This window comes from Lagopus muta, chromosome 4 (assembly GCF_023343835.1).
Source record: "Lagopus muta isolate bLagMut1 chromosome 4, bLagMut1 primary, whole genome shotgun sequence".
Classification (NCBI taxonomy): domain Eukaryota; kingdom Metazoa; phylum Chordata; class Aves; order Galliformes; family Phasianidae; genus Lagopus; species Lagopus muta.
Window position 1 is genome coordinate 18,699,056 of NC_064436.1, and position 143,510 is coordinate 18,842,565.

The 143,510-nt window shown below is 42.5% G+C and overlaps 4 protein-coding genes and 1 long non-coding RNA gene across 12 annotated transcripts; 1 reads left to right on the forward strand and 4 right to left on the reverse strand.

Moving 5' to 3' along the window:
* Positions 1-494: 494 nt before the first annotated feature.
* LEF1 (lymphoid enhancer binding factor 1) lies at positions 495-54,685 on the forward strand. Of its 4 annotated transcripts, XM_048942238.1 has the most exons (12): positions 495-757; positions 1,352-1,415; positions 2,659-2,792; positions 26,029-26,161; positions 29,110-29,200; positions 31,139-31,222; positions 33,052-33,174; positions 33,976-34,138; positions 37,479-37,586; positions 41,320-41,368; positions 42,009-42,049; positions 53,552-54,685. In XM_048942238.1, the coding sequence occupies exons 1-11, from the start codon at positions 557-559 to the stop codon at positions 42,041-42,043; spliced, it is 1,185 nt and encodes a 394-aa protein (XP_048798195.1). In that variant the 5' UTR covers positions 495-556; the 3' UTR covers positions 42,044-42,049; positions 53,552-54,685. The 4 variants fall into 4 exon arrangements, with proteins under 4 accessions (XP_048798195.1, XP_048798197.1, XP_048798194.1 ...); XM_048942240.1 differs by lacking the exon at positions 31,139-31,222; XM_048942237.1 differs by lacking the exon at positions 42,009-42,049 and having other exon boundaries at positions 53,552-54,682.
* On the reverse strand, positions 10,982-17,633 carry LOC125692118 (uncharacterized). 2 transcript variants are annotated; one of them, XR_007376475.1, is made up of 3 exons: positions 17,548-17,633; positions 16,813-17,119; positions 10,982-15,864 (listed from the first exon to the last, which is right to left on the reverse strand). It is a non-coding gene; the product is annotated as an uncharacterized LOC125692118 (long non-coding RNA). The 2 variants fall into 2 exon arrangements; XR_007376474.1 differs by lacking the exon at positions 17,548-17,633 and adding an exon at positions 17,297-17,528.
* An 11,307-nt stretch (positions 54,686-65,992) lies between the features above and the next one.
* HADH (hydroxyacyl-CoA dehydrogenase) lies at positions 65,993-83,357 on the reverse strand. Its single transcript, XM_048942498.1, has 8 exons — positions 83,146-83,357; positions 79,729-79,857; positions 78,633-78,790; positions 73,899-74,025; positions 72,196-72,285; positions 70,806-70,878; positions 67,465-67,581; positions 65,993-66,454 (listed from the first exon to the last, which is right to left on the reverse strand). The coding sequence occupies exons 1-8, from the start codon at positions 83,278-83,280 to the stop codon at positions 66,336-66,338; spliced, it is 948 nt and encodes a 315-aa protein (XP_048798455.1). The 5' UTR covers positions 83,281-83,357; the 3' UTR covers positions 65,993-66,335.
* A 1,741-nt stretch (positions 83,358-85,098) lies between these two features.
* LOC125692192 (cytochrome P450 2U1) lies at positions 85,099-98,047 on the reverse strand. The gene is made up of 5 exons (XM_048942394.1): positions 97,571-98,047; positions 93,145-93,777; positions 89,100-89,261; positions 87,961-88,128; positions 85,099-87,580 (listed from the first exon to the last, which is right to left on the reverse strand). The coding sequence occupies exons 1-5, from the start codon at positions 97,992-97,994 to the stop codon at positions 87,402-87,404; spliced, it is 1,566 nt and encodes a 521-aa protein (XP_048798351.1). The 5' UTR covers positions 97,995-98,047; the 3' UTR covers positions 85,099-87,401.
* A 3,000-nt stretch (positions 98,048-101,047) lies between these two features.
* On the reverse strand, positions 101,048-135,833 carry SGMS2 (sphingomyelin synthase 2). 4 transcript variants are annotated; one of them, XM_048942082.1, is made up of 6 exons: positions 135,736-135,833; positions 112,647-113,308; positions 111,777-111,894; positions 110,788-110,941; positions 108,118-108,284; positions 101,048-107,313 (listed from the first exon to the last, which is right to left on the reverse strand). In XM_048942082.1, the coding sequence occupies exons 2-6, from the start codon at positions 113,099-113,101 to the stop codon at positions 107,110-107,112; spliced, it is 1,098 nt and encodes a 365-aa protein (XP_048798039.1). In that variant the 5' UTR covers positions 113,102-113,308; positions 135,736-135,833; the 3' UTR covers positions 101,048-107,109. The 4 variants fall into 4 exon arrangements, with proteins under 4 accessions (XP_048798039.1, XP_048798042.1, XP_048798038.1 ...); XM_048942085.1 differs by lacking the exon at positions 135,736-135,833 and adding an exon at positions 135,331-135,354; XM_048942081.1 differs by lacking the exon at positions 135,736-135,833 and adding an exon at positions 132,054-132,167.
* Between the last annotated feature and the right edge of the window lie 7,677 nt (positions 135,834-143,510).

Here is a 143,510-nt window from a genome sequence, read left to right on the forward strand (position 1 = left end):
CGTCGGATGCTTTTGTTTGGAATTTTTCTTTAATTTTTTGGTTATCGACAAAATCTTTCCAACGCGTGTTCGCTCCCAACGGGGCGGAGAGGGGCACCGCTCCCGCAGCGCTCCCGGCTCCGCACGAGCGTACCCGCACGGCGGCCGTCTCGGCAAACTTTCCCGGGGCCCGGCCCGGCCCGGCCCCCTTCCTGCTCCCCCCCCCACCCCCCCGCTGCCCCCATCCCACCGCCCCCCGGTGTCACTCACGGCGGTGGCGCCTTTCATCTCCGCCGCCCCCGCCCCTCCCCGACGGCTGGGGCGGGGGGGTTCGGTTCGTCCCGCGCAGCCCCGCGGCCTCCCTACTCCGTTCCCCCCGCGGCGGGCGCCGAGCGCGGAGGCAGCAACTTGGCGAGGACTTCGCGGGGTTTTTTTAATTTATTTATTTATTTTTTTTCCCCTTCTTCTCTCCTCCTCCTCCTCTCTCGCCTCCTCCCTCGCCTCCTCCCCCGCCGCTCCTCCCGCTCCCTTCCCGCGGCGGGCCGGCGGCCGCAGCAGACGCCGCGCTGCCGCGAGGATGCCGCAGCTGCCGGGGGCCGGGGGCGGCGGGGGGGACCCGGAGCTCTGCGCCACCGACGAGATGATCCCCTTCAAGGACGAAGGGGACCCCCAGAAAGAGAAGATCTTCGCCGAGATCAGCCACCCCGAGGAGGAGGGCGACCTGGCCGACATCAAGTCCTCGCTGGTCAACGAGTCCGAGATCGCGCCCGGCGCCGAGGTGAGGGGCCGGGGGGCAACGAGGAACGGGGAGGGGCGGCCGAGCACCGCGGTGGTGGCCGGGCCCCGGCAAAGGCCCCCTCGGCCCGGCCGGGCTCGGCGCGGCGCGAGTCCCGTGGGGCGGGCGGCGGCCCCAGCGCTGCCCCGCACCCCCACGGGCCGTGGGCTCTTGGAGGGGTTCACATTGAACTGTCGGGAAGAAATCCACGACGCTAAAACAACTTCGGAGAGAGCCGCTTGTCGGTGTTCCTGCCTGTTTTCCCTTTTTTTTTTTTTTTTTTTTTGTTAATATTTTAATTATTTTTATATATATATATATTTTTCTCTCTCCTCCTCCCCCCCTCCCAAATATGCAGTAACGAGGGCAACCTTATTTTCCTTTTGCATTTTGGTACCCATTGGGCGTTTCGGCCGCCGGAGCTCGACGCGTTCCCGCACGCCGCCCCTCGGGCTGCGCTCTGCCCGGTGGAACCAGTGGTGCTGCTCCGCGCCGTCACTGTCCCGTCTTTTGAGGCGGACGGGCGCAGCGAACACCCGCACAGTGACTTCTCCTCTTTTCCTTCCTCCTCTCCGGTGCCGGATTCCCCGCGGCCAGGTTTCCAGGCAGACTCCAGCACAGGATTCCTATCATGACAAGGGCAGGGAGCACCCCGAGGAAGGTGAGAACCGCGTGTCCCGTGTGCTGCTCCCACCTTCGGGCTGCAGTCCGTGTCTGAATTCAGTGTCTGTTGGGGATGGGGGAGCGCTGGGGGAGGAGGTGGATGCGCTGAGCGTTTATCTCCAGTGACCAAATGGTTGTCGAAAAAAAGACTGATAGGGAGGCCACATGGATCCTCGCTGAAGAAATCACTGTTTTTAGGATGTTGGCTTTGACACAGCGCAGCCAGCTGTGTTGGGGAGCAGTGTGATTTCCCGCTAACGCACGGTGCCCCTTAAGCCCCTAAGCCTCCATCCGAGCAGCTCTCCTGCTCTCTGTAACACACCAGTGGTTTGTTGTGGCCAAAGAAATAACAAAGTTTGTGGAATATTGCTTAGAGAGCCGGGCATGTGTACAAAGAACGAGTGCTGTGAAGGACAAAGGCTGTGCTTAATGTGCAGTGGTTATGATCACGGGCTGAAGGAGGTCATCACCTCCACAAGAGTGGGACGCAGCTCAGCCCCAATGCCTGCCGGGACCCTGTGGTTCCTCACAGAACTGGGCACTGCACAGCCGAACAGCTGCAATATCTGTGCTTATGGCCGTGAGGGAAGATCAGCTCTGCGCAGCTCTTTCTCCTTTTGCATCCTCTGAAAAACTCACCTGCAGGCGGTCTTGCTGCCCAAACCTGTCCCTTTGCAGGACCCGGAGCCAAGCAATTTCCCCACAACATCACCTCCCCCCCTAGGCTCTCCCTCCCCGAGGCTGTTCAGCAGCCTTGGCCCTGGGTTTGCCCTGTGCCAGCCCTGCCTTGTGCTCCCGGTTAGGAGAGGAGGGGGTGATTGCCCCTTGTTCTCACCATCTTCTCCCTCCCCTCCTAGCAGTGATGGGGGGAAGCCATGCTGGCAATGCTTCCCAGCCCAGCATCCTGGAGGGATGTGCGACGTGGGGGAAAACTGCTGCTTGAGGAACACGATGTCAGTGCTGGTGTTTCTGCCTACTCTGGAGGGGACTGGCGAAATAAATGAATTGCTCTGAGGGTGTGTTGCATTGGCCCCTCACAAAGTGCAGTGACTCCTTTAAGAATTAACTCTTCTTCAAAAAAATGTGGTTACAAATTGCTGGGACTGCTTTCTGCCAGAAATAATTGCCATAAGCAAGGGAATGTTCTCAGGCAGAATGTTTCCGTGAACGCACAGTACCTGTTTAAGTGCTCTGAGGTGCACGCGTGGGGAATAACACCCTCATTGTCTCCTCTTCCGTAGGAAAGCATCCTGACGGCGGCTTGTACAGCAAGGGACCATCGTACTCTGGTTACTCGGGGTATATCATGATGCCAAATATGAACAACGACCCGTACATGCCTAACGGATCTCTGTCGCCACCCATCCCCAGAACAGTGAGTTCTCTCCCCGAAGACTTTTCGGGGTTCCTCCGTCGGTCCCACAGCGTGTGGCCGCAGCGTGCGTTCGGGCTGTGGCAGTGTCGGTCGCGGTCCCGGTGGAAGAGCCGAACCCCGTGACGAACCGCAGCGCTCGTAGCGGGGCCAGGGGAGTCCTGCTTTACACTGCGGGATAATGTGCGGTGGGGTGATGTAAATGCCGTCTTTGTAGTCGCGAGGACAGATGTGAATTTTCTGGCGTTAACTCTTTGTTTGTTGAGGAGTCTCGAGGGCTGCAGCAGGGCTGCTCAAGCTGCCTGTCAGCGAGATGAAAAGGCTCGCTCCGCTTTTTGCCGCCAGATACGGTATCGCCGGCTGCTGATTGACATTGATGCCCGCCATCGGTTGCTCCATGCAAAAAGGCTTTGTGCATCGGGGAGCAGCGCTCGGGATCGGCTCCCTCCCCACGGCACGCAGCATCACACTGGGGATTGGGGCAGCCGCTGCTAGCTCTGGGACGGTCCCTCTGCTCACGGTGCTGTAGGTGCCTTTGCGGATGGATCTTATCACACTTTCATTTTTGGATAGGAAATACCTTTAGGGATGGATCTTAGTGTCTTTATAGTTTTGGGTAGTAAATTCCACTGAGTATGTGTAGAGGGTGATGGGAAGACAATATTGTAACAATGATGGTTATATTGTCTACCTATCAATTGTGGAAGTTATATTAGAGTGGAGCAGGAAACAAAAAAATTACAATTTTTTTCCCATCCCTTCCCCAGCTCTTGGAAGGGCAGGGAGTGTGCCTTATCCTTGCCAGCCTGATGCAATAAGTCAACCTATCTAATGTCGAGTGGGCAATGGGGAAGGGCAGTATTCCCCCATGCCTCACTCCAGAGGCGGGCGCTGCATGCATGTGACTTCAGCCGAGACGTGATCACAAACCCCACCCATTGCACGTACCCAGAGCTGGAGTTGTAGTGTCATGGATGTGTCTTCAGTCTCCATCTTCTGTACACCTAGGAGCTAGTATGGAGCAACCTGTCAGAGAAGAGGCTGCCGCTTTTGTTTTCGTGTGATTTAGAACTGAAATGTCATTATTCTTCTTGTGGTGCTGCACCTCCTCTTAATTCTGGTCCAGAAAAAAAACATCAAGATGAACAGTTCACTGTGGGCCTCAGGTACCAGGGAGGACAGTACTCGAGAAGGCAGCCCGGGTGTCTGCAGCTTCAGGCACCAAAAGTTTTTCCAGATCCTCATGGTGCTGTGTGGCTGCAGGCACTGAAGCCCCACTCCTCTGCATGCTTCACTTCTGCTGATAAGTAGGGAGAGCTCCTTGAGGAGAAATAACCCACACAGAAGCATTTTACTGCTGCTGTAACATTTCTGAAGTCCTGTTAGAGGCATGCACCTTCTTTTTGTTTTTTTAAGCCGTGTCTCTCAGACATGTGCAGGAGCATGCTCCGCTGGGGATATGAAGATTTTGCATCTCAAGTGCATCGAATTGCTGTTTCTACCCCACTGTCAGTCTGGGTCCCATCTCGCTGGCCCTGGCACAGCTGCTTTGCATGCTGTCCCCATCCCACAGCCGGGGATTAGCATCCCTGTCACTCCGGCCCTTCCGAGGCATTGGATTCACTTAAGAAAATTGCATTCAGAATAACTTAATCTAGCAAGCCAACGGCTTCTATTTTGAGACTTGGATCTTGTGGATGTGTTTATTTAGCTTGGGTTTCCCACTTCAAAGGAATCTGTCCTCTCAGCAAGAAAGTGATTGAGCACTTAAATAAAAACGTATTCATTCAATCTTTGGGGCTGAACGAAAAGTACAGTAGGGAGCTAATGCGCGTGCCAGCTTTGCTGATCGGCCAGGGATCGTCCCCACAAAAGGGAAGAAACACGGTCAGAGCTGCTCCAGAGGAGTCTATCCCTGCTGTCTGCTATGGGGAGTTGGGTTCTGGGTATCTTGGTATGTCATCTTCAGAAGTACCCAACCACTCATGCAGAAGTGCACGATGATGGAGCTGGAGGGTGTCCTCACTGTTCATCTGTTTTCTCTGTGTGTCTGTGAGTGTAGGTGATGTTGGAGGAGGACCTTGGTCAGCAGGCACTGCAGGTGTAAAGTGACATGGCTGTAATGGGATCTTTGTCAGATGGGCAGTGGGACTGGAGCAGTGGGCACGCAGTGATCTCCAGCAGCTGATTTTGGTGCCTCTGGGATGGAGAGCAGCGCACTTCAGCAAGGTGTCCTGTGGAATGTGCTTCTGGTTCATGCTCCCTGTGGCATCACCTGCTTGGGAGCAGCCTTGAGACTCTATGTCCACTATTTTCTGCTTCTTTCTGTGTTTCAAAACTGCCTCTTTTTGTGACCGCATCTCTCCACAGTTTTAGCTTATCTTCGTGTTTTGATCTTTCTTTGAATCGTAGGATCATTAAAGTTGAAAAATACCACTAAGGTAATTCACTTCAACCATCAACCTGTCCTCACCATTCTCACTGAACCATGTCAGTCAGTGTGGAAAATTTTTATTTCAACATTCTTTTCCTCTCAAAGCTGAAATAGAACATCATACCGAACACTGTGAAGGACAGTGTCCAAATCTTGCGTAAATCCACCATTAAAAAAGTTGCAATTTGGAGCACAAAATTAGACGCATCAGTATTTTTCAAATGAATGCCATGCCTGGTGAGAATTTATTTCCCCTGCAGTTGTGCTAAAATGCAGATAAGCTGCATCTAATGGTGGAGGTGTGTTCAGGTGGTGCACTGCTACCCTCTTGCCAGGTACTAAATGCCTGCTAAAAGTCTGCCTACTAAAAGTCTGGCTGTGGGATGCCCTGTCCGACAGCACATCAGGTCGGGTGATGCTCGTGCTCAGCATAGATGGGAAGAGCAGTTTCCCTGCCCTGGGAAGGGAAGCTTTTGGTTTTGCTGTCCTGTGACATTGTAACACTGAGTTACATCAGTGCTGTTCCAGCTGCCTGGCTCTCTGCTGTGTGCTGCTGGCATTTAACCTGACAAGTGAGTTGGAATGGATCAAGTTGGGTTTGGAAAAATTGTTATCCAAATCCCTCTCTTTCCCACACACTTTATTCAGTATCTTCAATACCCATGGAATAGGAAGAAGAGGAGGCTGTAATGGATTTAACGAGAAAAAATGAAAGAAACACAAAAAAAGCTTAGCTCTTAAGTTTGTGGTTTTGTTGTGATTTCTTTTCCTCTTTCTGTTATTTTGAGAATATTTCTAAGGCATCGAGACCCTGCTTGAGATGTAAATCTCCATGAGGAAAACTCATAATAGCTGCAAAAAAATGCCAATTTGTTAGGCAGCTCCTCCGCCAGTCTGACAGTGTTCTTAGGCTGGCAGCAAACTACACTCCTTATCAGAGTGACCTGTGGCAGATGGCGTCATACTTTGGAGTAAGGAATATGAAGGCATTCTGGGAGAGCTGGTCAGCTTGATCTGGCTGTAGGTGCCCCTGTTCATTGCAGAGGAGTTGGCGTAGATGACATTTAAGGGTCCTTCCCAACTTAAACAATTCCATGATTCTATGAAATGCTGTGTGAATCAGAACCTTGTTAATGAAAGGATCTCCCAAAACAGCTTGTACAAAAAGTGTCTCCTCTTACTCCGAAGCCTGTAATTTTTTCTTTGTTTTGTTTTGTTTCTAGGGATGTGTGTAAGTGAGAATTTTGCAGACTAATTGGGTAGATTGAGAAGTATCATTGCATCAGGAAATCTGGCTTAGTCAAAGCTGGTTCGATGACTCTTGTGTTTGGGTTTTTGAGGGGAGTGGGGTTACACAGAGGTTTTGTGGAGCTTCTCCTCCAGGTCCAGCTGCATAGCTGCAGGTAAACACATCTTGTTTGTCAAATAGTTGTGTTCAATGTCCAAAATATCCCATTTTGCTTAAAGAACTTTTCATCCTGATGTCTTCTGGACAAAGTGTTTTCCAGGGCCAGACTTGCATTCTTGCTCCGGAGGCAACGATTTCTAGTCATGAAGCCCTTAACACACAGGTTCTGTGGGCTGGCTTTGAGCTGTCCCCTGTCACCTGTTCCTTGCCTCTGTGTCACTGTTGGGTGACTTCACACCGCAGGGCTGGGCTGCTTGAGGCTGGGATGTGAGCCTGGGGGTAGTGCAAGTTGCTAGGCTGTGGCTGGGCTGAGGGTGGAGCAAAAGTATGTGCCTGTGCAATTAAGCATGAAATAGGTAAGTTCTTTGGATAATTACCTGGCGCTGAGTTGAGCTTGAGGACATGACCCGTGGGAATGGCTGTGGGCTGGTAAGCTGTAGGCAGATGGAGGGGAGATGTCCACCTGGTCCCCCAGCATGAAATAGGGCCACAGGCTAGGAGGACTTGTCTGGAAACAGGGAGCCTGATGAGAAATGTTCAGGAGGTGATGGCAGAGGTGGGAGCAAAATACACAGCTCCTGAGCATCCTTTGGGAACCCATCTGGATGACAGCTCCTCTCTAAAGATATGTTTTTGTGGTGGTGCTTCTTTGTCTTGTCTTGCTCTCATGAAAACTAACCAGAAGTCTGAGAAAGTAAAAACTGGAATGTATGCGGAGTAGGGACTAAGAGAAGTTCTCAACACCTCTATCTGATTAAAAGCAATGCTGATAAGAAGGAAGTTCCTGGCAGTGCTGGCTTGGCTGTTTTGTACACTGTCTTGCCATAAAGGACCAGAGAATTCTGATGAAGTTTTTAAGAAAAAGCAGGGAGGAACTTAAAAAAAAAGAGTGTAAAAACCTTTTGTCAAAAAGCACATTTTGATCTTTTCCCTTTCTATTCCCGGCCACTCCAGCAGCACCAGTATCTTCCCCCTCTTCTGTGTCTCATATTTATTGCCACACAGGGATGCAGTCTGCTTGCTCCCAGCACCGTGATGTGGACTTTTACTTCTTTCTCAGTCCCTCTGTTAGAAATCCAGCACAAATGGGACCAGATAATGAGCACAGCGCACTCCCTCCCCTGGGAAGCTGCTGTCCATCCTGTGCTCCTCCAGCTTCTGAGCTCCTTCAGCATCCAGGAAAATAAGCAGCAATTATAGTGAAAAGTACTTTTTCATCCCAGTAATGGCTTGATACTGAGAGGCAGGGTTGCAGCATCGCATGGACCTGACTTCTGATGCTGTTTCAGAAACCTCTGCGATGCTATATGGATTGCCCGCTGGGGTTGGTGTTTGTGTGCCCATGCCTGGGACTCCTGATGGAATGGATGGACAGACAGACAGAGGAGCGGGATGTTCTAGCACCCTGGCAGCTGGCAGCCCTGGCACCTCATGCTCCTCCTCAGCGCTGCTTTGTGGGCATTTTCTTGTCCTCAGAGCAGGCATTGAAGCCACAGAGGAGCGATCTCTCAGGGTGTGCAGAAGGAGGAGTAATTCTCTGGGGATGGAGGAAGAGTAGAGGGGCAGAAAAAAAAACGAACACACGTTGGATTAACATAGGAAAGGCTTCTTTTTTAATGCTGTTCAAAATTGAGCTTTTGTGTTGTGGTAAAGAGATGGCTTGCTATGTTTGCCACCACTTTCAGCCTCAGTGTGGCTGTGTGTGTGCTGAGGAATGGCCAAAGTATCCTTGAGACAGTACCAACGATCCTGGTAGTGACAAGGATGTTGGCTTGGTGTCCACAGGGAAGGAGGGCAAGTCCCTTGCTGCCGTCTCTGAAACGGGGCTGTGGTGACTGAAAAAGGAGCTCTGGAACAGCAGAAGGCAAGTGATGCAGCTAAGAGGAAATTATTTTTATTGCTAATACACGAGTGCTCATAACGTCTAATTCTTTACAGCTTATAACGTTTAATTCTTTACAGCTCGTGCTTTATTTACACATTCTTCGCTTCTCAGCACTCTGCACGCCGTAGTGGCAGTGAGCGTATTTCAAAACTACTGTTCAGAATGAATAGAAGTGTTTGTTGAAGCAGCAGCAGTGCTCCAGACAGGAGCGGCTCAGCTGTGCGGCATCCCTGGCTCTGCCTCCCATCCTCCCTGTCCTCTCTCTTCCCACCGGTTCATTTTAAGGCTTCCCTGGAAATGTGTTCCCTGGACAGTGTGGGCGTGTGTTTAATCAAAGCTTGGGGCCGCCTTTCTAGCTATAGAGATTTTTGCCTTTGTGCTCACTTGTGAGGGCAGGGGAGGAGGGGATAGAGGGCAGGAGCATCCAGCACCCCCGAAAATAGCTCTGTGGTGATCTTTAAGGCAGCGTTACGGCTGTTGTGTGGCTGGAGCAGAGGAAATCTCAGAAGGAGCTATGAAGTGCTTTATACTTCCAGATCGCTGGTTATCTTCCCAGATAACTGATGGGGATTTAATGCTCGTTCGCCACGTGTTGTGCCTGGTTTAGGCTAAGCGAACTGCTGTCAGTTTACTACAAGGAGCTGCAGAGGGAAGCAGCACCCAGGGCATCTGTAGCATTTTGCCTTGCATCAGGTGCTAGAAGTCACTAAATGCACCGTGAGTCACAATATTTTTTCCCGATTTGACTCGCTTACCCAATCATATTTTTACTTCAGCCTTTAGGCTTGAAAAAACATGTGCATAATCAGTTCATTTTGTGTGGTCTAGGCTATAAAAATGCCCCCTCTGTTCTTTCCATATGAAAAACGTGTTTTTAATTTTGGGGAACTTATATAATTTTCTGTGCTTTCTTTTGTATTTCAGATTGAAAACAAATGCTGCCTTCCCCTAACTTTGCATGTTCCAATTACGGAGTTGTGAAAATAAGTCATCCCTCAGCTTTTGTTACTTTAAAACAGCTATCGGTGATGTCAGAGTCAATACTAAAAGCATTAAGAATGCTGGCAGAATGTAATGCAGCTGCAATCCAACATGATGTTGGAAATGGGGTTGAGAGCATAAAGGCTTTCCATATTCCCAGGGCGCACAACTGCTCGCGGCCTTGGCTTTGATCTCTTCAAAGGCTGCTGCCTCCTCCTCGATGGAGAGACTTGGCTGCCACTCGCTCGCATTGAAAAAAGGCAGAGGTCTCTATTCAGGCAGAAATCAATCACTGTGCAGGAACAATTATGTGTAATTCAACCATCATGAAAACAGGACGAGATTATGGGTTTGTTACCTGAGTGACTGCGTGGAGATGGGGAGCAGCGGACACTGGCGTCCCGCTGGCACGCTGCATCTCGGTGACAATTAGGGACGTGCGAGCGGTGCAGCGGGCGGGGGCGGCGGGATGACAAATGCTGGTCACGCTGTCCAGCAGAGCAGAAAATGAGGTTACAATTGGGAGATAATGTTTGCATATGTAACCATATTTCAGCAAGCTGGGCAACTTCAGGGAGCGGAGTAGAGGGGGTATCGTAAACAGCACCGCTGTGCGCGGCGAGCTCTGCGACGTCCTCGGCGTGAGAAACCCGGGCCACCACGTCCTAATGAGCTGCCTGCTGGACGCAGCCTGAGGGCAAGAATTTCCTAAAAGAAGCCAGCTCCAGCCCTGAGGGCAAAGGGAGCACATGGGAGCGGGTTAGCGCGCCATCCCCTCCCTCTGCCTTCCCTCGTCGGAGGGGATTTGTTTCGCCTCGCGGCAGCGCATCCCCAAACACAGCGTTCTCGGATTTGCATGGCAACGTTTTGGCAGTAGTAGACTGCCAGGGGTGTGACATGATGGTCAAAATATCTTCTGATTTATAATGGCCTCCTTTAATTAGGAACTTGGTGCTTTTTTTGCACCAAGTGAGCAATGGCGCACTGTCTATTAAAAAGGGAAAGAACCGGCGTGCATAGTATCAGCCACGGGAATATTTATTTCAAGTGTTATTGCCTATAAAGTCTTAAAATAGTTTTCCTCCCAAAAAGGCAAAATAAAACACAGATGACTGATTATAGAATGGTATCCCTGCTCAGCTCGGTACATAGGACACGCTTCACCTTTTATACTGCTCATGCCTAGACATCAGAGGCACAAGAAGCTGCTTTGAGTTACAGATCTTCAAACAATAAGTCAAAACAAAAAATCAATCCCTCCAGTCCCTGGGTGCAGTTAGCTAAAGATAAAAGAGAAAAATAAAGTTATGCTAAAGCAGATAGAGGAAAGGAACAGATATGCCAAGGAAACACAGAGGACAAGTGCAGAGCTGAAGTGGGCCCAGTGTGAGCCAACATCAATGAATTTTTATCTTATCAAAAAGTTTTAGGGTTGCCAGTTCATTTCAGACTGGATCACTCTGCTCCAGGGTTGCCTGGAGCCTTGCCTTCAGCACAAGCTGCTCTCCCCACCCTCACACACCTCCTGCATGCCCCTAAATGCCGAGGCAGGGGGCTAGGCTGTGCCTCTCCCTCCCTGCAAAACCGCTGCAGACTGCAGCAGTGAACTGAGGGCTCTGAAAAATCCCTTCAAAGATGAACTGTGATTTCTGATTAAATGTTTGGTGAAAAATGTGGAATCTCAAACAAAAACAATGAAGGCATTTTCTTATGGTGATATGTTCCCACTTCCCCCTGCCTTGCTGTGCATTTAAATCGTATAGGGATGTTTTTAACATAGGAAAAAAAAAAAGAGCAGTCTTATTTATCTTTTTTGATCATTGGCTGATTCATTATATTTTTGATGCTAGCTGTCTTGACTGAATCGAGCACATGGCTCAAGCCTTTGCCTACAAGGAGGAGAGCGTCACACCCCATGGCCCTGATATGTGTCTGGATAGATCCAAGAACACAGAACTAGTTGGGAACACTGATTGGCAGAGGTGGGAAGTCTGACTGATGTCAATCATGGAACGGCAGATCAGACAGGGACATGTCGTGGCTGTAAACAAAGTGCAGGGGACCAGCAGATGTGCTGGGCTGGAGGCGCTGATGCTTGGTGCTGCTGTTGCTGTGGGTTTGAGGGGATTTCAGAAAGCTGCTTGCTAACCTGCTGCTGGCTCTTCTCACTTCAGGCTGCTCTGAGAGAAATGTATGTCACACTTTTCTGTGTAAACAATGACATCAGCTGCTATAGAGATGTTTATAGGATTGCGAACTGAAAGGAGAAGAGTTAATTAATGAGCATAGATGTTACTGTGAGATATGGTGTGAGAGACGAGGCCCACAGTGTGAAAAACCAACACCTTCCATCTGATTTCCGTAAGCTGGAAGTTGCCCCACACAGCATAAATGCTCACTCAGTTCAAAAAAAAAGAAACAACAACATGTAAAGATGTGTAGCTTGATACCTAATCCCATTCATCCCTGTGTCGATAAAAGAGGTCAAATAAAGAGAATTGCTTTGTTTTTTTTAGTAGCTGTCCCCTGGGTTGCCAGCAGCAGGGGTTGAGCTGGGGCTGGAGCTGTCCCGCCAATGCCAGCCTGTTTCTTCTGGTCCCACTGGTTGGTGACATTGTCTGGGCAGGACATCATGTGTGCTGCAAAAGTGCAAGCAGGTCTGTGGCTTGGCAATGGAAATGCCAGGTGTGGGACGTGCTGCTTGCTGACTGAGGGAGAAGCTGTGGTAGGGACAGCTGATGCCTAAGCAGAGAGCAGAAGGTCATGACAAAATGAGAAATCCTGTACAGAAAAGACATGTGGTGCCTTCTGATCTTGTTTCCTTCCTGAAGGATGCAAAGCACAAGTTTCGAAACGTGCTGGTTTGAAGCAGGATGAACCAGGAGGCTTTCAGCCAAGCCTGGGGCCAGGGCTCAATCAGCCAAACCTGAAGCGGAAGGTGCTGTAGCCAACCCTGCAGAGTGCTTTGCTTGTTTTTGTTTGATGCTTGCACTTTGCGGACACAAAGGAGCGAATGGAGCTGTGGGCTTCTTCTGCCCAGGGTGCAGGGCACTGCCTGGCCACTGTGGCGAGCACCAGCTGCCTGCCTTCTCTGTTTCAAACCTGGAGATGGAGTGTCACAGAGGAATGTGCTTGCTGGCCTTGTGCTTCTCAGCATGAGGCTTTTCTCCCTTTGTCTTTCTCAACCTGGCCATGCCAAATGTCCCAACAACAGCAGAGCAGTAACGCTCCTCATTTAGGGCACCTCACTGAAGCACTTGCAATTCAACAGCACAGACGCAACTCTGATGCACCAAAGGACACTATGGATGCCCCATAGTATGTGTTCCTCTCTGGAGAAGACAGCCAGGCCGGGACCCCTGGAAGGGCACCTGGACAGGTGGTGGCTGCTGGTAGACACATCTGTGACTTGTCTTCACCAGAGCAGACAGAGCCCTGGGGGATGTGTTGGCTCAGAGACCTGTCCCAGTGCAGCCCAGCCTGCAATAGGAGGCAGATGTTTGCAGAGTGTGTTATGGAAATCAGACCAGTCAAAACTTGACTGGCCTACAGTAATGCTCCTCTCCTCACAACAGTGGCAGCTGAGTTTTCTTTGGCCGGAGGTAGGAAAGAATTGCTGTGCTGGGCTACATTCTGGGCTGCAGCCTGAATGAGGCAGCCAGGGCCTGCCCTGCCATTCCCAGTCCTTGATATGCCCAGGACACCCCATGCAGGCTTCCCATCCCCATCCCCATCCCCTTGTCCTAGCCCCATGGGAGCAGTAGCGATGATGGCAGGGTTGTGCAGCTGTCAATTTGCATGTCTGCCCACGCCAGCAGCTCACGCGACACCCTACCACATCCAGCATGGCCCCAAGCACACAGTCACCTGCCAGCACCCTGCAGTACAACTCAGCAGGGATTGCTAGTGTGCACTGCATCACCAGCTTTTTGGGGCTGGGCATAAGGGAGGCTGTCTCCAGCACCCCCCTGGCAGCCTGAGCAGCTGGACCTGCAGAAGTATTGAATTAGCTTTGTTATACTGCTGATCTGGAGTAATTACTGGTGTAAGCCGATGCAGTCCCATTATTGCTGATGGGATTGTGGCTCTTCATGTCACAGGTGAATTGGGCTCAATTAACTGGAGCTGTGGTCTTAATTAGATGCTCTTCTCTCCAAGTCTCCTTGCAGAGGTGGGACATCTGTTCCACCTCACTGCCCCACAATCCCCTGAGAGGAGATGGCTGCACGTTTCCCTGGGTACAACACAGCATCCTCACCTGGGGAACAGGACCCATCACAAGGCCATGCCCATCTGCTGGAGGGGCCCTTCCTAAGTCACCACTTGCTCCACTAAATATAGCACCTCCTGGGCTCTATTTTTGGCACACATTTTAGGCGCCGGGAGCCCTATGGGACCCCCACTGCTGAGCGTGGCAGGAGAAGCAGCAGCTTCCTGAGGGCCTGCGTCCTTCCCTGCCAGGAAGGATGTGCTTGGGACGGAAAGCTTGCGTGGGGCTGCCTGGCCGGCTGCTGCCAGACAGACGGTGTGACAGCTGATGGCTGTCTCCTCCCCAGCTAACCAAGAGTTCCTTCCTCTGCCTGCTCAAAGCTTCTTTTCCATTTTGCCCCTCTTTAAAAGCTCATGAGAAAGTAGCCAGCTGAAGTCCTTTGTTTGCCAATGACACAGCTATTGGGACAAGACTAAACATGTGGTTGAGGGCTGGTTGGGTGCACAGACTCCAGCAAACCCCTCTCAAACCACTTCCCTCTGTCGCCCTGGGACTCGTCAGGGTCGTTGTTGCTATCCTTCGCGTGTCAGCTTGTGAGCCGGAAAGTGTCCGCAGATAGCAAGGAAGGGACCAGCAGCTGGAGGCCCCAGCAGTGCTTGGGGATGGTGGAGGTCGTGTTTTCTCACGGCCTTGCCAGAGTCCTTGCATTGGGAAGTTGAGGAGCTGTGGGCAGCTGCAGGGGCTGCTAGTCTCCAGCTGGTCTCCCCAGGAGTGCAAGTCAGTGCTCCGTGCTGATGCCCCATGCTTTACACTCATTTTCCTGGCTGGGCATTGCTTTGAACTCTTGCTGTAGGTGCTCATTCTGCAGATGTTCTAAAATTACATTTTTGGAGGCTTGCTTGGGCTGAGAGGGGACGGTGCCTCCAGAGGATCCTCAGGAAAGGGTTGCTTGAGCCGTCTTGCCTGTAATCCGCCAGCCTTAACAAAGGACCCCTCATTTCTCAGCAAGTGTGCAGGTGCGAGACTGGTGCTTAACGCTCTGGGGTCTGCGATACCAAAACATGCCTGTCACTGCTTGAAGGGCAGGCACAGAGGAAGATGCTGTTATTTTGGTTTGCAATGGTTGCTTCGCTGCCGAGATAAGCAGTGGTGGGTGGCACGCACATCAGACGCTACCCTGCACTCAAAAAACAGAAAACAAACAAAACTGAGATAAGCATTGCTTTAAGGAAGATCAAAAACTTGTCTGTGTTTTTCCTCGCCGTGGGAGAACTATGGTCCTACCACCAGATCAAATGCAGGTTAGTGTAGTGTTGTGTGTATACACAATGCTCTTGTGCAAAAAAGTGGCAAATGAACACTGTTACCAAGAGGATATGACAGGTTTGTTGTGCATCATCTCGCTGACACGCCAAGAAAACACCCTGAAAAAGTTATTTGTGTTTCGATGCAGATGCTCAAACATTCCCACACAGCAGTGGGAGGCAGGGAGATGGCTGTTTCAGGTAGGAAGGGCACAAAACTTGTTTCTGATTACTTTGTCTTCTTCAGTAGATGGTGCATTGATGCTTTCTCAGCCTGCTTTGTTTTCATTTCACCAGGGCTTTGCTGGAGCAGCAGCTCCTGTCTGCACTCAGTTAATTACATACCTCCTGATGCACTTTCAGCCCTGTCACCCCAGATGGGTCAAAACCCAATGGTTGGATGAAAGCACAGTACTGCTGAGCTGTATTTTCTTGCTGAAGGCTTATGTGCATCTCCCTTTCACTTGCGTAGCTTGCATACATCGGGCTGCTCTCTGCTGCTATTGCTGTGGAATAAGTAACTCTCTAAACTTAGCTCTGATCCCAGCCATCTTTCCCTGGAGATGCACGCTGCTTCTTTCTTCCGCAGTTGCCAACAGGCAGGTTGCATTCATCCCATGTATCCAAGATCCTCTGATGGTGCTTGGTGACATCCCTGCTTCCTTGAGCGTTGCTCCGGTGCATCCATCTTGGGGATGGCTTGGGGAGCTGCCACTGGGAGGGCACACAGGCAGCTCTCCTCTCTCAGTGAATTCCTGTGCCAGCTGGGTAATGGGGGGAGATTAATGACTGCCTTGGAAGCCAGTTATCCAGCATGCCGGCCGGAGGGCAAGCATCGTGATAGTTGCAGCAGCTGGTTTGGAAAGGAGGGAAATGAAGGGAAGATAAAATTGCACGCCCAGAATGCCAGGGTAGCCTGTGTTCATGCTTTGATGTCTTCTCCCTCCACACCCTCCTGTGGGTTAAAAATGAAACTAGACTGCATTTATAATGGGTGTGTGAATATCTGTATTTAGCTGCAGCAAGCAAGCTTTTGGGCTGGAGCCTCGTGTGTATGTGGTGTTGGAGAGATGCAGCTGGGAGTGAGGCAGGGAGCCTTCTGTGCCCTGCTGTGGGGACACACAGACACACACCCATCAAGCCCACTGATTCGGATCCGCAGCCTAACAAATCCCAACAAGCATGGATGCGAGAGGAGACAAGGGGAGACTCAGCACCCTTTTGTTCTTCCTTAATGGTGCTGAAGGTTGTAGGTCAGCATGCAGGCTCCCCCTGCCCCTCTTTGTGACCACAGTCAGATTGGTGGCCAGGACAGTGACTCCACACAATAAACAGACAGCAGCAAACCCACCTCAAATTCCCTGGAACCGATGTGTACAACTGGAAAAGCAGGGCTGAGAGACTGGAAGGAACAGCACCCTCCTTCTGCCAAGGCACTTCTGAGTGTGCAAACAGGAGCTCCTCCAGCCTGCCGGCTGCACACCAGAAGGCGGTTTGGGTGAACAGAGCTGCTCCTGCTATTGTGCAACACCACTGCATCCACTTCTGCACGGCGTGCTTTAATCAGCAGCCCTCCCTCTGGCCCCCAGGCCTCAAAATTCCACAAAACCCAATTAACAGAGATGAGAGAACTCCAGCATGTATACATATGAAATTTCAGAAGGCTAAAGAGAAGACTCCTAATACCGTAAAGCCTGCCCTAAAGTAAAATTTGCATCTGAAATCTACATAGCTAACCCCTGCAAGGAAGACAGGATCGTTGAGTACACTGCTTCCCCCCCCCGGGTAAGGGGTAACTTACCCAGGTTTTGTTGGATTTGACTCCGGTCAGTTTGCAGCCAGGTAGCACTGCAGAGCTGATGCAGCACCAGCCCTGTATGAGGTGCCAGCCCTGCATGCAGCACAGCTGCCTCTATAGGAGAGCAGCAGCTCTGGAGGATCAGGAGAACTTCTCCTGGTGAGCAGCCCAATGCAGAGTGCTTATACAGGCTCATTAGGGGAAGCATTAAAGACTGAGCTAATTAGCACCCACCAATTCAGCGCATTGAGCCCAGGTGTTTTGTGCTTTGTTGACCCAATGGTATACTGGCTTGTTCAGGTTGCCTGCCCTGAGAAAAACAAAAAACAAAACAAACAAAAAACTCAGCAAAGGCAGTCCTTTTATAGTACAGGTTAAATGTTCAGAGAGGAACTGATGAAAGAAATGACTTAGCCCTTCCAGATCAATCCTTTGTTTTACCATCTCGTTTGTTTCAGATACACAGTTTCTCCTTCTATTATCCTACCTGTGGCTTAATTGCATACTAATGCTTCTGTGGCTGTGCTCATTTTTGAATCTTCATATGCATGCCTTCAGTAAGAACGGCACACCTCTTCAACTGGGAGAAGCCAGGTGAGAGCTGAAACCCCTTGCTCAAATTCCTCCAGAAGCACAGCACAGCCCCTGGCAGGGCAGGGGGATCAGGCAGCGTGCTGGCAGCCCAGGTAAGCGCTTCACTGCCAAAACACGAGGCCTCAAAGCTGCTTTTTTTATTACCTCCGGATTCTGCAGAGGGCTCGTTATCTCACGCCGCGAGCCAGCATGATCAAAGCCCCAGGAAAGGTCAGGCATTCCTGCAGGAGCCACACTCAACCAACACTCCCCCAACCCACAACACCTCCTGAAATCCTTTATCTCACTAACGAGCCAGCCTACGGATTAGCCAGCCCTGCCTCAGCTTGATGGTGAGAGCACCCAACACCTGGCCTGGGTTTTCTGAAGAGAAGAGTATTTTTTTTCTTTTATTCTTTATGATTTTGTTTTGTGAAGGAGGCAGAGTTTCCTTCCCCCACCTTAACGCAGGGAAGCTCGATGCTGAGGAAAAGATGTATCTCCATGCCACGCCGAAGAACCTGATTTTCTCACGATGTCGGCTTCTGGTGTAGCACACAAAGTGATACAAATGGTGAACTGAGAAATCCTGCACCTAAAAAATCATCCGTGGCACCTTCCAGTGAGAGGGTGTTGCTCTCTCAGTGCTTGGCTGGCCTGTTAGCCCACAAGAACACAGTTGTCACCCTCTTCCCCTGCCACTCTTGGAGGTGCAAGAGAGTGTAACTTGCAAGGAAAATCCAACTATCCCTAATAACAGGGCAGTGGTAAACTTCAGAAGTGCCTCTTCTACCACGTAATCCTTGCACAGTGTTGGAGGTTCACTTGAGGCTGGACTGCGGAGCGACCCCTTGTCACAGGCAGGGTGCTATGAGCAGCCGTAGGACCATCTGGAGGGGTGATTTACGGGGGGCTCAGGCAGTCTGGCAATTCAGGCTCTCTTTTACGATGTTTAGACTTTTACCCATGTTATAAAGTGCAGCACAGGCTTTTTATGAGGATTTAGGTGCCTGCTGCACAAAGCTCGGGCTGTGGGTTGGGTGTTGTTTTTTTCTTTTAAGAATGACTTTAAATTTTAAAGGGCAGCTCTTGAATTAAAAAAAAAAAAAAATCAAGTCTAGCAGCAGGCAGGAATATCCCACGCAGGATTTAAAAGGCGTCATGTGCATTGTGCATACCAGCAGCAATTTTTAAGCCCGCTGGCACCTTCCCAGGGGCGAGCATAGAGGCCAAAGCAAAGTTGGAGGAGATCCAGCCCTGCCATCAGTGGGAGAGACATTTTGGGTCTGGAGGACCCACATTTGGGTCACACAATTGTGTTTTGGCAGCTCTCAGAGGCTGACTTAGCACCATAGCTGACACAGGAACATCCCTTGAAGCCTGCTTGGTTGGCTTCTCATGGGTCTGGTACCCACAGCTGAGCATCCATACCTGGTTTGTACAAAGTGCGTGCGCATTCAAAGTGTTTGAAGCTCTGCTTCTTTACCCTTGTGCTTCACCCCACTCGTTCTCTGCTCATTCTGAGCTGTATACTGTGGTTACACTTCTAGCTACACTCACAATTTTGTGTTTCCCTGGTGTTGAGATCCCTCATGGGACAGATCCAGAAAAGTAAGCTAGTAGTTTTTGAGCATTTCTGTTTGTACTAAGGTAATCTTTCATGATATGGCAGAGAAATAATTTCTGTTATGACCTTCTACTGATGGTTCAAATAACCTGTCTCAGAGACATCCTGTTTCTGGAGGGCCCCATTGCTTTAATTCCTATTAAAATTGGTTTTGCCTTCTGTGGAACAGTACTGCAGAAATTAAGTACTTGCAAATGCGTTTTACCTCCAGATATATGTTGCTGTTTGAATTTTCAATCCTAGTGAAGCTTTAGCAGACTGCTACTTTTGGCCTAATCATTTGTACGTTTTTAGGGATTTTTTTTTTCTTAGTTTAAAAATGAATATTTTATTTTAAGCCTTTGGACCATCTTGCCCACATCCAGTGATGGATGTCTAATGAGATGACTTTTTACCTCCACTAAATGGTTATATTGTTTGCGCTGATGTATGCTAAGACTTGATGCATTAAATCTTTGGTCATTAGCAGATGCCATTAGCAGAAAAGTCCAAATCACTTAGAGCTGTGACTTAAGACTTTTCATTAAAACCTGAATTTGCATGTTATTGGATAAATCTGTTAATACGGTTTAGCTGGACTCAGAGAAGTTACTTGAAAACTTTTTTCCAGTGGGTATGCAGGGTCAGCAGTGCCTGGGAGCCTTAACGTTTAGAAAATGACCCCTCTGGTGCGTGCTTTGTACCCCACTGTATGCTGGGTGACCCTCTGTTAATTCAACTGCATAAGGGCCACCACACTCTAAAATCCAGTTGCAGGGGCTTTTCACTGCTTGACAGTATATGGATGGCCCTTCCTGGACCTGGTGTCAGGCAGGGTTGGCCACAGCAAAAATTTGCCCATGTGGGGAGGAAGCTTGCCAAGCACAAGGACTGGCTGAAACATCACTGATGTAGTCAGTCTCCACTCTTCCATTTTCACATCCGTTTTCATCTTGCTTTCTTGGATTCCCCATTTTTAGAAGGCAAAGGAAGTAGGATTGCTTCCACAAGTGCCAGTTACGTTGGGTATTGTGGGCAGTCAACTTGGTCTCTGCTGTGCTGGACGTAAGCAGGTACTGTCCAGTCAGCCTTTCTGCTGCAAACTCAGGTGCAGCGAAGCAGCTCTTGGACACATACTAGTGTGCCAGGTGCTTCCGCAGCTCTTTGAGTCCTCATTCTTGCCTTCATGGGACGAGAGCATCTCTTCTTAAAAAAAATCCCTGTTCAAAGAAAAGTTGGCCTTTTTCAGGCTTCTTGGTCTCCATTATGGCACGTGGCATTGAGTAAGCCATGATACAGACTTGATGTAAACATGTACTTGGGAGTGGTCTTATTTCAAGCCGTTTTCATCCACTGTGTGTGTCATACTGAAAGGCATTGCCTGGTCAGTCACAGGGACACGGGACGGGGCTTTTTGTGGGACAGCAGGAGCCTTGGCCTGCATCCTGTGGGACGCAGAGAGGCCAGTGAGGAAGAGTCGCCTCATCCTGTGACGCACATCATGGCCCCAGCAGGAACACCAGCCCTCAGGGCTGTCCTCTGGCCACTCACTCCCACACCAAGTTCACATATTTATCCAATTGGTGATGTCTCATTTGGTGAAAAGGTTTCCAAGCTCAGTTTGGGTGCTGGAGGATGCAGAGGACTGCCCATGTTGAGTGCTGGACCAAAGCTTGTGCAAGAGCATGGTGTCAGCTTTGTGAAAACACCACAGTGTTCGTGTTCACCTTGGCCAACAGAGAATGGAGAGGGCTATGAACAGTGGAAAATGATGGGAAAAAGTCCTTTTTGGCAGTCCCATTTATTTACAGCATACTTAGCGGAAGAGGTATGCTTGCAGCTGCTGAGCATGTGATTTGCTGTTGCAAATTAATGCATGTTTGGTGTGGGTCTCTTTGCACTCATATACATCGGGAAAAAGAAGAACCATGCAGGGTGGACAAGGTTGAAGGACCATCGTGTGGGAACGGGAGCTCAGAATGAGCAGTGGCCTGTGAAGTTGAGCAGCATTTGCTGGGAACCAGTGACCATCGGAGAGACCTCATTGCTGCATTGGAGAATGAAATCAAACATCACAAAATGTTTTAACAGTAAAAGCTTTCCAAGCAAGTCTGCGGCTTTGCTGGCGATTTCATGCCCTATCAGTTGTTAGTGAGTATTTCTAAAACTAATGGGCCATGCGACGTTAGGCATAATCTGTACACATGTGCACTGGCAGCCTGCAAATAGCAGCAGGCTTGTCCTCTCCATGAGCAGGCTGGAAAGCACTGCCCGGCTCCCCGTGTGGTGCTGCAGCACCTCGGGTCTCCCTATAGCCTTCCAGAGCAGGTGAGAACAACAAATTAAGGAGTCGCGAGAGAGAAGAAAACTGAGATAGCAGGGGATTTCTAATCAAGTTATTTTAATGCTGGGTGTGCTTTAATCACTCACTTAATGGCGGTGCTTAATGAACACTTGAAATAAAGCATGTTTCTGTCAGAGATTCAACAGCCATGTTTTTAAAGATGTCTTGAGGGAACTCAACTGTTCATTACAACTTTTTGGCAAAAAGCAGTCAGAGTTGTGCTATATTAATTTCCGAGATGGAAAAGGATGAAAAAATAAAGTTGCCAAAAGAAGACTGTAGAGAAGCTATTAGTTTTTACACCAATGTCACGATTAACCTGAATCATGTCACTGATTATAATGCATCTAGATAGATGTTTAACCCAGTTTTTATCAAATTCCATTCACTCTTGTCTTTGCAGCACTCCCCTGGCTGCTGTATTTGGGCTTTCATTGCGTTTCAACACTTTGCACTTTAAGCAGAGCAGTTTGCCCTTTGTCTGTGGGCATCCCTGTACACTGCCTACATTTTAGTGTGATGCACAAGGCATCACACTAAGCAGTGCGAGCAGTGCGAGCTCCAGTCCAGAAAACAGCCCAGCATCACTGGGATGCACTTTGCCACCTTACTGGGCTGAGTAACCATAACTGTCATGACCCCAAAACAGGAGGGATCAGCAAAATAAATACTCGCCGTGCTGGAAGAAGAGCAAAAGACTGACTCTTTTATTTGTCTTCTGTCGGTCAGAATATTGCTGAGCCCCTGTTACCAAGGGAGTGATTCAGGTGGTGCTTTCAGGTGAGGTTGGAAGCAAGGCTGCAGATCGCTACCTTCATACCTGCTATCTCATTTGCTCTGCTGCAGTGTCTAGTTGGAGAAGGTTTTGAAAATTAACCATAAAGCAGTCTCTTCTGTCAAGAGATTAGAAGGAGGCTGGCTTTATACATAAAACTATTTGCTGTAAATAAGTGGCTTGGGAATGAGGGGAACAATCCAACCTCTTTATATCAAGCTTGCTGCTCCTCTGCAGAGTTGTTCACAGGAGGAGATTGTACGCCAGTTCCCAGGAAGGTGACAAATTATAATTGCAGTTATTGCTGGCATTGATTATCTGTTTCATCTACGAGTAACAGGTTCTGGCCAGAACACCTTCCACATCCAGTGCCGGTCCATGACAGCACATCTTCTCACACAGGCCTGGTTTTCGCACTGCTCCCAAACCATGCTCTTCTTCCTTTTGCATTTCTACTGCAACAGCTGGTCATCAAAGGCGTAAACTCAGAGTCAGTTTAGCCATTAAAATGCTATCGCTATTTTGAGACAGCAACTGAAACTGCCATCTCTGTGTTTGATAAGTCCTTCTGTCTAAGAATGATTTCAGGGCTCTAGAAAGAAGAAATTAAATAGGCTAAAAAATGCTCAGATTTTCCTCATGTTTTTTCAGGCTAAGGTATCCTCAAATCCTCCAGCAAGCCATTGGTCCTCTGGTACTTGCTGTAGCAGGAGTGGGAAGGGTTGTGTTTTCTGTTGTTGGGTGTTCGATAGAGCTATCTGCTGTTGTGTTTTCTTCTCTCAGTGTAATGTTTGCTGTTAAAAACCTGAAGCCCTCCTTTTCAGGAAGAAAAGGGAATGTGCACATTTGGCTATGTGGATCTGCTTGTCTTCTGCCTTAAGAATTCTTGTTGCGTTGTTTCTCTGTGTTGTTTTTGGTGTTCTTGTTGTTACTGTTGTTGCTGTTGTTTTAATTTGGCTATTTTAGCTTGAACTGAGACCACCTGCCAGTTCCCATACCGGACACACAACTTGTTGACAGCAGAGGACAAGTAATGAACTGGGGGCATTTGGGGTCTTTTTAGAGGCAGATCAACATTTAAAAGAAAAACAAGAAGAAAGAACAGAGCTGTTTCGGGTGTTGCTTTCAGCCTTTTGTTCTACCTTCCAGCTGGGCTGGAGCACTCCCTTGCTGGGACAACCTGATGGTGGGAGCAGCGGTGAGGTGTGACGGTGACCACATGGGACATGGACTACGTGCCCCACCACCAGCAGCACGGCTGCCTGCGTGGCTCTGCAGAGCTGGCAGGGCTGCGCGCTCCATCTCCCTCTGCACACCAGCTGGAACAAATGGTCCCTGCTGCAGCCTGCCTGCCCAGTGCTGACCCACAGGCATTTTTGCCGTGGCTTGCTCAGGCTTTTTATAGTTTTTGCACACTTGTTGCATATAGGATACCTTACAGCTTTTAGCTAGATGTTTGGGGAGGTGGGTGGGTTTTTTTAATTTTTATTTTTTTTTTTTGTTAGTCTCACATTTCTTCAGAAGCATTTAAAAAATGATAAAAAAAACCATGGCGAGGTGCCTCAATATGTAACAGAAGGTCTTTGGGTTCATACACCAACGGGTTCTCAGCCTCCAAGATGAGAACACCCTGTTTTGTTTTGTTTCGTTTCATTTCCCAGAATTGCAGATCTTGAGCGTGGCTGCACATTCTCACTTTCCTTTCTGGGGCATGTGCGGAGGGTTGCACCCGGAGCTAAGTGAAGCCTTTGGTGTTAGGCCGCTTTTGGAGAGACGTGTGACTTCTTCAGACTGCTCTGGACATCGGATTGCATCCTCTGCTGCTCTGCAGTGTTTCTGTAGGCTGCTTTAGGTACCAGAGTGCACTGAATTATTACGTTTTGATGTATGGTTGCTTGTGGGAGCAGGAGGAAGCCCACTGACAAAGAAAACAGAGCTTGGTGGAAACCTAATCATATAACCTTCTCATATGTGAGCCCAACATAGGACTTTGGCCATAACAGTCAGCCATGAAAAGCTTCTGGGGTGGTAAAACCTGGAGAAAAAAACAAGGGAAGAGTGGACATCAGCAAGCAGATCGCCTGCTTTGGCTGACTTGCAGGGCAGGTCTGAGATCAGCACTGATGGAGTCCGTGGGGCTTTTAAAAATAAATCAGTTTCTGGCCCAGGCCAGAGCTCCCATTGTTATCATTGTTCTATTTTATTTTGCAGGCTCTGGCTCTGCAGACCCCAAATGCTGCTGATGGAAACGCAGCCCCTTTCTGTGTTAATTTTAAGCCCGTTAACAAGCGGATTGCTTTTCTCCTCACTTCTCACGGTTCTCTCACCCGTTGAAAACCACAGCCATGGACTTAGGGGATAAGGTGCCAAGAAGTAGAAAATAAAACCGAATCTGCTGGATGCTGAGGAGTGAGGGGTGCCCAAATTGGTTTACTGCGAGGACAACAGGCAACTGCTGAAAGCAAGCTACCCTGATACCACGGGCATGCATGACAGTTACAGCCAATATAATGCAAAATGTTAATTACTAAAATTTGAGAAATTAATGCTGATTAGCAGCTGTGTGTGTGACCTAAATACATCTGTTCCTTGATCTTTATTCATAATGTACAGTTTATTGTTGATAAAGTAATTGCTGAATGGTGGGCTGGCCCTTGAGTCTCACAGCTAAAGACCGAGGCCTGATGTGTAAATCAGCTGAAATTTGTTGGCGTCTGTTTTGGTTGCATGTATACAGATTGGGAAGATGAACAGCAGCCTGCACTATCGCCTTTACAACTCAACTCATACATATTATTGAGAATTCATATTGCTTTTATTATTTGGTCGCAAAAACAGACCTAATGCTTGTTGGCTTTAAAACACCTACCAGTGCTGCTTTCTCTCTCCGTCTTGCAAAATATAAGACAAGGCCAAAGCTTAAATTAAAATCCTCAGGTTCTTATCTCTTTCCTACAGGAAAGCAAATCTGTGTTGAAAACCGTAAAATTAAGAGGAGAGCAAGGATAGCATAATTTAGCAAAAATTCATGGCACCAGATTCTGAGCTATATGACTGGAGGGATAGGTCAGACATTAAGAAGATACTGCCTGCTAATGCAAGTTCCTTAAGGTGGTGCTCTGGAAACAAGGAAAGCAGAAAATGCAGCACTGCTTCCCATTTGCTCCTTCTTCGTCTGCTCCTACCAGCCTTAACAATAAATTGAGCTGTCCATGGAATGGCCCTCCTGGTTTTAGAAGTCCAGAGAAATCCTTGGTGTGGCGTTGGAGCATTGTCACTATGTCTATTCGTGCCAGGATTTGAATAGTGAGACTCAAATTTAATTTCATTCGGTTCCTAAATGATTTCTTTTTTCTTCTGTTAATTCACAGTTCCTGACAGGCTGTCCTCGCTGAGATTTATCAGCGGTTTTCTCTGAAGGCCTATTTCTTTTTTTTTTATTATTATTTTTTTTCTCCTTTTTTATTTTATTAAAGATCTGTTTGTGGCATAATTGTTTTAGCCAAGGGGAAGGGTGGCGGGATGGAAACAAGGAGTGCCTCTTAGTGCTGGGATCGTCGCTGCGGTTCATCCTGCTGTGGGAACAGCGACTTTTGTCTCATGCAGCACTACTGCAGAAGCACCACGTTGGCACAGAGGAGCCCTGCTGCCTTGCAGGCTTGATTCACGAGTGCGGTTTGTGGGAATATAGGCTGGCAGTACCCGCTTTGGGGCCCCACTGGGTGTTTTCAGTGCTTTGGTCCCTCCCTGGGTGAGGTGGTAAATCTTTGTGGCTCTCCCTGGGGTAGTCAGCGGTCTCCTTCCCAAACAGCCCCTCCAGAAATGCCACTGCCAGCCCCTTCTAGCTTCAGTCATACCATTATGTAAAAACTGTATTTTGGAAGCCACACCTCGCTAATGCTGTTTTCCCTTCTCTTGCAGTCCAACAAGGTGCCAGTGGTACAGCCTTCTCATGCAGTTCACCCTCTCACCCCCCTTATCACCTACAGCGATGAGCACTTTTCCCCGGGCTCCCACCCATCTCACATCCCCTCCGACGTCAGCTCCAAGCAAGGTGAGCCCGTACTGCTGGGGGGCTTTGCTTTTCATGTTTCAGAGCAAGAGCTCCCACCATGTGTGCCCACTTTCTGTTCTGCTGTGATGCTGGTATTTAGCTTGGCTGTTTAAATCTTCATGCTCTTCCTAATGTGATAATTCTGGCTTGTTTTACTCGTCAGAGCCTTTTAAAATCTCAATAAGCAGCGGCCAGTCCTCACCACCCCCTGTTGTGCCTGAGGCTTGCAGCATGCAGACACAGAAACAGCAATCATCCCTCGCTGTCCCGAAAACTGGGGAAAAGCACCTCAGTTCTGCTGTTATCAAAACCTTTTCTTTTTTTAAATCAAAATTGCTTTTTATGTTCTCATATTCTTGCTTTCTGAATTCTTCTATATAATAATTGACATAACGGTAGTCTAACCACCGTCACCCAACGAGAGGCATTTTTAGTTCCGACGTTCCCTGGATGCCTTGTTTTTCTGTTGGCCTTGCTATGCTGGTAATAATTTGGGCTACCTCCAGAAAATACCATAGACATGTGGCTGTCTGGTTATTTTCTTTCACTCCAGCCTGCAGATGCACGTATAATTCTTTTTTGAGAGAAGACGAAGCAAATGGAGACCTCATGTCCTCATTTGTCTTCCTTCTTCATGTGAGTGCCCAGGAGGAGGACACTGGTGGTCATTCCTTGAGGCCTCATGGGTGCTGTGTGAGTTAGACTGTGGGATTTGTACCCCACAGCTGCAGCTTGTGAGCACAGGAAGTTTTGGCTTATTGAATGATGGGGCATCATTTTCCTCCTCATCTCCTGCAGACCCAACCAGGAGGCCTCATTTGTGCTTACTGCCTGTCTTCCTTTTCTGCTTTGTTTCACTCTCTCCCTGCCCAGCCCATCTCTCATGCGGAGCTCTGGTATTTCCAAACAGGCTCTTGAGTCCTCCTCTTAGCGTCTGGCAAAGATGCCAATGGACAATGTGGGCCGGAGGCTTTTGCTTTTTTTTTTGCTGCCATGGTCTTCTTGATGTGTGTGGTCTTCCCATGCTCCCATCCCAGCACCACAAGCGTGTCACAGCAGCTGCAGTGAAGTGGTCCACGCCATTGCTGCTGAGGGAATATTTTCCCTCAGGTCCTCTGCCAGATGCCTCCGACCATTGTTTCTGTCCTCGCCTCCCAGTGTGGGGCTGGAGCAAGGCACTGCCTCGCTACCCCAGCCCCAATGCTGGGGGTCCCACAGCGGCTCGCCCCCAGCATTGCCTCTCTTACCATGGGTACTTCGGGATGGACACGTGGCTCCCACCTTTCCATAGGCAGTCAGTTCATTCTTCCCTTTCGTCTTTATTGCTTTTAACCCTTCTGAGAGCAAATCTGGTTTCGGACAGTGCTGGCTGTGGGGCTGCTTCACATTTTCCTCCTGGACATCAGGTAGCTGGTGTTTCTCCATAAAAAGGCCTGAAGTTTTGTGCACTAAGCCAGAGAGCACAGAGTCCTCACCATGGGTCAGAAATGTGCATTTTGGGGAAGGAACAGCAGCCCTTCTCTTCACACACAGCTTGGTTGAGTAGGGGCAAGGTCATGTCACTGCTCCTCAGGAGCATCAGCTGTCACCAAGGATGGGAGCTGGTCCCGTGTTTTGCCCTTTTCTAAATGCTCTGAAAGAGTGTTTGCTGTTACAAATCCTGGAATACATAAAATGTTCTCTCCTGTCAGCCACCAGCTGTTTTACAGCTCTGAAAAGACAACTGGCCAGACATTTGAGCCTCAGGCTGTGGTCCTAAGCCTGGCAACTTAGCTTTTGAGGCACCAAAAAAGACAGAGTTTGTAGTAACTGCCAGTGTTATTTTCTCTACTTTCCTGTACACAATCCCGAAAGATATTCCTCAGTTCATTTAATTAAATTCAGAAGATTTAAATGCAAGCTATGGGGTGGGGTGGGAAGGAATCAGTTGTGTCAATCTATAAAACCAAGTCTCAAGGTAGCACACACTCAATCTTGGGCCTTTGGAGTGTCACTACATAAATATTTAATACCCTTTTAAAGCAGCTGATTTAACATGTGAAGTCGACTTAACACTTCCTTCTGCTTCAGTCTCCTCTTCCCCAAACATATTTAAATAAAACGATGTTCTTTGCGGCCTCTGCAACTGTAATTCCATGTCTCCCGGGGGCGTGAGTTTGAGGTGAAGAATGGAGACCAGAGGCCCTTCTGGGACCAGGATTAGCTTTAATCTTGAGGTGATTCTTACAATTGTAGGACTCTGTGTTCTGGGGAATGTGAGCTAATGGAACGTTTCTGATGGGACCCTTTATTTTTCCATGAAATACTACCAATGCAAAACAGATTGACCTTGGAGCCCACAGGAGTCAACTTGATGAAGAGCTTAGTTGGAGCTGGAGTGACAATTGGAAGCCAAATGAATCATATCAAGTGTGACCATTACAGGCCTGAAAATGATTCTTAATTAACCACTGATCCTCTGTGGTAACAAGTTTCCAAAATCAGTGAATCCATAAGGGAACCAGCGAAAACGTGCAAGTAGCAATTTACCTAATCTAATAGCTCTGCTGTGCTGCCTCTGACAATGCTTTATTTTTATTTTAGTTTGTCTTGCTTCGTGCTGCTTGTTGGAGGAGTTCCTCAGGATTCTACTGGGTTTGGTAGAACCATTTAGAGGACAGTTTTGCCTAACTCACTTGGCAGGAAATCTGAACTTGTGCAGGTCCTTAGCCCAGACATTTATTGTGCCGTTCCACTTATTTTTTCCCCCCATTGTTTCTATCTGAATTGCAATACTTATTTATTTTTTAAAAGGTGGCATGAGTGGCCTTTAACACTGACCAAACAAGTGGTTATTTCTCACCCAGAGCACTAATTCCATCATAGCGTTGGCTGCTAGTTGTGAACGATAACTTGCATTTCAAGTATTTTGAGGTGAAAGTCATTCATTCTTCTGTACTCTTTAACAGGCATGTCCAGGCATCCTCCAGCTCCTGATATCCCCACCTTCTATCCCTTGTCTCCAGGGGGGGTTGGACAGATAACACCACCTCTTGGCTGGTAAGATCTTTTAGCTTCTTTTCAGACAAGGTGCATGTTTGTACCATCCGCTGGTGTTGAGTCAATTGCAGCATTAGAAAATAAGAATGTCATTGCAGTAAGAAATAACTATGTTATTTGAGTTTAAAAGATCAAAAAATGTTGATCTTTGAAATGAATTGAATCTGGTTTTTGAACACGTACAGAAATTGAAGTGTGTAGATTTCACTTTGAAGTCTTATGGCTCGGATTTGTGGCTCTTGGCATTTGGAAAGATAGCAGAAAACAGTTCTCAAGGAATTAAATGTAAATTTTTAATAAACAAAATTGCAATTACAGGAGGGAGGGGAGGTAAGAGAGAACTTTGAAGTGTGTGTGGTGGGGGGAATCTTGAAACTGCACCAAAATGGAGAACAAACTTTTGTAATCTGCTGCTTCTTACAGTTTCTGTATGGAGAGAAGCCTCAGTTATTAGGAGACTTTGCTCTTCTTGCTAATATTAGCACTCGTAAGATCTTTCTGTGCCATTCAGAGTGTCATCTTCCTTTTGGAGGAAACACATGGTACTTCCAGAATGTAATCTATTTGGCAAGATGCTTCATGTCTGCTTGGAGTAGATACATACTCACTCCTCAGTTCTCTCAGAGCAGGGAATAAGTAAACAGAGCAACAGTTTCAGTGCTTTAGAGTCCTTATCTTGACTAATCTGTGCCCACACAACGAGAGACATAGATGTTCTTCATGTGTCTGTGTATGAGAGGAAAACATAATCCAGATGACAGCAGGCAGGGAAAGTAGAGACTATAAGATGGTTAAGCACTGTGTTGCTGGCAAATCTTGCAGGAAGTGCCACATGCCTTTTTGGAGCAAATTGTTATCAGATACAAAACTAAAATATGGAAGCATCTGACTCCCCATTCATTGCTGCTAGGCTGACTCACCACCTCCACCACCAGCAGGCAGTTCCTGGCATTCATTTTCCAGATGTGGTCCATCATTTCTTTTGAATGGTTTCATGATGCAGAGGCTGGCAGGGAGGGGAGTGGCTTAACTGGAATGAGAAAGAAGAGGAGAGACAAGCTGTGATTTTACAAGGTTTGGGAGTGTGTTCAGCAGTGCTCATTGACAACTGGACGTATCTGGCCATCCCTTATGCACCATGGCTTCCAGCTACCTCATGTGTGGAAGTGCAGCTGAGACTTCCTCCACTCCTTAAGCATTCCTTATTTCCAGTAATTTAGACCAAGTATGAAACCGATATCCTGAACCCTACAAAGGCCGCTATCCATTTCTTTTCTCTCCACTTCTGGAAAGCTGATCTACCAGTGAGTAGCTCTTGGAACAGGATTGGCATGTGTGGTGATCTTGTTGGGCTGGTTCAGGTACTGGGGCTGAACTTGGTAAGGCTGAACTTTAAGTAGTCAGGGTGTACTTGTGTTGCTATTGGGCTTTTTGTCATAGCAAGTATAGTTTCTTAGAAGAACTGGTCACTTGTTCCTCACTACAGAATACACAAATGAAGAAAGTCTTAAGATATCACAGACTTACGAAACTATTCAAAAGGTTTTCTAGGTTGGTAATTCATACTTTAGTGTTCTTGCACTGAACTACATTGGGAATATTTGGAACAAAATACCTCTTTTGTAAGAGCTAGTTAACCAAGTCTGATTGCAGTGTTTCTAAAACTAGGTGCAAGGGGGTATGCACGTGTGTTTTGGAGGAGGAAGGTTGGTTGTTTTGCTTTCCTCTCCAGTAGAAACCTGGACTGGGAATCTTTCATTAGCTAAGGAGAAGGTCCTAAGTATTCAAAGCTAATAAACACCTGAACACAGCAGAACTCTGGAAAATTTTGCCTGTTTTTGTTTCACCCCTGAGTTCCCATCAAGTGCTTACAACTCTAGAGTTACTACTGAGTACCGTATCGTATGATTGATGGGTTCCTTTCTTCTGTGACATCAGGCAAGGTCAGCCTGTATATCCCATCTCGAGTGGATTCAGGCAGCCCTACCCATCCTCACTCTCAGTCGACCCTTCCATGTCCAGGTAGGTGTAGGAGGTGAATGACTGACTGGGGAGTAACTGCTGGCATTAGAGGGCAAGTTGCTCTTCTGCTTGCATCTTGGTCTGCCTTTGCTTGCTTTTCAGTCAGCTAAAACTTTATGCATACATTTTTATTTAACATATTTGTGTATATAACAGTTTGCCTGGATCCCACACTGGTTTTATTCAGCATTTTCTTGGCAGTTTCTGAAGTATCACAATTAGGAGCACCAGTAAATTGTCAGCAATTAATTGATCTGTTTCATCTGAAATGAGTCATTGGTTCCTTTCTAGATGTAATATACAACGTGCATACTTTGGTTTTACTCATACAAGTACGAAGCCAGGTGGATTGTTACTCTCATTCTGTAGTTTTATTTTCAAGGTTGTTGGTTATTAGTCTTGAATCATTTAGGTATCACTCCACAAAGAAACTTGCTCAGAAATAGATATTTCATAGCCCAATGCCATTAATGGCAGGGGATGCCAACACAGTGTGTTTGTGCTGGTGTGTGACTCAGGCACTGTGTCTTTATGTTAAGCGCAAGCAAGCAATGCTAACTGAGACTTGGCCATGACACACTCCAGTCCTCCTCTTCTCTGCTTTTGCACTCTGAAGACAGCTTCTGCATCCTGTGCTTGGTGTACACAAGGTTGCAATATACCATTCTTGTTTCTTTTGTGTGACCTGTAGAAGACACATCCTCTTGCACGGGGAAGTAAGACAGGCCACTTGATACGTGGTAGGTCCTCTTGCCTCTGTCTATGTGGCTGTCCCTTCATTTCTTTGCAGTGGAATGACAAGCATGCGCCCGCCAGGTGATTGGGAGGAAAAGCCACTCTTTCTCTGTAATAAAACTGCCTGATTTGGTTACAGGGCTTTATATTTGCTTTATTTTGATGAAGTGGAGGAAGAGACCAAAGGGACTAGAGAAAAGAGAGGCTGAATGCCATTCCTTAACCAGCACTCATTCAGCAAAGCTTTAGCGCATGAGCTTGCTTGTGATGTTACTGGGGCATTCCACCAATCCAAAGGCTAGCATGTAGATTTTTGTGTGACCTTGGGCTTGCAGAGCTTAGCACCCTGGAGGTCTGTCTCAGCCATCCTTGAGGAGGATAGCAGGGTGAAATGATGGAGTTAGTGATGCTGTTTTGTTTTCTGTTTTCCTTGTACAGGTAGAAGGAAGGTTAATTTAGGACACAAATCTTTCTTTCTCTCTCTTTCTTTTTTCTTTTTTTTTAATTCTTCCTTCCAGAATGTAGGAATTTTTCATCAATATTAGTTTGTGAAGAAGACAATGAGTTTAGGTGAAGTGATGCTAAAATCTTTTAGTTTAAGTACTTTGCAAAGCAAGAGATTCTTTACAGACCTATCAGGGACTTCTTGAAAAGACTTATTCTTTTATTTTATTTGTTTCTGCATGGCAGTACCTTCTTTTGCATTGTCTGGTGGTGGATATTCTACAAGTGTTTATATCTTGGTGTGAAAATACAGTTTTTGGTTTAAAAAAGTGTATTTTTGTTGCTAATCAGTGCAACAGTACAGCCATTAAATGTTTCTGGTGTGCATTGCTAAAACTACTTGCCCGAAAGGTAATAAAATAACTTCTTTAAAACCAAAATGGTGACTTTTTTTTTTTTTTTTTTTTTCCTTTGAATAAACTGGCTACAATGCACAGATCTCAGCCAAATATTTTTCATGCAGTCTTAAGGAATTGTCTTTCCATTGCAAGTTCTGTAGTGTTCGCATTCTTGGGCATCCCACTGCTGTCATATTTGTTTGATGCCTATCTTCAGTAGGGTTACAGACCTTCCTTTGTTTTCTCTTCTAGGTTTTCACATCACATGATTCCTGGTCCTCCAGGCCCTCACACAACTGGAATCCCTCACCCAGCTATTGTAACACCTCAAGTGAAACAAGAACATCCGCACAACGACAGTGAGCTAATGCATGTGTGAGTCTGCCTTTCTGTGCTAGCCCTTTATCTATAAATGCCAGAAAACTAACCCTATCTGAAGAAGAGTCAAGGTTAAAACAAAACAGCAACAAAAAAAAGCAGCAAGCACCTTACATGGCCTCTCTGAATATTAACTTTTCTCCTATAACTAGGAGAGTTAGCCTAGATGACCTTTAAAGGTCCCTTCCAACTCAAACAATTCTGTGATTCTAACATCGAAAAGAGATGAGGGTTACTGTTTTAGAAAAGTAATGATGCCATTTGTCATTCCAATCCAGCGCTCCTAAGCTATCAGTGGCAATCATTTTGATTGCAGTATAATTGTGGATCTGTCTACCTGAGGTTGGTGCCTGAGTATGAATTCACAAGCTTTTTCTGGGAACAGTTTTAACTGCGAAATCTACTAGTAGAAAGCAGCATTTTTGCTTTCTTCTTCAAGGTCTCAGAAAGAAGTGGGTGAGGAGTTATCCTCCTGCCTAAAACAGTGTCCTGCCAGGATAGCAGATATAACCGTCAAAAAGAGAATTGAGATAGGTGATGAATTTGGAGCAGATTCACAGATCAAATGTTATTTGCTAGAGAATGTCAACTTGACACCTACCTGAGTTTTATGTTCAGTCAGTTCTCTAAAAAGACATGAAAGGGGGCGAGACATGACCACTGAAATCCAGATTCTTACCAGTTATTTGCTACTGTAACCACTGATTGGAAATTTCCATTGGGTTTGGGGTTTTTTTTAGGCTGAAGGTAAATAGATGCTTTTTTTCCCTCTTTCCCCCTTCCCCCACCACGTTTTAGGAAGCCTCAGCACGAACAGAGAAAAGAACAAGAGCCAAAAAGACCTCATATTAAGAAACCTCTGAATGCTTTCATGTTGTACATGAAAGAAATGAGAGCGAACGTTGTAGCAGAGTGTACTCTGAAAGAAAGCGCAGCTATCAACCAGATTCTTGGCAGAAGGGTATGTACAGAAGGGTGTGTGTGCGCTCACGGGTGCTGCTAATTTGTGTGTTTCCCTTTAGTGAGTGTGATGGCTCGCTTTCTGCTTGAGGTGCTAACTAATGTGCAACTATCAAATTAGCTGTAGAAGATAAAACAGGTGACTAAAAATAAAAGCAGTGACTTGATTTTTTTTCTTTTCTTTGGAGTTAGTCTCATCATCCAATTGATGTCTGTTCCATTCGTGTCACATGTCAGCACCTCAGGCGAGAAATACTCTCATCCACACGTGGAAGGAACATTCAGATCACCTTCTAGGTCCTCCTTTAGGCTGGCATCCATCAGGAGGGGCTCATTCAAAGATAAGTGCTGAATGCCAACAGAGATAGAAGTGAAAAATGAATGCGGTGCAGGTCTGGCTGTAAAAGCATGGAGACTGTGAGGGACCTGAGGAAGTCATTCAGTCCCACACGTGCTCTACAAGCACTGGTTTCCTCAGCTTTCTCAGGGACTTCTCAGAGTCTCAGGGACTCAGATGTTGACTGAAGTCACCAGCCGAATACTGATGGTCACAGCACATGTCCCAGAGTCTCTCAGTAGCCTTGCTGAGAGCCATTTGCTTTTGTGGCACTGTAGGCTTGTTTTCTCCTATCCATGCGCTGAAAAATGAAGGCCAACCCACAATTACAAACTTGATGCTCAGTGTAAGTATTGTTAAGTATTACATAGTGTTGAGTATTGTTCTTCCAAAGGGAATGCAGCATAGATAATCACCCATTTTAGCACCAAAATTTTAAAAACCAAAAATTTAAAAAGAGACAACATTTGTAATAGCAAGTATGGATTCTTCAAATTGCCTTGCTCAGTGAACGCTTTTTTTTGACCACTTGTTAGGTCAGTATCAAGAGGCTCTAAAACTCCCTGGAAGCCCTGTGCTTTTAAGTGGGAAGTCAGTACACAATTTTAGCCCTCTGAAGATTTTTTTTCTCCCTCTCAAACAATGCAAAAATTTCTTGTTACTTATCCTGGTTCCTTTGGTTCTTCTTTCTCTCTGATGTTTTTGTTGCTTCTTCTTAAATGACATCTCAATGCTTATATCTTCCATTCTTGCATGCAGCTCCCTATGATTGTATTTTCATTCTCATTCTCTTAGTGATTCGTCTTAGTTGCTGAGTATGTCTTGGCCTGAATGATGGCAGTGGCCTATGTGTCTCCATTTTGCTAATGAATCAAACCTCACTGCTCCGCTCAATGCTTTTTCCATTGCTTTGACTTCTATTTCCATAAAAGTACTTCAGGTTCTGTGGTACAAATGTACTTCTTATCCCGTATAATTGCTTGGAGATTAATTATTGTCGAACGTTTTGTTTTCAGTCATCCTCTTCCCTGTTCTCTGTACTCTGTGCCACTTTGGAACAGGAGCCTATGTTCTCAGGAGCTGACACCTTGTGTGCTGCTGAGCCCTCTGATGCCATCAATTAGTCAGAAAGTCCAACGTAGGAAATCCTCATCTTTAACCAAGGAGAGCTTCTTTCTCTCCTCCCACCCCTTTGCCTCTGGTTCTAGGTCTTAGCTCAGCACTTCACACCCAGCAATGGTCAAAGCATAAAACACTCTCAGTGAAATGGTGGCCTTACGTGCCTTCCAGGTCTGCAGTATGGAAGGATGCCAACTTCTAAGAAAAAGCCTTCTAACCCAGAGCTTTCTCTGCATGTTTTGGAATCCCAGTTTTGCTCTTCACTAGCTCAGAGGGTTTTAAATGTAGGCACTGAAGCCAGCAAGAAATGAAAGACTGGCAGCATTGCCATACAAGGAGCAGTTTTGTAACTCTAAGAACAAGTGACACTAGAAAATGGAGAAGAATGGGCCAGGCAGCTACAGAAAAACTCCATATAACCTGTAAAAACTTCCAACAATGTGCTGAGTGGAAAATTAAGTTTCCATTCTTAGACGTTTTACCTTTACATTTCTGGTAAGGCAGCTGTTCTCTGTCTGTCCTCTTGGTACCAGCGAACTATATCTGTAGAAAAAGAGGGTGTCACCTTATCTTATTTTCTTGAGGTTTTTCACTTCATTCACACTGAACCAGAAATGTTCTGCCTGTCACAGAGGCAGTCTGACCCTTCTTGTCCCATACAGAAATTTGGCTGCCTCAGTTGCTTGTGTGGAATTTGTTTCACAGTTGTAACTGGGCTTTTGTTGCATTACCTGATGTTGACTGCTTAGACACAAGTGAAAAATGCTCAGAACCTTCCAGTTTTGGAATGCATGTGTGGAGTATGAGAGCTGCAAATAGGCTGAGCTGCTCCGCTCTCAGTAACACATCGAACTTGCCAAGTCAAGGCAGACCAGCCCTGTAGTTCACATCTTCTGACATATAACAAAACGGTACTGAAAATCAGATGTGATTGGACCTGAAATCGTGATTCTGTAAATTATTCTTGCATGAGTGCCTCGCTGATTTCATGTCTGTGTTTTTAGTACCTTTCTTTTTATAATGCATCCTGCATCACTGTCGCTGTCTGTCCCAGTGCACGTTGTTGATGTCAAACAAGACACTGAAAGCTGCAGCAGTGAATCTGCTTCTAACTAAAACTCCTTTTGTCTTTTTAGCTCAGGTCTATTATAGATGTTTCAACAACTACAAAATGATTAGGTACCATGGTGCCTTTTCCCCTGTGCAGGGTTTTGGTTTAGTTTGTTGTTTTTTAAATTAGGTAAAAAGAGCAGGATTTATTTTATATTAAATTTATCCTTTATTGGCCACAGAGGTCAACTCGTCATTTGGAAGACTACAGTTCTGTGAGGTTTGTTTCTTAGAAACTTTTTGCAGTTGCCATTTTCTCCTGTTACAACCACAAGAAAGTGGAAGGCGGGTACCTTGGAGCTCAATGTGGAGAAGTTGATCTTGGAACAGGAGCCTGTTGATGCTTTGAGAGCCCTTCGTGACAATGAAGACCTGCATGCAGCTGCTTCAAAGCAAGACAGCAAACCCTTCTGTGCTGGGGAGCTCAGTGCCCTTTAAAAGCAGCACGAACCTGCTGGTTTTTGTCAAGAACTAGAATATTTTTTGCTTTTGTGTGTGCCTGTGTCATGTTGGGAGAACATGGTTCTTTGAACGGATTATACGGTTAGCCCTGTTTCCATAAGTGATTTTTGTCTTGCTCAAGGCAGTTGGCAGTTACAGAGTTGACAAATGCCTGAAAGTTGTTTAATAAACATGGGTGCTTGTAACTGCTAATGAATTTCATTTTTGCAATGGAGAAGGACCAAATCAAAGTCACAAAAATACTTGTTTGTGTCATCTGTTGCTTAGGTATGAATTATTTCCTGGTCTAATGCTGTGTTTATTTGGCTTACAGTGGCATGCTCTCTCTCGTGAAGAACAAGCAAAATATTATGAACTAGCTCGTAAAGAAAGGCAGCTACACATGCAGCTTTATCCAGGCTGGTCTGCAAGAGACAACTACGTAAGTCGCTCTCTTGAAGGTTCTTTTCAAAGTAACTTCCTTCTTTTTCTTTTTTGACATGTAACTCGTGGAAAGCTCTGATAAGAAGGGATGGTGGGCAAACATAAGCCTGGTATTTGTTTGCACTTCATACATCTAGAGATTCGGAGATGTTGTTGTTGTTGAGATGCATCTTACGATGGTCACTATTTTTGAGGGGAAAACTTAACACAGAAAGTTCTTCTAAGCAATCTGAAAGCTGAACTTTCCATAATGTCATGTGATTACTTTATATCCAGAAATCTTCTGAGCTAAAAAAAAAGGGGCACCTCCCTTTCAGGAAAGCAAAAGCCAGGGGAATTGCTGCACAGTGAACTTTAGTTGAAAGTAATTCAGGATGGTCCATGTCTGAAATAAAGCCTGGAAGACCTGTATAAATAAACCTTACAATAGATTTTGCTTTTATACAATTCAGAAAAGCTAAAAAATTTAACAAAGTTTTTTTCTAACACTCATTTTTTATAATTAAATATCAAACAAGCACTACTGTCACACTGCATTGGCTCACACTACACAACTACACAGTTGTTCTCCCTATGAGCAGTCAGGGGAGTTGTGTGTTACATAGTTCGAAAGCCACAGTCCTTAGAGACTGACCCCAGCCCAAGATCTTGGATCCTTTCTGTCCCCTATCAACTGGACATTTACTGTGATAGGAAGTGTACACACTGTATCTGGCTTAGTTTCCCATCTGTATTGGGTGGACAATAGCATTTTCTGTTTCAGTGATGTCTTCTGGATGTTGAAGATTTTGAGGCACCTGAATGCAGCATTAACAGGGACTGCAGAAGTACCCAACGTTTCCAATGCAGCACAGTGACTGCTCAGCTTAAACAAAGTTTTTTGTTGTAAGCCTGAGTCTCTAAGGGAGATTTTTGGCATGGAAAGTATTGACACAGAAACTGTGTGATCATCTGTGAAGCAAAAGCCTTGTCTTGCTCACATCCATGCCCAGTTCTGTAAGCACAGATGTTGCTGTAAGCACTGGCAGCCTGTTTCTGTCTGTTTTATAGTCTTTTTTCCTAGCACATGAGCTGTCATGACCTTATGCAGGTGGGGTTTATTTCAAGTAACCAAGACCATGTCAACAGATCTGTTTTGAAATGCACCTGGGAACAAACACAGCCTTGCTGAAACGTCTCTGCAGCAAGGGGACTTCAGTTGTCTTGAAATTACTTGCTGGAAAATCAGAGTACTTCACAGAGGTGCCAGCTCACGCTTTACTTGCCCTCAGCTTTCCCTGTGGTGGTTGGCCTTTAAAGTGCCAGAAAGGTACTTTTTGGTAGCTTACATTTACCTAGGGAACAGTGACTGTCCTGTGATGGTCAGGCATATTGGCTTCATGAACCCAATGTATTTTGCCACAGCACACACCACATGCACATACAGCATGAGCAGTGGGCCTGCTGTTTCTTACACACACTGACAGACATTTTGAGGGTATAAGATGGCACACAAGAATTCTCTCTTTGATGTGCTTCCTACTTATATCCTGTGTAGCAGTGCAGCTCTGACGTGCTCCAGTCCTATATATTACAGCTAGCGTTCCTCCCGCAGCCCTCTCTGCCTCTCCAGAAATGCCAGCACTTGTTGCAGCAGTGGTGAGAAGGCGATCAGAGTTGATCGCAGTTTGTCACTGAATCCTTTTGGGGTCTAAGTCATCATAATTTTCCTTCATTTTTGCCAACTTGCAGTCAAAAATGACACTAGTGATTTAGCAGAGAGATTGTTGCAGTATTTTCAAAGTTAAAAGTGACTTGGGGATGGCTTATGTTGTCAATGTCTGGGTACTTATTAATGTTTTTTATTACTGACATCCAACGTAGTCCCTCCAAGTGTCACAAGCTACTTCTTTTGGGAATGCTGACAATTAGCTTTCAGCTCAGCCTTTTCCTTTTGTCCTTTAAATTCTGATATCGTAGATGGATCTCAAATCAGCTCTCAGGACATTTCAGTATGCAGTTCAGTGAAAAAGCATTGTCCGGGTGCTTACATGATAAAGCACATTGCTTTGAATTTCCCTGAGCTCCACAAATCTGCTTTGTGATTCCTTGTTGTGGTTCTGTCTTTGGGAGCTCATTCACAAGGCATTGCCCAGTCCAGCTGCCAGCCTCAGGAGCTCCTCTGGTGGGGAGGACATGGGGGGACGGCAAGTTACACTCCCACACACTGCCTCTGCAGCTAGGTTTGCCAGAGCTCATCTGCTAGAGCCTCTCCTGCAGCCTGAATGCTTTCTTAAAACATATGTGGATATGACTTTTTTCATTTTTTCTTTCTTTTCTTTTCCATTCTTTGTTTCTCTCTCTTCTTTTTTACTTTTCATTTCTTCTCCTTTTTTCTTTTTTTTCTTTTCTTCTCTTCCTTTTCCTTTTCCTTTTCCTTTTCCTTTTCCTTTTCCTTTTCCTTTTCCTTTTCCTTTTCCTTTTCCTTTTCCTTTTCCTTTTCCTTTTCCTTTTCCTTTTCCTTTTCCTTTTCCTTTCCCTTTCCCTTTCCCTTTCCCTTTTCCTTTTCCTTTTTCCTTTTCTCCTTTTCTCCTTTTGCCTTCCCTTCCCTTCCATTCCCTTCCCTTCTCTTAGTTCTCTTTTCTTTTCTCTTTTCTCTTTTTCTCTTTTTCTCTTTTTCTCTTTTTCTCTTTTCTCTCCTTCTCCATCTCCTTCTCCTTCTTTCCATTTCCCTTTTCCTACCCTAACCCTTTCTCCCCTTCCTTTTCCCCTTTCCTTTCCTCTTCGCCTGCCCTTTCTCCTGCCTTTTTTTTTTCCTCTTTTCCCTTCTCCCTTTTCTCTTCCCTTTCCTTCTCTTTTCCCTCAGTAAAAAGCTGTGACTGAGAAGACTGCAAATACAGAGCAATAAGGAGAAGTCATGTGGAAGAATGTCAGGGTGGCAATTAGGGCGATACAGGATGACTGAGGTTTAAAATTGTGGGTCTGAGCTGATCCTTTGTTCTCTGACAGCCCATGCAACCCAGGCACTCTGGCCTTTTTGATAGCCGGGGGCGTGAGGGAAGGCTGATTCTGTGTGTGGGTTGGCACGATGGCTGTGCTGACACACTGGTGCCAGCGTGGTGGCCAAGACAGACAGCTGCCTGGCGGCCATTCCTGTCCTGCCCTCACTCACGCTGAGGGCTCTCACTGCACACCAGCCTGTTATTTGTGTGGGACAGTCCTCACTGCAGGCATGGCCATACAAGACTTGGCTTTTGTTAAGATACAGGCATTATCAGAACGGTTGTAGTTGGCTGGTTTGCACCCTGGGGGCAAGTTGTGGTTGTCCTAGGTATTTTCAGCACCCTGTCTGCTGTTGCCATGTATTACAGTGTGAGTATCTGCATGTGTGAAGAACTCTTATAAGACTCATAAATTAGCATATCAGCATATGTGTCATCAGTTTATTAAGCATGAGAAGTCTTTTAGATGCTTGCGGCTGCCAGTGTTAGTTGAAGAGGTGCCAGAAATTGTAACTCGGTTTAGATACAAAAATGTGTATTGCTCGTGTGCATATTTCTCCTTAGATACTGGGAGCAAAGCCCTCAATACCACTGAAACAGTGAAAGGTTTAGCTACCCCCAAAACAATTGTGTTTTTTTTCTAACTGCTTTCTCAGTGTCCAGATAGCTTTTCTTTCTATGGTGTGAGGCAAGGAGGGCAAAAATACGATGTTTGTATGTCACGGTGTGGTAACATCACCTGTTTTGCAGGGGAAGAAAAAGAAGAGGAAGAGAGAAAAGTTGCAGGAATCAGCATCAGGTAGGCAATGTCCAGCTCTTACTTAGTACTTACATCACCTGTATTTCAGAAACCAAGGCTCACACTATTTAATTTTTACACGCTGCTCTCTAACGCTTGCTTCTGATCTTCTTTAAAAGATACTTCACTTTGAATGTGAGCTTGTAAAAATGCACACAGAACGTGTTTCCTTTCCTTTACGCCTTTCCTGACTACACAACATCTGTGTCTGAAGTTACTCGTTGCTGCAATTGCTGTCGTGCTTTACTTTACCTTTGCTTTTCTCCCCAGTCAGTGTTGCATCATCCTTAGACTCAACCTCTCAAATGTCGCGTGGGATTACTGGACGCTGAAAAGTTCACACTGACCTTTTTGTAGCTACTTTAGTTTTTATCAACCATATTTTACCTTTCTGTGTACACTAACAGCTGCCTGGTAGGCTGGCTAAAAGCATCAGTGAGGTCTCCTCTTTGCCTTTAAAATACAAGAGAAACTGTTTCCCCCAACAAAAATGGCTGGTATAAGAACCATGAAAAGAAAAACGAAAAAATAAAAACACACACCAAAAAAAAAAAAATGTTATGCTGTAGCAAACAAACTTATTTGGAATGTGCAAAAACTCTGTAACAGAAATTTGTTAAAGGAAAACAATCTTCTACAGGTACAGGCCCCAGAATGACAGCTGCCTACATCTGAAGCATGGTAAGAACATCTCTAAAGCTTTCCTGATAAAACTGATTTGTAAAATGAGCTTTCTTATCAATTTTCTGCAATAATATGGATTTAGCAAAAATGGCAGAAGTATCATATCCCAAAGCTAATGTTACTTCAACTTCTGATGGTTTTTATACCGGCTATCAATAGATTATTATTAGGTGTTCACCATTTCACTTCTTAACCTCAGTATTTCCAAACTGACCGTACCTCACTGACTTGCTGAAGTCTGCCTTTGAAGCACAGGGTTGGGTTTATTAAGCAGTGCAAACCATCCCAGCCAGCAGAATGCTGCAGTTCCCAACACGTGGGCTAGAAGCTGGCTTTGGAGCGCGTTTTCTGTGCTGACACTGGCTGGCTGGGCACACCGTTCTTGTAATTTATTCACCTGTATACTAACAACATACCTGCTAAGAACATGGGACTGTGTTCCAGTTGTATCAGAAATGTCTCCCTTGATTGCACAGCGATATTTTGGCAGAGTGGGGTTCTTTTTGTTGTAGTTCCGGTGTGTGTTTTCTCTCTTTATATCATCTTCGAGGAGGGTGAAGGGAGTCGTTGTTACACATAGGCAGTAACACCGCCAAGCTGGGCTGTGAGAGCACACAGAAAGATTCTCATTTCTCAGTGTTTGTGTTGGAAGGCTGGTTTTTGTCCTCCTGCCAGTGAGATATGTTTTCTAGTAGGAGTGGAGTTCATTTAAAATAATAGCGACTTCCACGCAGTCTAATTAACCCACAGTGCTCTTGGGAGATTCCTGAGAGTTCCAGGAGCCATGCAGAAGTAACACTCTCTACACATCTGTATGCATTAGGAATGAAATGGGTTCTTCCTCTCCACTCCTCTGACTTGTTTGACCACGCGATCCCCTTGGCACCTGGAGCAGTCTGCAAAGTGGCCTCCTGCTGCCTCCCCCTCCGCTCTGACTTCCAGCCAGGGGAAGCCACGCTGGCTTTGCTCTGTGCAGAACGGCACCCAGCAGCCAGGCAGCACAGCTCAGGTCTCTTCTGTGCTTCAGCCTTGAGTTTACCATTGGTACTTCAGATTAGGTGCCCTGGACCATGTTTGTTTTGAGTATTTTTTCCCTTCAGTGTTAATGCAGTACCAATGAACATCACATGTATGATGGGCAATCATTTTAACATTGTGTTTGGGCATTTTTGTGTTGGCATATCTGAGTTAATGCACAGAAACTAATTAGAATACCATTAAGTTTAGCATGACAGGTAAAATCTGGGGAATGTTTGGTTTCTTGGACACATTACAATTAAGGAATGGCTGCTTTGCCTACGCTGAACTACTCTTACTAAAGTCTCTATGCATTTTCTATAGTAGCACATTAGTAGAAATAGAAGATGAGGAATGTTCTGAGTATGTGGGCTTTCTTTTCTTTAACTTCCACCCCCCTTCCTCCCTTCCGTTGAGCTCTGTAGTAGTGTGGAAACTGTTGTGATATCTGTGTGTCCTCACACAATGTACACAATGAAGTGTGGGAATAGCAGGCACCTTCTCCCACTGACTGGGAAGGTGCTGTGGGCTCCATATTTGCATGCATCAGTGGCCTCACAAACATTGGATGCTGAGTGAATGACTGTATGTCTCCACTGAGACATACAGATGTGCTCTAGCTGGAAGGAAAAGCACAGAATGAATTAGGGAACCTGAATCGGCCAGACTTCAAAGTAAACTTCTGAAGGTTAAGACTATTGCCCTTTGCAAGCCTAATCCAAGGAATGTTTTGCCCACAAGCGTAATATTTTACCAGGCCCACAGCAGAGCTGTTGTAGTCTTCACTGGATGGAGATGATAAATTTGGGAATGCCTTCCAGTGAGCACAAAGAGCTCTTGGAGACAGGAAAACATGGGCTTCCTTACTCGTATGGCTGGTGTAAGGAAGAGGGGGAAGGAGGTGGGAGGTCTGGGAAGGAGACAAGCGTTCTGTTATCTGAGAAGAATCAGAAATGAGTAGGTGGCAAGACCAAAGAAAGAATCTCGAGATGCGGCACAAAGGAGATGAGCCAGAGCTGTAATTACGGTGACGTGAGAAGGATGAAATGGTGGGAGGGTTATGTGGTGGGATGTTCAGAGGGAAGTAACGGAAGAGACGTGCAAACAGAAATGATTTAAGAGACTGTGAAAGTTTGGGTTGGTTTTTTTTTTTTTTTTTGGTCCATGAACGCTACAGGACATAAGTGATTTTTAAGATAGACCTCCAATCAGCTTTTTGGCTTGCTTATCATTTGAGCAGTGAAATCAAGATGGTAGCATAAGTTGCTCCTCTTCTCAGAGTTGTACACAACAGCGAGCTCCTTACGGCTTCATTGCCATAGTTAGGATTTAACTGAGCTCCACTGTGCTCTCCAGCCTGCATTTGTAAAAGTGCTTTAATATTAGAGAGTTTTACAAATGCTGTGACCTGGTACTCTAGCCCTTGGTAACTTACCCTGGAATACTCCAAAGCATGTGGCCATTCTTGAAGAGCTGCAGAACTGTCCCCATTTGTCTTTGGTTCACATGGCCCAACACAATACAGTATATAGTGCTCAAAATAACTTGCATTTATTGAAGAAGTATCCCTTCTTACCTCCTTCTAAAGTCAACTGAGGATAGCATAAGACCAACAATGGTAAAAATAAGTTTGGGAGAGGCCAGGAAGAAAGGAAAATGAAGAGAGCTAAGACAATGTAAAAACTGCCTGTTGAGTACCTTTTGGAAAGATGGGGTGCTTTTTGTTTTAAACACAGCTTGTAAATGGGAGCAGTTCTATGTCAGAAGTGATGATTTCTGATTCCCTGCTTTGACCTTTGAGAAGAAAAACTGATACTGTAGCATCTCATGGCTATTTATAAATCATTGAGGAAGTTGAAGGGTGCTAACAAAAATCCCCCTAATAAATAGTTAACTTTTACTGACTTGCAGTGTGGGGTAATTACAAAAAGCAACGTCGTTTGACATGTGGCAGGATGCAATTGGGAAGTCCTCACAAGCTACATTATTTAACATTGTGTTTTGGCATATCTTCAAGGGCTAGTAAGAGCGATAGGGAAGTGTAACAGACATTTGAAAACCTGTGAGAAGTGTATATGTGGCTTGCAGAATGCAATCACAATTAGCACTTAGATTGGCGAAGTTTTCAAAAAGAAGGTAACTTGTCTAATGTTGATTTAGAATCAGAAGCACTTAGAAGGATCAGATTAAGAATGTTTAATTTGAAACAACGAATAACCTGTAATATTTCAAATCTCCTAGATGGAAATTAAAGCCTAAATTCTGTGCAGGAGAAAATTTGGATGGTGTTGTAAGAAGAAGTCTATGGTTGGTTTATCTTTCACTTGCAACTTAGAAGCAAAAGAGTTAGGTTGTGAAAGAGTATAAAGTGGACTGATCTACAGCAAGCATATACTGTGGAAAAGAACCATCTGATGACTGCGGTCATCGTTGACCATGAGCTTCCAGCCACTGGCCTAGATAAGAGATGCAGAGGGAACGTGGTACCTTGTTTTCTGAGGCATATGTTTAATAACATGGCTTGTCCAGTGCTCTTGAAATTCCTCCTAGTTGTTTTTTTCATTTCAAACTACTCCTGTTCCTATACATAGCCCTTTCCTGTTGGGAAACATAACACAGCCTGGAGGGTCTGTGCAGAAGTCAGCGTTTGTGGTGATGGTGGTGCAGGGACTTGTCCTGGTTTGCTTTAAGATACACATGTGATGATCCATGTTTCCCTGTTCCCTATTCTGCCTATAAATAGAATTCTTCAAAATAGGCAAGAGGTCAGGAAAGAAATGCTCCAAATGTGTCACCTTCTGTCACCTGAGAGAAAAGCAAAAAGGGCACCTCAACAGTAGGGCGTTCCCTTGTCCCAAGCAGGATTAACTGTGACTAACTACTGCTGAAAGCAATTAGTTTGCTGCTTTCCCCTTTGGACTGTGTGACTACTACAATATAGCATCTTACAGTAGTTACAGTGACTGGCGCAGACATGGCCTCTTTGATGGCTAATGCTTCACGAAGCTTCTCCCAGCTTCAGAAAAAGTCACAAGAGGCATTTGGGCCACGTTGGCTATAACATATCTGTAACCACTGGAGGAATTTATAAAAAGGAAAACGAGGAGAGTGAAAAACAAAGAGCGTTTGATGGATTTAAATACTTAAATTATCAAAACAGTTACTAACTACAGTTAACTTCAACCTTTTAGAAATTTTCAAAGACAAGGGGTATGGCCCTCACACAGGGCTGTATATATATCCCCTCCTGCAACTCATTTCAATCTAACGCTGATCCATCCAGGGCAAACAGGGAAAAGTCCGTTCTTTCAGGCTCGGTGACATCAAGAAAAACACCCAAAGGAAAGCTGCCTGCTGTTTGCATGGCAGGTACAGAAGGGCACTGACACCTGCTGGGGGAGATGTGGCAGAGCATATGCAGTTTCCCCTTTTCCAGCCTGTGAAACACGGGTGGGGAGGGAGGGTATGAAGGCAGTTTTGGAGGCAGTCAGCAACTACAGGAGAGATAAGAGCAAGCCACCACAGTGGCCAAGCATGAGTTCCCTAAATAAAAAAGAGCAGAACGTTTTCAGACAGTTAACATAGACACCAGATTGACAAAACAAGAGAATATTGCAAGTACTTAAAGAGGTTAGTTTTTGCAACCAAAGCATTTAACAAGGTCAGCTACAGAGTCAGCGTTTCCAGTTTTAAACTGGCAAAGAGCAGAGGTGGGTAACTCAGCAGTGAATGCCCAGAGCCTGTTTGTTTTGTCCGTGTGAGCTGCAGATGCTGCTGTGAAGTCAGAGATTCTTGGAGTTTGAAGTCAGTCACATTTACAAGAAGTTAAACAGCAGTATCATTTCTCTTCTAAGGTGTTAGCAGTAGGAGGCTTGGGCTAGAAAGAAGGAATGGTATTGTTCTAACAGCCTTCCTGTGGGACAGGGTGGGGACAGGGAGTAGACTGCTGAGGCACCATTCTTCTCGGGCTGAAAACTGTGTAAATTGGTAGATTCAGTGAACTTAGCACTGGCCCAAGGATTCTGAGGTCATGAGAAAACTGTGGAAGCAAAATATTTCATAAAGAAAGCTGTAAGATTTTGATCCAAATGAGCATTCTAATACTCATCTCTGTACTGTATTTTCCCTTTGTGGGGTACTTACGTGAAATAATTGAAAATGAGTGATTGATGTGTTGTTACAACACTGTCAAAAGCCTTTGCCACTTGAGACTCTTTTTAGGTGTAATCTATCCTCTAACTCAACAGAATTGTATTCACATACAGTTTTGTCAAAGCTCATCTAGCAAGCTAGCAGTGTTATGTTTCTGTCAGCCTGACTTTCAGAATGTGATTGAATTGAGGAGATCTCTTGCTATATATGAGTGCAAAAACACCCATCCCAAAGACAAAAAACAAGAACAAACCTAAACCAAAGACTTGCTGATTTTGACACCATAAAAGTCACTGCTAGTAGAGCCAATCTTCAGTAGCATCAGTTCCTTAATCCTCCACTTTAAGACTTCTAATGCAAGTTATCTTTAAAATCTCTGATCCCTTACCCACTTGGTAAGACTGTACCATGTATAAAAGTTGAAAGTGTGCAAATTAGAAAGCTGTGCAGGGCTGGAAGCTCACAGCGGGACCAGCTGAAGCACTGCTGTCTGTCCAGATAAACATGAAACCACCAGCCAGTTAGACAAAATACATTTTAGTCCAGCCTTTCAGGACAGCAGCTTCCTGCCATAGTTTCCAGCATTTCTAGATGTTGGAAGCATGTGTGCAAGGGTGTCATTGGTACTGGTGTGTGGGCAGGGTTAGGTACAGATGAGCGAAATAGGAACCATCTCTCTGGGTGTTCCTGTTGCATGCATTGTTGATGCGTGGTTGGTGGGTTAAGGGAACTAAGGAGGCTCAGCTGAGCAGTGAGACATAACTTTTGAGGTTGCTTCCTCCTTGCAAATGTCAGATGCGGATTTCATCGTGAACGTTTAGTTGCATCAGAATTAAACTCTGGACTTTTGGGAGCTCTCTCTCCTTCACCCCTGAGATACCTGAAATTGCATGAGGTAAAATGCTATTTCCAAAATAACTGTATATAATTAATTAGCTTTAAGGTGCGTGCATTTGCTTGTTATTAGGTGAGACTGAGTTTTGCTGACTAGTTGTTTTCTCCCCGTATGCATGCCTTTTGAGATGCACGGCAGGAGGCTTGTGTCTTTTCGGACCACTAGAGATTTTTTGCTGAGAAGACGTAATTGCATCAAAGGGAACTTGATGTGTTCGAGTTCTGCGGTGGTCTCTGTGCACAGCTGTCTTACCCTGGCAGTGCTGCCCTATGGGGGTGTGACTGTAGAAGTCAGTAACACTCAAGAAGATGTTCTGCTTACATCTCTTGCCTTTGGTTGTATAAAAGAGACTATTTAAATGATTCTACCCATACATTTGCAGATTTAAATATTGAGACTATCTTTCCTGTACAGTATAAAGTGTAATCTATGTTTAATGGCAGCAGAAAAGGTGATCTACAAAGGAAACCCTAAATACATTATTTTAAAAAAAAATTCTCACTTACAGATTACAACTGCAGTAACAATTTCAGCACCCCTAGAACAGATGGATCTCTCTTCCCAGCTCTCAGTCTATAAAATAAACAAGGTGTGGAGGTTTTTTCTAAAAACAAACAAACCAAAACAAAACAGAAACCACTGGCACCAAGTCCTGACTAAATGTCTTTCCCTTTTCTTGGCACTTTAACATTTATGATTTTATCATTATTTTAGAGAAAAATTAGATGTGAGTTCATTCAATTTCTTCAGAGAGCAGAGGGGCTTTGTCTTAATCTTCTGAGTATTATAAAGATACAGAAGGGCACAAGCCTATTTTTTCCTCCCTTGCAGGTCACTTTTAGTATATCTACAGATCATTTTTTGTATATCTTCTTTAAGAAGCTGCTGGAGATTGCTGTCTAGAGGTAATCTGTTTTTTATTACACAGAACCTGCCCCCCAACAGGAAAAACATGTCAGGAGCCTTCTAGAATGAGATTGTAGCTCAGTGATAGAGCTTCTAGTTTCACACTGCCTACACAGGGGGCCTTTGATAAGAGCCACACCTGCTTTGGCATTGCTGAGTTCAGCTGAACAAAGCGGGAGCTGCAGAACACCTGGGTGTCCCTGGTGCCATACCAGCCTGCTCGGAAGAGCTCTCAGACCCACTGAAGGGGGATCTGTTACAGCTCTGCCCTTAGCTACTTCAGTGCATCTGAAACACAAGTGGGCATTTTGTAGCTGGACTCCTGCTCACAGTTACCAGCAATGGGCTGAAGCTACAATAGCAAGAATCCTTGCCCCCAGTAACAACTGAACAGAAAACGTTACCAATGACATAGCCTCAACATCTTTTGCAGTTTTGAAGTACAATCTTTTCTAATTTCTTCCGCAACAAAGGCAGCTTAAAAAAATGCCTGTGGTGCTTGCTGGCACCCAGCTCTCGCGGAGGGCTTTTTCCTCTCTCCAGTAGGTCTCCAGCCATGTGCTACAATAGCCTGCAGGACCCTGAAGCAAATCGGATTACTAAAACAACTGGGGTTTTGCTGGGAGGTGTTTTTTTGTTTAGAAACAACAAAGGTTGTGGAGTGTTTGTTTTTGTTTGCCCAGAACATTTCAAGGCTCTGGTTTAGGCTAACCTCACAAACCATGGCCCAGCTGGGCAGGAAGAGGAGCAGACGGCAGCGCCTGAACCTCTGTACGGCTCTGCTGTGAGGAACGTACAAAGGGGCTTCACAAACAGAGGGAACCTTTCAGATAAATCATGGCCTCGTTTTGCGTACTCAAGTTTCGGGAGTACAGGATCCATGCTGGCAGCAAGTCGAACATGTTCGTTTGGGACTTCAAAAGAAAATGAGTTTCCGTTGTCGGATCCCTGAGCTTGCCACGTTGTTTGAAGTACTGCATTAAAACCCAGGTTTGGAGACTGCCTTTTTTTTTTTTTTTTTTTTTTAGTACATGTTACTGCTGTCGTCTTGCATCTTTTTACAACTGCATGAGAACAAACTGTGCTGAAGGAAGGTGAAGGAAAAAAATGCTGGTTGAAAACTTCTATTTTCTCTTGCCTTCTGTGAAGGGCCAGATATCTCTTTCACTCAGCGCTTTCCTCCGGCCAGGCCCAGAAGCTCAGCTCTCTTTCATAACATCTGTTGATTAGCATCACTTGGATGAATCTGCATAATCCCCTCTCCCTTGTTCCACCAAATGGAGATGAGTGAAAAACCATGGGAGAAGCAAGGGGAACTCGAGGCCCTTGCAGACCCAGCCTTCAATCCACATCATTCCCAAGCGTAGGGAGGAATTCTGATCCCCCTCCGGTGCTTCTGCCCTCAGCTGTTGAGCCCAGGCTTGTTAGGACACTTTATTTTTATGGCAGTGGTTCCCAAAATGCAGCTGTATCATTTCAGTAGCAAGGCTTCTCTTGTTACACTGAATTTTTGTTGAATATTATTTCTGTTTCTTACTCGAGAAGGCCGTTTTTTTCTTTCCTCCTGCAGTCAGATGTACAGTGCAAATGGCACAGACAGTGCCTCCTATTGTGGCTCAGGCTCAAGGCTTCACATATGTAAAATGTGACTTGCAGCACTTTCTTTGAAGCCTAACCGCAGCCAGGGAGCTGTAATTGCAGTCTTTGATTGCGCCGACTTCGCTTGTGGATTGGGCTTTGCTAGGGCATGCCTTGCTTGGCCAGACTTCAGCTACAGCCCCCCAGTGAAGCCTTAGATGTGGGAAGTCTTTAGTCTCCTCAGCTCATGCCTGTGGTTTCTTGAAAAGAATCCTGATTTGACCTGTTTTCTATCTGTAAGGCAACACCGTCCTCATTCCCATTTTTTAGGTATTATTTAGTTTATCAGCAGTGGAAGCAATTTCCAGCGTGTAGCTGTAATGAGCAGCTGGGAAAAGGCTGGGTTCTAGATGCTGTTTTCAGGATAGCCAGTGTGTAATTTTCTGTATTGCAGCATTTGCTTACAAATAATCTCTGTGCCTGACCCCTCGCAGATTAGAGTACTATCTGCAACCTCCCCACTGGAAAGGAGGCTGCTTAGGCGTAGGGAGAGGTTGTGGAAAAGAGGCAGCAGCTGCTGATGCGGCGCTTGGATGAGAGAGAAGCGCCGGCCACTGGTGGAGAAAGCCGAGGGCCAGAGCAAGGCCGCAGCCGTTATTTTAACCTCCTGACTTCAAAGACAGCTTGCTGGTAAGGGAAGGGGGGAGGAGGCAGGGAACCATCTCAACAGAAGAGCATTTCATTTCCTTCAGTGAAGTAGACATTCCTGGCTGCTAATGGGGAGTAGCTCTGAATCACAGCGCTTGTATCAGACTGCTGTGAACTACTGGCCTGGCGCCTCAAGGCCATTCCTCAACAGGAAGCTGAATGTTTTCATGTAAGACTGAGAGGAAAACCTTCCCAGGAAGAGCAACCTGGACCAAACCTTTGAAAATCTGGGATGAAAAGGCACAAAATAAATATAAAGCTGCAGGGTGCTCTCCCCAGTGTTCCTCTGCTGTTTGCTTGGCCCCTCTTTCGTGCTCCTTGGAAAGGTAGAGCCCTTCGTAGCTCTTTGATCCACATGTGTTACGGAGCACTCTGCTACTTCTTCTAGTTATTTATTTATTTAATAATAATAATTAAAAAAAAAAGAAGCAGGAAGCTCAGAAGGCTTTTTTTAGTTGGGACTTGTGCTGGTTTTATGAGGAAATAGGAACTGAATTAGTCAGTGCAGACCACCTCCGTTGAAACTGCTGGTTTTCCAGTGGACTTTCAGCTGTGCTGTTTCAAGAGGCCACAGCAGCTTTAAATGTCCTTTTGTGGCCTACCGACAGCAGGTGAAAGTCATTCACTACATACCAAGGGATGGTGGCATTTGGGGGAAGAGCATCCTCCTTCAAATTAAGGCTGTGCAGTACAGCTTCATCTGAAGCTCATGCTTGTTCCTTCTGTCTTTGTAGCTAAATGCATTGTCCTCCAGCTTTCCCCTTCCCTCAAACAGTGGTCACCTAGGTGGCTCCCACCAAGCAGACAACTTGTTTAGTAAGATTTTGGGTTCTCATCTAGTGCTCACTGACCTCAGAAGGTCCAAAATGAGTTTTGGGGATTTTCTACCCTGGAGCCATTATAACTACTCATTCAGTAGCAGTACTCAAACCAGTATGGGAAAAAGTGTTACAATGGCCTACGCTCAAGCCACACGGCATGGGGGCAAGGGGTGGGACACAGTTACAAATGGCCCTTGTTTACGTAGTACTGCTGTAATATTCGCTGATTATTTCTGCTTGTGGCTCCTATGTGCTCGGTCATTCTATTACAATTAGTATGACAGGGTACACACAGTTGGCAAATTCTGGTAACAGAAATTTGAGTTGTGGCTTAAAAAGCCAATTTCTTCATCAACCTGTTCTGTCTTGCCTTGCATGATTCAAGGTGTCAGCAGTGCATCTTCTCTAAGCAGTTTGTGCATCTCACCTTCTCCACTGAATTGCATTTCTGTTCTAATTTCGGTCATTCCTTAAAGCTGTTCCTTGACCTGCTTGTTTGGCAGTAGGCAGTACCTGGAGGCCTAGAGGCTCACGTAGTCTTTTGAGATACTGCTAATCCCAAAACCATGGGATTCCATCTGTGGAAAATGCCTGACTCACCAGGCAGTCCCTGGGTCAGAAGGGCAGGGTGATGGCTGAGTCAGCAGTTGCATAAGTCAGCTGATGTAACCCAGAGACCTAATGCTGAAGAACAGTACCTCTCTACAGGGGAGGATCAATAGCTACGGGCTTGCGCCATTGGCCTTTTCACATGGTGTAAGAGCGAGGCCCAAAATCATAGTGAACCGTGCTGCTGGGTGAGAGGCCTGATGGCTGCCTGCAGCTGGAAGATGTACCCTGCATTGCCAGAGAGCAGAATGAGTCCTCCTCAGCATAGGGTCACTGTTCAGAAAGTCTCTCCCACAGCATTCCTTGGCCCAGCTGCTTACAGAAGACAGTGTTGCTTCATTTCTACAGAGCAGAGCTTGAGGCTCTGAACTAGAGATTTAATTGACCTTAACAGCTGTGGTAAGTGCTAAAGCCTGAGGATGTCTGATTTTGTAGCAGGTATCTGTGTCAAATGTTGTAGATAGATAAACTAAATCCACTACAGAAAGGAATTACTTATGTAATATGCTGAACGTCTAAACAGCTGTAAAAAATGCTTTCTAGTTGTTGAGGACACCTACTTACAATCCAAAGTACTTTCCTGCATGAAACAAAACCATGAATAATCTTGCAAACTTCAAGCAACTGCAAATAGCAATGCTCTGCACTTAAGTGGGACACTGCAAATGTATGTCATACTCTGCACCATAACAGTCACCCATCACTGTATATTTCCCACAGGACAGCTTCTTTGAAGAGCTTTTTTTTAAAAAAAAAAAAATATTCATATAGTATTTATCTCTGTTTCTCTCTCTCTTCCTCCTTTCTCTGTAGGTGGGAAAAGAAATGCTTTCTCAACTTGCAAAGCAAAGGCGGCGACACCAGGACCCCTGCTGGAGATGGAAGCTTGTTAAACCCTAGGTGTGTCCTTCATCCACACAGACCACCCCCAAGGAGTCTGTCTAGGATGTCATTCACCCTGATGTCACTGCTAAAGACACTGAATCATAAAGACAATCACTGCCAAAATCCTTCACTATCACGAGGTCCAGCCCTGATATAAATAGAGCAAATAAGCTCCTGGGTCAGCAGAGCAGCTTTTGTCTTCACTCCACCTCTGCCTTGCACTCTTAAGCCCTCGTCTCATCTGTGTCCATGTTGAGTCAGCAAACAAAGTAGCGTGGCTGTCTCTGCCTGCTTCAGCCAACAGAGTAACTTAGAGCACCGCTGCCCCATACAGCACATCGAGGAATGGAATTTGCCTGGACCAGGACGACACACTCAAAACTTCTTTTTATTTAATGGTGCCACAGGATCAATTTTGGTTTTAGCTTTTTTAAGAAACTTGAATGCTTTCATATTTTAACTTTTAGTTTGTAATTTCCTTGGTGTATATTTTACTAGGTATGAGCTTTTAAACAACTGTCAAAAATCTGAACTACTTTTTAAATAAAGGGGTTTATTTTCCTTTTTTTTTTTTTTTTTTTTTTTTCCTGCCAGAGGAAAAGCCTGTATGGAAAAAAGGTGGCTTTTTTGTTAAACTACTTGTAACAAATAGTGGCCTCTCAGTCTATATAATACAGTGTCATATAGAACTAAATAAATGTAACAACAGTCAGCTGGTCAGTAGCAATGTCAGTCTTGCATCACCTCCTCTGTAAAAATAAGCAATACATCCAGCAAATCTGACTGCAGTGAGTTCTCCTTCTCACCCATCACCCTTCTCCTTGTAAAAAGCCCAGCACTTGAATTATTACTTCAATTGTTCTGTATTTGTATCTGTTTTTGTTAGCCTGTTAGTGGGATTTTATGCCAGTTGTTGAAATGAGCATTGATGTACCCATTTTTTAAAATAGTAAGGCACAGCCTCGGCCAAAAATACTGTCAATCTGTTGGGTTTTTTTTTGTCATTCCAGTTTGAGTTAATGTGCTGAGCATTTTGGGTTTTTGTTTTTTTTGTTTTGTTTTGGTTTGGTTTTTTGTTTTTTTAATAAAAGCTTTGTAATAAAACAAAAGTCAAGTGTCTGGCTTAAGAAAGAAACGAGTCACACCTGGAAGAGATGAATCCCTAGAAAGTAGATGCAAGTCCACAAAGGTGCAGTCACTTCTAAGACTGCAGGCTTTTGGCTCAGTGTCTCCTTGTAGAAAATGCACTGTTTGGATTTGTCTGTATAGAACTTTTCTTCCTGAAGAGAGGAAGAGGAAGGAATTGGTAGAGCCAGTGCTACCTTCACAGCTAGAATTGGCCCAACGAGAAATACCAGCCTCCCCCTATCCCAGTTTTCCTACTAAAAAATCTCAGTGAATGCATAAGTGGTTTTAAGCTGATTGTGGATTCCCTTCTTTCTGGATGCCATCTATGTCCATGTAAGGAGTAGGAGCCTATACTTGAATGTCTTATAGCTGCTTAAGTCTTCCAGGGAGCCATGAGGGAGAGGAGCACAGTGCCACAGCATGGCCTGCTACTGCTAATGGCAATCATGAGAGACACCCCTGCATCAATAAGCAGCCATCTGCACTCTTAGAGCACACTGAGGTTTTACTGGCTCAGACCAGACACCACCAGTGACTTGTCTCATACCTCTTCCCTTTGGTTCAGGGACTGGCATTTCACAGCTCTGAGAACAAGACAGGGCTGCCAGACTTCTACTAAAGGACTTCAAGTGAGGAAAAAAACCACTGCAGCCTCAGGTAAACTATTCCAATGATTGGTGAGCACCACTGCAAAAGCAACACTAAGAACTGTAAGGTAAATAAGCATGCCTGCTATCTTGAATCTTGTTTGGTGTGGGACTGGCCCAAGTCAAGCTTGAGCTACAAGAAATCACATAGGTGTGTTACTCCCTGAGGAAGCTTTGTCATTAGATTGTCTATAACTGAATCTGAAACTACATTGTGTAAGAAGAAAAAATGTCATGCTTGAGAATATTATACAACAGCTTCCTTATAAACCAGCACACACCTCACAGACTCAATTGTACCAGCGTGGCCAGCATGTTAGTGTCTGTGATACTTATTTCTAGTAACTAGTGATTACTTTAAAGGACTGAAAGTGCTCTCAAGTGGCAGGAGAAAAGACTGGGAGAACAGCAGCTGCATACTGCAGTTTCACAAGAGACAGCTCTATTTGCATTCTTGTTCATCCCAGCTCTTGCTGGAAACCTGGTTGGATGTCAGTCTGGGGTTTGTTTGTTCGCTTTTTGAGTTTTCCTTGTTTGTTTAAGGAGAAAAATAAGCAAGTACTTTAGTGCTGGAATTGTTCTAAATCAGGAATAAGTGCAGCGAGTTCTGTAAATTGCATGTTTCAAAGATAACAGTTCTCTTTAAAACACCACTACTTTATTTAGTTATTGGAACAACTTCATTTTTGGGGGGCTACTTAAAAAGCCACTTACTCATTTTGCAATAAAATAAAATAAGATGTTCCCAACAGAAATGTTAGCTGCAAGTAGCAAGCTGTCCCAAATACACTACATAGTCAACAGTCGCCTGCCTTGAGGTTGAAAGGTCCTTCAGCTCTGTCAGTGAAGGAGAAAAGAATTCAGGAGCTAAAAATAACATCTCTGCTGTTAACATAGGATGAGTGAGCACCATGTGTTGGACTCATTCACAGATCAAAGACCTTTCACATAATAGCAACTGTGGAAAAGGTGAACTAATACGCAAAGCACCCGAAACAAGCTAAGCACGCTGTCCTGGAATACCCTCCGTGACTTCGGTCAGTGGCCAGCTGACCTGAGCCCTCCCTGTGCTGCACCAGCTTGCCCATGGAGACACTCAAGTTAGTAAAAATGGCCCCATGATGATGGTGCTACATGGGCAGTTACACTAGGTTTAAATCCTTGTCACACTGGGGTGTGACTCAAAACCAACTTCTGAATTCCTATCATGCATTTTAGGTAGAATTTCACATTTAACAAATTCACTGTTGGGTGCCTAAGGAAGATGAATACTTCCCATTTCCCACAGAAAAGGTCTTTAAGGATGTAAATGCTCCTATCTAATGGCTGACTATCCTGATGCTTTGGCATACATGGTGCAAACCCACCCAATCCCCCCATACTCTGTCCCATGCACTGAACATCCAGCAGCACCAAAGGCAGTTCCACACAGGTATTCCCATTCATAAGGACAGAAGATACTCCGGTAGCTGGGGAACACACATCCTCTCCTGTCACTGAACAAAACAGAAGGGCAAAGACAAAACCAGGCAGTTGAGCCAGAACTGATAATGGCTAACCAGGCCAACACCACGGGATGATCTGGCTCCTCAGGCTTCTAGATCACCTGGACAAGAGCCATTTCCTTTCTGTTATATAAAAGAACAATGTCCCCAGGCTAACTTTGGTTCCTTATACAGCAAGAGATGGAGATTCACCAATTAGACTTACAGGAACTTTCCAGCTCTAGAGGAATTGTCTGCTATTGTATTTTGTAGGATTAACAAATAGAAAAGGCAGTAAGTTAGCTGCACAAGTCACACCTTGGTGGGCAGCTGAATTTGCAGCTGGAGCTTAAGGATCCGATCATTTCTCAATGCTGCATGACAACAGAATCCAGAGCATCAATCATCCGCACTCCTCTGAAACCACCACAACGCATAAGGCTTTGAAGCAACCATTCTGTTTTCTGGTGGCCTCCCACTCTGATCTTTAGAGCAGCTAATTACACTAGATCAAGGCAGGCAGAAAATGAGGGATGCTGCAGAGACTAAGAAAAGGCCAGCAGCCCCTCAGTAACGTTACTAAAGTTTTTTTTTCCTGTGCTCACAAGTGGGCCAGCGGGTCAGACAGCCTCCCCTCTTGTGTAACTACTGAGCATGAAGTAGGAACATGATGGAGGAAGAAACTGCTCCACAAACAAACTGCCAGAAGCCTGTCAGCTATGAACACATCCCTCCTAGTGAGCGACTAAACAACTGGGCTAACAAGGCAGATGCCAGCCACAAGAAGAGCAGCTCTGATAGGAAAATGGCCTGCTCTATACAGACATTCTGAGATGAAGCCAGAAGTGCCTGAACACATTTTTCTACATGACAGGCTGGGAAGAGAAACTCTGGATTAAGGTATAAATTTACCCCCTTGCTCTCCTCATAGATACAAAAATCTTTAGAAAGTACGTACAGCCCCAGGAAAAGAGATGTATCTGCCACCAGTATTAGAAATGAACCTTTTAAGCACCGGATTCCAGCCAGGTCAAAGCAAGGGCTAAAATTCTGCTCTCCATCCTTCCAGGTAAATACTCATACCTTGGCTCCATGAGCTTTAGATGCCATCTTCTCTCCGGTTGGCATTCTCCTAGGACAACCATAACTTCAGTGAGTCGTAGAAGCAGGATCTGCTTGGGAGAGATAACAGCCACTGCTTACCTGCTCTGGGACACTAAGGTTATCTCCCTGTGAGTGATGTGCTATGAAACACATGATGATAAACTCATGGATCCCACCTCCTAGAAACCCAACACATACAAATGAGCAACAGGTTTGCTCATTCCTCTCAACATGAACCAACAGAACTAGGAGTAAAGTTTCCATCTATCACATGCCAGAAGAGGGACTCACCGAGAGCTGGTCTGTCCTCCTTGCTGTGCTGACAAAAGCAACCAAAATCACTAGCAGGATAAGAAAAAAATAATTACTCCACAACTCGATGGTGGTCAAGATATAAGAGAGGCAACTCTTCGGACTAGCTTCCCACATACACATAAACTGACTAAAAAGTCCTGCAGGATATTCACTAGCCTGACATAGTACCATCTCTGCATCTTCTACTGAGAGAAACAAGCCAGAGAAACAAGGACTGAGATCCTGGCAGAGCAACATGTGACATATGAGTTATTTCTTCTAATAACTTGTCTATGAAAGTGAGGTGCTAGATAAAAAAACGGGAGACACCAGAACACAGCTGGAGCTACACCACTTGGCCTTAGACCAAGTTTTTAAGTCTGAGATGGACAAGATTCTTAAAATCTAGTTGTTTCTTTTGCTACCTTGATGTAAGTTTCCTCATTCTCTCCTCCTGCAACATGTTTTACCCTATCGTGAGTGAAATGATCAACAACAACTTCTTCTCTTCCCCCTCAATCCTAAATTACATAGGCAGCAATTTTACTTGCAGACAAACCATGCATGAGGAATCACAGAATGGCCGCTGCTTTTTTCAGGCCTGTAAAAACCAGCTAGCTCAAACTCTACGTAGCCATGTAGTGCCTTGTCCTGATAGAATTCATAGTTGGAACGTCTTAATCAAAAGTCCCTCAACAACTTTAACAATCAGTGTTTGTAGTTAGTCTGAAAGCACAGATTTTGTGAGAAACATTTTGACACATGGTTTAAAAACTTCCATTTCTGTGAGACCAGTGCATTAGAATGACTCAGAACTAGTACAGCTCACATCACTCAGTTAACCACTAAGCAGTCTCACGCTGCCTATGCTAATATTCTATATATTTTTTTCAAGTATGAATTTACTGAAATTACTTACTGAAACAAAATGGCGAATAGATTTCTCAATATCCAAGCATCTGTTTTTCCTCTGGTCCACTCCATTTCACTCCTGCTCAAGGGTTTCTGTCCTCCTATTTCTCTCTCACCTTTTGCTGACACCCTTGCTCCTGCCCTGCCTTCATGGGCAGCTGGAACTTCTCTGCTGAGAGAACAGCACTGTTAAGCGCTCTCTCACATCAGGAAACAGTCTGTCTTTTCCAATGACCTGATGTTGTGTTTGCTATGAGCATAAAAAGATAAACTTCAAATCTAGCACAGGTCTAACACATACTCTGTATCTTCATCCAGCCCAGATTGGAAATAAATACTATTTGAAGACAGAATGGGCAAAAATACCACTTTCTTCTCCAGTCATTTTAAGAAAAGGATTCCCTAAATGCATTCTAGGGATGCTAATTCCTTAGCTTACAGATTTGTTCAGAGGATGATACTACAGCAATAGATAGCTATGTAAACCGCGGATAGAAAAAAATACAGAACATTTTAAGTGAGGTGCATACAACTGTGCTACAGAATTAGTTATAACTGTTACTGCACAATTAAATAAGCATGGACTGTATTCATCATCCCACACAAAGAATTCTTCAAATGACCTCACTCCAATGCTGCTTTGCTAGCTTTGCCATTTTTATTTAGGAGGTACCTCAGTTCCAGAGGCAATGGTAACAACTCCTGGAATAGTAAGAGAAGAGAGCGATATTATGGCCATGGATTTAAGGGTTTCACTTGAACTGCCTTCTGTTGTAGCATTACTCTCCCAAGAACCCAGGGAAGTGTGAAGAGTCAAAGTTCAAATTTTGTCTCTCTCTTTACCATCAGCAGACCTGGCAGGTTCTCCAGAACTTCTCTCCAGAAAACAGAGAAAATGGCTCCTCTTCCCTGCCAAAAACTTACATGAAATATTAGTCATAAGCCAGGCAGTTCCATGGGCAAGCAAGCCTTAGCACTGACCACTATACTTCTAGCAGGACAACACCCTGTATGGGCTCTGCATTCATTTAGAATGACAATACAGTTTTAGTGAATTTAAAGTAAATCCATAATTTCAATATAAATCAGTTGTTAACTAAGCTCAGTGCACACAGTTTATGCATGACTTAAAGTTCTAAGTCAAAGTGATACCAGCCATAGCTATGCCTAATCTTATCTATCATTGCAATAGTTTATTCACGAAAAAGCACGATAAGAGCAATTTTTCAAAATTACAGTCTTTACTGGAAAGTTTCCTCCTTGTAACGTTAGCTGCCACTGTAGGAAAGCTCTGACCTTTGCCAGAAAGCATTGAGCCTGCAGGTGAAGGTTGTGTCTAGAGTGTCATCATTTGACATATTCATCATTCTTTAACATCATTCTTCTCTTCCACCAACATGCTACTTAAAATACCACACACCAATAGGCAAAACAATTTTTTCAGTTCTAAACCTGTGCAAATAATCTTGTAGAGTAGAACTCTGGTCTTAAGGCAAATTTTTCTTCTAAGACAATCAAACGTCCTTACAAATTTAGATCCAAGTAACAATACTGGCTTCAGTTCATAGATTTGCCAGTTTAGAGTCAACAATAGCTTTTAGCTTCAGCCAAAAATAAAAGCAAAGTCTTTAAGAAGAAGAAACACTTCCTCCTCAGTTCCAATTAATGATTAAAAAAAAAAAAAAAAAAGATGGTATCAGGAAAACTACTCATGTGTAATTAACAGCTGCTTTGCACCCATCTCATATTCTCGTTTTTAAAAGAGAATTTACCTGACTAGACTTCAGGATCCACAGTCTTATGCAAATCAGCTCCCTCTCTATGAAGCATCAACTCCCCTGCAGCCTACTACATCTGCACACTTCCCTCAAACCAACTTTTTTTAGGCACTCTGAACGTTTACTTGTGTGTTCAACCTGTGCTGCTTAGGAATCTCACCCTAAATTGCAAAGAAAACAGAGCTGCATCAGCTTAAAGGAACACATTAGTCCTGTTGTTATCAGAGAAATACCTGTCAGAAACAATTCATCTTTTACAAGCTCTTTAGAGAAAACCAACAATTAAAAAAGGTCTACGAAATATAAATGCAGTCTATCTCTTACACCTGCTTACGTTTGCAGCTTTGTAGGATTCTAGAAAGCATGTCTCAAACAAAGTGAACGTAAAGAAAGCAGCTGAAGACACAGACTTGAAGCTGCCAGTGGTTGGCACCCTGCACACTGAGGAGCCAGGGAAGAGAATGATCACAGGCCATCCCTTTATTTGCACCAACCCTTCCATCAGTGGAGCACACAGATCTCAGTCTGAGCACAATCCACAAACCCACCTATTGTAAGTGTGTGGTTTTACCGATTTCTATTGCACAAGCATTCAATAGATTTGAGTGCACAAGGATAATAAAGCAAAAAAAAAAAAAAAGGGGTGGGGGACTGGGTGCGGATATTTGGTGCTAATTCACCACATGCAAATTCCAGCTGTTCTCTGTAGACCTACCACCAAGCATACAGTTCTTCCCAGAGCTCATGAGAAAGCCTCTTGCTGGTGAAAGTGGTTAATCCACAAGATTTTTGCTGCCAAAGCCAGGACTCTAAATGGGGGGTTTAGGTTACTAACGACAAAAATTTTGCATTCTTTCGCTAGCAAATACCGTAAGGGCTTGTGCATTTACAGAAAACCACCCCAGAAGTGGTTGTTGGCAGAAAAATGGGACCGGAATTAGCAGAAGCTGTTACCAGGCAGGGCAGAGATGCACCAAACAAAGCAGCAATGAACAACAGGCTCGGAAAAAATCCTATTATCTGGCAGCCCGAAGCAGCCAAAGTAAGCGACAAGTTCTTTAGTGCCTGCCAAGTAAAAACCTTGTGCTAAAATATCCTCCTGTGCCCTGGCCAAACTAAAGCAACTGACCCAAGGCTGGAAACCAAACCTGCTGCCATGCCCTATTTTGATGCCTCACACCACCACTCAGCAAAAGAAACTGCTCCTTTTTTTTTTAATTCTTAATTTTGGTGCTTTACATGCCTCCTACCCCAAAAGGAATAAAAAATAATAATAATAATAATAATCCAGCCTGCTCAACAGCTTCACAATGCTGGTCTCTGTGCAAAGAATGCACTGCTGTGAGTTATTTGCAATACACAGAAAAAAAAAAAATAGAAAAACTCTAAGGGAACAAAAAAAAAGTAAATTGAACAAGTGCAAAGCTGGTCTATGGGCATACAAACCTCAATCCAATTAATACAGTACCAGTAACAACACCAGACATCATCACATATTGTTCCATGATTACACATGTTTAAACTAAGACTGCATAGCACTGCGTTTATAAATTGAACAATATAACGGATAAGCCAACATTACATAAAGAACTTCAGTTTTATGGTGAAATTTGGTAAAAACGTCAGATTTTATTTATTTATTTATTTATTTTAACTAACATCTTTAAAACTCCCAGATTGCAGTTCTACATAACCCCTTGCTACTGGAACTCAGCAGAAGGCTAAATGCCACTTCCCTCTGGCTGTGATAGCAGGAAAAACTACTGAAGAGACATAACAGAAAACGTCTGGCTCAGGTGTGTTCAATTGCATCTGCTTTTGCCACTGTTAACAGCTCTTCCAAAAAGTACAGAGAAGGATGTGGGCAAACCCACATCTCTAAAATCAGTTGCTGCTGCCAAGCAGCTTTCTCTAGTTGGAGGAACGGCAAGTATGCATTAACTTTTAGCAATTACGTGCTGATTGCTTAATAAATATTGTTAGTATGAGCATTTACAATAACTATCAGCCATATAGCTACCCTAATGGACAGAGGTATGAAGGGCAATACACTGAGATGCAGGTAACACTCCCTATTTCATCGTGCCACACAGTACACAGAGAGAAAGGCAAAGACTTCACTAGAGAAAAGCAAGCATCTGGAGTTTAACATGAGCTCTCCAATCTCTTTGTGAGGAAATAATTATTGTTCAAATTAAAAAAAAGTCAAAAGTGCTTTCCCAAAACAACAGCAGAAACATCACGTACTTCCCCGTGGCTGATCATCTGCTCATTTATTCCAAGGAACAGCACAGTCCCACCATCTTCACACTACTGCGTGGCACACACTGAAATGACACTGCCCAGGGGGATTTCAGACCTCAACATTGCACCACAATTCCTAAGTAACACAACAGATCACGTGCTAATACCTACATCCTCTGGCACCTACGCTTCTGAGCACAGGAATGCATTACACTGAGTCAGCTTACACTTAACGCATTTGCAGGCTCTACTGACCAGAGACTGGCTCAGTTGGGAACACACAAGACCTTTTCTCAACAGGATTACTGTTTGGCCAGGCACACTTGAAACATCTGCTTCTGAAATCCTCTTCTCTTTCTAATTGCAAGTACAGCTTTAACCTGACAATCACCTCTCTGTACACTTGGCTTGATACAGAAAGATTTTGGCTGGTTCTTCTGCAGACTGATAAACACTTAGTAATTTTTATCTACAGAAAAGATAGACTGACAAACCTCAATGTTACAGAGGTACCTGAATGCATGAAAAGAGCATTAACCACAGAACAAACACTGGGAGAAGAAAAAATAACCGAAGAGGACATTAAGAAAACAAACAAACAACTCTGAATCTCAATTTTAAGCCACAACCATGTTTTGCAGATGCCACACTCATCCTCAGAGCACTGGGTTGGTAGCGCTGGATCTCTGGAAGATCTGAAGATGCACTGCTAGGTGCTGGAATTAACTTCAGTCTTGTCAATAGTCAGCCATTTATAGCAACTGGTTTTGGAAGAAAATTTGTATTGTCATTTCAAAACTAATGGGTTAGATGGTTTGGGGAAAAAAACCCAACTTGTCTTTAAGGAAAAGGATACCAGTTCATGTTGTTTCCTATAGCTGCTAAGTCAACACTTCTTCCTACTGCGTAAAATAAGACATAGGTTCACAAAACTCCCATCTGGACAGAGCTATGCTATTCATTTCAAGGCAGCTACTCATTTCAAGGGGATAAACTACATCAAGAGACAATTAACATATATCAAGTTCTTGGACAATGCTGTTTTCTCAACTAAATTTTCACCCAGCTGATGTTCCGCAAGTCTCCTCAGCAGGGGAAGGAAGAAGCAACATCTACTTTTTACTGTGACTCAAACAGTTAGAAGGCTTCCACGCACCTATTCCATACAGCAAATTGTTGTCCCTATTACCTAAGAAAATTAATCCCTTACAGCAATAAAAGGAGCTCAGTTTTTGCAAACACAGGCTCAGCTAAGAACTCAGGACTTCTGCACTCAGCAGACAGACATCTGTTGCTGCTGTTCCACATACAAGTACTACTGTGCCCAGTGCCTTTAATGAAGAGTGTTTCATTTGTTAGACCATAGCCAAATTCTAAACTACACTTCATTCTTCTTTGCATGAAACTTTACTGCTGTCTCTTGCGCTCCAAACTCTGCAAGTCCCTCATCCAGAACATTCTCCTCCATTCCAATGAGGATCCTGCTTTCAGTTCCCTCTGTAAAGTTTGCTGTACTCTTGTTTTCACCCCAGCCATGTCAGCAGTGAGGATGACCATAGATGGAGCACATTTGGCAGCTGACATGACCCAGATGCTGAATCTGGAGCTGTCTTCCCAGCTGCAGTAGCTGGGCTCATGTCCGACTCCTCGGCTGTTGATTGTCAAGCTGCTTCCAAGCTGTGCCAAGTGTACATCTCAAGGCTTTGACGGAAGTGGGGCAAATGCTCTGAATCTGTGAGGTCTGCTGACAAAAAATGGTAATAAAGACTAAAGGTTTTAAAAGCAGGCAATGTGGGAAACCAAATACCCTCACTTCCTTCTTTTCTTATTCCTCATTTTTTCCCACAATCTGATAAAAATTCATGAAGAGCTGAGTGTTGAGAGCAGGGCTAATACACCATGTGTTAGTGCAACATACCAACCAGGCAGGAAGTCCTGCCTTGACAGTCAACACTACGTGCAGTGGAAGGCAACTCACATACTTCTACACGGGCATAGCAAAGGCTAGGAAACATCATTCACAGAAAGAAACAGAGACAGTCAATTCCTTCATTTTGTTATCCACTCTTTAGACATCTTTAGACTGTTAGGAGTAGTTGTAATTCATCTACAAATCAGGAGTAACTATTTAATACCCTATTTCTGACAAATTCAACTGTACTTCATCAACTGAATCCAACAAGAGATTCCACGCCTCCTCACTGAGGAGCGAAACAAAAGGCTTACCTTGATTTCAATGTCCTCAGTCGTTCAATTATCGCTACATGTTCTGATCTAGATTTAAGGACAAGTATTTGAAGTCCTTCATCTCGTCTCTGCTCATCCTGGCACAGTATTCCACACAGAATAAACTATCCCCATCCAACAGTTAAGTACTTCCAAATAGCCTATCTGCTACAGAGAAAAAGAAGTTTCTTCTGAAATAGCAAGCCAAACTTACAAACACTTCTTGCAGACTTCTTGTGTTTTTACGTGCATATATACTTGACAGGTTTGTAAGCGTCAGAAAATCCCAACACAAATCATGAGTTCTGCTTTTAAACGCTGACACTGGGACCCTCCTGTGTATGTTGACAGCCTGCCAATGCAGGACTGTTTTAAACAATACGGCACTCGAAGAGGTGAATTTGTTCATTTAAACCTTCATGTTAGCATCACGATTAAGGAAAACTCTAATGAAGCAACTTGCTGCCTTTACACCACATTTACCAGAGTGAAAAGAGACTGCCACCCAGTGGACTACAACCAAGTACATCAACCACAGACCATGGCAATCAATACAGAATTGTTGAAAATTTTATTTTCAAGAAAGTGTTATTTTTTGAATTTTTCCCATTAACATATCGTCTTCAAATACATAAATTCACTTATCATTCTCTCCTGCACCTGAACAATCAACATCTGCATGAAGGCACTGTACATATAAAGCTTTTCAGAATTATGAGAAAAATAATCTACCAAATCAAGCTGTCAGCAGAGAGATAGTTATCTAGTGCAATCACTCCATTCAGAGGTGAGTTATGTTCTAAATGCACCTTTAGGAAGGTTTAAACAATTCACCTGTAGTATTGCAATGCTGAATAGCATACAGAGATAGTTTAACACCCCTCGAGGTTTAAGTTCATTTGTACTTGTAAAATCCTTCTCCAGTCTTCTTACCCAGCTTCTTTTCTCGTACCAGTTTATCCAGGAGTGGGCTGGGTAGAAAAAGAGGATTGTTGGGCTCTAGTGCATGCCATCCTAATGGGAGAAAAGAAGTGAATGAATGTGAAACATTCCTGTTCATATGCAAAAGTAATAGAATTCACCATCTCTTTAGAAAAGTGTTAAGAGGTTAGCAAACTGAAGGTTTGAAATTTACTCTAGATTCTCCAAGACCTTTCAATACAGCTTCATAAACCACGCTAGTTGCCATAGTTATGAGCAAAGCGAGCAATTAGTCATAGGAGTGATGTGCTCACAACACCTTATAATCTCACGATCTCCACAACTGTTGATTTTTAGTACCTCAAAAAACGTAAAGGAAAACTTCTAAAATAGAAAATAAAAGACTGAGTATAAGGAAATATTAACTTAAAAAAAAAAAAAATAGGCTGAAAGGAAATTCAAGTGAAAAAAATGTCCAAGATTCATTTCTATTTGTGAAAGACATGGTCAGTTGGGGTGAAATAACACTACTTGGCACTGCTTGCTAAAAGCAGAAGTGATTTCATTGACAACATTATTTTGAAAGCGACATTCTGCCTGGAGAATATTTACACCACTTGTTTGCTATTGCGCATACATTCTCCACTTACCAGCTGAAATGAAAGGGAGATGGTATAACCGTATATTTTCTGTGTTCCCTATTAACTGAGAACAACATCACGGCTGGCAGAAAAAGACTGAAGAGTTCAACTTCTGTTGCTCTCTGTGAGAACGTCTTACACTCCCACTACATGCTTCTCTTCCCACTGCCTATTTTTTAATTATATAAAGTTCCACTGACATTACTAATATTTTCCACAGGAACTTGATGCAGTCAGCAAAGCAAGCACTTGTTATATCCCCATCAGTAAGATAAGCATACAATACAAACGCTGCACTCATACAGCATTCTGAGCAGAATCCTCACTCCTTTCTCCTTAACAGTTAAGAGAACTGTGTCATAAGCATGCCGTTTCAGCTAGTTAGGAGTCAGATTTTCATTACAGCATTCATCTACAAGTTTTCTAAAAAGGGGAGAAAAAAAGAAAATAAGTATGCAGTACCATCTATAATGTATTTACTGGTATCCAAACCAACATAGTCCAGCAGTTCAAATGGACCCATGGGATAGCCAGCCCCAAGCTTCATAGCAACATCAATATCTTCCTTTGATGCATCTCCTAGAGAAAAGATTGACAGTTTGATGAACAGAGAAGATTCTGCATCTACTTGGCACCACTTATAAATAATTAACAAGGTGTTATTTCACACTGGTGCAGCTCTTCACTGAAATCTCTGCGCATTTCAGAACCACAAAAACTGGGGTCAGCATACACAGAAGTCCATGCTGGAGGATAAAGATGAATCTCTCACAAAAAAAAAACAAACCAAACCAAAACACCACCACAAAAATAACAACAACAACAACAAACCACCTACAGACCTGATATCGATTTTCTTATCTTTCCCTTGCATTTCAATATAGATTTTTGAAGTAGCCACAGCTGCTTTGCTCAACCTACCTGAAAGACTGGAGGAAGAATCAGCCATTATGAAGAATGAAAAGAGTTTTGTTTTGAGGCAACTCAGTGTTTCGACTTGACAATATCAGGAGCACTTTTTGGATCACATACAGGACAAGAGCTACCCTTACTGTACAACAGTCAGAAGGCAAGGTCTAATACAGGACATAGCCAGCTGCTCTGGACAGCAGCTCCTGCAGTCAGGGATATGGCCAAATAAGCCAATATGCACTACTTCATTTCACTGCAGTTCCCACTAGTCCAGACATCCATACCATCCTTTTGCCAAAAGTTAACAGCCTGGAGAAGAAAGTCCTTTATTTTTAAATGTATATGCCTCAACCCTTGCAGCTCTTACAACAGTGCATCTGTTTACACTTTAGTTAAAGCAGTTTTCTGTTGAGATGCCAGCCTGTGGCACCTGGAACTGCCACGGTGCAGGTGCAAATTACCATACACCACTCCTTTTATGGGAAGCAGTGATGGCCAGCAGACAGACTAGGCAGGGGGGAGTGGAGCAGCAGCAGCTGCACCATGTGTCTCAGCAGCTCTCAGCAGAGGATGGCCATCAGGTACTGAAGATGGCAGAGAGGAGTGACTTGAAGAGACTGCAGAGGTGTAAAAAAATTTTTCATTCCCAGGATTATAAAAAAAAAAATCTAAATGATCGGAAATTCATAACTTCTGCATCAATGCTGCTTTGCAATGGCCATAGATAATATTGACTTCATTCTTTTGCTGAGAATGTGTGTTTTATACTGTCACAAAAGCAGATTTCTACCACGTATTTTGATAAAGGCAGTGCACTTCTTTGCAGATCAAAAATCTCCTATAAAGGCAAAAGCTTCAGTAGTAGTCTTGTACAAAACAGTAATTGTCATGTATCTCATTTTACTCCTAAAAGATGACAACTCCTTTTTAATTTTAAAAATTTATTTTTGAGAAACTGGATAATTAGTCCCAATTTAAATGCACATAAGCACTCAATTCGTTTTAAGATGATGTACATGTACTTCTACCAACAGATTTACCCCACTTTGTCACCTGCCAGCCTACAGCTGCATTGCAATGCAATTAGAAACAGTAAGAAGCAAACAAGTGCTGCACTCCTGGTCCAGGCAGTCTGATGGTATATTGCAGATTTCCATAGACAATTGACTGCTTTTTTGGTTTGCTACTAACAAGTGGGCAATACAGACCATCATATGCTAGTATTTCAATACGCCCTCATTTAAATCACTGTTGATACACTAAAGGTGTTTCGCCTATGCAAAATTGTATTAAGTCTTTACCCACTTAACCCATGAAGATTCTGTGTAAGTAAAGACTTAAAGACTGACGAATGCCCTGGCATTTCAGGGCTTGGGGCTGCCAAGAAAGAGACCCAAATTTCTCACTATCATGGCTGATAATCTGGCCGAAGTGTCTACCCCACAAATTAATGCAAAGATGTGATAACAATTTAATCAGATCCAATAAAAAGCAAAAGCCAGAGAACAGCCATCAAATACTAATGAGATTTTTACACTGATGTTTTAGAAGTTAAAAAGAAAAACATAAATAAATGGACTTGAAGAAGTTTGCCAATATTATACTGTTGTACAAAATACAAACAGAATAAAGATGAAATCAAAATACTGCTTTGCCTGGGCAGAAAGCAGTCAATTTTAATATACAATTTCAGTGACTGTTTTCTTCTACGTTTAATTAAAAGTTCTACTGTCTCCTGAAATATATGTAACAATACATGTCTCTCAACAAAGGCACCTCTCTTACATGCATTAAGACACCCACACGCTGCTTAAAACTGTGACTTTTTCTAAAGGAATTATGTCCCCTTCCATTCATGTCTTCTCCTTTCAAGTCACTAAAATTTGCTCTTTTCTCTGTTTGAGACATAATTATCCATCTGTTGATGGATAAACGAGTAGTGTTGGCTTTTATTTTTTTCTGGAGATCAAGCCATTCCTTCTGTATGATATAAAACAGATTTTTAATATTTAAAGCATATTTGGTGGAATCCTGATAATGCAGTGCTTTCATCTATAAAAAGTGGTGTTTTCAAAAACAAAATGTTTCAAATGACATCATTAAGTAGCGTGCTGCTATGAGCAGAACACTTGAAATAAAAGCAATTAGACTCCAAAATTTTCTCTATCCACTCACATTATTGGCTTGTTTTCTTTGTTCCAAAACAATTGTCAATGCTTTGAAAATCTAGTGGTTCTTTAGGGATTTCTGATTACCTCCACCTACCCTCAGTTAATTAGCACCAAAGTGACCAACAATAACATAGAAAGTCCTAAAGAAGCTATGCTTAAAAAGGGACATAGAAGAGGAACAGGAGGATTTGCAGAGCAATGGTTAAGCCCACATCACTTGCATGACAGCACTATTATGTGATACTGAATATTATACTTCTTGTCCTACCTGAAAATCGGTGTTTTATTTCAAAAGCCAAATGAAAGGAACCTTTGGATGCCTTTCCTAAAGGTCCTCCCATCATGCAATTTTCAGGCATTTCCATAATGGTCTCTTGGGAATCCCATTCTCCTCTTAGGAGAGGTGGGCTTCTGATCAGCTGGCTCAGAAAATTTTTATAATAGTACAAAGATCATCTTTCCAAACCAGGAATGCTTCATACTAGCAAAAATTTCCCATATTGATAATAAGCAACTTCCAACTCCGTGCACTCTGGTATTTCAAATGCTAGATCAGATCTATTCAGATGCACAGATTGGTTCACTCTTGCTGTACCCTTTGCACTGCCAGTCCTTAAGGTGTGAAAGTTTGGAGGTAATCCAAACATTTTTCTGAATGGACACTTAGCAGCATCATACGTCAACATTCTCTGAAGTCAATAAACTCAAATAAAGAAGTACCTCTCTCAAAAAGTCGAACAGCTTCCATCATATATGGCACCAAGAGACGGTTTACAATAAAACCTGGAGTATCCTAAGAAAAGCAAAAAAAAAAAAGATTCTAAATAAAGATTCTTTACCACTATCTTCAAATAATACATGACAAGTAACAGTAAGAAAATACTTATTAAATCATCAACTTCTGGCATGCTCTAAATTGTATTGTTCATCTGATTTATCTGCGTGCTATTAAAACACAATGAGTTTCACAAACCAGGCATGGCATATAAACATTTTATCACGCTTGAGAACAATTAAGAGTCCAATTCATTACTCTTAATGTGGTTCAGCGGAAAATGCCTTTTCCTCAGTAAAATTCTGCTGATACAATTTCCTGGAAAGATAAAAGAAGTTCTTCCCTAGCAGTATTTTTATTTAATGCAAGCTTTGAACAAAATCAAAAATACAGAAAGAGCTTTTCAGAGTATTATTTCATATTTTCAACTGTTCCACATGCTCATTGATTCACTTTATTTTATCTCATTACTTAAGCCAGAGAACTCCACATCAATCACTTCAATTCCTTCAGCAAACAAGAACCAAAAAAAAAAATCCCAAGATGTTTTGTTTGTTTTTTGAGACTGATGTCATTTCTGCATTATTCTCTACTCAAGCTAGTTTATAAAAAAATATCTCATCATATATCACGCTACCTAATCACAGTGCACACTGGAAAACTGCAACTGAAACAGGAAAATGAACTTACTTAAGGCCACACAGCAACGTAGCAGTACAGACAAAAGCTGAGACCAACATTCATATACTGAATTACCAGTAACTATTAGATTTCAGGCACTTATTTTCACGACCAAATGCCTCCTGGGGGCTGTGAAACTCAAGGCAATAGCTTGCATGAAGCTTCCCCAACTACAGCTTAATGGATTTGGAAAAAGTGTGCTTAGGATGCGAGGCATTCCTCCAGAAAAAAAGCCAAATTACAAAGCAACCAAGATGAATATGGGTCTAGTTACTGCAGTCTTAAGAAAAACTTGTGATGAGCACAAAACCAGGGGGAATCCATCCAATTGCTTCACAGTACAAGTAGCAGCAGTCTTGCCTCTAACACAGACAAAGATGAGCTCCTGCTTAAGCATTCCAGCCCAGGCTTCCACAGGACTGGAAAAGAAAAATAAAACGTGTAAACTCTGATACTTGTGCTGCTACCTCTCTAATGTGAGGAATTTGAGATCAACATGGGAATTTCCTTTGTCACAATGTTTTTAACAGGGAAGAGAATCTGGACAAGCCTGGAAATCCTAACGTGCTCTTATGACCTACTCAAAACCACCCCTTAAAAGCAAGTTTTCAAGAACAAATCCTCTGAACTCTGTGGAATCCAAACTGTACTCACCTTACAACTGACAGGACTTTTTCCTACTGCTTTACTGAAATCCATAAGTGACTCGTAAGTCTTTTGGCTAGTCATTGGAGTCTTGATGACCTGGGCAGGAAAGGAGAGCATAAGCACATTTGTGAGCAATACAACGATTAAACTCAATTTCAGAACACTACTATAGAATTTAACACAAAAAAAAAGTATTAAAAAAAATAATAATCAGTGGATATATATGTGACAAACACAGAGATCTATTTTTAAGACAGATTCAGCATTTTACGTTTTCAAATTTTATACATCTATGTCATACTTTCCCACTCAGCCAGTATGAAAAATAAAAGGTACTATCCTTCAGGAATCCCATTTAGAGATCATAATATAATAGAACAAATTTAGAAGTCGCAATCTCTGCTACCTTGGGAAACACATTGGCACCACTCTAGAAAATCCTATTGGAGAGTTCTTGACAAAAAGGGTGTAATACCCATACTGCACCCTATGCAAACTACTCATCAAGTGGAGTGACATTAGGCTAGGGCATTCATAACTCAGATGAAAAAACACTACTAAGATTGATTGCAACAGTCATACAGAGATTGCTCTGTTTTGCTTTCAGAAATGTTGATAGATATCTTCAGTATTTTTCAAACTTCACAGAAGCTTAGCTTAGATTTCTAAAGACTACTCTATGTTTTAGACTTGAAACAAGGCACAGAACATTTCATCTCCACAAATAAATTACTGGTGACAAGTAGTTCTCAGCAGAGAAAACAGGAAGTCTACGTCAGCCTAAGGAATTATGCCTGGATTTCCATGATCTCTGACACCACTATAAAACAAGTACACGAAATTTTGCAGCAGACTGGCCAAAATGTAGAGTTAATTTTTACATAATTTCTTGTGAGCTCTAGCTGATCAAGACAGTCACACACTCTCCCAAAGATGCAAATTCCTTTGTGGTTATGCTCGTCTCCAGTTCTATTGCATAGACAAACTGTTGGGTGTTTTTTGTTTGTTTGTTTTGGTCTGGTTTTTGAGTGAGGAAAGGGAGATGAGAAATAAAAGCAGAGGAAGAAAGACCTGACAGTTTTACTGCAATGAGACCTTTACTTTTGAAGTTCAGACTCCTATACCCACTTATTTATTGTTCTGCTTTCATTTTAAGCATTATTACAAATTACAAGATATAGCCCAAGTTTGTACACTTTGGAAAACAAAGAGCTACCTAAAAGCAATTCTTCATGGTTCCGTGCAGGTTGTGAAACACTGTAATGTTAACTAGTTTAAATCTTTCCAGACAACTCATCTAGAACACTGAATAAACATGACTGACTTTGTTTCATAAGTCACAAGGCAGTGATGTTCATCTGCAGATCATTTTCTAATCAAGCCCACGCTGTTATAATCAATTGCTCTGTCAGTCAGTAGATGATTTTCTTTGAGCTGCCAATAGTTCTTATTAATCAGCCAGTCTGCATGACAGAAAGGGCATATCCGCTGGTAGTTCACTGATAACTGTGGAGCCTTGAGACAGGAGTTACCTCAGTTTGTTCAATTTGCTCCTTGACAGAGACTGCACCACCCTCTTATCACTAGAGGTAGCTCATTCCACATCAGAGGAGCTGCAAACTGAGATCTACCCTTTCATCTAACTCAATTCTCAGTCAAAACAAATGCTCACCACAGTGATTGTTGCTAGGTTGCTTTAAGACTCTTACCTCCACAAGCTTCATCATAGGCACAGGGTTGAAGAAATGGAGGCCACCGAATCGGTCCTGCCTGGTGGTTGAGTTAGCCAACTGCGTGATTTGTAAGGATGAAGTGTTGCTCGCAAATATTGTATGCCTGGAAACAACAAACAAATGGATTGTAAACATGACAGCTATCATTCTGACAGTAGGAGATTGGTGCCCTACACATTAGTAGACATCCACTGGCTAACCAACCATGGAGCTCTTAGAAATACCTCTGCAGATTATTGCTTTCCTTTTCTGCAGTATAAATTAAGCAATGATGAAATAACCACTAGATGAGCTGTGCGAGTTTCTGACTCCTGGGAGAGCGCGTTGAATACTGCATCAGGTCAAAGAAGGAAGATTCTCCAGGTAGATTTTCTCTTCCTTCAGAGCCTCAAATCTATCCCAGGTAATTCCTTTAGCAATCCTGGAAACCAAATCCAATTTTTTAATCATCTCAATGGATACCCGATCATTTGAGATGTCAAGCAAGCATTCTGGAGGTTTGAAAACACTTATAATTTTTTTAGGTTTTTTTGTTTGCTTAAATGAGCAGTGGCAGACACAGTGAGTAAACTTCCCACCATGAGGTAATAGGAAAAAAAAAAGGAAATTAAAAAAATACTACATATGGCACTTTAAAGGATACACAAAATCACATGAGTTTCAAGACAAAGATGAAACCCTTCACCCAGACTTAAACCACACTTATTATTCCAATTTATAATTTATTTTTTTTTTTTAGAAACACCTCAGAATCTCAACACCCTGATGTACACACATCACACAGAAAACTTACACATACGACTTTCTCCAAATCATGAGAATCAAAAGCTAAATTAGAAATGAAGCCCTACCTTCCATTCTGGACTGTATCCTATTTACCTTTCAAAAATTATTCTACTGGATTCATCAAATGTTAATCTAGACTGGCATTTTGTTTACATTTTTCTAAGACATAACTGAGCTTCACAACAGAGCCTTCCAAAAAGTTACATCTAAGCCACAGACCCATTTTTTATTATGTTTTCTCAGTTTTGAGGATTTGTTAAGGATAAGGGATTCTTGTGTATGCTCCTTACAAATATTATTTTTGTTATTTCTCCACCATAAAGCAGGTTTCACATTGTTCTTAGGCAAGCTAATAAAAGAGTATTTTACATTTCATAGTTTCAACCTTGAAAGGTCAACGCATCCCACTGACACTCACACTCACTGAAAATCTCCTGGATTCAAATACACTCATGAAAATCTAGTGAACCCATTTGTAAAACCAGCAACGATTACTCCTCACAAAATAATGGACTTAAAGCAAGAGATTTTACTTCAGCATCGCTTCTGCAGGTGAACACCATAACCTCATGTAACATAAAGCAGTGGGAAATAAAACATTACATTTAAGCTGTGTACAAGGGCATTTTATTTACACTGTTCTGCTCTGAACAACTAATTGATTTAAATGAAGTGTAAAACAGAATTTGCATGTCTCCATGACATAGATTACATTATTTAGGCTTCAGGATGACAGAAGAATCTGAAGGTTTACGGAAGCAGCAATACTAGCAAAGCTTTCTTGGTACTTTCTCAGCCATCAGCATGCTTTTGCTGAGTGCCATCTAGTGGGTCACAGAGAGAAAGCAAGAACAAAGTCAAACATCATTTCAGCAAAACTTGCTTTTAAAGTCCAGCTTATTCTGCAGTGAGAGCTGAAGAACACTTCTTCTATAACACTTTCATAACTCACTGATTCTGAATACAGTGAACTGTCCAAAACCACTGGCCTGTTCCCAGCTGCGTTTCCATGTTTAGAGATAAATCTTAGACCAAGAGATGCTGATGGGCATTTCCACCAGAGATTAACAGAAGGCAAAAGCTCTTGAGAAACCGAATATCTGAAAAGTCTTTTCATAAGCTTATTATTATCCTGCTTGAAAAGTGCTGCAGGGTTCCAATGTCCCCAAAATTATGAAAGATGCAGGGAGATTAAAATAACACCACAAAAACCCAGCCTCATCTTTTCAATGCAGAAATACGAGGACTAATTGAACACAAGAAAAGGAAAACAGAACCCAAAAGTTGGTGGCAACACTTAATCACCCATCCTGATGCTCATAACCACCACACAGCATTGTACCAGTTGGCAGATTACACAACATTTGGGGTACTTTTGAAAAAGCAAACACTTTTGCAAAGTTCTGCTGAGAGTACAGAGGATGCATTCAGGATGTGCTCACTGATGATCTGAGACCAAGAAAGGACACTCACAGCCTTATCTGGACAGTTATCCAGATGATGAATACCTTGAATTCTGGGCCTTCCTAACTCTCCTTGCTCATTGCATTTTCTCTGAAAACTTATTAGAAATTCACTCTGCACCCACATAATCACCAAATAAAACTCTCACAAAGGAATACCTTTTTCATTCCCCTCCATTTACAGATCCTCTTTCAGAAGAATTATAGAACTTTTCAAGAGAAAAAAAAGGAAGAGGAAATAAGCTTGTTTTGTTTTGTTTGTTTCTGATGCAATGCTTTAGTTTAGTAGTCATCCTTATTTGAGAGGCCATTGTAGCACAAATACAAGAGAGAAACATGTGGCACTGTAGCTGAGGACAAAAACGAAATCCAGGATAGAACACAAAAGAAGAAAGATGCAAAGCATCAGAAAGTTGATATTCCAAAGGCATGATCTTGTCTAATCAACTGTAACTCACAGTCCTTCACGTTTCAGTCAGTTACCTGTTAACCCTGTACTAAATGCAAATATTTGAGTTAAGCTAAGACCTAACTCTTCAGAAGCCTGGCCTTCCATAATTATAGTACACAGTTCAAAATGACATCATTGCCCAAAATCTCAGTTACAAAACTTCTCCCAAGACTCAAAGCTATCTTTAAGCAAATCTTACCTTCCTAATGGATCAGCCACAAGATCTCCACTAAGCTGATGCAACACTCAGCTCAAGTAGTAATTCCAGAAACTTCCAAGTGTCCGATGTAGCAAAGGCAGTACAGCACCTGTGCTAACAAGGAGAACTTACCCTCCCATCACAGTGCCACATGGGACAAGCAAAGTCCACTTCCTCATTCAAAACACAGAAAAACACTGACAAGACATTGCTACCCTTCCTCATACTATTCACACAATTTAGAACTTCCTATGCTATTCACAAAATGACATACTGCTGTTTGTTGTTTGTATCTAACAGCTACTATTTTAAACACTTGGAAACTAAGTTTCACAGCTCCAGTAGCTTGCTCTCTTTTCATCTAGACCACCTGCACTGCAGCTCATGTTCCTCACCATCTGCTTCCCTTTCTTTCAGCCTTTACACCATACATTTAACGCCATCCTGAGTTTTCCTTTTTTAAAAGATTTCCTGTCTAATGTCAGTGTCCCTTTTCCCAGCCTTGAAGAGTCATGCTTTCATAGTCCCCAGACTTTGTAATACTCTCTAAGGTAAAATTTGATGTTTCGAGACAGTAATGTTTATAAACCACTCAGTCTGAGTACAAATAGTTTAAGCTTTCCCAATATGCGTATTAATTAAATGAGGCACCAAATCCTTGTTCCTATTTCTGCATGCTATCAGGTTCAAGATAGTTTGCTATTTAACATACCTGAATTTGCTCATTAATTTTCTCTATTGAATACAGAGAAAAACCTCAAGCGACGGTCTGTTTTATAATACAGACAACCTAGTCATGACAAGGGATGGTGGTAATTGCCAAAGGCAGCTACTTTCTTTTCTTTGCTTGTCAGACTAAGGCCAAGAGCAAGTTAGCCTGTTGTCAGTGCAATGTTTTTCTTGTATATGTGATCATTCATTCTTTTCAGAAATGCCAGGTGATTTTGAAAACTATGTGACGCAGCCTGAAAACCTCCCTAGGCTGAAGTCAACTAACGATAACATCTTTGCTCTATCGACATTATATACAAGCTAAAACTAGTTTAGTCCTGTGGTTAGACAACCCAGAGTACCTTTTAGCCAACACTCCCAGCTTTAACAGTACTAGTTAGGACTCCAACCTGTGCTGTGATTCTGAGTCATCCATTACAAGGATCGAGCTCCTGAGACAGCATACTCAGCTTAAGAAGATTTTGGGTTTTGTACACAACTGAACAGTAACCCTCCAACAGTTATCAAGGAAAATTCTGAAGATTGTAAGTAATCCAGAGAGCACAAGAAATAATAACTGGCAATAGACTATTTCAAAACTCCTCCGATACAAAGTAAACTTGCATTGCTTAAGCTGACTGTGACTTACAGTTAAGAGGCTGAAACTTCTTAAAACTTGTTCGTGCCGGGCACACTAAAAATAAATATTACACTCCACTTCCCTATTTAAATATGGGAAGAAGTATACTGACCATAACTCATCTGTACCAGAAAAAGCTTATTCTACAGCTGTGCATCTCCACTTGGAAAAAGCAGGCCTGTTGAGTAGATAGACAGATCTTATGCCTAATCACACCATGAAGCACATCAGATAGGCAATGCAACAAGCAAATAAACCGATGAATACACCTGAAAGAGTTCGCAATGTATGAATTTGGCAGGACAAGCACCACGTGCAGTGTGACCAGTGCAGAGTTAAGAAAATTAATTCAGAAAATGCAGAATTAATGGTGCAACAAAACCAAAACACATTTAAAAAAAAAAAACAAAAAAAAACAAAGGGGCAGGTTCAAAATAAAACAGGAAAAAAATGTACATACTCTGGAGCAAACTTGTCCAGCCTCTTGAAGAGTTCATTTTTAATTTCCTGATTCTCCACAATGGCTTCAATCACCAGATCTGTGCTGTGAACCACTGCTACTGCATCTGTGCTTGTTGTGAGGTTCTTTAAAGTCTTCTCAATGAACTCAGCACCAGCCTGAAATATTCCAAGAATGTGCAATAATTATTTCATTTCTTTTTACATGAAAACCCCCATATGCGCTCTGAAGCCCTCAGAACTTTCAGCATGCTGCTGTATTTCCAAACCAATCAGAAAGTCCCAAACACGTAGAGTTACGCTTTCACTGACACAAATTTTTTTAAAATAAAGTCTACTTTGAAGCAAACAGGAGATCCTTGAAATTATTAACAACAGGAAGACTATTTGCTGCAGTCCAACCTTCAGCTTCAGAGTCTAAGTGAACAACTGACTGGTCCATCAGTACTTTCTGAGAAAACTGGACTTGCCCTTCACAGAGAGGAACTTCTATTTCAAACCTCTGTGTTGTTTCCATTCAGGAAAGTAACGTTTTGCTTTCACAATTCACTTCTATGATATGTGCTAGCTCATTCAAGTGAAATGGCCTGCACTCTGCTGTAGATTCCTACTGAGAATGAGGTGGGGCGGAGGGAGAGGATTTTATCTTCTATCAAAGGTGCCAATCACTGACAGCCGTTGTGAGGATGGAAATAAAAAAATTCCCAAGACTTTGAACGGGAAAGCAGAAATGTTATACAAGAGAAGTCGTACCTGTACACTAGAACATAATGTCATATATTTACCATACAAAGTTTTCTTCTGGATTGAAAGACTCCCCACAATTATGTATGATAAGATATATTGCTCTGGATATCCTGTAATTATTGTCATTTGCCTTCTGTATTCATGCAAACAAACTCTTTCTCATTTTCCTTGACTTACTGCACTACTCATGCCGTTAACTGTAAATACCAGTGTATAATTATGTATGTAAGTATATGTAAGCTAGTATATTAGTATGTTCTGTAATGCATAATAGAAACAACATCAGAACTTCCATACAGTAGTTTCATTCTTCTATGTTTTCCCAACAGTGGAAATAAAAAGATGTCAACCTCAGGCTTATCCGCAAACTTCTTCTTAGTCACTCTCTTCAAACTCTCTTCAATTCCCTTCGTAGATTTCTTAAGGATTTCATCTGACTGGTCTACTAACACCACAGTGTGACCACTTGCTGCTGCAACCTGAAAATTAAAAGAAGATTCAACATCAAGATCATAAACAACCATACTGACTTGTCTAGGGGCAGACAACTGACTAGAATTAAGCAAAAGACAACTACAACATATTGAATCAAGAATTACATGCTTGACTAGAGAACATAAAATCCTGCAAACATCTGGGGCAGAAGAGAAAGGAATAAAACAACTTTAGAGAAGAAGAAATCCATTTGTTTCCCCGAGCTGTCTGCAGATGTGCAACTGGAGACACACAAGACCCACTCCAACAAAGCTGACTGAAAGGAAAAAAAAATAAAAATCAATCTCTGGAAGAAAAGCATGCCCTATTCTCATCTGATATTCCTCACTACTCCAGCAAAACAAAAAAATGCCAGACAGAAGCACTACAACTCTAACAAGGCGTTAGTCCGCAGTTGGACATTTCCTTCATCCATCAATTTCTTCATGTTAATAATTTTTCATAGCAGTTATTTCATAAAATCCATTGCAACCTAAGAAATTTTTAAGCCAAGCCTGAACTTCCATTCCTAACACTTCTCCTGTTGATGATCATTTGCAATGGCAAAGCAAGATCACCCACTCTTCAGAAGGAAAGTCACTATCAAGCACACTTAAAGAAATGCTTTGGTGATTATCCATTTACAGTTACACGAGAACATAGCTGACCAGACAGCAAAGAATCACAGAAGAATGAAGATGACCCTTTTCCCAGTTCATTCTTGCCATGCGTGCATTTAGAGAAAAGAACAGCAAGCAGTCACACCAATTCAAACACACACGTACTCTCTTCTATCCAATGATCTTAACAGATACTACAGATGAAATGACACTGTAAGGGAGTCAATTAATGCTTTTCTCGCACTGAAGTGCTCTTCATATAGCAGAATAAAAAATTATGAACTCCTGGTTTCAGCCGTAACAGTTCAGTTTCTCCTGACAGGAGGAGAAAGACATGATTTAAATGTTCTAAGAAGAAAATCTTCATTAACAGGGCACAGAAGTGACCTCCCTCTGTCGTAATCGCACCTGTTTTGAGATAATTTTAGATTGATAAATCAGAGGCAGGTGGTCAACAAAACAGTCTTTAGCAGAAGACTGCAACTTCTGTTACTACCAAACACTGCAAGTTTCTCTTGATTCTCTAAAATGCAATCTAACAGTATATGCAGTCTCTTTCCCTACACAATTACAACCCTTACATGCCACATGGTCCTCAAACAAGAGAACAATTTTCTTCAAAGGTGTTCTGTCATGGTTTTATGATTTTTGGTTATCAGTATTCCACACCATAACATCACGCAATGCACTGGGGTTTGACTGTTGATGCTCAAGTTCCACGTGCCTGTCCGGAGAAGAAGAACTGCATTTCCCCAGGAGGCTTTGTGGTCAGCAAGGAGATATAACTCCTGGCAAGGTCACCTGCGCTTCTTCGCCTGCGCTTTAGGAAATTAGTTTCTTTCACCTCAGATTGTTGCCACTGTTTTCAATTATTTTGGGGTCCCCTGCTTCCCTTTTCCAGAGGCGTGGATCAGCAGATCCCTCCACCCTGCTGGTCACGGAACCAGGCCAAACCAGCCCATAAACCGTTGAAATGTTCTTTGAAGGTTCCTTCAGTGGAAGCCTCAGGTTCTAGTATCAAGGTACAGAATCGTAGAGTCATTTGATTAAGAGCCATCTGGTCCAACCCCACTGCATTGAACAGGGACAATAACAGCTCCATCGTGTGCACAGAAACCCTCCAGCTTGACCTTGGCTATTTCCAGGGATGGGGCACCCAGCTCTTCTTTGCGCAACCTGTGCCAGCATCTCACCGCTTCTTCCTTACACCCACTCTAAATCTCTTCTCTTTTAGCATGAAACCATTTCCCCTTGTCCTGTCACAGCAGATCCTGCTAAAGAGTCTGCCCCTTCGTTCTTACAGTCTCCCTTTGGACACTGAAACACCGCTCTCAGGTCTCCCCAGAGCCTTCTCCAGGCTGCACAGCCCAGGTCTCTCAGCCTGTCCTCATAGGGAGGTGTTCCATCCCTTGGGTCATTTTTATGACCTTCTTCTGGATGTACTCTAAGAGGTACTCCTTAGAGTCTTCTCCTGTACTGAAGACTCCCCACTCCATCTGGATGCATTACTCCAGATGAGGTCTCACAATGCAGAGCAAAGGGCAGGATCACCTCCCTGACCTACTGGCCGCACTTCTGTTGATGCAGCCCAGGGTATGGTTGGCTTTCTGTGAGGACACATCACTGGTCATGTCCAGCTGTCATCCACCAGTGCCCCCACAGGTCCTTTTCAGCAGTGTTGTGCTCTATCCTTACACCTCCCAGCTTGTACTGATAGATTCTATGATTATATGACTCCAAGTCATTCTTTAAAGGTTCCTTCAGTGGAAGCTTCAACTTCTAATATCAAAGTACAGAAAGGTGGTCACACACAAGAAGTTAATAAGCAACTCACTGATTTCTATAGATTTGCCACAAAAATAATTCAATGCTTCTGAGAAGGAAATCCTCTAAGCCAATGAAAAGAAAAGAAAAACTGCAGTTTTCAAACTCACACCTCCTTGCTGGGTTCCACCTAGAGAAAGGGGCAGACATGCAGGCTGCCAGACACTCGAGGTGCTGCTGGGGAGCTCCCTGGCAGCTTGGACACGGGGATCCTTCTGTGCATGAGGGAACGCCCGGGGCTCCCATCACTAGCAACACTGCTCGGTCATGCAGCTCTCAGGTTAAAGATGAACTTGAGAGCCAAAGGCCAGTGATTAAAGACTGGGAAAGTAAGTCCTCCGTAAATATTAACTACTTGATAGTGCTGCACATGACAGAGGGCCTGATGTTCATCTTAGGCACTGCATGCTATTTAAAGAACCAATAATAGCGTCACTGGCAAGACAGAAGTTTCTTTCTCAGCTCTGAGTTTTCCAAATGTTATTACATACTTTCTGGCTTGTAAACAGCCCGTGCTTTGTCCTAAAAGCCATCTCAACAACGTAAAACACCAAATTCCGTTCTTCCTGCCTCTCTGGAAGCCGAGCGACGGCAGCAACGGCCGCCGCCCCTCTGACCTCGCACAGCCGAAGGCCGAGGAGGCCGCTCCGGCTCCGGGAGAAGCTCCGGGGCCACCAGCAGTAGCACAACACGAACGCGGACGCGGCGCGGCACCCAGAGGGCGGCAGGAGGCCCTGGGACCCGCCGCTGCCAGGCTCGAACCGGCGGCGCCCGCTCCGCAGCGCGGCGCTCGCTCCGAGGGACAGCCGCCCCACGGCCGCCATGGCGGCGCCGCCCCGCCGCGCTCACCTGGGCGATGCCGGCGCCCATGAGGCCGCCGCCGATGACCGTCACGTGCTTGACGATCAGCTTCTTGGCGGCCGCCGTGACGGCGGTGGCGGAGGAGGAGGCCGCACGCACGAAGGGGCGGATGGCGAAGGCCATAGCAATGGCGAAGGCGCGCAGCGCGGAGCCAGGGGCCCTTCGGCTGCGGGCCGGGCGGGGCGAAGGCCGCGCTCCGCCCCGGGGGGCGGCTGTTCGGGCTTTGAGCGCTCTGCGCCGGGACGCACGTGTGTAGGTGTGCTAAGCGGCGCCCGGGAGCAGAAAGAACGCTGGGGTTAGCGCAGGGAGCGTGCTGCCGTGCGCTGTTACTGCTCCTCGCTATCGAGGGGCGGGCAGCCGGCCCGTGGCAGCCGCTCCTCTCTCCGTCCTTTAGCAGCGTCCTTCCTTCAAGCTGTGCCCGCTGACCCAGCGTCTCCAAGGCAGGGCACAGCAGCACCTCGTGCTTCCAAGCTAGAATGCGCCCAGGGCCACATCGAACCTGGCCTTGCACACCAACTTGTGAGTCGTTCCTTTATAGATGCCACTGACTGAATCCTATCAGATACGGGCTGCCAGCGTTTTCCATCTAGTTTCTGTGAGCCAGCAGCAGCTGCAACAGTAGCATGTATTCCTTGAGCAGGCTTAGGGGTAAACGTTAAGTGACTTGTTTTCTTCTAACACCAGTCAAAGTATTCTCCTGTCTGTGCACTTTGTACTGAAAATGCTCTCACTAAGCCTCATCCACGTGCAGATCAGGCAGGAGTAGTGAGGGGCTGCCAGAAACAGCTTCTCCCTAGTAGACTCGGGGCTACCAGGCCCTCTGGGTGTACAAATGACCAAGCATGTAATTAAAATCCCTACAAAGCCTTATGCCAAACTACCTGCCCAGAAACTCCAGGCTTAAAGCCCAGGACTTGAAAAGCAGTCCCTCCTCTGCACGGAGCTCTCCACACAGCTGGGCTCACACCCGCTTAGTCCCCACAAGTGCTCCAGTTACGGCCCATCCGGCTCCCCACGTCACACCCCCCTGTCTCTGCCCTCCATCTGAGGCTCTCTGACCCCTCTACACAAAACGACCCCTCAGCTCTACCCACTCATCTGCTCCTTTCCCACCTTGGTCTTCAGACTGTGTGTCTTCTCTTAGCAGCTTCTGCCCTTCCTCTTCCTCATCTGCATTCTTCTCAGTTAATTCTTTCTCAGTAAGTTTTTAAAGCTGCATTATGAGAATAAAGAAGCATATTCTATTACTTGCTCATAACATGCCTGGTATTATATTTTCCCAATTCTACTTTTCCTCTCCCCTGCCCCCTTGACTCTTCAGCTGACTCAAAAGTGTACGACATGAAATATCACAAGCTTAGCCAACAAATAGAATTCATTAAAATGACTACACAAAGCTGTCAAACACTTACTTAAGAATGATTTTATTAAACATAAAATTATACCGAAGCAAATTCTAAAGTCATTTCTAGAAATAAAGACATTTTCAGCATTCAGAAATAGCTGTGTGCTTATGTTATATACATATATATATATATATGTTATATACATGTTTTTTTCAGTAAGGCATTTGAGATGCTTTGCATTCTGAAGAAAAATAAATAAATAATAGGAGGGGATGGATGCATTTACAATATAAACCAAATCTGCTACCACTTTACTTACAGTTTACCACAGATGGCAACACAGTTTTGAACCACTAATATTTTCTTGCTGTTGTTTAGTTAACTTTCATGGTGTTCAACATAAATTCAGTGCATCTGGAAGCAATGAAAGGCAAGACTTTATTGTTATTTCCAACATCATCTTGCATTCTGGCACACATTGACATGGTTGCAGCATCACATCAGTGTTTTCAGCTTGTCATACTGTGGGTGTTTGATTATAGGTATTGCCAAGAAACTGCACTTCCAAAATACTATCTGTAGGAGGACAACTTTTAAAGGTGACATTTCACACTAAACTCAACAGGCGAGATGAACACAAATATATGTAATTCCACATACTATGTGTTTATGTGAATTGTGTCTTCTTTGGAATCAGTTAAAAAACAAACAAACAAACAAAAAAAACTAAAGTGCTTTTCAAATACGTCCTCAAGATTAAAAGGACAAACAGATAAATCATCAGTTGCACACCAACATCATTATATTGCTTAAAGAGGCTTCTTGACAGAAAGATAAACATTATCAGCACTTGATTCAGCTCTGCAATTAAGCATATATTATTTTAAGGATTTCCAGACAAAAATCCCAACTGTACACTGTTCACTGGAAAATGTAATGCTTATTAATGCAATGCAGTCGGCTTTTAGTGCAAGTTCACTAGCATTGGTACCAAACTCAACTTCTTGTGCTACGGGGTTTTCAAAAATGTCATACAAAATAATAACAATAGCACAGTATGGACTAACCTATAGAGTCAAAAGCTAGCCTTAAGAAAAACTGGAAGGTCTCACAAAAGTGGTAGGGTACACAAGCAACCAACTGATCACTCAGAAATCATGGCACCGTTTAATTTAAAACAGCTAGCAGAAAACCTAAATTGAAATCCAAAGTATTCTGCAGCCTTTGCCAGGCACTATTTGGCTGTTAAAGATTTGATTTAATGAGAGAGACAAGAATAGAGAGAATTTAAAGCTTAAGAGCTAATTATTTTTTTTTTTACAATTCAGGTTCAATTTCTGCTGCAGAATTTTCAATTTCACTTTACAGTCCTGTGAACTTAGCATCTGGAGGACTGCTAGTATTTTCTAGACCTTCAATATGGAGAAAAAATTTCTTAGAAGAGTACACATGTATTTATTTCATCTAATATAAATCTCTGCTAGATCAAAAAGTATATAAAGAGATTGAAGGATGGTAAAGAACAGTTATATAAAGGATGACAGTTACACATCCCTCAAACATCAGACATTTGAAAACCTTTTAAATAAAAGGCAGTGAGACTAAGTGCCTCATTCTGAAATACCTAAAAACAGGCTTCCCTGACGCTCAGTTTGATGGTTGTAAACAGCACTAAAATTATACTTGAGGAAAGAATAAGGTTCTGATACAGTAATACTATGTGGACTACAGATCTTTTTACACCATATAGAAGATAACAAAGAAACAGCCTCTCCAGTCAAACCTCAGCTATGTTAGATTCCTAATTTCCGTGCCTAAACTTTTAAGGCCACAGTACTATGTCGACATGTGTTTGATGTAAGATTCCAGTTTTCAAAGCCAAAAAGGTTGTGGCAGTACCACCCACACTGCTTGCAAGGAAGAACCTTAGTGTAAGCCCTAGCTTCAGGATTATCCATGCAGATGCCTTCCTGATGAACAGGCTGGTCCTCTTGTCCAGGCTGCAGCTACAGAACAGACCATCACTTGTGACACAGGCAAAACAGGGAACAGTGTTTTCATCGATGTGTAGTCTTGGATACCTGCTTGGCACCGGAGTTCTGCTTTATGTTAGAGAAATTAGCTCTCATTTATATTTAGAAATAAATTATCTGTATTCAGAGGCTGTGCATTCCTTTCATATCCCCAGCTTAAGAACACAGTATATGCAACGATTTACTAGGCCTCCAAATGAACCTGGCATGTGTTTTTTAGAGTTGGTACCTGCATGTTTATGGGAAGCTCTGATAGTCAAGGACATCTGGATCCAGGAATAGAGACTGATTTGATCCAGTCTCCACCTGTAAGTTACTCACCAGACAGAATGCTTCAAGGTTATAAGAAGTATCATTTAGTTCTTTCAATAAAGTATTCATTGTTATTTGAACTCCATTACATTTGTGATGTTTCTTTGCACAGAAAATGCTATCAACACTCTCTCATTCATTAATTCTTCTATAAGATTATGTCCTTCAGTCATTTGTGAAATTTCACATACAGCTTTCACCAAAATAACACTTAAAATTCACTACAGTATTAACAGACTGTTTTGGACCATTCTCACATAATTAACATTTGACAAACAAACAGTATTAGCTTAACAGACAGAGTAGTTAAGCCCAGCAAGTTTTAATATCAAATTTCAAACTATATTGTCAGTTTATTTGTGGAATGCAACAGCTGACAAAAAAAAAAAAAAAAGTTCTCCATCCAGAATTGCAAATGGATCTTTCTCATTGGTATGAAAGCCTATGCAGTTACTGTATTTCTGGAAAGAAAGTAACAAAATAAGCTGGAAAGAAAATTAAGCTGGGTTTTTAAAGTGCAGTATTTCTTTGTTTGATGATTTGTGATGTTGTATCATCTCTTCAAAGCTATTATTTTGAATGGACAGGGAGCTAAAGTTAGACCAAACCTTCCCTCCATAGATGGTTTTGTAGCATTTTCAGGGTACAAAAAGGTAAAGCTTTGCATTAGACTTGCAAAAATTAAGAACAGCTCCATTTTTGCCAACTGCTCTCCCATGCACACACGTTTACCTAAAGAATAGTTAGAAAGAGATATATCAGTGCTTTTTATACCATTGATCCATTTGTTAACATACATGCAATTCCTATTCCAAATGCAGAATTGCTCCAGCTATGAGTAAGTTATGGGCTTCCAAACCTCTGGTCTCTGGTATTTGAGTCTGAGTTTTGCTCAGCTTTACTGCTTGATATTAACAGTACTTATTCCATAGGAAAAGTATTATCAAAGCAGGAGTCATCATTTCTCATTTCCGCTTGGCAACTGCAGCTTTTAAGAACCCAACCCATTTTGCAAACCACCAAATGCAATAATAAAACAAGTCCTGTGAGTCCTTCTAAATTTCATGCCTCTGAGGCCCTACACTTGATAAAACAGTATGTTGGAATCTTACCCATTCCAAAAGGAATGAATGCCTCTTTCTTAATAATCTGGCCATTTTCATCCAGAAATCTTGTTGGTTGAAAGTCGTCTGGGTTCTCCCAGATATTAGGATCTCTGTGTACCGACCACAAGTTGGGCACGATCACACTGCCCTTTGGAATAGTGTATCCCTGCAGCACTTCAAAAAAAAAAAAAAAAAAGAAAGCACAAAGACAGAGGATCTGATAAACTGCTAGAAGCAAACACAGGACACTTATTAAAAAAAGAAAACATCACAAAAAATGATACTGATCTGTAGCTGTGGGTTACAAATGTAGCAGGCACTTGAAGCAAAGGTGACCTGCGCTAGCCAGGCTGGGTCACCATCACAGAGGCCAGAGCAGCTGGAAAGAAACCATGTTATGGCAACAGCTCCCTGCAGGGAAAAGGCAGCTGAGAAGCTCCAAAGCCTCCTTCAGCATGCCAGTACCACAGAAGCAGTCATTAGAAATGCACTCTGCTGAATGGAAACGCTGTGACCTAGCTTCTTCCCAGTTCTCTGCTGTTACAGAACATCCGTGCAGAGATGATGGAGGTAAGGAAGAGGTATGTATTTTGAACTGTATTCACTAAAGGGTTTTGAAGTTACTAGTGTCATTTAAGCTTGTTGCACCTTATTGTTCTAATCAAATCAATTCAGAATTAGATTTGAAAGCCAAGTACTGCTACCTCTCATTGACTTAAATCAGTTCTCAGCTACAGACAACAAAAGGACTTTAGAAAATATATTTATTATTATTATTATTTCTGCTGATATGCCTTTTAAGTTTTAGCAAATCAGTTAATTGTAAGTGAATTTTTCAGATCTCTATGTCAGATGGCCAAAAGCAACTCCAGGTACAAAGGTATATCATGAATCACATCAGTCAACATTAACTGACCCCCCAGAAAAGACATCTCTCTAAATCAGAGAGACATTCTGGACATTAGGTCAGGCATGCTGCTTACCTTAACGAATATCTCAAGCCCAGCCACTCTTCATACAAATGGCATTTTACATAATTGAGCTGCAAGTTTTAATAGACAAATGAGGTTTCTGTAAATTCTCACCAGATGTCAGATGTCCCATCAGACCTTCATCCACAAAAGAAACACTCTACAAATGCTTACCAGCAGTTTCTGAAGCCATTCGTGGGATAGAAAGGGGAACAACTGCAGTCATCCTCTGCACTTCCATAATGGTTGCCTCTGTGAAGGGCATTTGAGCCTTGTGGGTAAGAGAGGGAACTTTGTCACGACCTAGAACTGCTTCAATTTCTGCATGAACTTTCTCTATTCAAAGAGAGTGATTAAAAAAAAATTAAAAAAAAATACAATATATGAGAAGGCATAATCTTAATTTCACTTATCTGAGCCTCAGTGTTTACACAGACTTATCAAAAATGTCTACAAGGCATGATCTTCTAGCCAAAATAACTATGGCAGCAAAAGCCTAGAGAACAGTCTCAGTAACGAAGAAACCGAGTAGAATCTTGACAACTGTGCAGAGTAAAGCTACAGAGAGGACAGTGCTACTATGTTGGCTAAGCACAGGAAAAGTTCTGTTTCAGTTCCAAACGTAGTTGTAACCTTAGTTAACAGTTTAACTATACAGTAGCTTGAATAGTCAAAACATTAAGAGTTTGGCCTGTTTAAAAAAAAAAAAAAAAAAAAAAAAGAAAGAAAAAAAAAAAAAAAGAAGACAGCATAGACTGTACAACCCAGCTGGTCGCCTGTCCCTGCAAAAAGTCAGTTTTCAGAACTGGAAAAGGTGATGAAGAGAAGGGAAAGCTTTAACTGTGGTTGCTCTGGGTACTTCATTCTGGAGCAGGAATTCTGGTGCTGTTACTGCAGGCATTACAGCCATGCAACTCTTGCTTTGCTGTTTCCCACTTTCTCCTCACAGAACTTAAACTCAGCTATTTCTCATTTACCCAGGAAAGCATCAGACGTTCCATCGCATCACATGTTTGCCCACAGGAAAAACAGAAGTTATTGAGCTCATCTCCACTCTCATGAAAAACAGAAAGTTTCAGAACACTTGCTCCCCCTGTGGTCTCACTAAAGGCTCAGCATACAAGGAAGTCGATTAAGAGAAGTTTCAAGGACACAAGGTTTGTTTTGCCCTCGGATGATGCTGCCTTTTTTCCAGGTAACTCGGAATCTGGCTGCAGAGCAATAGGAAATCCTGAGAGAAGATCTCAAAATCAACTTTTCATTAAAAAGAAAGCCCATTTTTCATTTTTTACCCTTGATACCCTGAACATTTTGTGCTTGACATGCTTGCCTTTTCCAAGATTCCCTAGCACTGAACCAAGATTCTCACTGATGCTGTTTTCAGAGACAGAGGAGCAACCAGAAATACCATATGGGTAGTGATGAGTGAACGCCTGCTGCCACCTATTGGGATTGCTGGGGAAACAAAATCTCATGTAAAGAGCACAAGAAGAAATGGCTAAATGACGACGGGTCTGTCAAGAGTGTGGCCCATGAGTACCTGGTCTGTGGATTTTGTTACTTGTTTCATTATTATTCATTTTTTCACTGGGACATCATAGCCCTGCATTCAGGTATGCACATTCACAAATGGGAATTAAAAAAAAAAGAAAAAGAAAAATTAAGGAGATTGACTGTTTCATGCCAAATATGATGGATTTTATACCACTGTCCAAAAGTGGTATAAAACCACTGTCTTATCATACCACTGTCTTATCATGAACAACCCTTCTTAGGAGTTTGTGAAGATATGTGGAATTACACAGAGAGTAGCCAAAATGCTGCTAGCCATTCATTTCCTAAAACTATCTGCCTGCATTTACCACTGCTGCATTTTCTTGCATTCCCCTTAAGGGACAGGAGAAAAATCACTGGGGCGGGGGGAAGGAGGGCAGAGAAGGAGAAAAAAATAAGGTGCATACATTAATTCCCAAGTAAACAGGAGACATAGGGAACGGGATATTAAAAGTAAGAGAATTATATTACATAGCCAAGGGATACATTTGCTTCAGGGTACTGAGCTTAAACATACTGTTTAACAACAGCTATGGCATAAGGAGAAAGGTAATTGGAGAAAGGCAGTAGAAGTGGTAGAAAACAGAAGAGAAAAATAATTATCACATGTTCATTAGCAGACAAGAGGAAAGGAGGATTTAAACAAACAAACACACAAAACCTGCCCAGCTCTCTCTTGTGGAATTTAGAGCATATCTAATTCTTGTAACTACCTATCAAGTCCAGCAGTGATAACACACAACCATTAAATGATAGAAGGAGCCCATGCAATTTGTTCTCTGTGAACTCTGTCTTTTATATACTGAACTGATACCCTATTTTGCAATCTTTGTCCAACAACTTGTATTGACTTTGTACAATAAACTATGATCTTGACCTATTTAAAGAGATAACTGCAGAGAGGCACTGTAAACAAGTATCCATTGGCTAATTTGTAAAGCGGCTGCAGTACATGATAACTTCAAAATTTCAGGTATTTTATAAAAGTATTATATAAAGGTTTATATTGCACTTAGATAACTTGAGTTTTGCTCTTTGTTCCACGTTAGCAAGAAGCCTGGGCAAAGGGGAAGTGGTTCACTGTTACAAACTGAAGCAGAATTACTGAGTGGAATTTGTCCATTCTGCTGAGGTTTCAGTCTGTGTGTATCTAACAATTAGTTTAGTGGAAAGCGTTTACTGGGCAGGGCTTTGTGAGATGCTGCTAATAAGTTGATAAATCAGTTGCTTTATTTTGTTTAAATTCAACAAATTATATTTGATAAATAGGACCAAAAAAAAATGTTGCCTTTGCAATGACATGTACTGTAGCAAGACCCAGCATAAAAGATATTTAATCAAAATGAACTGTAGTTCTTTGGCAATGAAAACTTATCTCAAGAAATCCTGAAATACAACTCTAGCAAGTATGATTTTAATAGCATAACATCTCCAGTACCACCAGTATTTTTTGTATTTGCAACAACACACCAGGCATTCTCTAGAATTCTGTCACAAATACGAACATGACTGCATCGCTTCAAAAAAAAAACGGGGTTGCAAGGAACATCTGGAGGTCATCTGATCCAAACCGTTACCCATAGCCAAGTCACATTCCCAATCAGAGATAACTTGGAAGGTAGACCATACTGCTCACAGCCATAGCCCATCAGGTTTTATAAATTTTGTAACTCTAGAGGTTATCTGTTGCAGTCCTTGCTGTCTTCATAGAGGACAAAAGAAGCAGTATCTAATCAGAATTCTCTTGTAGATTCTCTCTGTTGCCTCCCTTCAATGCTTTCATTGCTCAGCTCCAAAAAGACTGCCTCCATCTCTTCAGCATCTTCTAATTAGACAGTTGTATGCAGCAGGTTTCCTCTCCTTTCCCTATTACTGAATACTCTCAGTTCCTTCTGTGTCACCAAATGGGCCGTGCACTCCATGCCCTGTCCACCTTGCTGGCCCTTTGATGGGCTTGCTCCAGCATTTCAGTGCTTCAGGATCCCAAAACTTGACACAGAATTCCAAACACATTTGCCGGTGCCCCATAAAAGATAATAATAAATTCCTCTTCTTGAATACAGGTATGATATTCTCCTTCTCTTCCTCCCTGTCATCTGCAACCTACTCAGCAGTCATAACCATTTAGAAAGAAGTCTTTCAGAAACATCAGCTGCCTCCCTCAGATGTATCCCAGCTGTCCCCAAGGACTTGTGAAAGCCCAATTTGCCTAAGTGACCTCTAATTTGATCTCCCTCTACAATGGATTTTGCTTCACTGCTCCAGACTCCCCAGTAGGTTCAGGAGCCTCCTTACAACTGCACATCACTATATTGCTGCTGTAAGCCTGGAACTAAACAATTGCCAAAAAGAAAGAAAGAAACAAAACCAACCACCAAACCACTATGCCAAGGTTCCTTTGAGTTACTTGCAAAAGATGAAGTTGTCCCAAAACAGAAGAAATGCACAGACACAGCATAAAGGACAGTTGAGATAGTTAATACACAGCACTAACATAAAGATCATCGTAGTAGGGTGGGATAGAAAAAGATGTCTTATTACATACCAGCCTTTCAAATTGCACATAGATACGTAGCAGCACTCCTAATGACTTCAATAGAGTTTCCGATTGCTCTCAATTCTGAAAATCCAAGCGGAGTTTGCAAAACACCAAGAATAGTCTTACCTTGTACTTCTGGGTAGAGGGACATGTAGAGCAGGCACCACAATATCGTGTTGGAAGTAGTGTCTGTGCCTGCAATGAACAGGTCTCCAATGATAAAAAACAGGTAGTCTTCATTAAAACTGCTCTCCTTGTTGTTCTTCTCTTCTTCTGCGTGGAGGAAGTACATATCAATGAAGTCCCTGGGATTTGCTGCATCCAGCGTATCCCTGTGCTGTGCAATTATTTTCTTTAGAAAAGCAGTAATATCTAACTCTGTTTTTCTAAGCTCCCTGAAAGGCCCGAAGGGAAGGTAGTACAGCCACGGGCAGATGTTGACCAGGATCATAGAGCTGTGCACACTTAGCTCCAGCGCACGGGCCATGTTCTTCAGCATCGTCTTGAACTCAACATCTTCGTAATTGAAACGCCTGCCAAAGGCCATGGAGCAGATAACATTGGACACTGCATTGCGGATAATCGGAAACGGACTGAACGAATCCTTTCCATGCTTCAGCATTTCTTCCTTTATGAACTTCAGCTCCTCAATGATCTTAGGCTCTAAGCTATGTCTTCCTACTCCAAAATGCCGCAGTGTTGCAAGAGAGAATTTCCTCTGCTGCTTCCACACAGGGCCATAAGGTGCAAAAATAACACCTGGAAGGGAAAAGAAACAAAGCTGTTCTGTTTTCAAGTGGAAAGAGGAGAAACAGTTACACAGGCCTGCAAACCATAAGTCAAAAGAGGGGGAAAAGATACACAGCAACTGTCCCAAGCATTGGTTTTGGAGCCAGAGGAGGTAGAACTTCAGTGTCCTGAGATGCAAAGGTGCAAATTCTTTGAGCAAGACAGAATGTGTGATATTAAAATACCAATTCTTTCCTTTTCTGTTCTGCTGATTTCTCACTGTGTGCACACAGTCCTACTGTAAGTATTGTTTTTACTTACAAAGGATACATGTGCTGCAAACAAACGCACAAAGTGAAGACAGATCCAGAGCCATGTGGCAACAACTTGATTTGCATTTCTGCATTTCAGTGCCTCTGGGCACATGTTCTGCAAGATAACATCACTATGAAATAAAGCTCAGTTCCTCAGCTTCATAGAAATATTGCTCACTTACAAACAGAAACATCCCTGCTGCACAACCAAAATAAACTCTTTCTAATACTCCATGGTTAACCTAAGAGTGTTTAAAGCCATCAAAACAAGGGCCAGTGCTGCTTTCATTCTCCTAATATTGTGACATCATCAATTCTGCCTGTAAATAGAAAGTTACTGTATAAAAGCAACATCAATTCTTCCATCAAATGCCAATCTCAATGCTGAGTTTAAATGGAAGAGGTCACAAAAAATGGGGAACAGAAAAATGCACCATTTTTCTATATTCAACATCACCTAGATTTCTCTTAAGACTTCATGTACGTAGCCCCAGTAAACAAGTAAGAAATCTATGGATAGAAATCTGCAGGTACAGGACTGCAGACATCCTTAAGTGTCTTAAGTGTCTGCAGTCCCAGAAGCATAAACAGTTCAGTGTAACATAAAGCTGGTAATCTTTACAGCCAGATTTTCTGATTACATTATCTATTCTATTCACATTATCAGACTGAAAAAATAATGAAAATTTAAAGACATGACCTAGTTTTGAAAGTCCTAAATAAAATAAGCAGTGCATTATCATGAGTCAGCACAAGCTGACCATCTGCTGAACTTCACTTTCTCTGCACTAAACCGTTATCTATTCTCTAGCACTTTTAAAACAGAACCAAAACTTTTCAGATCCTCTCTTTTTAAAGCAACGTTTCCTATTAGTGCTCCTGCCATCAAGGAGACACAGGGGTGGGTGAAATAAGAGGCTTATTGAGGGGCTGCGTTTGGCTGACAACCAATAAACTGAGTTTGCAGGCAGACCTGTGGATATCTTGTAACAAAGCAATGCTTTATCACTATTTCTATCCCATAAGAAGCATCCTCAATATGGATACACGTACTCAATCTCTTCTGCCACTCGGATAATTAGTTTCAGGATCCAGATAACCTCACAGAAGAAAACTGTGATTATCTCAGATGTAACAAAGTCTCTCCTAATCAAGGCAACAAACCTCTCCCTGCATTACCAGAGCCTTTCCAGCAGTCGAGCACAGAGGCTGCACAGCACGACTTCAGAGGACCTGAAACCTCTCACTGCTGCAGAATAGCAAGAACTGATTTGCAAATTGGAAAAGTCTAACAAAGGATAGAAGCAGATAATAGAGAAAGAGGAGGGTACAGACTAAAAGATAACTAATCTGCCAGACCTAACAATGGCAGGCAGCAATAATGGAAGAGCAGTCAACTGTTTTTGCAGATAATCGCTGCACAGACTGAAAATTCAAGGTACTTGGCACAGGTAAATGTAGTATAAAAATGAATTTGAATAAAATAAAATAACAAATTGTGAAGCATCAGGAACCCAGAATTATCAGGGCCTCATGCTCATTAAAGACAGCAAATTTCTGTTACCTGACAATTAAAACCCTTCCAACTACACAACCTACACAACCAACAAAGCAAAAAACTCACATACAAGCAAACAAAAACTCCCTTTTTACATGAAAAGTTCAAATAAAGCAAGTTCTGCTCAAGGTTATTCCCCCCCCCCCCCCCCCCCCCCCCCTTAATTTCTCACTGTTTGTTTTAGTGTTGCTGTAATACTGGCAGGACTGACAAACAGGATTCATGACAGAAAACATTCAACTTCTGCCTTGCTCCATGTCCATGTCTAGAAGAGCACAGGACAGGACTACAAGTGCTGACATACACTTAGCCTCCATCCTTTTTTGCTATGCAGCCTTTGAAATGCAGTTATTTGCCATTTGGAGGCTTCTGCTTGCTCTCCTCCAAACACAATAATTTATTTGCATCTTACAGAACACAGCTCAGATAAGCACTTCTCTTTCACGTTATACTCATAGAGAGTAACAGTAAAGTTTAAAATAAATCATTTCTCTTAGATTTTTTTCTTGCCTTACTATTTTCTTCCAAAATTATTTTTTTTTTTTTAATGCATTTTCTCCTTTTGTGACGTACCCCCTGTCAAGTAATTTTAATGTGAGATTGGACTATGGTAAGGAGGAACAAACGCACTTCTCAGAATAAGAACAGATAAAGCCCGGAAATAAAAAATATTCTGTTTACACAATGAAGAGCAAGGAATCTGAAATGGACACCTGCTGATTTCTGAGCACAAATACAGGCTGGGCAGAAAATGGATTGGGAGTAGCTTTGCAGATATGGACCTGTGGGTGCTGGTTAATGAGAAACTCATCACAAACTGTATGCTTGCAGCCCAGAAAGCTAACTGTATCCTGAGCTGCATCAAAAACAGCATGACCAGCAGGGTGAGGGAGGTGATTGCACTTCTCTGCTCTCATGAGGCCCCATCTGGAGTACTGCTCCCAACTCTGGGGTCCCCAGCCCAAGAAAGACACAGAGCTGTTAGAAGATGAGTCATGAAGATGTTCACAGGAGTGAAACACCTCTTGTACAAAGAAACGCTGAAGGAGTGGGTTTGCTCAGTCTGGAGAAATCCCAGAGAAGCTGCAGCTGCCCCACTCCTGGAGGCCAGGTTGGATGGGGCTCTGGGCAGCCTGATCTGGTGGGAGGCAACCCTGATTGCAGCAATGGGTTGGAATCCTTAATGTCCATTGTAGCCCACTGGACCTGCAGCTGTTGCCTTGCCAGTAATGAAATCCTAGTATAGTGCAGGTCGAGTACTCCATTCTGTCTGGTGAAAGCACCTACAACTTCCAGCAGCCTTCAGAGAAGCTCCTTGTGCTGGGCGAGGCAGCCCCCACAGCCTGTAACACAGACCCTACTCCTTTCTGAGCATTGTACACTACACCTGTAGTTCACTTTACAACACCAGGGAGGAATTCACCTCCCTGTGACAGCTAATGTCAAGTGATACATAACAATTTGGAAGAACTTCTTTATGATAAGGGTGACAGAGCACTGGATCAGGCTGCCCAGAGAGGCTGTGGAGCCTCCTTCTATGTAGACATTCAAGACCGTCTGGATGCCTGCCTACCTGTGCGACCTATTGCAGGGAGTCTGTTTCAGCTGGGGGGGTTGGACTCACCGATCTCTTGAGGTCCCTTCCAGTCCCTGCCGTTCTGCGCTTCTGTGCAATTCGGACCATTCCACAGACAGACCGCACCTCTCGTACCTCCTTATTCCCAAACACAGCTGCAACGACCTTCCAGACGGAACTAACCGCCAAGCGGCACGACCGCACCGCAGCGCTGCACAGGGAGCTGCATCCCTCCCACCGCCGCCGCGTTTGCTCCCAGCACAGCGAACGCTGCTTTCGCCCTTTCCTCCCCCAGGCCGCGCAGAGCAGGGCTGCCGGCGAACCTCGGCCCGCCGGCGCCAGGCGCGGAGCCCCCCGGCCCCTCCCGGCCCTTACCCTTATTGTGGGTGATCATGAGGACGATGGGGACGGAGGGCCGGTCGCTGAACACCTCCGCCTTCTGCACCAGCGCCTCCCGCACCGCCCCGAAGGTGTTGAGGACGATGAAGGGCCGGCTGCCCACAAAGAGCCGGAAGATGCCGCCGTACATCTTGGTGAGGCCGGTGAGGAAGACGTGGGGGGAGAAGACGGGGGAGCCGCGACCGCTGCCCCACACGTCCAGCACCCACCTCCGCAGCAGCGACGGCGGTAGCAGGGCGAAGGCGAAGTTGCCCACTAACGGCCAGGGCGCGGGGCCCGGCGGCAGCCCCGGCGGCGTCCGCGGCCGCAGCAGCCAGTAGCAGCCCAGCCAGCACGCGGCCGCCAGCAGCAGCTCGGTGGCGGTGGGGGCTCGCAGAAGCCACTCGCCGCCCGCCGCCATCCTCTCAGGTGGCTGCGCTGGCCCCGGCCCGCCCCCCCCTCGGCGCGTAGCGGATTAAGATGGCGGGGGCAGGCGGGCCGCGGGAGGCGGGCGGGAGGCGAGGCCTGAGGCGGGCTGAACCCCCCACCCCACCCCCTCTCCGTGTCCCAGACCTCGTGCGCCGCTGGGCGTGGGCAGAAACAGGCGCACTCTGCTGGGGGCAGCTCAGGAGTGTTCTTCAGATCTCCGCCCAGGGGAACTCCCCATCGAAACGTAGCTCGGCACCGGGAGCCTCAGGTGCTACACGAGGCTACCGCGCGCTCCTCGAGGCAGGTGCTGCAGCACCGGGCACTGAGCGACGGTGGCTGGCCCTGAGTAAAGAGGCTCTTTCGAGGTTTTCAAGGGACTCAATCGCCTGTTTAAGGAAATAGAAGGACAAGTGGCTCTTAAAATAATAGCTGGACTACAATGAAAAGGTTTTATTGCAACTAAGTGTACAGAAATTACACGAATTGTAGACACACGTAAAGCTTCCAGTGGTCAAGGTCTGTTTTTCCCCAAGCAATTAAGGCAACTGTATGCAATCTCTTTCATCTAATATAAACAGCAAGCGGATCTTTCACTACCGCTGAAACAAAGCAGAAACTAAGATCCCATGGAAATCACCTTAAAGCAGAACAGAATGCAGATTTATTATGTCCATAGTGGGCAGAAATTCAGAAGTTCAATTACCATGTTCACAAAAGAGGCACCTATTAGAAAAAACAGCATGAGATAATGTGAAAATTTAGCTGAACAAAAGAAAAAATGAGTCTCAAGGGCAGTTTTACATTCTGCCGTCTGTCCATACGTAGTTAAGCTATTTAGCTAATTAAAAATCATTAGTTTTCTATACAGTTTTTTTTTTCCCCCCACATAGAAATTATCAAACCTCACCTCCTTCTAAGCCTGTTTGACAAGTGACTGGAGAAAGTAACTCTGCTTTCCTTGGAAATCATTTCTCCCCAGTCCTACTACAAGGTAGTAAAAGAAATTTTCCATTCACTTAAGTTAATTTGGAAAGTCCATTCCTCAATCCATTTCACCCTAGACTGAGAAATCAAAGTTCTTGCTTTTAACAGTCAAAAAACTCCATGAAACAAGCAAATAACCCCCTTCCCTTCTTTCCAACCTCCTCCCCCCACTAAGAGAAAAGCCTTCATTAAGGAAGTACTTAACAAACAAAGTTAGTTCAAATTAATCCACATTTCTTTAAAGATAACCAAATTACAGTATTAATGCCAAGCAAGAGAACTGGAAATTTAAAGAGAGTCAAGTCTTCAAAGCAATATAACATTTATCTCAAATTTTGACAGCCTTTGAATCCTATCACAAACACTTAGACTGTTGACTGGTTATTCTAAGCAGTCGTTAACATTCATTTTCCTCAGCAATGGGCTGCATTTGTGTATTTCAGTTTATAGGCAACTTTTAGATTTTTATTTCAACAGGCACTTTGTTTGAAAAAAAAAAAACAAAAAAACCCAAAAAAAACCACACACCCACAACCCATCAAGTACATTGAAGATGCTCCAAAGTTCTCTGAGTAGCATTAGTAGACTGACAAGCATAGTTCCGTAACTCATAGCAGATGCTAACACAGAAAATCCGCACTTGGTCACCCACTAGTCAGTACCTGCCATGTGCTCACAAAAGCTTCATTTTTGCAGGGCATTTATACATGCAGCCATTTATTTCTGCTATTATTTGTACTATTATTTCTACTTATATTGCGCTTTTTAAATAACAGAAAAAGATAGTTTTGTCTGAGGCAACTACTAATTCAAATAAAGTTATATTTCACCATGGCTTAAAACTATTAGAGATGACTTCATTCTCTCCCTTCGGTTCTTCCCAATTTCTTGCTATTAAATCAATTAGTGAGGCACAATACAGACTATTGTACTAGATTTTCCATCTTCACTGGATGATCAGAGTAATTTCATTGGAAACAGAAGCAAACTAGTCCTGGAATAGTCTTTGCATAGACAAGTTCTGTAGAACAAATCTTTGAGACGCCTGTTTGTTTATTGAAGTAACAAAAGTAAATGGTTTGGAAGAACTTTTTCAGTATACAACAGGTGCAACCTTACAAGAGAGCAGCAGTGTCTCAGGTGGCACACTTGCCCATACAGACTGCTCACTCACATACCTATACATGACGCCCCATCTGCACTTTCAAGAGTGCAGAAGTGGAAGATTTCATACTTTCTCACTACTGGATCACACTTATTTCAAAGTTGGGAACTATACTATAGCCTAATTTAAAGGCATCAGCACTTTCACAACTGTCAGTCAAAAAGGAGCCTTTAGCAAGAAACGTAGGCTTTCATTTCTCTTGGAGAGAGAAAATGTAGATACTGCTGCCTAAAGACTCAATTTAGAATGATTAGGAAGTGCACTGACCTTTATTGTATGCAACATGAAACCATAACTAAAGAGGGGGGAAAAAACCTCCAGAAGGCACAAGGAATTTCTCATCTTAAAAGCTTGCTTATGAAGCCGTAAACCAATAAGAACTTATCTGCCATAATCTCAATAATAATCTTAATTAAGGCTTTCACATTGACTCATAATATCCTACTACAAATAGCCTTGACAATCACATCAGACTTTCACTTTCAAATTCCACTTCTGCTCTTCAGATAAGGCTACATCATTGCCTTCCTTCACAAGATTGTTTTTCAAAAATTTCAGCAGAAGTCGCATCTACAATAGAGAGTAATGACCATTTCCTCACACAATTTTCTGTCTTCAAGGTTTCAACAATGCTGATGAAGCCAGAGAACATTTAAAAAAAGTACCAAGTCTATGCCTTAATCATAGATACCACATCCTTTACATCTTACATCAAGTTTCCAAAGGATAGCTGTGCTAAGCACTTATGAAAATTCAATCTCAGACCAACCTCTACCCTACACACTCCTGCCTTCTTCCTGCATTTAAAACATTTACAACAATTTTTTGTAGGTTTCATACAAAATAAATAGAAAAGGGTCATATTTTTATAAAAAGCATTTAGAACAAGCTTAAAATATAGAGAAATTGCTTTATTGAAAAAGGTGTCAAAACAGCTCAGCTTAGTGTTCACGGGCAATAAGAGAATACCAGCTCTTGATAATTTTTAGATTATTAGCACCATAGATGGACATCTTTTCTGATATATATATATATATATATATTTTTTTTTTTTAAGATGAATGTGGTCATGTAAATAGTCCCAAGAATCTCATTTCTTTAGTACACACACTGACCATAAAGTTTCAACTTCTTCGTGCCAAGTGAGCAAACCGCACAGAACAAATTTCTTTGACATTTTCACCAAATTCATGGTCAACAATGCGAGTGATCATGACAGATAGCACTTTTTATGATATAAGCTATAAGCTGCTTACATTATTGCTTTTTTTTTTAAATTACAGCCAGTGCAATTTTTTTTTTTTTTAATATACAGTGAACATAGATTGCAATGTCTTACAAATCACAACACCAGAATCTCATGGTGTACAGCAAACTACAACACTGAGTTGTCATCTACTTAACAAAAAATAGTTGACGTGCTAGGAAGCATCATAACGTTCTCAACATTTTACAGTTTAAGAGCCAACTCTTGCTAATTGTGAATAAATCACAAGAAAAGGAGCTCCAGCTGGCAACTATCAGTAAAAACTACAGCACACGAGGCCTCAAGTTGTACCATTTGTTAAAGTGTTACACTGTACACCGTTTGCAGAACTGAACTCCAAAACTGCAAGGAAAAAAGAAAGAGGCCATACTTTAGCTCCTTAGCATGCACGAACCACAGCATTCTTGTTTTACCACCTTCAGCTATTTAAGCAGGCAACAGTTTTCCTGGCACCGTTTTTTTTCTCAGGTTGGATGCATAGCTCCAATTAACATTTAAAGCTGGAATTCAACCTCGGAAAAAATGATGCCAGAAAAGCTGCTGATTGATGAGAATGAAAACCACACTCCAGTTGAAAGGAATGCCCTGCTTAAGCCTCTGGAGTTCTCCTCAAAGTCACATGGAAACAGCAAGAAATGCAGCCATCAGCAAACTATTTCTCTTGCTTTCAGGCTTCTGGCTGCAACCCTGATCTCAACAAAACAACCAGACCTCATCTTTATCATACCTGAAACATGCTGTCTTAAGTCAGAACACTAAAAAATATATCTATATATCCATAAAACATTCACAGAGCAAGAATTTCTCAATGCAAGTGATTTCTGACGCAAAGAAACAAGCACTCCCTAGGATGTTAGGTTTTGCACCTGGAAGTAATTTCAAGTAGTGCAGGTGTGTCTGACAACAATATCTTTTGGCTTTATTGTTAATTTTGGAGCCTTCTTAAAATGTCTATTACGTTACTCAGCATCAAGGTACTTAGAAAGCAACAGAAGCAGAAGACAGAAGCACAAGGCAGCCTACGCTACACTTAAGCACCATTTTGAATGGCCACAAACTATGAAAATTGGAATGTAAAACCAACTAAAAATAATGACACCAGAAATAAAGAAGCCCTGACACTCTACCCAAGGTGCAAGATGTGTTGAAGTTTCAAACTTCTGCTTAAACGCCATACACATAAAATTCACCAGTGCAATTACAAGTAAGCAGGGAGATAAAATTCCCCATTGTATTCTCAGCGTTCCTGCTATCCTCTGAGTCTAAAATATGCAGGCACATTCACTTCTAGCGCAGCTCACATGCTTGAAGTAACACCAGCTCAGACACAGTGTTGAATGAGAACTGTCTTTACAGCAGTTCCCCTTTTCAGTCCTTTTCCTAAGTTTTCTCTTTTTTCACTGGCACTCATTCTCAGCATCTTGGCACTATCACACCTTGCACTGGAAAGCATCATAAAGTAACAGAAGAAGCTTAATGTACAAGCAAAATTACTTCAGAGGCACACAGAGATATTTTAAAAGTATTCTTAAGTGGTGACAGCCATTTGGAATAATGGTCAGCAGAAGTAACTTTCTTCAAAGTTCTTCTTTTTCTCCCCCCTCCAAAAACTGAACTTTAATCACAATAGTTTTAGTGCCTGGTCTAGAACACAAGAAATGTTTACTCTCGCAGATCATTTTAGTGTTGTGCATCTGTAGGAGACTCCTAGCTGAGTTCAAAACACTAAGGAAAATAAAGACGAGCACAGAGCTCTACGCCTCTGAAGTCACCCAGTAGTGAAAACCAGTTCCAAGCATTTGCTCACAACGTCTAATATACTGAGCAAGTATTTAAGATTATACCTTCTGCATCTTTAAGATAGTTTTAGTAAGAAAAAGCTTGAAGGAACCTTCCCACAAGCTGAAACGGAAGACTTCACCTTGCACTGAAAATGAATGAATCTAATCTCAGAATCATAAATCATACTTCATGTCTAATGAAACAGGACAAGGGATTTGGTCTGGTACCAGACTTTTGCAGGATAAATTGTCTAGCCAGACACTAACAATGGGTGAAAGTTTGAACAGATTCAGATTTAAGAAACAGATAATGAGATTACTCCAAATCCTCTTAAAAGAATTCTCCCTCGTGTCCTAAGATACCCTCTTAGTTCAGTCTTTACTAATAGAGCTTTGTTTCTCAATTATGTGAAGGTTTCCAACGTTTTAAAGTCTTTCCCTCCCCTCTTAAAAAAAAAAAAAAAAAGTGGGGCTGGGGAGGAAGGAGGAAAACCGATGCTAGAGTTCATAGCAATGCTTAGCACAGCTTTTTGTTATACCCCAGCTGCAGCTATCTTTCCAAGAAAACAGCAACGGAGAATGACTAACAATGATTAACATATGCGTCCACATGGGAGCGCTAAGCACACAGAAATGTCAGGTTAAAGTGCTTCCAAGTGTGCTCATCATTTCTGGCTGGCGCTTTCTCTTGGAAATCAGCATCTGCAGCACTTCCAGATAGCAGCTCATTTCTTGATACACTGGAGTTAACCTTTTAAATCCCAGCTCGGTATTTGAATTTAAGAAATCCTGGTTTTTAAGTTAAGCATTCTCAGAAGTTTGATTCGTAAATGCAGAGCACCCAACAGCATTCAAATCATAGTGATATGACAGAAGCACAACTGTAGCTTTTTGTTTCGTTTTTAAAGTGCCTACATAGTTCAACATGTAGATGCTCTTCAGTAGAGAGAAGGAACATTTTATTTAGTCACAGTACAGCTGCAGCTCGTGACATCTGTAAGAGATCATCATAACTCCAGGAAAGATACTTACAAAGACATAACAAAGAACAGTGGGCCTTCACAGCCCAGAACAGGCTTATAGTCAAGCGTCTGGTACATTAAGATAATCCAAATCTTCTTCTGTTTTCACTCACTGCAATCCTTTTCCCTCCTGAGAGGAAATCTTATTTTCTGCTTCACAGAATCTATATGTGATGATCTCCAAGTTCTTAAAATAACTTTTATTTACCAGTTGTTTTGTATTGGATAGACTACTACAGCCTTAAGCACTATCAAGTAATTACTTACCCTACTTCATCACCATATATACATAGGCATAAAAAGTCTTCAAGCACATCTGCACTATGTTTGCAAGAACAATTTAAAGCTATGAAGATATTAGAGGAATTTTTTTTTAATTGTAAAGTAAGCACACACCCTTTTGGAGGCATTTGATACAGTGCAGTGAAGTCAAGCACCTAAGGTGAAACTGAGCTAGAACAGGAATCAAGTACTTTGAGCTAGGGTTGTCATTTACTTCTCTTCTGCATTACAACAGAAGTTTCTATCAAACTCAGCAGCAGAATGAAAAGCTCACGCTTACCGACAAAAGCAAAATTTTACTTTGTTCCGTTTTTCTTCTTCCACGTTTTCCCTCATTGCAACAGGAAAACCCATCTAAGCCTGCATGAAGAAATCCTAGTTGGCAGATACATTACCGAAATCCCACAGCAGTGGCTGTGCAATTAGTTATCTACACTACTCAAGTACTTCTTATTCAGCCACCAGATGAATACCACTGCTTAAGCTCCTTACAGGAATGCTTTACCTCACGTTATTTTCAAGGCACAGGTAACAGCAGTGAAATCCATTCATGACTTCTAGGCTGTCTTAAGTTGAACACATTTAAGATATCAAAGCCAGTATTCAGCTTCAGAAAATGTCATGCCCTGTGAAGTTACACCGATATAACACCATCTTGTGAAATTTATAGTCTCTCATTGAACTAATTCATTTGTACTCTGATAGAAGTGTTTTGATACCAGCCTTTTAGTTACTCAAGTTCTGCCAGAAGCAAGCAAAAACACAGCCATGTTTACATACACAAATTCCCAAGGCATATTTGAAAACTGTGAGCATCTTATTTAAAATAAAAACAAACAAACAAACATGAGCAGAATGTCTTTCTTAGCTAAGTTTTTACCAAGGATGTACTGTAAGGAACATGTTTTTTATTGTATTGTACTTTGATAATGCACAAAAATTTGAGAAGAACATTAACATTTTAATGTACAACTTAGTTATTGATCCCCTTAACTAAAACAAAATATATATTTGAATAATCTGTATTGCATTTTAATACTTTAACTGCCCTATTTTAAAAACAAGTTCTCATAAACTATGTTCATACTTGTCACTCAATTCAAGACACTTTTAAAATAAACACTATTTCCTTTTTACCAGTATAATTTCAACTCTTAATGCAGCTTTTGCTCTGCTATCAGGCTTAACTTGAAGACTTGGGAAAAAAACAATTAACTGCGGAAATGAACTGGTAAAGATAGTATGTTAGTTTTCTAGTTTGCTTTCTCAACAATAGAAAGCAATGAAAAACAACAAGAACCAGGTAGTTGTTAATTGGCATCTGTGTTACATGTTTACACTGGTAGTTTCTCACATTCTCAGCCAACATGCATATATAACCATCCTAATTGAACTGAAACCAGGACAAAAAAAAAAAAAAAAGAATTTGCACTTGGAGTTATACCACAGTGAAATGCAATCCCAAATGGTTTTACATATTAACTGAAGAAATGCTTCTGTTGTAGGCATTTGCCTTGGCCTTTTTTTTTTTTTTTTTTTTAACTTAAATCACAAAAATGCATCAAAAGGTAGAAAAACCAAATTAAATGCAGAACTACGGCCCCCAAGCAAACTTGCTATGTAGTTTCAACAGGAAATAGCTACTAAAAGTTTATTTTAAATACAGCCCCATTCCAGATCTGGTCTCTCAAGCAGGTGAGATCAATGGGACTTCTGCCTGAATTAAGAACAGTATGAGCACTCTTTTTCAGTTAAGTAGTTTTGTTTAACATGTCTTCCTACACATCAGCATGTGTTTCTGTGTGCGTATGCATATACATACACCAACAGTCACTGTATAGCTACAGATGCAAGGCCAAACTGCAGTTAAAGATTTAGACTTGGAAACTGTGCCCTTTTTAAAAAATAAAGTTCTAGGCTCCTTGAGCTCTGATGTTAGCAGCTATTCCTAATTTGCAAAGTCATCAGGTAGCACAACAGTTTAAATATAAAATACTAATAAAAATGTAAAAATTGGTACATCATACAATATATTGAAGGTAGTGGTAGCAGTATTTCAGGGTCATAAGATAGCCATACCCACAGAATGTAAAAAAAGAAGTCAAGACTTGCTTCCAAGCTGTCTTGTCACACAGAGGTCTTACCTTCATTAGCAAGGATAATGCAACAAACCACTTTCCCACAACTGTGTGTTCTTTTGTATACTTCAATACATGGATATCATGCTTCTAAATTTTAGCATGTTTTGGCCCTTACACTCCAGAACTCTAAGGATGAGATTTTTGGGTGCTTCTGGGGACAAGTGATAGTTAGCAACCAAAGTGTTAATAAGGTCTTTGGCACCTCTATCTCATTTGTAAAGCAAAGTCCTGCTCCATATTCTGTAATGAAAAATCCCATCAGCAGTGCATTCTATTAGCACATCACACTGCACCATGTGATCACAAGAAAATAATATGAAATGGCAATATATATGTCTACAATTTATTTCCAATCAATTGCACAGCCGTTTGGTCCACTTCTTCAGTTACAATATAGTCCTCTTGAGAACTTTGGTTACAGCATTAATATTTTGGTAAAAAACAGAGCAGATGCTTTTCTTTTCTTCAGGTAGATTTTTCATTGTCTTCTCCCATTTTCTGAACCCGTGAATACTTTTTGCATGAAGATTTGAAGCAGCTGGGAGGCCACGATATTGGCCAGGAGAAGCTGCAAGGAACAGATCCTTGCACGTTCTTCTCAAAGAAATAAAATATTGGATACCACCAAGCTCGAGAGAGAAAATTTGTCTGCGAAGAAACCTTTAGAGTCTGTATGGGCAGAAGCAGGTAAGGAAGAAAAGGACACAGAGACAAGAAGTTTAATTAATTATTGTGTTCTACAGCAGCAACAAAAAAAATCTACATTAGAGTACATATCTGCAAAGACACATTGCCTTGCAGAAACACATGTGAATACACTGCATTTATTCTGAAAAAATCAGTGAATACTCAGGTAAGACATGCATCATGATACAAGCATGTACTGCAAACTCAGCATCTTTAACACAAAGGGCAACTCTAACCCTACGTAGCTTAGGGAGACAAAGCACCCAAGTCTTTTTTGAGTGAGCATCCTTTCAAGCATGTCACGTTTTCATTGATGACTAATAGTTGAAAAATAGATTACAAGGCTTCAGAACTGATATTCTACATTCCTACTTGAAAAGGTTATAAAAATGCACCTTCTAGTGATGCTTACAGTAGAGCTGCTATGGGAATTATGGTCTAGCTATTTTAGATTGGTAAGAAATGTTTATCATAAGCTTAGATGATCAAGCGCTATACTGCATATCCACAACTGCAATAACATAAAAACCATTTTGTTCTTGGAATTTCATTATGTCTGAATATCAAGAACACTTTTTAAAAACCAACAGTTACAGATCAAAAAGAATATCTTAGAGCATGAAATATTTACTTAAATCACAGTAAAAATCAAACTCCTTGCCCAATTTATTTAAACTTCGATACAGATTCTCTATTTTTCCTTCAAAGTTAAGAGTTCACTTTGGCCTCAGGGTAGAATTAACAAATGCACGGCATACATTGATTCTGAACATATTTGCCACTCACCTTTTCATTAGCCATTGAGTGGTACCACCAGAAGAGTCGTGTAGTGATATAGTAAGCAATGATGACATCTACAGTGTAATGTTCATGAGCAACAAGGATACAAATTATGCCAGCAGCACTCATCAGCCAGCAAATTAAGTGATACCACCAGAAATGACGTGGTGAATCTGTAATAATAGGGAGATGAAGGGAGAACAAAAGCAAACATACATATTACTACAGCAATTCAGTGGGTAAACTGAAAAATGAGAAGAGATGATTAAAGACTATTGAGTAGTAAAGCATACAACACAGACGGGGGATGAATAGATGCACTATCACTTGTTCTCTAGTTAGCTTCATCTCCCTTTCCCACAAAGCGTAGAAAAACACTCTTATTTTGTTTGCCTACTTTGATTCTAGTCCTGTTTCTGTCTTCTGTACTTCAAGTAACGTATATTCAAGTCAAATATCTAGAATCAAGGTAAACTGTGCAGAGATATCAGATTAAAAAGGGAAATTAAAAATACATCCTTACTTTAACTCTTAGTTTTAGCTACTTTACTGAGATATCTACTCTGAAAGAATACACCGTATGGAGAAGCACAGTATGCAAAGTTAACTTTTAATGAAAGCATAAGTGAAACAAGCTATTTTTCAAAACGCACTTAAGCCACTTAATGGCCAAACTGCCCCTTCCTTTCCCTACCCATTGGAAAATATCTTGTGCTTCAGTGACCACTCATAACTTCTGAGAACCTAACAGGCTCCATTTCACTCACAGTAGTAAGTTTTGTCAACCCTCCCCTTGAGGTCCAATGGCAGCCTTGAATTTTACGCAATACTAGCAGACTAGCTACTGATCTGAAACTTATCCAGCAGCACTTCGATAGTCCTGTGCAAAACAGTGCCTACAGAAGGAATTTGCTTCTGTGCATGTGCCAACAATACTAAGTTCTCAGATCCCTCTAAACATTACAAAGCTAAACTCAGTGACTTAAAAAAAGTGAAGGAGCAAAGGATGGAAGGAAGAATGGAGAAAAAAAAAGTCCCAAACTGAACTAGAAATAAAAACTTAATGCATCTTTTGCTGACACGCATCATGTCAAAAAAAATATGCAATTTAAACAAATGCAGTAAGTAAAATGCAGTTCAGAGCATATCTGTTTCTTAAGATCCTACTCAGCAGATGTTTTGCTAATTATACAGGAAACAGAAATAAGGAAAGCTATGCATCTCTCATGCATCTGCATGTACCAAACACGAGTTATAGAGGACAACTACACAGATAAACATCCTTAGCAATGAGGCAGCAGTCAGAGGTCATTTCAAAGACACATGATACTGGTCTTCCAACCTGTTACGATAAAAGCTAGTAATTATACCCTAAATACTGAGTCATCTGCATTCTTCCTTGCACTCAAGCATATTGGAACAGCATGCAGCTCCAATTACATCCATAAAACAAAGTAGAAAACAGGTCAATTCTTAGGCTATTTTCTCAATACTGTTCTGATATTTTTAACGAGTTCCATATGCCATTCATCCAGTAACATTCACTTGAAAGCCTAATTGATTAGTTTGATTATTATCTTAAACTACTGTTTAAGAACCATCTTGAATCCACAGATTTCAAGATTGCAATATTAAAACTAGTATTTTTAGGTATTTTTCTTAATTTATGCTTTTTTATAGCCAAATATATTGTATTATACTGCAACGTCTCTCCCTCAGCATTTTAATAAAGTACAGAATTCAACTGATGCTAGCTAATCATATTTCAGTAAAAATGACATTTTACTATCATCCAAGCTAGCATCTGCACAGGTTGGAGCATGACAGTAAGAAAAGATTGCAGTTTGTAACATGTAAATTGGAGAGGAAACTCTTCACTACTGCATTTATAAGCAGTCAAGCTCCTAGGACAGAAGTACAGCTTACCATAGATCAGACTCAGTAGTAGGTGCTCAGTTCTCTACAACTAGAATCAATGCTGTGTGTGCAAAGATAATTCCTCACACTCTCCATATCTCACAATACTACACAAGAATAAGGGAAGTCGTAACCCCAATTATGTCTCCTGTGTGTTTGCCAAACCCTTATCAAGTGGAAAGGTGTAAGAAGAGACTCTAGCAGAAGCCATCCAAGGAGTAAAAAAAAAAAAAAACCAAAAAAAACAAACCTTCAGCTTTCCACTGCTTGATATAATTAACTTACTGTACACTTAAAGAACGAACACTGCTTCTGGATGTAGTACAAGTGTGCAGTGACCATGTAATCAAGCCACAAAAATACCATTCAAACCCCCAGCACAGCAGCCAGCCAGCATTCAATAAGGTTAGCTTGCATATTTAACTACCGTGTTTTGAGCCAAAATTCGAATATCCTGTCAATGAACAATGAAATGCTAGCCTGCTTAAAAGAAAAAAAAAAAAAAATCACTTTTTATAAAGCTGCAAGTCAAATGTCTTCGTCAAATTAAGCCCTTAAAGCCCATACTGCCTTATTACACTCATGTTCCATTTTCACTCTGCAAAGTCACAATTTGTTTTCACACATGTAAGTGTGCAGTTTGTGTACAGTTGACTGATAAACTCTAGAAGGCAACAGTTTTACATGCACTTTTATCACGTGCTTTTTAGTACAACAGATGCAAACAATGAGAATTTATTTAAATATGCCATAACTTACACTCTTTGATGAACAGGTAGATCAGTGTCAGTACTACAGTGTGACCACTGAACAGGAAGTCTCCACACAAGATGTGAGATCCAGTTATGGATAGACCACCACCAGATATCAGTCGCAGGATCCTCTGCACCTTTGCCTGAGAATCTCCATTCAACTAGACCACCAGAAAAAGAACACAAGAAAAGTTATGATACAAAGTAAGTAACTTGAATAAACTTCTTCCTCAGCAATATGTGGAGTTGGGAAGAAAGCGACACAAATATCTTTATTCCCCTCCCACCCCCATTTTCAATTTACTAAGTTTAGAATTACTAATGAAGCAACTACTTCAGTACTTACACACACACACACACACACACACACACAAAAAAAAACCCTGCTCTAAATCTGAATAATTGCCATCAGTTCTGCTTTTTTTTTTAAAAAAAAAAAAGTTAGGCAAACATTCAGTATCACCTAGCCACCTAAGGGCAACTCTGAGGACAACAAAGCTAAAAGGGATAATCAGGTCGTTCAGAATCAGAAAGAAAATACTCGTGTGGACAAAAAAAAAAAAAAAAAAAAATCCAAGAGAACTACCAAGTCTTTCAGATTTCGATTAAACCCTCTTCTTTTAATGGCAGCAAAATATTTTTGCTGGAAGGGCATATAAGCTTTCCCTGTCTCTACCCTTCCCACCCCTTGATAAGGCACAGTACAGGCAAAGTAATTTTGCAAGCTATTGGAGAGAAACATTTGAGGAGCTCTACAACAGTGAAATGTAAATTAAGCATCTTCAGATAGAGAATCATAAGAAACGCAGCAGATGAAAGAGTTAAGTCAAGTTGTCCCACCTGGAAATAATCAAATGGAACAGGCATGATGCTACACCTCAGGACTGATGAGATCCTTCCCAAGGTCTCTGAAATATCTGCTTTAGTAATTGCTCTAATGAGCCTTAAGGACTCAGGTAAAGATTAAGATAAGAATTAAGCAGCAAAGGCTCCTACCTTTGGCGCGCACTGAAAATGCATTCCAGGCACAGGTAAGGTGGTAACATACATAGTAATGCAGCGGTACAGGTACAAAGTTCCTATTATAAAAAAAAACCTGCGTCCCACAATTGATCTGAAAGTGAAGGGGAAAAAAAGATTCAATTCAAAGGTCACACACATGATATATATAGCAGTTAGGAAGCTCTAGTTTCACTAGTTTATCTAGTTTAGATAGTTAAGTCACTAGGATTTCAGAGCAGCTCTATCTCCTACTCCATTCTCTAAATGTCAAATACTAAGAAATCTTTTTTCTGTTTCAGTCTTGATTTTTACTATATTAAAAAATTAAAATACCATAGGGATCCTACTATACCTAACAAATTTAGGTGTGATATCAGGTACCATATTCCTTGACTCAGTGACCTTTCTTCATCTCACATGTTAAAGTCAAACATATGTTCATAATATCTATAGCTTAAGCAAATGACGACAATGGAAAAAGCTTCTAGTTTAGCTGTAGGAAATAATGGCTTTCTCCTCAGATTAAAAAAAAAAAAAAACCCACATCACCATGATTTTCTCTCTTTAAACATCATAATTTCAATGATCACACTCTAGAAAACTCAATTCCAAAGTAAATTTGACTAGCATATGTAGGTGTCAAATTCAAATCGTGAGACACTACAGAACTAACAGGAAACACCCATATCTCTGTATCCAACGTGGACACTGAAACATTTTCTAATTAAGTCATCCCTCCGCCAATTTTCTGCCAGCTCTATTCTATAATATTGCTACAGATTCCACCACAGATTTCTTTTACCCAAATCCAATGTGAGAAAGCAATGTTTGGCAAGCACACAGCAGGTAAAAACAGCTACTTACTTATATCTAAGAAATAACCATTGGAATATCCACAGTCCGACTAGTATCATTCCATTTATTTCTGATACAGAAAAAGCCCACGTCACACGATCAATATAATCAAAAAATTTGTCAGGCAAGGGAGGGCTCCGCTCTTTTGGAGGTACTCTCTCATGGACCACAGTGATCATGACAGTTGTTAAAATCAAGTTGAAGAGAGCATAGACAAAGGCAATGCCTGTTTTCCACCATTCCAGAGGAAATTTGTTCCTGGATTCAGCAGGCATAGCAATCTGGATGTAATCAGGATATTTCTTTGCAGATTTTCGCAAGCCATTCGACAAGCCCTTCGGTTTGTTATTGCCATTTTTGTTCTCCTCGTTGACTGAGAGAGTAGGGCGTGTGTATCCATTAGCAGAGTCATTGTTTTGACCCTCCATATGGTCTTCAAGTTTTGCGGTCTCGATAGTATTCATTCCCAGGCTGCAGGGTTAAACCAGGTTTTGTAAGCGACTGATTCTGAGGAGCTCCTTAAAGCCTCTTACTCCTTGAAGTCCAATGTTCCTGTTCCTAGATGATTTTTGATTACTGGCAAAACTCTTACAAAGTGTCCATTGTGCCAAAAGATAGTGTAAAGCAAGTTGTGGAGACAAGTCTTCCCCCCCCCCTTATAGCTCTACTACCTGCAAACAGAAGAAAAAAAAGAAACATATTGAGAACCTTCAGAACAATTAATGTGATAGTCAACAAATCTTAGAAATGTTTATTTGTATCGCTTCACATATGCAGTCAAAAGAAAACTAAAGAAAGGTGGTTACTATCAAGTAATTCAAAACAATTCCTATCAAGTAATTTGATATATGATTGGTTTAGGCACTAATATGAATTCAGGCTTTTTTCTGAGTAGACAATATGAACACGTTTTCATTAACACCACTCACTGGTTAGAATTAAAGCGAATCTGTTCTTGCAAAAATATTGAATGTTATTACTCAAAAGCTTTTTTTTTTTTTTTTTTTAAACAAAAATTACTCCTTTTGGATTACAGATTCACTCTATATTATACCTTGGTTTACCCATATAGATCAGTAAACGTTAGTTCAGATGAACTAAAACAGAAGTGCACTACTGTATTTAAGATCGATTAGCTACAAAATTCACTCAATGGATAGCTCCACTAAGTCTCCTGGGACCCCGAATAACTATTTCAACCAGAAGAGTCCCAGTGCATCTTCAAAGCTGTTGTAGCACCCACTAAACATCTGATTTTTCTGCGAATTGAGAAATACCTCTGTAGTAGGCGCTTTGTTGTAGAGACCGTTACGTACAATAAAATAATTGATCTTTATTTGTCCTTCACTTAGTTAAAAATGGGTCTAAGACTACGTTCCGAACAGGAAGAAGTAGCAAGATCCACTACAGCACAGCATTTATTTTAATCTGATTCTGTTAATACGGACAAGCCTGACTGCTCCACCACAGACTAGGATTTACGAGAAAACTGTTCAGGAAAAACCTGTTTAATGATTTCTCTCTTCATAGCAAGGACAATCAACACTATCTGGAAAATTTTTGTTTGTTTCTTTTAAGGAAAGGTATTAAGCATAGTCAGCATGTAAATCCCATTGCTATTATTATTATTATGCTACCTAGTTGCATTTCTCACTGCCTAAAGAAAGAAGGGGATCATTAACTGCTCCCAAGTAAAGTAAGATTCATACAAGTTCTCACGTGTTTGGAACCAGGAATTAACATCCGAAAAGAAGAAAAGAACAACGCATGACCTCCAGACTGTCAAAAACCCAATTTTTGAGAACAAGATCACTGTAGGTGGAGATCAGCAAGGGCATACTACAATTCTGCCTGTCAACAGAGCACGTTTATTCAGATCAAAGTATTGTGTGCTCACATGAATCAGTATGTTTATTAGTTGCCGTGAAAAACATAAAACCCAGTTGGAGTAGTCAAGGGAAGAACAGCCTACTCAATGCCTATTTCAAGTTTATCAGTCTGCTTTCTTCATTTTAACAAGATTTGATTTCAAAAGCAAAGAAGTCCACATCAAGTAAGCTGCTCTATAGCAGGTTTCTTTATGCTCACCTCCTACATATCTACCCTTTAATTAAATAGCTTTCAAATGGTGCTTCATTGCTCATGGCTAACTCCTGAAGATCAGCAACAGAAAATGAGCTTTTACACACTCTGTCCCAACAGGTATTATTTCAGTTCAGTTCTGGAACCAGTTCTGGAATTTAAGCAAAAATACTGTGATATATACATGGGAATATATTGATCCACACCTCTAGATTTCTCTAAGCACCACAGCCTAAACAATGACTTGTCTCACATTCCCATAAAACGGATATGGGAAGAAGAGAAAAAACCCTTTCCCTCTGCTTCAAGAGCAACACAAAACCATTTACTCTTATCTCAATGAGGAGAGCTCAGAACTCTCCCAGGCTTACTGTTCTTACCAATAAGTATACGGCACTAATAGAAAAATGTATTCTATAGATAGAAGAGTAACAGCTCAAGCCTCTTCACCTAAGAAACCCTACAAGCTGACTGTTGCTTTCTGATTCCTGAAAGAAGCTGTACGTGTTTCTCAGCAGTACTGTGTACTCCCAACCTGAAAATATGAACACACATTTGTATTAATTGTACTAATCCAAAGCCATACAACAAGCATGGGAAGACTATGTTTTCCCATACACACCAACACAGCAATTTTAACCCTCAAAATACAACATCAGTGCTGTTTAACAAAAGAAGCCACACAGTTCCAGGTTTCCCCATCAAGAGTTCCAATGTAAAAAAAACATCAATGAAACATCACACTGATGAAGCATCCTTCTGGTTTCCTAACACTTAATCTCTATCTCACATAACTGTTTCTGAGATCACTAAATCACTGCAAACTACATTCCTTTTGATCACTGAAGATCAAAGAAGAACATATGCCTTATGTTCTGCATGCTGAAAAGAAAATGAAAAGTAACAAAACTAAAGACGCAGATTCACAGCTTTATTTAAGAAGTTATTCCACAACAGAGGAAGCCAGTTTAACAGTTAAATCACCAAGTTCTTAGCACTGAAAGCACTTCCCCACTCTTCTGGCTTTCTGACTCAACTAAGAAAACATTACAGCTATTTCAAGGCACCTCCTTAGTTGTTCAGCTACAGGAGTGAAAGGAGTTAAGTGGCACCTCCACTGGCTTCCCTGCGCCCAGCTGTATGCTGCAGTCACACACCTTGAAGCCCACCTCCCAGTTCTTCCTGCTCTTCCCTCAGGTGCACAAGCAGGTAACACTCAGATGCTTACACGTTCTTGTTCAACCTGTCTCACAATTCCTCCTATGCTTGTGGTGCATTAAGATTCTGTGGCAGAAACGGTAATGCAACATTCAAGAGGTTCTCACGCAGAACAAGGGCTGAGCTACAGCACACACATCTGCAATTCCACTCCACTTCCTCTAGAGGGAAAACTACTAATCAAGCAGTCTTTGTAGTAAATGACATGCATTTTGGAAAAGGCCTGAGGAATTTTTAAAAAGAACCATCTGTTCTACTTAACTGAAAGGGAAGAGAAAGGCAACCTCAAAATATCTCAGACCCACTGCCAAACAAGCAAAGGTTCTGATTTGTATCCTCTTTCAAGTTTAACTTCTTGAAGCAGCTTTCAGCACTATAAGTAGCTGAACATGATGCTATGGTACGCAGCTGAGACTCAGGGAATAATACTATTGCCTACAATCCACCCCATTTTTTGTTGGCCTTCATGTTTTTGAAAACACTTAACATTCTTGTCATCTGACACTGAAATCTGCATTACACAGAGAAGATGACGCTGATAAAAACGTTTCTATTTATGTCACACTTGTGGTTTGTTCTCATCTTTTCTCCCACTTAGGAGCTTGCTCCACCTTGCACTTGATTCTGCACAACACCATACACAGGAATTTTTGTTTCCCATTTCTTCACCAAATTAGGTTTTTCCCCTCTAACCAGAAGTAAAAAAATCCAGAGAGAAGCAAAGCTCAAGAGTTCCTTTAAAATCCATTGTAAAATGCCAATGGCCTTAGAAAGCACTTAATTTCATTCCCTGAAATGTACCATTGTTTTTTTTTCTTCTCTCAAATTATTTTTTCTATTCCTGAACAATCATACTGCAATGAGAGCATACTGAAATAAAAAGAAGCTTTCTCTTAGACTGATAATGCATCAGATGGACAAGAGCCCTAGTTTTTATGTTCATAGACTTTCACGGAACAGGATCATAATCAAGACTGAGAGTCAAGACTTCAGACTCTGCTCAGTTCTTCATGGGCTCGTAGACACTTTAAAATCAGAACTCTTTTTGAAATGCATGCATCTTTAGTCCAATGTAAATACTGAGAACTTCCAGAAGATTTTTGTCTATGTAAGTGAGCCAGTAGCAGAGACGCCCCAATGTTCTATGCTTTAGAATTGTAAACAATTCTAGTCCTAAAGGCCAAAGAAAATCCAAACAAACAATAACCTAGCAACACAGAAGCAGAGTGACATTCAGGCTTTTATATTAACTTATTAAAAGCTGTTATACCTACAGCTTACAGACAAAGCAATGTTCCTTTCTGGTACTTTCAGAGGACTGCAAGGCATATCGATCTACCATTCCTGATGTCTCATCAAAATTATTTCAAGCTAAGAGCATACTGTGAACTCAGAATAAAGTTTCAGAGTACTATATCATTTGAGCTGCAGGAAGTCAAAGGCTTTTCTTCCCTCATTGGGACTCAGTCTATTTTTCCTCATGTTTTCAAATAATGCTTATTTATCTTACTAATTAAAAAACTAAAAACAAAAACACCAGCCTTGTCTGAAGCTTCTACTTCCTTGTTGCCAAGTTGACTACCCAGAAAAGTGACAGACATAAGGCTAATCATCCTCTGATTCAGGCTGTGAAAACTACTCTCCAAATGCACTCAAGTTTTTCCAGCCAAAACCAATAAGAAAACCAAAACCGACACACACAGATCCCTACCTATGCACCTACAAGGCATTTATTCCTTGGAGTTTCCACACTGTCCTTACACTCACGTGAAATATCCTATTTCTTTTGTGCAACCTGCAATGCCCCTAAATCAAAAGATAGGAGGTGACACAGACTGTTAGGAGTAGGCTTTAGACTTCTTCATTATTGGGTAGCAACGCTCAGACATGACCCACTGCCAAATATCCAGGGTTTGGAAGGAGAATAGAACTTAAACTACTCTAACCTACTGAATGTTCACAGGGGTGGGAGAGGACACGGGGCAGAAACCAAGACAAGGACTTGCACAAAGCCAGCCAAGTTACCTCTAGGGATAAGCAAAATTCCTACAACAGATACACCCCCGGGTTTTAGAAACAACATTTTTTTTTGGAAGCCAATTCGGTATTTTCTAAGCATCCAAGGATTCACCAAGAAGCAGAGCTTTTCAACCAGCAATATTACAAAATAGTACTGATTGCAGAAGTGAACTACGTATTTCAGGAAAGAATTCAAAAGTGAAGAAAATGCAAGAAAAAGTGCAAAAAATGCAAGGCATTCTTAATGGTTTTTCCTGAGCTTCTATTTGCTTCTGTACAAACCCCTTTAGTTCTTGTGTTTTCTCTTGAGTGATAGTCAAATGGAGATAAGTAACTGGGAGTACAAGACAGCATGTCTAGATTTGCTCTTCATGATAGAGCTTAACACCAAGCAATTTTATTTAGGTTCTTAGTCACTCAATTTTCACACCAAGGTCATTTTTTTACATAAAGCCAACTCACATTTGCTGAGTCTCACTCAATATTTTGAATTTTGAAAGCATTCAAAATCTTTTAAGTCCTAGAATTTATCAAGGACCAATGAGCCAGTTTCAATAGCATCTCCAACCAAGCGGCTCTTGACAGGCTGTTCAAATATGATCACTCACATTGAACAAGAGCACGTAAAATAAGACTGATCTATTCCAACATGAAAGATGCACACAATCACACACAGACGGACAATGTTCCTACGCAGAAATATTTTTAACCTTCATTCACTTATTAGGTTTCGCTCAAATACTTGATACGGCTGTAATATGTTGTTGCATTTGGCAGTTGCAGTAAAAAGCCTGGAAATCATGTAATGCAGAAATAAGTCATGCAGCTGGCAATAGCATGAGAGAAAGCTATTAGCAGAAACAACATTTAGCTAGTTTGCATTTTCTTCGGACAAAGTTTCAGGACTACTTTTGATACCATAAAAAGAAGCTGGGTACTCTCTGCTACTTTGACAGTAGTAAATAAAGATTTCTTGACATTTAAAGTCTCAGCTTTTTAGAGAATCACTTCCTCCATCCTGTACGTTCACTCACACTGTACATTAAAAAGTAACTTAGATCTGAGGTGTAAAAAACAGGACTGAGTTTAACAGATGTGCCCATTATGTATCATCTACCCTGCAGCAAAAGTATTTCCAGAGCCACATCCATATTTCAGATGCATAATGCATGTGCTTACATTGCACAAATGAATGCAAAAAAAAAAAAAACAACCAAACTGCAATTAGACAAAGTTACAAGTTTATCTACCTTCTCTAATAGGCTGCCAACAGTTCTCACTGATATGCTGCTCAAGAAGCACGAGTAAAATCTGGATCACAGAAGTATTGCTCATTTAAATGCTCTCAGAACAGATTAGCATACTGCCACTTGCAATAACATTCAAATTTGTTAAAAAGCACTAACTACTTCTGCTGTATAAAGCTATTTTCAGTAATAGAAACGGAGTAGATGGTCCCTACCTCTTAGAAGGGAGGGGTTTTTGACCAGGCATCCTTTGCAATTCCATCATTTCAGAACAGTAAATGTGCTACAGAAGTTACCATTTCTTCATTTGAGTACCCTGAGACTGAGTACTTAAAAGCTTCAAAAATCACTGGTTATTCATTTGTACAATCTTTATACCTCTTAACAGTAGGAAGGATAGTAGTTCTGATTTTCCTGATGTATACTACCTATAGTGCTCCACATTAGGGTCAGGTTTCTAAAACACCATCTCCCCAGAAGAATATTAAGACATAGATTTTATATGTATTTGTATGTGAATAAATTTTCCCTTAGGATTAGGATTGTTCAAGCAGTAACCCAACAGCCACCTGAACAAAGAATGTTATCTTGGAGCTCCTCCTCTTTGCCTTTATCATTTCAAGTCATCTTCAGAATCTTCAGCTGTTTGGTCCCCTGACTCCAAAAGATCATATCTGCATCTCAAAAGTGCAGTGTCCTTCAATAAGCACTTCCAGACATTATATGTACTAAGCTGAATTGTTACTTAAGCTCCCAGTCAGCTGTTTTTAAGTAGAGGCAAAAAAAAACCAACAACAACTCTATCACAGTGTATTTTGTAATACTGCAAAGAGACACTGGGGTTGTATTCTTTTTTTCCCCACAAGAAAAAAAATACAATAAACATTCTATAAACAGTGGAAGTCATTGCACTGTCAGTCTTAACAGGCAAAAATAACTCAGAGAAGTGCCAAAATGCAGCTGGGGATTAGACTTGCATGCACGCAGTTTGCTGTCTGAGCCTTTCCCGTGCTGATCATTTTTGTTTTGCTGTAGCTTCCAGACACTGATCAGAAATCACTACCCAAAGAAGAGACTCTTCTCAAAACAAAGGGATAAAAAATTTGATAGCAGCACATTTGACATCCCACACCCTCTATAGATCAAGGGAAAGCTGCAGATTACCACCACTAAGAGCAGGAAGCAGCAGGGAAGGCAGCAATGCTTCACTGTTCTCTAAAATCCTCCACCCAGTTACAGAGGGCAAAGGTTGTGCCTCACAATGAAAGTCAGACAGGAGGTTAGTCACCACCATCAGCACACAGAGGTGAGGAATAGCACTGACTCATGTGTGCTTTGGCAACTCTGGTGCAGCTTATTGGTCAGCAGGCAGTTAGAAAGGATACCACACGTTTCCAGTAAGTTTATTGGTGACACATCCTAGAAGTATTTAGGCAATTATTAATCATAACACCTGTTAAGTTTTTCCTCCCCATGCTACTCCCAAATAGAAGCATAGCAACAACTGCTAAGTAAGAGGATTTGTGTCCAAAAACAAGTCAGATGGCAACTCTGAATGATGTTACCCAGAAACAAAGCCAAGCAGAGGCTCCTGTGCTCTGATGGTGGGCAAGTGCACAGCTCCTTCCGTCTGTGCCTTTTACAGCTGGTTCATATATGCTCAGCTCATTGCTCCAGCACCTTCCAGGCTGCATGTGTTCAGTTTGTCACTCTAGGATCTTCCAGAACAGGGGGATGGGGAGCTACTCCTGTGCCCTCCCCTCCCCTCACTGTAAGCTGGCCCCAGAGAGGTGCTAATTGGCCTTCACCGGGTAACCACAACGCCTCAGGCTCTCGCTGATGCTCCTGCAGGCAATGGATCCTAACATCTCCTTATCTTGTTGAGCATTGGAGATGTTAACTCAGTCTGTTACACAAGGCACATTTAGAACTGATTATCACTGTACCACAAGTTTCACATTACAAAAACGTCACATCAGTTTCATGCCCCACATTACAAACCACACATCTCTGCCCTGGAGCAGCACTTGTGTTTAAAGGCAAAAAGCAGGGAAAAATATCCCTTTTCAAATACAATCTCTCCCCCTTGGTTTTCCTTCCCCACCTGAGGCTATCCTGTGCATGCATCCTGACTGATGTTTAACCCCACACAAACGATACTCTACCAGTCCACACGCTGTCAAACAGATCAGAAAGGAGTCTCCAAATAGTCTGAACACCTCTACCCCTCCCAAATCTTAAATAGCTTTCAGCTCGATCAGCTCTGGCCCAGCTGCCCAGAAAGCTTCACAAGCACTAGCTGAAATGATGACGTACGCAATATATCCCCTGTCACTGACAGTAAACACGGAGATCAGCTGAAACTGTTGATGAAACATGACCTGCTCCACATTTCGGTCTTCCCTTCCAACTTCTCATCTTGCCACCACCTCACCTGCCATCCACAGCACGAGGCTCCTGCACTGCAGCCAACACCCCCAGTAGAACTGAGATGGGAACACTCACAGCTCTTTTTCCAAACTGTTTGCTCATAGGCACCCCAGCGTACATCCACTTGACACATCAGATTTGCCCACAGTTTGCCCACCATCACATGTTCTGATTTTTTGTTCACAGCTTTCCTTGCCATTATCTTTCAGAAATAAAACCAGATATGTTAAGGCTACTGAATAACAAACACCATGTACAACACACACAGATGTTTGTGGAGATTAGCGCACCAGCACAGAATCTTGACAGGTTTTTTTTCAGTTTGTCTTAACTGTAATTATATCAAGTTTCCCATACATAACTGCTTTCCCCCGCAACAAATGCTACTCATCAAGTTTAAACAACACTGTACAGTTTGAAGTCATTGTGATGCAAACTTCCAATGCAACCCCACGGTCTTCCTCAAACTTGTTTAGCTGTTCCATTAGCTCAAGATTTTCTATTAATAGAAGAAAATACTTTCCACATTATGCTGACAAGAAAAAATATTTCCTTTTAGTTCGGAGTTAGTCATGGAAGACAGCACTTAAATATTATGCACTTCAACACTTCCTTCTTCATTTTTGCATTTTTCCACAGATTCATGAACAGAACATGCATTTCCTTAGAACTATCTGTTCCTATGGCTGTCACGGCATCTCCCCACAACACTGGAGAGCACTGTTAAATAACATTCCTAGTGGATGGTAACAGCGGGGCCAGCAGGAGGAAGTTAACACAAGCATCACTGAAATGCTTTCTGAAACCTTTCACCAGTTTGCTATCCCCATATGAGGCACCTAACGGTGGGAGGAGAGGTGCTGAGAATACTATTAACGTGTTTTAATAGCTCTGTGAGAGGCAATAATTTGCCTAAGTAAAGAATAATACAAGCCTCTCTCCATTATTCCCTGCCAAACTGCAGCCTTTGATAAGAAGCATTTCCTATCCTCTAGCATTCCACAAGCCAGCACTGAACAACACTGCAGCAAGGAAATCTGTGTCTAGCTACTCACGAGGCTCGTATTCCACATCATGGTTTATCGTCTAAGCAGAGAGTGAGAAGCTAACTTCTTACAGCTTTTTAAAAAAAAAGTTAGTGATGTTTACACTTGAATTCTCATTTACTAAATCCACAGGACTAAATTCACTCCTGCAAGAAAACCGCTGAGTACCAGTCTTCTACACTGCCCCTGGGAAAGCCATCATTGGATTCTCCAATGGATTCCCCACAAGGTGAAAGGGGGATAAAGACCCTAAGACCAATCAAACAAAGTGTTTGAGGAGACTTAGAAAGACATATTTGCAACTATATTTCCAAGTCCAATCACAAGTGTTCACATGAAGTTGTAGAGCTCTATAACTTCTGTCTAAATATTAAGCAAAGCGACTCAAAAAAGCGTTCTAAAGCATTCTACTCCATGCCAGGACAGACACAGCAACTACACCGTGACAAACATTAGCTGTAAACAGCTCTTTCTCTCCTCTCTCTCCTCCCTCTCCACCTCTCCCCCCCAAAAGAAAGCCACCCACACTGCAGAAGGCAGGGCTGCAGCTGACAGAACTGTAGGTCATATCCAGGCTCACAGACTCATCAAGACAAGCAATGTTGTGCAGACCTGCTAAGTAACCATGGCATATAGGAAATTAGTGCTGAATCTCACCTGCATGACCAGTCACAAGGGGAAGAGCTAAGTGTTCAAACTGATCTAACTGAATCACTTAAGAGAAAGCAGAACTGGAGCAAGAACAGTATACAAGAAAAAAACAATTATTATTCTGATCTACCAACTCATGTCTTCTCAGGAGGGAAGAAATATCTGAATGTACATTGGTATTTCTGCTATGGTTCTGCATGAGCCTTCAAACACCCCAGATATGGTAAGAGACTACCATTAATCAGCAAGGACAGTTCAAGTACTAGCTTGGGACCAACCTTATAACTTTAGGACAAATCAACAATAACAACAGAGAATTACTGTCTAGAGAAGAACCTGAAGGCTAGACACCGTAATGGCTTGTATTTCAGAATATCAACACAGCACTAGATCAATCCAGACCCCTTGTACTGGCCTGGGCCTTAAAAGGTTGGAGCCTTTACAAGGGCTTGTAGATCCAAGCCTCTATTGAAATCAGTTGCTGCAACAAGTGCTGTTGAGTGAGTATTTTTCAGCCAGAGCCATCACACATGCTTCTGCTCTTCATTACTCTCCTTACGGAGAATAACAGCTTGCCCAAACATTGCCATCAAGGATGCCAATGCAACCTTCAGCATTCACACCCATTCTACAGAGGTAGCAAAGGGAACAAAGTGCTTCTTACAGACTTGATCTAAAACATGGGCCAAGCTTACTTCGACTGACAGTCACTATTTGAAGCTGTTGCTAGATTTTCAATTTCATCTTTAGTGCTCCAGTTATGTAACTGGAGAACAACCTGGCAAGGACAGTATCAGATACCTGAATACCAACCACAGTGCACGACGGACAAATCATCTTCACACTAGCAATTATGGTATTGCAAAGGAAACAAGAGCTCTAACAAAATTAGGAAGAGACCCATGCACATTTAACTACCACCCTAATACCTCAGAGCTGTTTTAACACATTGGCACCAGATGGAGCAGCCTAAGACAACAGCGTAAAGCATTCTACACTAATCACAGCTCATGTGATCTCTTAAAATTGTTTTTAATCAAGACAAGATAAAGGCATGGGATTCTTCAGGACTTGCCATACAAGCTGTCATCCACACAGGCATCTTTCATTTAATTGCAAGCAGAAATCACTCTGCAATACCAATAAGTTCCACCCTACATTATGCTGCTCCCTCAAAGCAGCAGTAATAACTGAAGTGAGTTCCTCCAGGAAGACTGGGCCATGCAGCTGGAACTCATGCCACAGGTCAACATTAATTTTGAATGGCATGAAATGCATTTCTATTTCCATATAAAGACAGTTGATCCTAAGTTACTCTTGGGTAAGATCGTGGGATCTGCTTTTATTTTTTTAATTAAAGGAATTAAGTTTGTTCAAAGGCCCAGAGTCAATCTATTTTTATTTCTTCCCAGTGTTTTGACTTCCAAGGTGGAGAACTTTTTCTGTTGGATGTCTTTAAAAATAACTAAAAGCTCTTTTAATAGCAAGCACACACAGAAAAAAAGTTTAAATAAGCCATCTGAAAAACATCTTCACATCACAAGGAATGCAAGATGCTGTACTGGCACAATATACAAACTTACAGAGTATGTTATTGTTATGTATACAAACAATACAAAGTTAAATTTATGTAAAGTCCTCCAGAAATCAGCATCTGTGTGCTACATCAGCTGGACTGTCTCTTCTTATAACTTGCCAGATGACTTCCCATCTTTCAGCATCCCATTCAAGACAAAGAACACTGAAATCACAGTCAGTGTTAGTATTCAAGCAAATACTGGGAAACGAGTCAAACCTGAAAAGTCACCGATTCCCTTTCCTTTGGGAAAACACACGTTGTGAGCGGCCTTAATTTCTGAAGTAGACTTAGATATGCTGGCCATAAGCACAGAAGCGTCTCATCTTCAGGGTAAAAGTCAGCTTCCAAAACAATAAGCATTTCATCCTACATTCCCAGTATGTTTATACTAAAGCATGTGCTCAAGAAAGCAGTACCATCTTCAACACTGAAATAGTTCAATCCAAACTGAGTAACTAACTATCCTACTCTGAAACAAAACTACTCAGAAAAAGGTCTCCACGTCTCAAAGCTTTCCCATGTCTGTCACTAAGATTTATGAAACTGGTTCAGATAGAACGAAGACCTGTTCACTTGTCTTTGTATGAGGCAGAAGCACAGGCACCACAATTACACAAACTGCTCCCACATTCCACAAGGAATCAATCAAGGCAGTCACTCCAAGGGCCCAGGGTCAGAATTCACTGTACAATTTCAGGGTGTTCAGCAAGTATTTTACACACACATTTTGAGATACCCTCCAGCAAGGACTCCAGTTTTCACCAAGCCTCAACATTTGAGCTTCTAACTGAACACACTATAGAATGTGGCTACAATACATAAATAGACTTTCCACATGTTTTGTTTTTAGCAACAAGTGACCAAACTATAAGCTACCTAATAGCAGCCTAACATTTGCAGAGTAACACAACCCATTAAAAAGGCATTACGCATTTTCATAATGATGTTAAAGATTAATCAAGATGTAGTCATTTGAGCCAATTATGTGAACCCTAATTACAGCACTTCTCTCGCAAATGCCCTAATATTTACAAATACAAGCCTCCATAACCAACAACTTTCTTTGCATGTTACACAGTCCCATTTTGAATAAACTGCATTGCTTCAAACATGTTCTAGGAAGGCTTGCGGTGCTAAACACTGGCTACATTACAGGGGAGTACAGAGAGAGAATAAGAAATACACGCAAGCACACTTCAAAAAGCTGCAGCTAAGAAAAAAAAATGTTTTAGAGTTTGGCCTTAATGCAACAAGACAGAACAGAGCACATCCTTTCTCCACTACATGCCCACACCCCCAGAATCTCCTGACCATGTTTCAGCTTAATTTCATTTGACTAGTCAGTGCTGTATGGCTGGAAAAGAATTAAAGAGCCCAGAATCAGAGATGCTTAAGAGAAATTTCAAAATAAACTGAGCCCCATTAAAATAAATAAATAATCAGAAAAGTTGTAGAAGCCTTTATCCTGCAGAGGGAAACCAAGTCAGATAGCTACTTATCTTGCTCTGATCATGCAGTGACAAGAATGCAGTGTACACTGCAAAGCAAAAAGCTGACTATGATCTGTTGAATAACTACCTTTTATTTTTTTTGGGCAGCCCTCTATACCAATGAATTACACTTCTAATTCTAGCCATCATTATTATGTCTATTCGCACGTATAAGGACAGATTAACCATATTTTAGGAACTGCATAGATGAAGCTAACCACCATGGTTACCACTGAAAAAGCTGTCCTCAGCAGAGGGTGCACCTCATTCAGTATCACAGCATGCGTAGCATTCCGTTATTTGGTAAACACTGCTTAGACGATGAACTTTAGAATGTCTGCAAACACAGGACACAGAAGCACACACCAGTAAGCTCTCTTGCTGCCCATGCCTAGATTTATTACTAGAGCACATCAGAAGAACCAGTGCTGTTCATGTCCATTGCTTTGTAGCTAAACGGGGCAGCACAGCCCTTGCTCTCAAGACTGAAGTTCATCACAGAAGTTAACATTTCTGGAAAAACAGAAACACTGGAGAGCTGTTTGCATGATTGCTTTTAGTAGTAAAAACAGGATTCAGACTATTTCAGACAGCATTCCTTCTCACAGGACGGAAAGAATCGCTTCACTTTGGAGGACCAGCTTGAGTTGCTAGCATATCTTCCCCATTGTGCAGAGTTGTTTGTTGTTGGCTTCCCCCCCCCCAAAGTACAATTATGTAGTGAAACAAAGTAATTCCATGAGAATTCAGCAGACAATATCTGCACTTATTCAGCAAGCAGATGAGCAAGTGTAACCTTTGTACTCATCAAATAAAGCCAAGTTTTCCAATCACAATAAGCCTCTACAAGACCAAGGTGGTATGCCGGAAGACAGAAATTAATTCTCTTTAAGTAACATGCCCAAAACAGCATACAAATTCAGTGAAAACCAGTAAAGGCAAGGTGTGTTTTGCTCTTTTTTTTTCTTCCCCCCCATGTGAGAATAGCACTGTTAAAAAAGGTTTCGTTACAACTGCAACACAGCATCCTTACGGATCACTGTAGTATTATGAAAATAAGAAAACAAACAGGTAGGAATTTTGCCAGGGTGCTAACACACAGGAACTAAAAGTAACACAAACCTCCCAGCTACATGTGGCACTCTGAGATACTAATAGCTTCTATACACACCTGAAGTAGATTGGTTACTGGAAGTACAAGCTACTCTAAAGTACACCTACTGTTCTTAATTTCTCTCCACACTGAACGAAAGAAAAAAGGATGCTTCCAAAGTTTCCAGTTTAAAGGCTTATTTTTATGTTGAAATTACAATACACAAATTTAAACCAGAATAACTGGCAGAGGATCAGATGACAGAATGCTACTATACTACATTAAGCATGTTCTCAGCAGTACTAAGACAGTAACACAGCATTCCAGCTTTATAAAATGTCCTTTTGAGGCAGTGGCAGCAATGAGAACAGTTTGCTTCAATACAGCCTGTGTTCAGCCTCAAACTGAGACACGGGCAGTGGTACTTGGCACCCTTGTAAAGCAGCTACAAACAGCAAGCGCCGTTTCCCATTCACAAGGTTGATGTGGGGGAAGGACAAGAATCAGATGAGCAGTAATTACTGTAGAAATGTATTAGAAATATCAACCAGGCATACAGTGTATCATGTCTTCTGCATGGAAGGCAATTAAAAACCGAGGCATGTCTGCTGTTTTCTCTTTACCAAGTTTTGCTCCTTAAAACAAGGAGATTCCGAACAGTTGCTGCACTAGCCATCTACCCAGCACATGAGCACACACGAGCAGGAACCGGGGTGTGTGCACAAGTAAATATTTTGCCGCTGTTATGTACATTTCACACCACTAGATGTGAGAAGCTAGTCAACTCTCCTCAAACAACAGTTTAAGATCTTAAGAGGTTTAGCACAGTAAGAGCAAATGCTAAAAATACAAAGACAAAAAAAACCAGCTTACTTGAACCAGAATATAAACAGTAAAAACAGATGACTTCTTAATAAGAGGATTTCTATGGATGCAGGTGCTCTATTAAAGAAATACTGAAGAGGTAACATGCCAAGACACTTTAATAGCACTTCAATAACGGAAAAACATAGCCTTTTGCCAAAGGCTTGAAGCTAAATCTCAAAAGTTCATAGAACCACAGAAACCTAGAATGGCCTGGGTTGAAAAGGACCACAATGATCATCTAGTTTCAACCCCCTGCTGTGTGCAGGGTCGCCAACCACCAGACCAGGCTGCCCAGAGCCACATCCAGCCTGGCCTTGAATGCCTGCAGAGATGAGGCATCACAACCTCCTCGGGCAACCTGTTCCAGTGCGTCACCACCCTCTGTGTGAAAAACTTCCTCTTAATATCTAACTGAAATGTCCTGTGTCTCAGTTCAAAACCTTTCCCCATCTGGGTTCTAAACTGTTCTCTGTCAGAGACTTGTTGGAAGCTGGACAGTCCTGCGCTCTGTTAAGGCTACAAAAGATTACAAATTCAACTGTACACACTTCATTTACAGATTTGGGATTTATTATTGCTACATCAAAATTAATTCTGAATGAATCCATTTTATGTTCAGCCATTCTTAGATAAATATCTGTAAATGCTCTGCAGGAGTTCAGTTTGAATCCGTTATGCTGATGCAACTTCCCAAAACATTCAGTGCTGCACCCAAGAGGCTCAGCACCTTTTCTCAAGGAGGAACAGGCTTACGACACAAGTCCACCTTGCATCGGTAACCATAGACATGAAAACACTGCACTGCTTAGCATGAAGCTCACTGTGTTGCCAAGGATCACAGAAAGAGAGTCAGCCTTAAGGAAATCCCAGTACACAGAGAGAAAAGGAGATAGAAGGCTTCAGCAGGGAGCAGCTAAAGGTTAACTCTAAAAGCAAGTGCTATTAAGACCCTGGTTGGCGCCAGCAAAACTCACCTTCTGGAAGTACCACAGGTCCACTGATAGCAACAACTGAGTTTCTGTTCACTAAGTCTATACAGAATTAGAGGGATTCCTTGAAAAAGATATTATGGCAAACTAATCTACATCAACTGAATGAAAGCAAGAGACCCGCTTTTTGCTTGGTATCTGCAAGTGAGCAGAAAGCTCTTCTCTGCATTCAGACATGTGAGAAACAGTATTTTATCTGGACAAATTTCATGAATTCTATTGAGTTTTCCTCTGAGTAGCCTTGGTCAAGAATTTCCTCCTTTCAGATTTAGACCCAGTGTTTTATTAAGAACCACTGTATTTTCAATTATTAACTCAACAGTTCAGAACCTCTGACAAACTACTTAAATTTCCTCATTCATAGAATAAATTAAAAGTAAATATTTTATTGCCAGAGGGACAACAACAGTAAAGCAGGAAGCTTACCTCAGGTACCATAAGCATGGCCTCAAGGCACAGCAACTCCCTTTTGTTAAAGGTACAGCATATGTTACCTAGAGGGCAATGAGTTTTGCTGAATCTGATTTGCTTTCAGAAAGGGCTTTTGTCCTATCAGAACTCAATAGCTACACCGTGGACTTCCAAAACCACTTGTAATCAACAGAAGTACCATACTCTCTGTATTATGCATCCTCACACAACAGCTATTTGGGGCAGGAGAAGCAGCAAAGCAAGCACCCTGGCACAGGAGTCATCTGAGATATTAAGGTTTCAGAGCCTTACTGAAAAGTAGGATTCAGTACATTTAAGAAATGTCTTTTGAACAGGCGCAGATCATACAAAACAGAGCTATCTGTATTAGATAAACCTTCCCCACTGGTAGGCCTTCAGATCTTCAGCATCTGCTAGGACAGCAGTGCTTTGGTGCCTGACATGCTTGGTGTCCCGCAGCATCTTCTGGGACAGTGGTGTCCATGGTACAGACCATCCATCCTCCCAGCAGACAGTGGATCTAGTGTTGCACTAATCTTCCCAGCATCTGTTGAGACTACTGCAATACCATACCCATACTAAATAAAACCTAACAGCATCTGTATTGTCCACTCCCCACAAATAGCATCAAAGACCATTGTAGGTCAATAGCCCATCAAAATAAAAAAACAAATCCAAATTGTTACAAATAGCTGCATCTTCAAATTTGTTTTCTATGAGGAAATATTCATTTTAAAGCCTTCTTAAACATCTTCTCAACCTTGCAAACAAAACTACACATTTTTGAAGCCTATCACTTGTTCCATTTTTTTTTTTTTTAAACTAATCCTTCAAAATAGAAATCAGTACATCAGTTTTTACACTTCTATTGGGTATACAAACACAGAAGGTAAAATACTTTAAGTGAGATCTGTCATTCAGCTCCCCTACTGACAGGGAGAGGAGTTTTGTGGCTTTTTCTTTAAATTGAAACAGAAGTAGGAAGCCTTTTATAACACTACATACATGACCCTATACTTCTGATGTCTTCTTAGAGAGCAAGTTTTAAATTCATTTGGAAAGTAGCTCATGAAAACAGGATTGTTAGAGCCAGACCATGACTTTCATATCTTACACCACTAATCACAAGGCACTTTCATGATCTAGGAAATAGATGCCCATCAACATGCCAGCCATAGCTCATTATTTAAAATACAGAGGTACATAAAGTTATTCTGGATTCAGACTACCAGCCTGAGAGTAAAAGGAAAAAAGAAAAATAAATCAATTTTCGCCCACCTCAAATTCTCATTTTCCCCACTGATTTCTGTTTGAGCTCACTTCAAGGACAGTCCAATCTCATTAGGGACCTTTATCTACAAACTACTGTCATCACCTTACAATTTTACTCAACTTGCCTCCCTCCTCTACTTCGACTTTCCTCATATACCTTCTGCGACTGCACGTTACACATGGTATTGTTGAACATTTTTCAGAAGGACTGAGACAAGCATGTTTTCGATTACACCTTTCCCTACTGAAAATCAACGTAAGTCCTATGCCAAAAGAAAAAGATGCAAGTAATTGCATTGATCTCTACAGTAAAACAAGCCCTCAATCAGCTAAGTTAAACCTTCATTTAAAAAGTAATGAAAAAACGCCTACTCAAATAATAGCCATACAATGCATTAAAAACGAACACTAAATAATTCAGGCTTTCTGCAAACCAATTTAATAAATACACCTTGGAGTAAAGCTCGGTAAGCCCCGCACATCTGAAAAGCAGCATACATTGAGACGCGTATAATAATCAGACATTCACCTGCGTAATTAACAGCTGTTAGCTCATACAAAGCTCAGTAGCTCAAGGAGGGAGATCTACATTGAATAGGCGTCCTTTAGAAAAGGAAAAGCAAACAAACGGTTTAAACAGAACAGCTCGTCCACATTGTATTCTAGGATTTGTTTACTTAAGCCTGCCCAGAAGATGAGCTACTTTTCACACACATTTTGAGCCAAGCCGAAGCCTGAAGCCACGCAAGGCCGGTGGAAAAGTATCGTGTCAAGCCGGCAAGAAGTGAAGTTCAGCCGCTCTTCACGAAGTTGAAGCCTGGCTTCGATGGAGCCAGCATCGGCCGCGCACCTTTATACCGTTACGAACGTGCACCGAGCCCGAACCTCGCAGAGCTGCAATCAGGCAATCCCAAGCCCTCGGTCCTACGGGGCGGGCACTCGCAGCCCTCTCCAAGCACTCAGTTTCGGCCGTAAGCCGGGCGCGCCGCCTGCACACGTACCTCCACGAGAAACCCAGGCAGCGGGCGCTCTCCCTGCTGCCGAGGGCCTTCGGCACAACGCACCGGGAGCGTCTCTCCGCTGAGCCGCACGCAGGCGGCAGCGCAGATTCGGGTCCGCGCCTCGCTCCTCCACCTGTGCCGCTCCCAACTGAGCGGAGCGGCGCTGCGGGCACTTCCCCCTCCGGAGGCGGCTGCGAAACTCGGGGCTCCGCCGGCGGCCGGACACTCCCACAGCGGGCAGCGGCGGCGGGAAAGTTCGCCGCCCCTCCGCCTTCTCTTTCGGCTTCTCCTCCCCGGCCGAGCGGCCCGGCGCCGAGGGCGTCAGGGAGGCGGCACTCGGCAGAGCGGCCCCGCCGCCGCCTCAGCGCCGCCGCGGTCGGAGGCGGCTTCGAGGCGGCGCGCGGCGGCCGTTGCCGCGGCCGTTGCCGTCGGCCTCATGCTCGCCGTTCGCCCCCGACATCACTCGGGCGCCCGCCCCATCGCCGAGCGGTGACTCACCGCGCCGCGGGCCGGAAAAACCGGCGCGGCCGCCGCCCGGCCCCCGCGCTAACGGTAGTGGTGTGGCGGCGCCGCCTCTGCGCGCGCGCGGTCCCCGCACCGCCGCGCCGGGAGGGACGGGCGGGCCCGGCGGCGGCCGCGGGGAGCGCGGTGCCCTCCGCGCCTTCGGGGAACGGCTCTGCCGGAACTCTGGCTGCCGGCACCCGGCCCGCCGAAGGCCGAGTGACGCGGAAAGCCCCCGCTCGGCCACGCTGGCGTTAAAAATAAATAAATAAATAAACCAATCCACATCATTCTGTTGGGAGCCTTCCAGCGCGGCAGGCATGTGATCGGTAGGGGCGGGGGAAGCGGGCGGCTCGCCCACACCGAAACCGGCGCTGGCCGCGGCGCACCTGAACTGCGGCCACTCAGCTCCGGCAGGCAGCGGCCACCTGGCCCAGGCGGCCTGCCCCGCCGCACGGCCGCACCCGGCAGCGTATTTTAGACGTTCCCCTCTGCAGGCCTAACGTGAGCGGCGTGTTACGAGATAAGCAACGTACGCAGACCGCTGCTGTTCCGTTGCTACACAGACACGCGTATACCTGTGGCAACGAACGGAAGAATCCTGCCCTGTACGTCACAGCGATCCTCATTACCACCTGCTCTGCCACTCGCTGCCCTATCACCCACTTCCTGGGCAATGCATCCTTCAACCAGACCTAAAGGAACACCCACCAGAGGCTGTGCGGGGAGCAGGAGGCTGCTCCTAATCCCTTACAAAGACACGTGCCCAAGCTTAACTGCGTACTTAGTTGCAGGCATCTTAGCAGAGGCAGGTTTTAACTGAAGATGATATACAACGGCTGACAGATGGAGTAGCAGAACACAAGCTACAGTTATGGGAGTAAATTATATGCGTTTTGTTTTGCTACAGGTAAAGGCATCAAGCAAATTCTAGACAGCGGGTTTTTTCCTGCCCTCCTCCTACCCCGACTTTCCCTTATTAAATTCCAAAACACTCTTTAAAAAAAGGACAGAAGGAAAAAAAGGGAAAGGCTACTAGCCGTCATTCAGAATAGTTTAGATATACATGAAATGCTGTTCTCACCTTAGTTCAGAACATTATTCTTTGAAGCACCGTACCTGGGAGTGGAAAAGCGAACATAGTTAACCCCGTGAAAGCTGCCCATCCCATCCCTGGGCTGAGTGCTGCACAGCTCAGCCATGAGGGGTGCACCCAGGAAGGGGAGCCTGGTATCAGCACCTACTGCATCGCAGGAGTCTTACTGTCAAGGCCTGCTGCTATACAAGGGGTGTGTTTGTACAGTCACAGAACTCAGCGGAGAAGTTAGCAGCACACTTCTTGATCATTATTGGATAGTAACAAGACCGCCTTCAAAAAGGTTCTTTTCAGAATGCAAGTTTGCCCAAGGAGATTGTGGATACCCCATTCCTGGAGGCATTCAAGGCCAGGCTGGATGTGGCTTTAGGCAGCCTGGTCTGGTGACTAGCAACCCTGCACAGCAGGGGGGTTGAAAATAGATGATCATTGTGGTCCTTCTCAACCCAGACCATTCTATAATTCTATGAAATAAGGAGGAAGAGAACTTCAGTCTTTCAGAACGATGGAATAGTTTTATGAGGGAAACTGTACTCATAAAAGTTCTGTGAGGAGATCAAGATACAGATCATGTCCCCTCCTGCCCTAATCTAATAGGGTTATACGGTGATAGGAAAGTGGAGGGAGGGGGAACAGAGGGGGGGAGGAGAGTTTTGAGAAGAAAAATCACTGTTCTATTTCATTTGGAACAAATCCAGCATCTTTTTCATTACTGTTTATTTTTTATCTTTCTCATGAGATCAGCAGGGATATTATTGGAAACAGTAATTCTATAAACGAGCACAGCCAGCTCGTGCATTAAAGTTCTATTTCTAAAGAGACACCCAGGCAGTTTTCAAAGGCTGCTACCACCAGAGCCCTGCTTAGCACTGTGTGATGCAGCTGGGCCTGCAAGAGGGAGTTCAAGGGGCAGGGCAGGAGTAAGAACCATATAGGAATTTCTGGTTCAAGCTAACCTTACAGTTTACAGAAAGAGTAAACACCAGTACGAAATGAGAAAGCCTACTTGCATACCTAAGCTGCAGCAGACATCTACACACAAGGCAGACATGCTAAAGAGATACACAGTTCTTCCCTATCAAAGTAATTTCAGAAATAGTGAGTTGTATGAACATACACATATTCTAAATTCACATGTATTTGTAGCCTTTGTTAGAGCTGCATTAAGGGCAGATTGAAATGTACAGCTATTCCACACAGATGTCCCATAATCTCCCCCCCCCCCAAAGAGTCCCTTATAGTTCATGTTCATTTTTCTTTAACTAGCACATAAATGTAGTCCTGCAGACTGCTTCTACAGAGGACTGACACCACATTCCAGACCCCAATTCTCACTGCAGCCTCCTATCTAGAGAGGTGGGAGTTAAGACTCCTGCCCAGAAACAGATGAGGCAACTCCATAGTTATTATTGCCAGTCAATAATGAAATAATAAAATATGCTAAAGCCAAACACACATGAAATATCAACTCCCAAAGAGATTCTTCAACAGCATAAGCTCAGAGTACTGAACAGCGCTTCACAAAGTAACTCTTCAAGTTTAGAGACGTGCCACTTGTCAGAGAGGGGAGGAGTTCTCAGTTCCCAGGTAGTTTTTGTTTAATCAGTTCACTAGTTCCTCCTTATTACAAAGGGTTTTAGAACAGAGGAAAAATACCACCACCACCAAAACATACCTTACCTTAGAGGTTCACCATTAATAAATCACTATTTTTTGAAGGGCAACCAATCAAGCAGGTAAGCTACAAGGACTGTAAGAGAAGTTTTCTCAGCGCTATTGCCCAAGAATAGCAGCTCAGAAGCACCCCACTATCACAGCCCGGACCGTAGGAAGCAACCGGCAACCACGCATCCAGCTGCTCCACTAACAAGCCGCCCCCAGCGAGCCAGAAGAAGCCGAACCCAAATAAAAGAACACTACTACCCACTGCAAAACAGCGGAGTATTAAGGTAACCACCACCAAGCGCACAAACTTAGAGTTAACTCCAATTAACTCCAGCGCAACTAAGCAAAGCCAGCTACATCTACTCAAAAGCCTCAGAAAAGCCCCCCAAAAGCAAAGCAAACAACACGCTCCAAACTCACCTGCGGCCTCATGCTGCAACCCGGCCGCCCCGCCGCCCGGCCCGGCTTTCAAAGGAGGCGGCAGGCGCCCGCCGAGCCGGCAGCGGGGCGGGGCGGGGCGGTGCTCTGCCCGCAGGTGCTGGGCGGGCTCCGGGCGGGGCTGGGCCGGGCCATGCAAAGCGTGCCGCGGGCAGCCCCCGGTTGGTTGGCTTCAGCTCTTCGTGTGGTTTGTGTGCCTCAAAGATCGCCGTGCTGGCTTTTCTCATTACCCAAATTAACGGAGCAGAGACGCTGCGGTTTTACTAGGGTTTTCAGGAGTTTATACGTTACTGACAACGTCCTTGTGTAATTCTGGGGGGAAAATAAATGCTGAAGCTTTGCTGGAACTCACATTCCCTACTAAAGCATGTAGGAAACTGAAACACTGATTGAAGGTGACAGCGATCTTCTTAGAAGCAAAGCAAGAACAGGCAAAAACAAATAACAAAACCTTTGTGTTCCTTTCTCAGCATTTCAGGTACAAAACCAGAAAAAGCTGTATCAAAAAGTTACACTGTTTTATTTTCTTTTTCCCTTTGGAATCTCCCGTGGTTTTTGTTTGTTATTTTCCTCTTGTTTTGGGTGGGAGCGCTGTTTGCTTTGGGAGTGCTTTTATTGTTCAGACAATCTAAAGTGCCTTAGAAGCTGTGAAATAAAAGGGATGTTTAACGGTCTTTAAACAAGTTCCCCGTACTACTGAAGCCAAAAATTGATTGTCTGTCTAAAAACACGTGCATACCAAATCACTGAATAGAAGATTTTGGTTAGATGTTAGGCAGAAATTCTCTACTCAGAGGACGGTGAGGCGCTGGCACTGCTGCCCAGAGCTGTGGGTCCCCAGTTCCTGGAGGTGCCCAAGGTTGGATGGGCCCTGGGCAGCTTGAGCTGGTGGGGGGCACCCAGCCTACAGCAGAGATTGGGGCTGAATGGTCTGTAAGATCCCCTTTGCCCAAACCATTCTGTGATTCAGAGCACTTTCTGTACACAATATCACTGGCAGAGAATTATAGAATCATAGAATCACAAGGTTGGAGACGACCTGCAAGATCATCTAGTCCAACCATCCTCCCATTACCACAAGCACTAAATCTCATCTTGTAGCTCCTCATCCATCCTCTTGAACACTGCCAGGAACGGTGACTCCACCACCTCCCTGGGCAGCCCATTCAAGTGCCTGATCACTCTCTGAGAGAAAAAGTTCTTCCTTATGTCTAACCTAAACCTCCTCTGGTACAACATGCGGCCATTTCCTCGGGTCCTGTTTGTTGCCTGGGAGAAGGGGCCAAAACCCCTCATCACAACCTCCCTTCAGGAAGCTGTAGAGTACAGTGAGGTCTCCTCTGAGCCTCCTCTTCTCCAGACATAATAAAAGCTTCCCTCATATGAAACAAGCCTTTGGAAAAAACAGTGTGAGCACAGATACCTGGCAAAAGGTATAGAAAGGAAACAGGGTATCAGTGATAAACAGTTCCAGTTTGTCTTCTGTATTTGCAAGTCAGAAGATCAGGATGTTCTGAGGAAACTGTGTCAAGCAGAAACATGGGAAATATTCTCAACCTCTTTAGGAAAAGAAGTGACACTTATGGAAACTATTAGTATGTCAGAAGAAAGACGCCAGGCAGCTGAAAAGGCTTATGAAGGCTCTTTTCTAACATCATTAGAATTTCTGGATATGACATGAAATGCATGAAAACTAAAAGAAGATGGCATAGCTGTAACAATTACCACTTAGTCAACAGGCAATACCATTAGCCCATTTTCTTTGACACTCACCTACTTAATTTTCTCACCATACTTCAGAAGGATTTTCCTATCTAATCTCTCTGACCTCATCTTTCCTGTGTAGCTCTCTTTTTATTTCCTTTAGGGATCTCAGTTGATTTTTCCTAAGCGTAAGGATTTTTATTTATTTCTTTATTTTTGCAGAAGCAGCAGGCCTCTCTGAAGCAGAATAGTTCTGCTAAAGCTTTCACTGCTAGCAGTCGTTCTCTTCAACAAGAACTCTAGAGCATTTTCCTTCCTTCCTCCCTTCCTCCCTTCCACCTTGGTAATGCAAAACAAAAAGCAGTTAAATAAATTCTAATACAAACTAGCAGTAGCTGCATACAGGAGCTGCTAGATAATCTCTTTTTGTCTCCCTGTATGAAGGAGAGTTTCATCTGGGAAAGGAGGAAGAAATGAATGAGAAAGAAGTAAGACTCAAAGGTGAATGAGCAATCCAAAAACACTAAGCTTTACCACACCTCACTGAGGTTTGTATGTGGTGTCATTTTTATCTCGTTGTCTCACATTTTAGGATTCTATTAGTTTGAAGACTTTTTTAGACACAATTATTTTTAAACCTAAGCAGCTGACATTACTGCATGAAGGATAATTGGTCTACTTAAAAAATATGACTGCTGTTGTCACCTGAACGTAAATTCAGAATGGAACATACAGTAAGAAATAGAATACTAGGTTAACCTCCAATCTAATCTGCTGCTCCAGCTCTGATAGCAGGCAATGCAAGAAGCTTCAGAAGTGGCAGAATAAGTACTTGCTTATCTATTCCAGCGGCTTGTCTATTTATCATAGTACTCATTTGTTATTTTCTTTCTGATTAGAACAAACAGAAATGCTTTTTTAAAACTTTTAAATAAGAAGGTCAAGCAACCAACAAATTGGACTTACTCCAGTTATACATTGAATAAAAAAAAATTGCTGCTCTTAGTGCAGTTTTTTTGAGTGCAGTGTGATGTTCCTCAAATACGTAATGCCTTAACACAAGCCCAAACCTATTCCTCTGATAATTTAAAAATACTGGAGGATACACAAATAATCTCAAATGAAATCTCTCCACTGTCCTGGGCAGGGCTGTAAAATTAAATCTGAAAGCCAAGTGGTGGCTGAAGACATTTTGACAGATATCCTTCAAGACAGTGAGTAAGTCATGAACCATGGAGATATGAACAAGTGAAAGACGGCTGACTCATAGATCAGTCTGAATTTCAAATATGACACACTTCTTTTGATATTCTGTGTATTAGCAGGCCTTTAATGTGTATTCTTTTTTAAAGGATTCAAAAGATGCATGAGCTTGGTGAAAAAATGCATGAAAATATTTGTTCCACTGTATTTGAAATGTATCAGAAGTAATTCTGAGCTCTCTTACGTGACAGCAAAATGACCTCTTTTTACTTATGGAAAGCCATGCCCAAGAAATTTGGCAGAAAGGCCCCAGCTGAGAAACAGTTGATAGATGGATGACTTTTTAGATTGAAAAAAACATTTCCTGACAAGTCTCTATGCCAGTTTGTACGTATCATCACACAGATGTGACTGTAAGGTTTACAATGGGCATGAAGCCAAAGTAAAGGGATCTGGGAAGTGGTATGTCCTGCCAAATGTACATTTGCTGTAGTTAAAGAATGTTCTAATGTGTCTTTTCCTTTGATTAATATTTTTTCATTGATTTGGAGGAGAATGCAGAAAGGGTGACTCATAACACAGAGGGAAGGGTTCTTCCTATCATCTGGTGAGATAAAGATGAATAGTAAATGAGCTTAAGAGTTGCAAATCTTAGAAGAGGTGAGGAGGCTGACAATTTTCTATGATACATCTCAATGGAAAACACCATAGCATAACCTTGATTTTGATACTGCAAATTTATATGTAGGCAGACCTTTGGGGTGTTCTCATTGTTAAAAGGGAAAATGGTTCATTCTCTTATGAATTAATCGTAAGGAGTTGTAGCTGTTGCACACACCAGGAAAGGCAGTATAAGGTATGATGGCAATCGAAGAGTATTCTACAGGCTGAAGCTGATGGGACTCTCGTATCTAGTCTGAATAGGATCAATACTGATTAATTATGTTCTGAGCTGAATTGGCATTACGCCAGTTCAGATATAGGCATAAAACATATGAAAGTATAAAACATTTACAGGATGATCAGCTTTGAAGAAGGAACTATATTGGAATCAGAAATATGAGGATTCTTGGATTCCTCTCATATTATGAAGAAAGATAAAGTGTATTATGCTTTTACTCAAGAGTAGTGCTCCTTTCTGACTCAGCAATAACTGAGTGACTTACAGAAACGCTGCCAACCAGCAACTGCTAGGAGGAAGCATTGGCATCTAACGGCCTGACAATTATATACCTGGTAAGTTACTGATCAAGTGTTATCAATGAGAATAAGCAGCATTTTGACATGTTACCCTGAATCAAAATCAGACTCTTTTTCATATACCATACAGGTATTAAGAGTTTAAGCATTAAAGAAAGTTTTATAGTTTTCATGTTTTCAAACCTGCTGGAAGGGTTAACGTGTAATGGATGCTCAGTTAATTATTACAAGAATTTAGTAATTTGTAAGATAATATTCAGTATTTTTATAATCTATATGCATCCGTACTTTATTTAGAAAAGTATAGGGTGCCTAGAATAAATCTTTTAATAACAATTATTACAATGTTATAATAATAATGAGAATAAATAATTATTTGAATAAATCATATTACTGTTGGGGAATGGCTGTGTGCGTGCTTGCAAAGATGCAAGGCAGATCAGTATGGTACACAAAAACATGAGAACAATCTTAGAATCAGAAGGTAATGGAAAAATCCTTTTAACATGACCATATTATAACGTTGTTCCAAGAACGCCACAGAAGGAAAGAAAGTCATATAAGCCCACAGTGTAATGCTAAACTTCATTAGCCTGCCAAAAGAACTTTAAAAAATAACCAACCAACCAACAAAAAAAAAAAAACCACAAAAAACCAACAACAAAAAACCCACCCAACAACTGTATATTCTATTGGGAACACTGTAAATCTAGTGTTTATCCTGGGGTTTTTAAATAGAATACTGGAGTTCTATTATCAGCTCCATACTGATGTTGGGCAAATTGCTTCTAACTATATTTTTGGAGTGTTTTTTGACAATGTATCTATAAGGGACCTGAGATCAGCCTTCTCCATCAAAGCTTTTCAGAGTTTGGGATTGTATTTGAAATCCGCACATAATTTCTACATATATTTGAAAAGCCTTTATTTTTCTCCCCATTTCTCCATCCATTTGTCAGATAATTTTGAGATCCTCACATGAAAATGGAAACCTGACTGTATGTCTGCACTTCTATTACTGAACATGGGTGAAAAGTTACAGTTGTCCATATATATTTATTGACTTCCCAGGGTTTTGCATGACTGTTTGCTAAATAGGCAGTTGGCCTTATATCCTAAGCACTAATGGATATATACTTTTGCCTTATTTGTGGTCACCTTTATCTTTTCATAGAAATTATCTGTGCAAGATAAACTGTGAGGACCTCTTCATGTTTCAACAATAAATTGCATGCCGTTTAGAAAAAAATAGGTTATCTTAATATTCCTCCTACTAAATACAAATAACATCAGTGGTGGTAATGAGAAAAATATAGACTAACATTATTTAACTATTTAAATATTTCATGGATTTCTATTTGGGAAAAAAAAAAAAAAAAAAAAGTATTGTAGAAGTGTTGTGTGTTTCCTTTATTTTTATTGACAGAAGCACTAAAAAAGCAAAGACTCACCTTGCTAATGACCCCTGGTTTTGGCAAGATAGTAAGTATAGGGAGAAGAGAATATCTGTTCTTACCATAAACAGGAAAAGAGGCTTTGTAACAGCAGCATTTGCTAGCACCTCTAAAATTAACTCTGGGTCAAGCTTTCCACAATGAATGCCTTTTTTAGAGTTAATACAGAGCAGCTGAGCCTATAAACACATTAAAAAAGTATATTTCAAACAAGTTAGTCTGGGAACTAACTTTTAAAATAGTACATGTGGAAACATAAACATAAATTTATACTGAGCATTCATTTCTTATTATAAATTGTTGCCTATTTCCATCTCTTCCTCGAATTGAAATATAAGGTAATTTAGTACACAGATAAATAACTGTAAAAATCACAACAAAGCTTATGCTGGAGGCACTCCTGGAGATCATGCAGTTCAACTCTTTGTTGAAACAGAATTAAATTTAAAGCTCTATCAGGTTGCTTAGGACTGTCCAGCCAATTTTTGGATAGCTCTAATGATGTAGATAAGCATTTTTAATCCATAATTTTTTTGGTCAAGAAGTTCCAGCGCTCAATCACCTAAAAGGGACTTTTTTTTTTTTCATTTTTATCTATCTGGTATTTCCCTCTTCTAACTACCTCACAATTTCTGTTATATAACATAAAAATACTGTCAGGTACTTAAAGCTGAGAAAACAGCTCTGGCAAACATCTTTGATATTTTATAATGGTTATGATTTCTTATCAAAGATGAAACTCTTTGTTTGAATTCCATGGTTTGTTGAAGTGGTCACACATCAAACAACAGGATAAAGTGTTAGTACATGGAATCAACTGGATCAGTGGTCCAAGGTAAACCATATGCTGAGGGGAGACCTTACTGCTCTCTTCCAATACCTGAAAGGTGCTTACAGCAAGAGCAGGGTTGGTCTCTTCTCATTGGTGACAGTATGAGGGGAAATGGCCTCAAGGTGCACCAGGGTAAGTTAAAGTTGGACATCAGGAAAAACTTCTTTGCAGAAAGGGATGTGAAGAACTGGAATGGGCTCCCAGGGAGGTGGTTGAGTCACCATCCCTGGATACATTTAAAAACTGTTTGGATGTGGTGCTCAGGGACATGACTTAATGGAGGGTTGTTAGGATAGCATGGTTAGGTTGTGGTTGGACTTGATCATCTTTAAGGTTTTTTCCAACCTGAGCAATTCTATGGAAAAGAAAAAAAATGACACGTACATACAAAGCTAGCTGTGCACAATTTGTGTATAATTTGCACAGAGGTAGCACAGGTAGAGAAAGTCAATTTAACTTCTAAAATTGTTTAGTTTTAACAGTTATTCTATACATTATAATTGTGATCAGTGAGAAAACTTGTGGGGCTTTGTCAAATTTTCTCAAATTTTGTCAACTCCTGAAGATGTTCTCATCTCTGAAAAGCAGATGCAAGGGTAAAAGCCATTTTATTCTGAAGAACTGTCATTTTGTACCCTCAACTAAATTTGACATCACAGTTCCCAGGATGGCAAATAGAGATTCTTGTGATTTAGCACACTGCAGCAGTAGAGATATTTTATACATTTTTTAGTAGCTCAAGCAAAATATAAAGAGCTTCTTGAAGGTCTATCAGACAACAGTGGCATTAACTGAAGACTTTCCTAGTCTTCTGTATTCTGTATTCTAAAATATTTACAATTGTAAGAGTAAAAAAAAGAAGTAGGATTCTTTATTTTGTCGTGGCACCTCAGAAGACACGCTTTCTGCTTTGCAGTTAGAATAGGAATTTCCAATGGGAATTTCTGTGGTACACACACTGCTCTTGGTCAGTGAGCCATTTCAAAATCATGATAATCCAACCCAGGGACAAGAGCTGGTATTGCCAGTGGTGGCCTACCTTTACTGCTGCTACATGCACAGCTTGTGGTACCTCGGAGCTCCTAGCACTGAAGAAGTAGTTAAGTAATCCCTTCCAAAGCCACGCACTTTTCTGCCAACATTACAAATGAAACTAAAGCATCCAAGGTGAACAGAAGTGAGGTTGTTTTGTTTTCAATTTTCATTCTGCTATATGCTGTAGAAATGAGAAAAGGTAAAATGGAAGGATATTTTTGAATTTTAAAGGAAAAATTACAAGTTAAACACAGCAATAGACCATAGCAGTGACTATGTTTTAGGACCTTGTACAGGAGGATGTAAGTCATTCCAATATTACATAGAAG

What these genes read in the sequence shown, in the direction of transcription:
- LEF1 (XM_048942237.1), top strand. Translation starts at nt 557, where the DNA reads ATGCCGCAGCTGCCGGGGGCCGGGGGCGGCGGGGGGGACCCGGAGCTC. An exon ending in AGATCGCGCCCGGCGCCGAG is followed by an intron (nt 758 to 1,351) that starts GTGAGGGGCCGG and finishes CCCCGCGGCCAG; the next exon opens with GTTTCCAGGCAGACTCCAGC. An exon ending in ATAACACCACCTCTTGGCTG is followed by an intron (nt 29,201 to 31,138) that starts GTAAGATCTTTT and finishes CTGTGACATCAG; the next exon opens with GCAAGGTCAGCCTGTATATC.
- HADH (XM_048942498.1), bottom strand. Translation starts at nt 83,280, where the DNA reads ATGGCCTTCGCCATCCGCCCCTTCGTGCGTGCGGCCTCCTCCTCCGCC. An exon ending in CTGGACAAGTTTGCTCCAGA is followed by an intron (nt 74,026 to 78,632) that starts GTATGTACATTT and finishes TGTTGTTTCCAG; the next exon opens with GCATACAATATTTGCGAGCA. An exon ending in AAAGTCCTGTCAGTTGTAAG is followed by an intron (nt 70,879 to 72,195) that starts GTGAGTACAGTT and finishes TGCTTTTCTTAG; the next exon opens with GATACTCCAGGTTTTATTGT.
- LOC125692192 (XM_048942394.1), bottom strand. Translation starts at nt 97,994, where the DNA reads ATGGCGGCGGGCGGCGAGTGGCTTCTGCGAGCCCCCACCGCCACCGAG. An exon ending in CCTCTACCCAGAAGTACAAG is followed by an intron (nt 89,262 to 93,144) that starts GTAAGACTATTC and finishes CTCTTTGAATAG; the next exon opens with AGAAAGTTCATGCAGAAATT. An exon ending in AATGGCTTCAGAAACTGCTG is followed by an intron (nt 88,129 to 89,099) that starts GTAAGCATTTGT and finishes TTTTTTTTGAAG; the next exon opens with TGCTGCAGGGATACACTATT.
- SGMS2 (XM_048942082.1), bottom strand. Translation starts at nt 113,101, where the DNA reads ATGAATACTATCGAGACCGCAAAACTTGAAGACCATATGGAGGGTCAA. An exon ending in CTACCTGTTCATCAAAGAGT is followed by an intron (nt 108,285 to 110,787) that starts GTAAGTTATGGC and finishes CTATTATTACAG; the next exon opens with ATTCACCACGTCATTTCTGG. An exon ending in ACTCAATGGCTAATGAAAAG is followed by an intron (nt 107,314 to 108,117) that starts GTGAGTGGCAAA and finishes CTGCCCATACAG; the next exon opens with ACTCTAAAGGTTTCTTCGCA.